The 141,552-nt window shown below is 41.2% G+C and overlaps 1 protein-coding gene and 1 pseudogene across 6 annotated transcripts; both read left to right on the plus strand.

Annotated features, from left to right (window-relative positions):
- Positions 1 to 8,200: 8,200 nt before the first annotated feature.
- LOC117017029 (calcium load-activated calcium channel-like) lies at positions 8,201 to 8,784 on the plus strand (annotated as a pseudogene).
- A 5,339-nt stretch (positions 8,785 to 14,123) lies between these two features.
- Positions 14,124 to 117,874, plus strand: LOC117016852 (butyrophilin-like protein 3). 6 transcript variants are annotated; one of them, XM_033096605.1, is made up of 8 exons: positions 14,124 to 14,336; positions 88,275 to 88,622; positions 105,441 to 105,716; positions 114,772 to 114,885; positions 115,590 to 115,610; positions 116,136 to 116,162; positions 116,453 to 116,479; positions 117,082 to 117,874. In XM_033096605.1, the coding sequence occupies exons 1-8, from the start codon at positions 14,279 to 14,281 to the stop codon at positions 117,735 to 117,737; spliced, it is 1,527 nt and encodes a 508-aa protein (XP_032952496.1). In that variant the 5' UTR covers positions 14,124 to 14,278; the 3' UTR covers positions 117,738 to 117,874. The 6 variants fall into 6 exon arrangements, with proteins under 6 accessions (XP_032952496.1, XP_032952497.1, XP_032952491.1 ...); XM_033096606.1 differs by lacking the exons at positions 88,275 to 88,622; positions 105,441 to 105,716; positions 114,772 to 114,885; ... (2 more) ...; positions 116,453 to 116,479; positions 117,082 to 117,874 and adding exons at positions 17,080 to 17,427; positions 29,824 to 30,099; positions 73,590 to 73,703; ... (2 more) ...; positions 75,211 to 75,237; positions 75,874 to 77,024; XM_033096600.1 differs by lacking the exons at positions 14,124 to 14,336; positions 88,275 to 88,622; positions 105,441 to 105,716; ... (3 more) ...; positions 116,453 to 116,479; positions 117,082 to 117,874 and adding exons at positions 59,878 to 60,116; positions 62,851 to 63,198; positions 67,310 to 67,585; ... (3 more) ...; positions 75,211 to 75,237; positions 75,874 to 77,015.
- The last annotated feature ends 23,678 nt before the right edge of the window (positions 117,875 to 141,552 follow it).

A 141,552-nucleotide genomic window follows, 5' to 3' on the forward strand; every position in this document is an offset into this window, starting at 1 on the left:
GTGCATGTGAATGTGTGTGCCCGTGTGTGTGTGTGTGTGTGTGTGTGTGTGTGTGTGTGTGTGTGTTTTGAAAGGAAAGTTCAACACAGGGCTTCATGATAGATCAGACTGACAGGGGTGTGGGGGGCGGGGACGTGGCAGGAAGAACTGCAGCTGAACCCGTCTTCTGTTAGAAATCCCAACTTCTCCGGTCCTGGGACTTTGTTCTACAGGTGTGGGCACCATCTGCTGGAAGACCTGAATCATGAAAGCAACAACATCTCACCTGCATCCTGGAGGGAAGGTCCCTGGCCCAGCCCAAAAGAGGGCAGGGCGTGGGGCCCTCAGGCAGAAGATGGGGGGAGGGAGCACAGGCAACCCACAGGAGCACATCCTGGACATCTGCCAGAACCAGCAGGGGAGCGGAGGGTGGGAAGCTTCTGTTGGGGCAGGGAGGGGACCTGCTCTGGAAATGAACAATTAATTTTCCCCTGGGATTTGCAGAGTCACAGAGCCACCAAGGCTGATGGTCAGTGCCAGGACCTCCGTCTTTCACTCTGAGAAGTTTCAATTAGGCTATACATGGGGTCCCCGACAGACAAACAGGAAGAAGAAGAAGGCTACCATCTGGGAATTAAAGCATTAAACTTCAGGCATAATAAAGAGAATCAGCTCTGAGAAGATAAGCTATGAAATTGTCTACACAAACGTGATTGAGTTTAGAAGTCCAAACCCCGAAGATGCCAAAAATGCAATCGCAGAGTGATAGGGCTGGAACCGGATTTGTTTGTGAACTGTGCCTGATACCATTGGATCCCCCCAGTAGCCATTCTCATCTCCCTTCTTCCTGGCTAACAGAGCGCCTCAATTATAAGGGGCAGAAACATGCCCAGACACTCAAGATTGCTGTAAGATGGCAAAACAATTATTTTTATGCTTCTTTTTTGGATACTAAATTTCCCAGCCTCCCTTGCAGTGAAAGGAGGCAAGGTGACCAATTTGGGCCATTGAGGTGTGCAAGGAAGTCTGCTGTGAGCTTCAAGGAAAAATTTTTGGTATTCCCAGAACAAAGCCCCATGCCCCTGGGTGCAGGGACCTGGAGTACCAATAGCCTTCTTGACACCAGCATTCCCTAGATCCCTAGTCCGAGGGGAAACGCCTGACCACAGGTGTGTGGCCTTTACACGTTATGTCCCCCTTTTAGGATTCATGATGTCATTAGACTATTCATGGCTCTGAGGAGTTCTGCAGAAATTTCAATTTTATCTAACCTGCTATTTCCCAAAATTTTCCCATGGGACACCCCGCCATTTACATGGGGCACCTATTAATGCCATTTTACCTCTATGGGCATCTTATCTAAAATCCCCACTGCCTTCCTCTGCCCAGCCCAGCTCTGCCACAATCCAGTTTCTGACTGTGCTTTAGTTCCTCTTTAGCGCGTATCACTACTGCCTAACATTATATTAGATACTCATCTATTTTCTTTGCCCCAATCTTTAGTGAACAGCACTACTGTTGAACCAGTTGCTCAGGCCTCAAACCTGGACTCTCTTTCTCTCATACCCTAAGTCCAATCCATCCTGGCAGCAATACCTGCAAAATCCATCTAGTCCTATCACTTGGCACCTTCTGTACTTTTACACATTTTGGAACCACTGTTACCTGCCCTGGACCTCTGTGACAGCCTCCACAGTGACCTCCTGCTTCCCCTCTTGTCCTAGCCACCTATCCTCCATGTCCTGTCACAAAGGACAGATGGGGCCTTTGAAAATACAAATCAGATTATGCTTCTGCCTTGTTCTCTATCCTCCAGTGGCTTCCTGTGACACTTAAAATGAAACAAAAGGTCCTTAGGTTCTGCAAGGCCCAGTCCACCTCTGGTTTTTATTTCCCACCCCCACAAGTCCCCATGGTCCCTGTCCTGCTCCTTGAGCTCCAGCCACTTTCGCCCCAATGCCAATCACACCCCTAGTGTGTCAGGAAGGCTTGGGGGCTTTGCATTCCATGTTCCCTCTTCCTGGAAGCTATGCTCCCAAAATTTTTGCAAGCAAGTCTATTCTCACACTTGTAACAGATCTCTGCTCAAAACCTCCTGCCTCATAAAGGTCCCGAGAACTATCTCATTTAAAAGAGCCCCCATCCGTCCACCTTCCTTTTTCTTCATAGCATGTGTCTATCTCTGACATAGTCTTTGGCACAGTCTCCCTGGTCACCTGAGCTAAGTGCTCCATGCATATCCTTTGTGTGTCCTCTTGTTGTAGTTGAGTGTTGATTGCTGCTGGCATGTCAGTGGGTGGGGTTGACCCTTAGGCTGAATGGCAGTGAATCCTGGCTGTCATTACAGTGGATGAGCAGAAATAAACAATATTACAATAATATGTGAGGACGTTAATACCCCACTCACCTCAATGAATAGATCATCCCGACAGAAAATTAATAAGGAAACAATAACCTTAAGTATCACTTAGACCATATCAAGTTCATAAATATTTACAGAACATTTCGTTCAAAAATTACAGAATACTGTAATTTTTCTGTAATGAAAAGTGTACATGGAAACTTTTCCCAGGATAGACCACCTATTAGGCCACAAAACAATCCTCAATAAATTCATTAAGATTGAAATTATATCAAGCATGTTTTCTGACCACAAAGGCATGAAACTGGAAAACAACTAGAGGAAGAAAACTAAAACATAAATACATGGACATTAAACAACATGCTACTAAATAACCAATGGATCACAAAGGAAATCATAAAACAAAAAGGGAACCTACTGAATGGGAGAAGATATTTGCCAATGATATATAATAAGGGGGTAATATACCAAATTTATAAAAAACTCACTCAACTCCAAAAAAACAAGCAACCCAATTAAAAAATGGGCAGAGGACATGAAGAGACATTTTTCTAAAAAGGACATACAGATGGCAAACAGACATATGAAAAAATGCTCAACCTCACTAACCATGAGAGAAATGCAAATAAAAACCACAATGAGATACCACCTCACCCCAGTCAAAATGGCTATCATCAATAAATCAACAAACAACAAGTGCTGGCGAGGATGTGGAGAAAAGGGAACCCTTATACACTGTTGGTGGGATTGCAGATTGGTGCAGCCACTATGGAAAACAGTATGGAGGTATCTCAAAAATCTGAAAATGGAACTACCTTATGATCCAGCAATTCCACTCCTAGGTATCTATCCGGAGAAATCCAAAACTCTAATTCAAAAAAATGTATGCCCCCCTATGTTTATTGCAGCACTATACACAATAGCTAAGACATGGAAACAACTGACTGAAAAAATGCCCATCAGTAGACGACTGGATTAAGAAACTGTGCTACATTTATACAATGGAATATTACGCAGCATAAAGAAGAAGGAAATCTCACCATTTGCAATAATATGGATGGACCTAGAGAACATTATTAAGTGAAATAAATCAGACAGAGAAAGACAAATACCATATAATCTCACTTATATGTGGAATCTAAAGAAAAGAATAAATGAATGAACTAATCAGAAACAGTCTCAGAGACATAGAGGAAAAACTGAGGGTTGCTAGATGGGGATAAGGGGGAAGGTGAGGGGATTAGAAAGCACAGTCAGTAACCACAAGATTGCCACGGGGATACTAAAGTCAATTTGGGGAATGTAATCAATAATGTTGTTAAGATTTTGTAGGGTATCCAATGGACACTTGTCTCATTAGGGAGAACACCTCAGGGATGATGTAGATGCCTGATCACTGCACTGTACACCTGAAGTTGAAGCTGAACAATAATGAATGTCAACTACAAGTTTATATATATGTATATATATATATTTACAAGAAGTGGAGTACAGCATTAGGAATAGAGTTAGTGGAAATGTAATGGCTGTGTGGGAAGTCAGAGGGGTAGTGGATGGGGGAGGGGGGTTGTCACTGTGTGAGGGATATAAATGATAAATGTCTAACTATTACATTGTTTTGTGCACCTGAAACTCATAAAAAAAGTTAAAAAACAATAACGAAATCAAACAAAAAATCAAAAAATACCTTAACACAAATGAAAATGAAAACATAACTTTCCAAAATTTATGGCATGTAGCAAAAGCAGTTCTAAGAGGCAAGTTCAAAGCTATACAGGCCTACCACAAGAAACGGGGAAAATCCCAAATAAACACTCTTAACTTTATACCTGAAAGAATTAGAAAAAGAAGAACAAACAAAACGCAAAGTAAGTTAAAGGAAGGAAATAAGGAAAATCATACTAGAAATAAACAAAATAGAGACAAAAAAAAAAAAAAAGAAAGAAAAAAAAAAAACACAATAGAAAGATCAATGAAACTAACAGCTGGTTCTTTGGAAAGATAAATAAAATTGACAAAACTCTACCCATACTTATCGAAAGAGAGAGAGAGAGAGAGACACCAAATAAATAAAATCAGAAATAAAAGAGGAGAGATTACAACTGACACAACAGAAATACAAAAGATCATTAAAGAGTACTATGAATAATTATATGCCAACAAAATGGACAATCTAAGAAAGAAAAATGGAAAAATTTCTAGAAACATACAGCCTTTCAAGACTGAAACAGGAAGAAACAGAAAATCTGCACAAATTACTAGCAATGATATGGAAGTAGTGATCAATAAACAAAAGCCCAGGAACAGACACTTCAAAGATTAATTCTACCAAACAGTTAAAGAAGAATTAGTACCTATCTGTCGTGCAGGAGACCCTGCTCGCTGCGCCAAGTGTCGTGCAGGGCATCCGGCAGGGTCTCTGCTCCCGCTTCCCAGATAAAAACGCAGGACATGGTGAGGCCAAAAAGGAACACCCACGGAGCCATAGATGGGTGAGTCATACCACTATACTCTCACTGACAGCTGGGTTGGAGACACAGGAACCAGGAGCCACACAATTCTCAACCCTCACTGTGCCGCTTGCAGGCTCAGCCACCATCTTCTTGCTAGCTCCCCATTTTTTTGCTAGCCTAGCCATGGCAGTTATATTAGTGCCCAATGGCTCACTGGTTACAGCTGACGGTCAACTAGCCACAGCTGATGGCCATTTGATCAGTCGATGACCATTTACTACCTGAGCCAGCAGCTTTCTATGTGAGGCCGAGAGCCTGGAAACTGCTTTTGGGGCTCTGTCCCCACACTATCTTTCTCAAACTATTCCAAAACATGAAGAGGAAGGAATGCTTAAAAATGCATTTTACAAAGCCATTATTACCCTAATACCAAAACCAGACAGACACTGCAAAAAAAGAAAATTACAAACAATGTTCCTGATGATCATGCATGCAAAAATCTCAACAAAATTGTAGCAAACCAAATTCAACAATACGTAAAAAATATTATGCACCACAATCAAGGTTGATTTATACCAAGGATGAAAGGATGATTCAATACCTGTAAAATAATGTGATACATCTCAAAACAAAACCAAGGATAAAAATCATATGATCATCTCAATTGATGCAGAAAAAAATAGTTTCACAAATCTCAACATCTATTTATGATAAAAACTCTCAATTAAGTGGATATAGAAGGAACTTATCTCACCATGATAAAGCTATGTAATATAAGCCCACAGCAAATATCATACTTAATGATGAAAAGCTGAAAGTTTTTCTCTAAAATTAGGAACAAGACAAGAATGCCAACTCTCACAACTATTATTCAATATAGTATTGGAAGTCCTAGCCATAGTAATCAGACAAGAAAAAGACATAAAAGTCATACAAATTGGAAAGAAAGAAATAAAATTGTCACTATTTGCAGATGGCATGTTACTTATTCTATATAGAAAGCCCTGAGATCTCTTAGCTATGGGCATCTATGCCTTTTATAATGTTCTTTTTATCCTTTCTAATGATAGGATATAGGAGTTTTTTTTCTTTCTTAATCTACTCATAGTACTTACCCCTTATGTGGAACAATTGTGGAAATTTAACATTCTAAAAACAAAGAAAGTCTTGAAAGCAACAAGAGAAAAACAAGGATTTGAATGACTGGATTTTTCATTAGAAACCAGAGGTGCCAGAAAGGATTGTAAAATATCTTTAAAATGCTGAAAAAAAAACTTGTAAGCTCTGAAATGTACACTATGAAGTAAAATTATCTTTCAGAAATGAGACAAAATAAAGACATTCTCAAGGAAGGCAAACTAAGAACTTTTGTTGCCAGCACACCTGGTCTAAAAGAAATGCTGAAGGAAGTTCTTTATGCTGAAGGGAGCATCAGGAACTTCAGGAATGAAGAAAGAGCAATAGAAAGAATAAATATATAAGTAAATATAATAGAATATTTATTAAGTTTTAAAAATATGCCTGACTGTTAAGATAAAAAATTATGATTCTGTAAGGTAGGTTTATCAATGTATATAGATATAATAATATGACACCTATAACATAAAGAGAGGAGGTAAAGACATTTATATGTTTGTAAGCCTTCTTTATTTTACTTGACTTTGCAAAATATTACTCTAATATGTGTGAAATTTTAGCTAAGTATATTGTAATCCCTAGAGTAGTCACTAAAAAGTCAATAGATAAAATGCAAAATAAAAGCATTCAATTAATCCAAAAGAGAGACAGACAGGGGGCATAGAGGAAAAAGAACCAAAGTAAATAATGTGAAAATAAATAAATAATAAAGTGGTAGACCTAAATCCAACCATATCAATAATTAATTTAATGTAAATGGTCTAAATACACCAATTAAAAAAGATTATCAAATTGGATAAGAAAACAAGACCTAATTAATTATATGCTGTGAATAGGAAATCCACCTTCAATATAATTAAATATGTGGGTTAAAAGTAAAAGGTAGAAAAACATATGCATGCACCTACTAGTAAAAAGAAACCTGGCATTAACATCAATATTAAAAATTTTAGATAAATCTTTTTTAATATTAACATTAAACTAAGTAGACTCAGAATAAGGAAATTATCAGAGATAAAGAGGGATCTTACATAAAGATAAAAGGATGACTTCACCATGATATAACAATCCAAAATATATATGCACCTAATATCAGAGCTTCAAAATCCATGAAGCAAAACTGATTGAACTGAAAGGATAAATAGGCACATCCACATTCTGCTAAGAGACTTCAACCTTCCTCTCTTAGTTATCTGTAGAACATGAAGACAAACAATCAGCAAAGATGTAGGAATCTGAACAACACTTATCAACCAATGACCAAAATGATGTTTATAGAAAAGTCACACACCAGCAGTGGAATGCATATTCTTCTCAAGTACACATGGAACCAATATCCTGAGACATAAACAAACCTTTATTTATAAGAGTTGCAAAGGTACAAAGTGTATTCTCTTTAAAATATAATTAAAATAGAAATCAATAATAGAATAATATGTGGAAGATCCACAATTTTTGAAAATTAATTAAGATTTTCTGTTTGTTCCTTAGCCTGTTTTATTCCTTAGCCTCTTTTTTTTCCTCTGGGTCATCTGCGTCTTCCTTGTTGTTTGGGAGAGAGCTCTATGTGTTCTTTGTGCGAGTCATTTGTTGATAGCACGATGTGACTAGTGTATCACCTCCCACTCTGGGCTTTGTCATCTCACAATTTTATGTTGTCATTTTTTTTTGAACAGGCATTCTTAACATGGTCAAATATATTTATCTTTTTCTTTATGCTTAGTGCTTTTCATATCTCATTAAAGAAATCACTCCCCATTTAGAACACATCCTCCAATTTATCTTATATAACATTTATAACTTTAACATTTAGATATTAAGTCACCTAGAATTGATTTTTTTTTGTACAGTGTGGTATAGTAAGACAATTTAAAATTTCCTTGTACTAATCCAATTGTTTTGGCAGCATTATTTGAAAAGATGGTCCTTTCCATGCCATTACCAGCACATCTCAATACCAGGAACTGTTTCTAGCCTCTATTGTGCGCTATTGTTATATTTTCTCAATCCTATACCAACGCCATACTGACTTATAAAAGATTTATAGTAAGTCTTGATTTGGTGCATTTTCTCAAATTATTCTTAAGGAAGTCTTGGCTATTCATTATGGTTTACATTTCCATATAATTTTTAGAATCAGCCTTCCAAGTTTCGTTAAAAAATTAGTTGAGGGACTATCAGTCTGTCAGAGTCGCAGTGTTTCTTGGGGGTCCTGAAATCTAGGGAGGTCATTTTGGCTGCATTTTTCCTGCCTCCGAGCGCTTCCCCCATGGAGGGTGGTAATGCACAGTCGCAAGTGCGAGACAGCACCAGGCTCCCACAAGCGCTGCTCATTGTTTTTATCTCAGTGTGCATGGCTCTTCTTGCCGAAGGTATATCCTGGGTCCCAGTTTACAGGACAGACAAGTACAAGAGACTAAAGGTGGAAGTGGAAAAACAGAACAAGAAATTGGAAAAGAAGATGGAGACAGTAACAGAGTCAGCTGGCCAACAACAATAGAAGAAAACCATAGGTAGGAAGAGAAACAGAGACCTGTCAGTGGTTGGAATGAATCCGTGTTTGCAATTGGCTTTTGTTTTACTGACCAAATGGGAATGTTCAATTCCATATTTGATGGTAGAGTGGTGGCAAAGCTCCCTTTCACCCGCCTTTCCTACATCCAAGGACTGTCTCATAAAAATCTGCTGGGCAAAGACACCATATACTGTTCCTTCATCTTCTTATATATTCTCTGCACCGTGTCCATCTGACAGAACATCCAGAAGATTCTTGAGCTTGCCCCTTCACGAGCTGCCACCAAGCAAGCCAGTGGATTTCTTGGCCCTCCACCTCCTTCTGAGAAGTTCTGTTGAAATCAAGAAGAACCCTCTACTTCCTGTCATTTTTTTCTTTTTAGAGATTCAAATCAGATTGGCAACTATGTTGTAGCAAGAGCCAAAGGCAGCCTTAGCATGTGGGCCACTTTCTAGTTTTCAGTTGTTTCTAGACTTTATCGATAGGATTTGAATGAAAATGGCATCCAACAAACAAGCATGACAGGGCTTTCAGTCACAGATGATGTTTTAAATAAGTGTGTTGATTAGGTAAGTTCAGGTGATGTTTATGTAATGAGATACTGTGTCTTTCTTTCTTTCTTTCTTTTCTTTCTCTCTCTCTTCTCTCTTTCTTTCTCTTCTCTCTCTTTCTTTCTTCTTTCTTTTCTTCTTTCGTCTTCTTTCTTTTTTTTTTCTTTTCTTTTTTTTCTTTTCCCCCATTCTTTTTTTTTTTTTTTTTCTTTTTTTTTGTTTCTTTCTTTTTTTTTTTTTTTTTATCTTTTTTCTTTTTTTTTTTTTTTCTTTTTTTTTGTTTTTTTCTTTCTTTTCTGTTCGTTCTTTCTTCTTTCTTTCTTTCTTCTTTCTTTCTTTCTTTCTTCGTTTTTCCTTTCTTCTTTTTTTTTTTTTGTTCTTGCTTCTTTTTTCTTTCTTTCTTTCTAGTTTTTCTTTTTTTCTTTTCTTTTTTCTATTTCTTTCTTTTCTTTTTTTCTTCTTTTTTTCTTTTTTCTTTCTTTCTTTCTTCTCTTCTTCTTTTTCTTTCTCTTTTCTCTTTCTTTCTTTTCTTTCTTCTTTTTTCTTTCTTCCTTTCTTTCCTTTCTTCCTTTCTTTCTTTCTTTCTTTCTTTCAAGTTTATTGGGGTGACAATTGTTAGTAAAGTTACATAGATTTCAAGTGTACAATTCCGTAATACATTAACTGTTTCTTTTCTTGTGTTGCCAACATGAACATTTTCTGTGGGGACCAGCTCTTGAGACTGGCTGTGTGCCGTGGAATTGGCTGTCCATGAGCACTTAGCAGTCCAAAAGAAAATTTTAGTTTTTCTTTAGTTAGTGACTCTTAATTGGAACTATTTGTTTTTTGTGTTTTTAAGCCAAATATATAACCTGCAATCAATAAAGAGGTCAAAATTTTAGCTATTTCGTCTATTAGGAGAGATCTGTTTCATTTTGACAGGTTTCTAGATACATATTTTTAGTGACCTGAGCATAAAGGGAGGGCTGAAATAAAAGTGTTTAATGTGAAAAAATTAGTTGAGATTTTTGACTGAGATTGTAATGAATGTATGATTAATTTGAGGAGAACTGATGTTTATAACCTTGAATTTCTGTTCTACAAACCCGACAAAGCTATGTCTCTGTTTATGTCAGTCTTTAGGAATTTTAATAAAGTATTACAGTTTCTCCTGCAAAGTTCTGTATGGTTTTTATTACATTGTCCCAAGGCATTTGTGGGTTTTTGTTTTCTGTAAATTATACCTTTTTAAAATTTCATTTTTGAATACTGACATGTTTATTTACATATATTATTTTTATATCTTTTGTATCCAGCATTTTTGTTACAAACACATATTACCTCACATAGTTTATCTGTAGATTCTTTTGGATTTTTTACACTAAAAATTATATATCTGAAATGAAGACTGCATGATTTTTCCTTTTTAGTTCTTATTGATTTGTTTCTTTTCATGTATGAATTTTTTAAAATTGTGGTTAAAAACACATAACAGAAAATTTACTATTTAACCATTTTTTAAATTGAAACCAGTTTATTGTTTTTCCTTAGTCTTAACTTTTGTGGCTGCATACCTAAAAAATATCCTTTAAGTTTGCTTGTTTCTTTGTTTAGGTATAGTTGACATACAATAGTCTATTAGTTTCAGGTATACAATATAGTAAATAGATATTTATATACCTTACAATGTCACCACATTACGTCTAGTAAGCATCTATTGCCATGTAAAGTTATCATCACAGTATTATTGACTATATTTCCCCTACCTCTTTCTCCATTTCTTCACTCACCTTCTGGCAACCACCAGTTTGATCACTATTTCTATAAATTTATTTATTTTTTTTAGATTCCACATATAGTTAAATTATATGGTATTTGTTATTCTCTGTCTGACTTATTTTGTTTAGCATGGGTCCATCCATGTTGTTGCAAGTGGCAAGATTTCATTCTCTTTTTTTTTCCAATTTTTTTTACTAGTTTCAGGTGCACAAAACAATGTAATAGTTAGACATTTATCATTTATATCCCTCATACAGTGACAACCCCCTCCCCTATCCACTACCCCTCTGACATCGCACACAGCCATTACATTTCCACTGTATTATTCTTTTTTTATTTAAGTATATAGTTCAGTAGCATTAGGTATTTACACTGTTGTACAAGCAATCTTTTTGCTTTGTTTTATTGTAGCCCTGAATGAGCCTTTTAAAATTTATCTGTACTCTTTTGGATTTTCTAAACTCAAAATGATATCATCTGAAAATATTGACTGTATTAACTCCAAATTTCCAGTACTTATTCATTTATTTTTTTTTTTATCTTAATGTTATAGTTTCAACCTCCAGTGAAAAGTTGAGTATAATGATAACGGACAACCTTTGTCTTCCTCCTGAGCTCAGTGGGAGAGGCTTCAGTGCTACTTTTCCTTGGAGTTTTGTTGTTGGTTCTCTTCTCATCTTTTCTGTGAAACTCGCATTGCTTACATTTTATTGACAAAGTGATGTTTCTAAATGACAATCACATAAGTTCCTCTTCTTAAAATTTGTTAGAGGCCCTTCAATAAGCTTCATGATAAAACTGAATGTGTTAGCTTAACAACCAACACCTTTTATTAGTGACCACCCCCCCATACCTTTCCTGTCTTTTCTCCTGATCTTCCCTTAAATGAAGCTTTTATACACTCCTGGAATTTATTTACTGTTTTCCAAATATATACTACTGCTGCATTCCTTATGATTGTTATCTGCAATGCCCTTCAGCTTGGAAAACCATTTCCTACTTAAACCATTCCCTACTTAAAGCTTCTTAGCCTCAAGGATCAGCGTGGGTGTTTCCTCTGTTGGAATCGTCCCAGATCCTGGTCAGTGTGGGTGCTCCTCTTCCGTGCTTCGAGCAACCAGCACACGCATCTCTCAGGCACTTACAACATTTACTGAACGGAAGTTGTCAGTTTACTGCTCATCTCTACTTCTATCTGTTAAGACTAGAGAGCAGGGACTCTCACTCACAGCTGTAATCTCACTGTGGAGTACCATTTGCTTCTTCTCTGTCTTTTTTTTTAAATTAAAGTTTATTGGGGTGACAATTGTTAGTAAAGTTATACAGATTTCAGGTGTTCAATTCTGTAACACATCATCTATAAATCCCATTGTGTGTTCACCACCCAGAGTCAGTTATGTGGTATATGAACCACAACCAACAAAAGAACAAGAGAAACAAAAACTCATAGACACAGACAATAGTTTAGTGGTTACCAGAGGGTAAGGGGGGAGGGGGTGGTAGATGAGGGTAAAGGGGATCAAATATATGGTAATGGAAGGAGAACCATTTGCTCCTGGCTTCGGAGTTAGAGGCTGTGCTCAGCTAATTTTCAGACTCTCCTTTTCAATATAAGCATGTAAGGATAAAGATTTCTGTCTAAGAACTGCTCCATATGCATCACATAGCTTTTGGAATGTAGTATTTTTTTCACGTTTAAAAATTAATAAACTTTTCAAGAGCAGTTTCAGTTTACAGAAAAATTGGGTAGGAAATACAGAGTTCTCGCGTGCACAATCTCCCCTTTTAACACCTTGCGCTGTGTGGTACATTTGTTATACGATGAGCCAAGTTAATAATTATTATTAAAGCGAATACATAGTTTATATTAGGGTTCACTCTCTCTGTTGTACATTCTATGGTTTTTGATAAATATCTAACATCATGTTTCCACCTTTGTAATGTCATACAAAATAGTTTCATGCCTTAAAATTCCCCTGCGTTCCTCCCATTCATCTCTCCCTTCCAACTAACCCCTGACAACCATTGATCTTTTTATTGTCTCCATAGTTTTGCCTTTTCCAGGATGTCATATCATCAGAACCATATAGTATGTGGCCTTTCATACTGGCTTCACTTAATAATATGCATTTAAAATTCTTCCATGTCTTTTCATGGCTGTATATTTGATTTCTCTTTAATTGCTGAATAATATGCATTGAATGGATGTACCACAGTTTGATTATACATTCACTCTTTGATGGACATTGCTTCCAAGTTGCAGCAATTAGGAATAAAGCTGCTATAAACATCTGTGTACAGGGCTTTTTGTGCAAATAGTTTCTCAACTCATTTGGATAAACACTGAGAAACCCTCTTGCTGGATCATATGGTAAGACTATTTACTTCTGTAAGAAGTTATCGAACTGTCTTCCAAAGTAGATGTACTAGTTTGCATTCCCACCAGCAATTAATGAGAGTTCCTGCTGCTCCATATTCTCATCAACATTTGGAGTTCTCCATGTTTTCGATTTTAGTCGAAGAGTACTACTTTTACTATTGTTTATTCTACTTTCTAGCTTTTATTATTATTTTGTTTTCACCCATGAGTCACTTTAAATTACATTATAAACAATATCTTAGTGTATCAGGTCCCCATGTTTTAAAATCACTTTACACGTTAATTGCATTATGGTTATAGAATATGTTTTTTAGGTGGTATCTGGAGTAACTTGTTTTCTGATCTAGTGAATGATCACTCTGTCAGTTTCCAAGACGGCATCTCTCTCACTGTGGGTGCCCTGGCTGAGTGTGTCTAATGAACGACGAGCAGGCAGGTCTTTGCCTTACCCTATGGGCTGAACCTGCCCTGGCACCTTTCCCAGGGCAGGAAAGGAAAGGACTTCGAAAACAAGGTCCTTTATTATTCTAGCAAGTTCTTCTCCATTTGGCCTCATAATGAGAGTCTTGACCCTGAATTCAAAACAATAGAGGGGACGCAGTGCGTGTATTACCTCAGGAAGTGCCAGGAAATGTTCACCTCACCTGCTCTTGGTCACTCCTTGTGGAATGGCAGCTATTTGTCTGCACAACGTGCAACCACTGCTTGGACAACCTCCTTTTTTGGACTAGATTCCCACCAACCATACAGTTCTACCTGCCAGAATGAACCTTAAGATAACCCTGCATGTGACACTCCCGTGCCACCCATCCAGGGCACAGTATTGACCCAGGACAAACCCCTCCCACTGTACCCCTCCCCCCTTCTCTATAATTGCTTACTTGGTCTGAGATGGATGTTTATGGCTGACCAACAAATGCAGTGATTCAAAGTGCAGAGTCCCATCTTCCCTAACACACAGGGCCATGTCTATATCAGGTGACTATAAGAAGAACAGTGCAGCTTGCCATCAGCTCAAGCTCTGCCTTTTCATAGCTGCGCACCTCAGAAGCTGGGCTGACCCCTCTTCTCTCTAATTAGTCCATCCTGCTGTCCCTGCTGTCATCTGTTTCCATAGCGTGAGATCAGCCTGCAGACACATCCATGGCCTTTGGGGTCCTCGTGCTCACTTTGCTTCTCAGTCTCCTGGGGCTGAGCTCAGGTAAGCCTCCAGGTGGGACTCTCTCTGCCTCTCTTCTTGTTGGTTAACACTTTGAGTTCTTTAGCTACATGATCCCAGAACAATGGGGTGGGACATCTTTCTTGTTTGCATTTCCCGACTTCTGCCCCAGGCTGACATCTAACAATGCCAGGGGCTGTGGGAAGCAGGGGGGCAGTGGGAAGGTCTCAGGCACTGTGCAAACTGTGATAACAGCCCAGAACTCATGGTAAAGAGTGCTGAAGAGGGACCCGGTTGTGGGGAGGGGACACACCAAGGATGTGAAGGAGAATAAAGTAAATGTTTGTTCCAGGTGGGCTGTGGAGGTTAGGCAGGGGTCTCTAGGAGAGCACCAGGTTCTGACATGGGTGCTGGGGTAGAAAGGAGACACTGATTAGGATGTTTGGGGGAAAGATAATGGTCCAGCTGTGGACACGCTGAGTGGGAAACAACTGTGGTGTGTGACCTGAGGGTGGGGAAGGTGTCCTGATCTTCAAGTGAGGACTAAGTTGTAACCTGGCATAGTCCTGAGAAGACGTCACCTTTCTTTCTTCTTCTAGTTATGATCAACACAAAGGCTGGTGTGTAGGATGTTGAGTAATTGAATAAAGTACAGAGAATAAGCTGGAGGCTTGAGTAGACCCCGGTCTCTGGACAGGCTGTGTCCTCCTGTACAAGGTCAGTCTGCATAGGTTCATTCTGCCACTCATCTACCGTGTCTGTTGTGTAATCGTGGAAAAGAAGAGAGAAATAAGGGCAATCAAATCATGCTCCATGTTTCCACAGCAAAACCCACATGTCTTGTCACAGGACAGCCTCTCACTGATGTTCATTCTCATCCATTTTGTGACAAAAATACTCTGACTGCTCTGCTTCCTGGAGAAGCAGAGCCAGGCATTGTCATGGCAATGACCTCAAAGGCAGGAAGACTTTATTTTAAACCCTCGTTTCCTCTGCTTATGAACTTTGCGGCTCATGACTCCGCCAGGTGTCTGTGTGTTCCTTGTGACAGCAGATGGCATCACACCTGATCAGGCTGCTGTGGAGATCACATGAGTTCATGTACATAGAGCAGAGCCCAGCGCTGCATTAGTACAGAGCCTGTGTTCAATGACACAGTTTTTCTTCGCTGGTCTCTGGGGGAAGGAAGAATAAAGGGTGGAAGGAGCTGCTATAGGCAAGGAAAATGACAGCAGCAGTAAGGGCTGGCCAGAGGAACAGAGACACTCCAGAAAAAGGTTCCTCAGCTCGAGAGCCCCCCCACGGCCCTGAAGGCACAACAGCAGCAGCCCAGCTGACCTAGGCTGAGCCCCCAAAGCAGACCAGGGACAAGGGTCTGAGTGCAGGTGTGCTGGTGAGGAGGTGACTCTGGGAACAAAGGTAAGAGAGTGGAGAGAGTGATGCCGGAAGGGAGGAAAACCAAAAGAGGGTGTGCCAAAGAGCAGGTTACCGTCATGGAAACACCTTCTGAGGGGCCACACAGATGGCAATCCAGAATCATCCCAACATCCACTGCCCCCTGACCCCACTGGGGATGTGTACCCCCACCACTGTTCAATTCTCAGCACTTCTGGGCTCCCCTGCACCAGACTGAGCAGGTTCCAAAGGGCAGAGAAAGCCCTCAGCAGGGAACAGAGGCCAGGCTCCTGGGTGGGGCTGTCAGAGGGCAGGGACAGGCCCAGCCCACTGCAGGAGGACTCAAGTTGGGGTCAGGGAGGGCATTCAGTGTCTGCTAGGCCAGGTCAGTGGCTGAATAGAGATCCTGCTGCAAAGCGACATTTTATTTCATAAGACTCTCCTTCAAAATGTTTGACTGAAATACGTTTCAGAGAGATTATAAACCATATTTAAAGTAAGAAATAATGGGTGATAAAATTAAAATATTAATGTATTTGAAAATAAGTGATCACTTTGTGCTTGAATTTCCATGTGCTTGAAAAGGAAATTTGCACTGTGACCCCCTTTTCTCTGATGAGTATACAACCCCCACCACACCCATATATGTACATATCAGAAATGCATACATCTGAATTAATCAAGAGATGTTCCCAATCAAAGAGGTGTGTTCATAAAGCACACTCCATGGATTCACTAGAGAGCAAATCTCCAAAGTGAAAACTGCAAAATCTCCTCATCATATTGTCGTATATGTCTCTCAGAATTTGGCATAATAAGCAAATAAATAAAATAAGGATGCACAAATAAAGGTTTAACCTATGGACAAAGACATTCTTTCCTTTTACCACTGAAATGTTTATGAGACCGAACCATGTGCTTGAAGGAAACAAATTGCACCTAACTGGAGATTTTATTGTTAACATTCCCCTCCTGGAAAATGAGTCATCTTAGTTTTTAGCAAAGAAGATGAAAAGTGGCTGTTGTGAGTGTGCCGTGAAGCACACGGGCAGAGATAAGAGAATGTGGGTGTAGATTTTTCTCCAGTCAGAGGGTCAGCATTTGGAAAGTGCTCTCATGACCCTGATTAACTTAGTCAGTCTCTCTCAGACATTGTGTTCTCATCTTGGAAATGGGAATATCAATAACACACGCCTGTCAGGATGTTTGTGGAGACAGAATGAAGTAAGAAATGTGCACATACTCTGTCAAGTGTAAGGGATGTACAGATGGAGGTCATGGTTTGGAAAGGAGATAACGATGGATGTCACACCCCTGGGCACACGCCGGCCATGAGCAGGACACACTGACAGGGTCTTTGCTCAGTTATCTCTTGTGCTTCCTTCCACAGGCCAGTGGCAGGTGATGGGACCAGACAAGCCTGTCCAGGCTGTGGTCGGGGAGGATGCAGTGTTCTCGTGCTTCCTCTTTCCTAAGACAAGTGCAGAGGCCATGGAAGTGCGGTTCTTCAGAGAGGAGTTCCATGCTGTGGTGCATCTCTACAGAGAAGGGAAAGACCAGCACGATATGCAGATGCCAGCCTATCGAGGGAGAACTGAGCTGCTGAAGGACTCCATAGCGGAGGAGCATGTCTCCCTGAGGCTGAAGAAGGTCACTCTCTCAGACACTGGCCTCTATGGATGTGGGTTCATCTCCCAGAATAATGACCATGGGACCACCTGGGAGCTGCAGGTTTCAGGTCAGTTGCTTATTTCAGAGAACTCACAACTTTGTGTTATGGTAAAAACACTTGGGACTTCATGTCATATACTGAAACAGGAGTCTTTTAAAAAATGTTTTTATGTCGTTCAGTAAGAAGATAGCATCCTAAATTATGAGTTCTTTCTGTTTTGTATATATGGTTGTCTGTCACTTTTTTTGCATGTGTACATTTTTATAACTACCACCACATCAGGACATAGAGCTATCCTCATCACCACCATTTCCTTCTACTATGCCTTTGTAGTCTCAGCCACCCTCCTCACCCACCAACCTCCCCAATTCCTGGCAATCACAAATTGGTTCTCCATCTCCATGATTCTGTAATTTCAGGAATGTTATAGAGGTGACTTAAGCTTCATGGAAGAGTGAGAAGACCCCTTTGTTTCTCTCCTTAAAGTCACAACAAGTCGGACAACTATAATTCAACAAAGGATCCCCCGCTCACTACACAAATTCATCTGAGAGATCCACACATCAAGACCTCTGAAAGTGGGCATATGAAAATAAGTGTGGGGGGGTGTGTGAAAAGGGGAACTCACAAAAATGGGGCACTAGACGCAGTCAGGCACACACTGTGGCCCCAACTGACGAAGTAGTGGTGGAAGTGCTAGGCTGTAGCCCTTGTACAGCAGCCGGTAGGGTAGGAGGGACAAAAGCAACATTCGGGCCTGAGTATGCTGTGCCCTTTGTGGCTAAACCTGACAAGTGCAGAGACAATACAAAGAGTTTTGGCAGCCATGGACTAACTGCGGCCATTACTAGCAAGAAGACAAAACTGCACACTCACAAACCCACCTCTCCTTGCTTAAGCCATGACACCCACCACTCGTGGTGGAACGTGATAGAGGCAGTGGAGATGCCTTGGATAGAACAGAGTAGCTTGTAGCCTCCGTTTACAAGAAGGCAGCATGAGGAACCTACAGGCCTAGAACCCATCATCCAACACATCCCACCAGAGGGGTGGTACTTTGAGACCGAGGCAACTAGAACATAGAGCGGACACCAACCCCCTCAGGGAACATTAGACATTTTGTAAGACCGAAGGGACCGCCCCACTGAGATCCCAGAGGTGCCAGAACTACAGGTAAAAGGAGGGCAGTCGGTGACCACAGGATGGCCATGGGGTTTGAAAATTAATCTGGGGAACGTAATTTGGTGGTTACCAGAGCGTAAGGGGGTTGGGGGTGGGGGATGAGGGTGAGGGGATCAAATGTATGGTGATCACACAGTGTGATTTATGGATGATGTGATACAGAATTGCACAACTGAAATCTATGTAATTCTACTAACAATTGTCACCCCAATAAATTAAAAATAAATTAAAAAAAAAGAAAAGAAAAGAAAACAAATCTTGTGCTATTAAACCACCTGCTGGAAAACAAATGAAACACCTCTACTGATCAGCCTGCTGAATTGTTCAGAACAAAACAGTATTTAGAAGGAATAGAGCTCTCTACCTCAAATGCCCAGGCAGAGACATAATCCATCAATACAACGAATAATCAGGGTAACAAGGTAATCAAGGGTAACAAGCTAATGCATAAAGAAAATGAAAATCTCCAGAAAAAAAGACATGGGAGATTGTGATTTAAATGACAGAGAATTCAAAATTGAAATTATGAAAAATTCAACAAGATACAAGAAAATTCAGGCCCTTCAGTGAACTTAGAAATAAAATCAGTTAGCAAAAGGGGTACATTACCAAAGAGATTGAAATTATAAAAAACAACCAAATACATATTCCAGAGCTGAAGAACTCAATCAATGAGATGAAGAATCCATTAGAAAGTCTTCGAGCAGCCTAAATGGAAGAGTTAATTCGCGAGCTTGAAGAGATAGAAATCTAGAAATGACTCAGGGAAGGAGAGACAGAACAGAGCGTTTTTTAAAAAGGAAAGAACTTTCAGAGAACTATCTGAATCCATCAGAAAGGGCAATATAAGAATAATAGGGGAGATGACGTCATAGGAATGGCGACAGCGGGGCGCACTTTCTGAGTTCTCCTCTGGATCTTATTACAAACGGGACCTATAACCCATCAAAGAACTCTTTGCTCATCACACAAAACAGCTAAGAGACTCGTGGAAGGATTACTTGAAGGTGCGCTAATTGGGCGAGCAAGGGAAGGAAGGAAGGAAGGAAGGGGAGTGAAAACGCACGGGCCCGCGGCGGGGTCCCGGCCAGAGGTGGCAGCGGCGAAAACCGTGGTGGCACCCGCAGTTCCGGCACGCACGGGATCCCAGGGCGGAACGGAGAGCACAGAGACCAGGAGGTGGGCTCTTTCCCTGCGTCCCACGGCTGATCTCTCCCACCGGGAGGGTGGCTAGTGGACCCTAGGGCAGACAAAGAACACAGACTCCATACCTGGGCCCCTCCCCCGGCTCTTCCAATCCTACCCCCGCCCTTCCAGAGACTTAAACTGGCCCCTGAACTGAGGAGTAGTGTCAGATTACAGAGGAGCCATAGTAGTGCTCAGGCTCTGGGAAGACTGACAGGCAGCCCTGACCCAGGGAAGAGGCTGGGAAGAGTGTGATTTTGGCTGGGCTAGGAGAGAAGAGACTCCTCCACCCTCAGCCACCACCTTTTCTGGCCTGCGGGAAGAGGGTGACGCGTGGCTGGGCTGGGAGAGAGAAGACCCCTCCATTCCCAGCCTCCACCCTTTCTGGACTGCCTAGGGCGGGGCAAGTGCTACTGCCGAGACACTCCCAGGGATCAGCAGTAAGCGGCAGACGCAGCTCTGGGCTTTCAGCAGCTCAAAAATCTCCCGCCCGCACCCCCTCCCATACACACACACACTGAAGAAGTACCCTAAGACTCAGGAGTACTGGACATGGGGGTGATGGTGCTACTCTCAGTGTGCATATGTGCAGGCAAGGGCAGAAACTGCACTGACTTTGTAAAAACTGTCATCCAGACCCCTCAGGCCCACGCATTTAAATCTACAGTCCCAAAGTCACTCTGGGCACCAGGTGACCGGCTCTGCCTGCGCAATAAGCAGGGGGCTCTTTGGTACAGCAGAGGACAACCTGGACATTACTTGGTGGGCTTAAGTCAAGACTGGCGCTGCTTTTTCTTTTGCTTTGTTTTGTTTTGTTTTGCTTTGTCTTTATATCTTTGATATCTTTGCCTGTGTCGAGTAGGGGTTAGCGGGTGTTTTTACATGTGAATGTATTTGATTTTTTTCTTTGTTGTTGTTGTGCTTGGTGATTTGCTTTGTTCTGAAACTTCCCTACCAGGACCCAGCTTAAGTGGCACAAGATTCAAAATATCCAGAGGCCAACTCCAGACCAAACCAGAGTACTACTGGTTTGATCTACAAGTCACACACCCAGAGGGAATTCTCTGCAGGCACTAGAGGCCATAGAGGCCAAACCACATTTAAGTGGTCAACCCTCACGCAGCAGAACGCCCTGCGGTGGGCAGAGCCAAGTCTCACAACGAGTCAGCCTAGGAGTTAACCCCACCTACTCACAAGCAAAAAGCAATTAAAGATCTTCTTGAACAGGACAATATACACAACACAAGAGTCACCTTTGGAGCACACGCAGAGCAGAAGAACAAAGTAGTGCAAGTCAAATATAAAGGACACATACTACATAAGATAACCTAGCAAGAACTAAGAACTCTAGGGGATCTACCTAACACGTCAAAGCAAACACAGAGAGTCAGCCAGAATGGGGAAACAAAGATACATGTCCCAAATAAAAGAACAGAAGAAACCTCCACAACTGGAACCAAATGAAGCAGAGGTAACCAAACTTTCAGAGACAGAGTTCAGAACACTGGTGATAAGAATGTTTAAGGACCTTAGAGAAGACATAAAGAAGGATGTAGAAATCATAACGAACAACCAGTTAGAACTACAGAACACAATTACCGAAATTAAGAACTCACTTGAAGGAATTACCAGCAGGTTAGATGAAGCAGAGGATCAAATCAGCGACTTAGAAGACAAGGTAGCAGAGATCACCCAAAAGGAACAACAGAAAGAAAAAAGAATAAAAAACAATGAGGATGGCCTAAGAGACCTCTGGGATAACATCAAGCGCAACAACATGTGCATCATAGGAATACCAGAAGGTGAAGAGAGGAAGCAAGGGATTGAGAACATAGTTGAAGTAATAATGTCTGAAAACTTCCCCAACCTGATGAAGGAAACCAACATACAAGCCCAGGAAGTGCAGAGAGTTCCAACCAGGATAAACCCAAACAGGTCCACACTAAGACACATTATAGTTAAAATGTCAAAGGTTAAAGACAAAGAGAGAATCCTAAAAGCAGCAAGAGAAAGACAGAGGGTTACATACAAGGGAACTCCCATAAGACTATCAAATGACTTTTCTACAGAAATATTGAAGGCCAGAAGGGAGTGGCAGGAGATACTCAAAGTGATAGAAAACAAAGGCCTATAACCTAGATTGCTTTATCCAGCAAGGCTATCATTTAAAGTTGATGGAGAGATAAAGAGCTTTCCAGAAAAAAATAAGCTAAAGGAATTTAATACTACCAAGCCAGCATTGCAAGAAATACTAAAATGACTTCTGCAAATAGAAGAAAGATCAAAACAACCAAACTACAAATTTAAAAATGGCAATAACTATGTACCTATCAATAATCACTTTAAATGAAAACGGATTAAATGCTCCAATCAAGAGACATAGGGTGGTTGACTGGATAAGAAAGCAAGACCCTTGTATATGCTGTATACAAGAGACTCATCTCAGAACAAAAAACACACACAGGCTGAAAGTGAAGGGTTGGAGTAAGATATTTCATGTAAATGGAAATGAGAAAAAAGCTGGAGTTGCAAAAATTATATATGACAAAATAGACTTTAAAATGAAGAACATGTTAAAAGATAAAGATGGGCACTATATAATAATAAAGGGATCGATCCGACAAGAGGACATAACCCTAGTAAACATCTATGCACCCAACATAGGAGCACCTAAATATATAAAACAGGTACTGACTGACATAAAGATAGAGATCAACAGTAACACTATTATAGTAGGGGACTTCAACACACCTCTGACAACAAGGGACAGGTCTTCCAGACAGAAAATCAATATGGAAACAACAGCCTTAAATGATACATTGGACCACTTGGATTTAATCGATATTTTCAGAACATTTCACCCCAATGGTGCAAAATACACGTTTTTCTCAAGCGCACATGGAACATTTTCCAAGATAGACTATATGTTAGACCACAAAACAAGTCTTGATAAATTTAAGAAAATTGAAATCATAACAATTGTCTTCTCTGATCACAATGTTATGAAATTAGAAATGAACTACAGGAAAAAAACTGGAAGACACACCAATTCATGGAGGCTGAATAACTTATTACTAAATAATGAATGGGTCAAGCAGGAGATCAAGGAAGAAATCAAAAGATATTTCGAGACAAACGAAAATGAAAACACGACAACCCAAAACCTATGGGATGCCGCGAAAGCAGTCCTAAGAGGGAAATTCATAGCATTGCAGGCTTACCTAAAGAAACAAGAAACATCACTAATCAACAGTTTATCTTCACACTTAAGGGATCTGGAAAAAGAACAGCAAAATAAGCTCAAAGGGAGCACAAGGAAGGAGATAATAAAGATCAGAGCAGAAATAAATGAAATAGAAACCAGAAAAACAATACAAAAGATCAATGAATCCAAGAGTTGGTGCTTAGAGAAGATAAACAAAATCAACAAACCTTTAGCCAGACTCATTAAAAAAAAGAGAGGACCCAAATTAATAAAATCAGAAATGAAAGAGGAGAAGTGACAACGGACGCCGCAGAAATACAAAAAGTTTTAAGAAGTTACTATGAGCAACTATATGCCAACAAATTTGACAATCTGGAAGAAATGGACAATTTTATAGAGGCGTACAACCTTCCAAGGCTAACTCAAGAAGAAACAGAAAACCTGAATAGACTGATTACCACCACGGAAATTGAATCAGTAATCAACAATCTCCCAACAAACAAAAGCCCTGGACCAGATGCCTTTACAGGTGAATTTTACAAAACGTTCAAAAAAGAATTATCACCTATTCTCCTCAAGCTCTTCCAAAAAATCCAGAAGGAGTGAAGACTCTCAAACACTTTTTATGAAGCCACTATCACCCTGATCCCAAAATCAGACAAAGACACCACAAAAAAAGAAAACTACAGGCCGATATCTCTAATGAACATAGATGCAAAAATCCTCAACAAAATATTAGCAAACAGAATTCAGCAATACATTAAAAAGATCATACACCATGATCAAGTGGGATTCATCCCCGTTATGCAAGGGTGGTTCAACATCCGCAAATCAATTAATGTGATACACCACATTAACAAAATGAAAAATAAAAATCACATGATCATATCAATAGATGCAGAAAAAGCATTTGATAAAATCCAACAACCATTTATGATAAAAACCCTTAAGAAAGTGGGATCATATCTCAACATAATAAAGACCATATATGACAAACCCACAGCTAACATCTTACTCAATGAGGAAAAGCTAAAACCATTCCCCCTAAGATCAGGAACAAGGCAAGGTTGCCCACTATCTCTGCTTCTATTCCACATAGTGCTGGAAGTTCTAGCCACAGCAACCAGACAAGAAAAAGAAATAAAAGGCATCCAAATCGGTAAGGAGGAAGTAAAATTATCATTATATGCAGATGATATGATACTATATATAGAGAACCCTAAAGACTCCACCAAGAAGCTATTAGAGCTGATAGATGAATTTAGTAAAGTAGCAGGATACAAAATTAATATTCAGAAATCAGTTGCATTTGTATATACCAATAATAAAAAATCAAAAGGAGAAATTAAAAAAACAATCCCATTTACAATTGCTCCAAAGACTATAAAATACCTGGGAATAAATTTAACCAAAGAAGTAAAAAATCTGTACTCAGAAAATTATAAGACACTGAAGAAAGGAATGAAAGAAGATATAAATAGATGGAAACACATATCATGTTCATGGATAGGAAGAATTAATATAGTTAAAATGTCCATACTGCCAAAGGCAATATACATATTCAACGCAATTCCTATCAAACTACCAACGACGTTTTTCACAGAAATAGAACATATAATCCTAAAATTTATATGGGACCATAAAAGACCCCGTATAGCCTCAGCAATCTGGAGAAATAAGAGCAAAGTGGGAGGTTCTTATTTCCAAGATTGTTTCCAAGAACAATACCTGACTTCAAATTATACTACAAGGCTATAGTAATCAAAACAGCATGGTACTGGCATAAAAACAGACACATAGATCAATGGAACAGAATAGAGAGTCCAGAAATAAATCCATGCCTATATGGCCATTTAATCTACGACAATGGAAGCAAGAATGTACGATGGGGTAAAGACAGTTTATTCAATAAATGGTGCTGGGAAACCTGGACAGACACATGCAAAAAAATGAAGCTGGACCACCTCCTTACACCACATACAAAAATAAATTCAAAATGGCTTAAAGACTTAAATGTAAGATCTGAAACCATAAAATACCTAGAAGAAAATATAGGAAGAAACTTCATAGACATTACCTGGAGTAAGATTTTTACTGATATATCCCCTCGCACGAGGGAAGTAAGAGAAAAAATAAACATGTGGGATTATATCAAACTAAAAATTGTTTCACAGCAAAGGAAACCATCAATAAAACAAAAAGGGATCCTACTGAATGGGAAAAGATATTTGCCAATGATATATCTGATAAGGGATTAATATCACAAATCTATAAAAAAACTCACTCAACTCCACTCCAAAAAAACAAATGACCCAATTAAAAAATGGGCAGAGGACTTGAAGAGACATTTTTTCTAAAAAGGACATACAGATGGCAAACAGACATATGAAGAAATGCTCAACCTCACTAACCATCAGAGAAATGCAAATAAAAACCACAATGAGATTCCACCTCACCCCAGTCAAAATGGCTATCATCAATAAATCAACAAACAACAAGTGCTGGCGCGGATGTGGAGAAAAGGGAACGCTTGTGCACTGTTGGTGGGATTGCAGATTGGTGCAGCCACTTTGGAAAACAAAATGGAGGTATCTCAAAAATCTGAAAATGGAACTTCCCTATGATCCAGTAATTCCACTCCTAGGTATCTATCCGGAGAAATCCAAAACTCCAATTCAAAAACCTTTATGCACTCCTATGTTTATTGCAGCACTATACACAATAGCCAAGACATGGAAAAAACCGAAATGCTCATCGGTAGATGACTGGATTAAAAAAATGTGGTACATTTATACAATGGAGTATTACGCACCCATAAAGAAGAAAGAAATCTTACCATTGCAACAACATGAATGGACCTAGAGAACATTATGTTAAGTGAAATAAGTCAGACAGAGAAAGATAAGTACCATATGATCTCACTTATATGCGGAATCTAAAGAAAAGAATAAGTGAATGAACTAATCAGAAACAGTTTTGGAGACAAAGAGGAAAAACTGAGGGTTGCTAGATGGGCGGGGTGGGGTGGGGGTAAAGGGGAAGGTGAGGGGATTAGAAAACAATCAGTAACCACAAGATGACCACGGGGTTTTGAAAATTAATCTGGGGAACGTAATTTAGTGGTTACCAGAGGGTAAGGGGGTTGGAGGGTGGGAGATGAGGGTGAGGGGGATCAAGTATATGGTGATGGAAGGAGAACTGACTCTGGGTGGTGAACACACAATGTAATTTATAGATGATGTGATACAGAATTATACACCTGAAATCTTTGTAATTTTACTAACAATTGTCACCCCAATAAATTAAAAAAAAAAAAAAGAATAATAGGTATACTAGAAGGAGAGGGAGGGAGACGGGAACAGAGAGTCTATTCAAACAAATATTCAATGAGAATATCCCAGATCTATGGAAAGAGCTGGATCCTCAAAATCAAGAAACTAACAGAGCATGTAACTGTGTCACTCCAAAAAGGGCTTCTCCAAGGCACGTTATTTTAAAGTCATCAAAAATTAATGACAAAAAAAGAATTCTCAAGGCAGCCACGGAAAAGAAGATGGTAACCTTAAAAGAAATCCTGTGAGTTTATCATTGGGTTGTTCAGCAGAAACCCTAAAAGCTAGGAGACAGTAGAATCAGATATTCAAAATCTTGAAAGAGAGAAATAACCAACCAAGAATAATATATCCAAGAAAGTTATCCTTTAGATATGAAGGAGAAACAGAGGCTTTCCCAGACAAACAAAAGCCGAGGGAATTTACCACCACAAGACCTTCATTAGAAGAAATGCTGACAAGCTCTTTTCTCTGAAACAAAGAGAAAAAAAGTATAGAAAATTTTGAGTAACATGTGTGGGGACAGAGCCCCAAAAAGCAGTTTCCAGGCTCTTGGCCTCACATAGAAAGGTGCTGGCTCAGGTAGTAAATGGCCGTCGACTGTGATCAAATGGCCATCAGCTGTGGCTAGTTGGCCGTCAGCTGTAACCAGTGAGCCATTGGGCACTAATATAACTGCCGTAGCTAGGCTAGCGAAAAAAGGGGGAGCTAGCAAGAAGATGGTGGCTGAGTCTGCAAGCGGCACAGTGAGGGTTGAGAATTGTGTTGCTCCTGGTTCCTGTGTCTCCAACCCAGTCGCCAGTGAGAGTATAGTGGTGTGACTCCCCTACCTATGGCTCCGTGGGTGTTCCTTTTTGGCCTAGCCATATCCTGCGTTCTTGTGTGGGGAGTGGGACCGGAGACCCCGCATGACACCCCGCACGACAACATGATAAACAGACAAACAGAAGCAGGAAATTGCAACTTTATTTCAGAATAGGGTGTTAAACACTTAATTATAACATAAAGGTTAAAGGGGGAAAGGCATTTCAAAAAATGTAACTTTTACAATTTGGAAATAAACACCCAACACAAAAAGGGATAATTTGTGACAAAAGAAACCAAAGGGAAGGAGGAAAAGGACTGAAGTTTTACAGGTGGATGAAGATAATATGCAACCAGAAGAAAAAGGACAATTTATTTATGAAACACTTATTTTTACATAAACTTAACTGTAATCACAAAACAAATCTAGAGTTGAGACGCATAACATAAATAGAGGAAATGGAGAAAAGAATCATAGAAAGCCACCAAACTAAAATAGCGGACAGGAAAAAAAGAAACAATGGAGATACAATGGAGATCCAGAAAACAACAGTTAAAATGGTTGTAGTAAGTCCTCATATATCAATAATCACCCTAAATATAAATGGACTGAACTCACCAATCAAAAGGCACCGAGTAGTGGGATGGATTAAAAAACAAAACCCAATTATATGTTGCATTCAGGAGACCCATCTCAGTTACAAAGAGAAAAAATTGTCTCAAAGTGAAGGGGGCGCGGACCAATAGCAGTTCAGCTGTTCTGTGTTGGTCCTCCAGGCCTGAGACCGTAGTCAGTTCATCTACCTTTTTCCACCTTTCAGAGTTCTCCTATGCTTGCCTCTTGTGTTATTTCCATGGTTTATAATTCTACATAGGGGGAGGAGAAGGGAGAGATTAGTGTATACCATCTTATTGGAACCCCCTTCCTTAGTGCTTACACCATAGTTCCTTCTTTCATTCAGTCAACAAACATTTATTTGGCTCCATTTATTGGGTCTAGGCCCTGGAGAATGGAAGAGAACAGCACATGGGGACTAACTGCTGTTTGGGTGGGGGAGATGGTAATAAGAAATCCTCAAACAGAGGTTACCCCTGTGTGGGGTACTCTCCATAGTCTCTCAAGATACAAGTCTTCAAGTAAGGCAAACCCTCCTTCATCTTCTTGTTAGTCTTGTGAAATCTTTCTCCCTGCACTTGTCTCTCCCCTTCTCACGGTGTTCTCTTCCAGACCTTCTCATCTCTCATCTGAGTTACTTCAGTGACCATCTGTCTGGCTTCTTTCCTTCTGAGTGTTCCCACTGACTCCTCCTCCATAATGCTGCCTGGGGGTTCTCTAAGATGCATGTCTACTCATGACTCTTACCTGCTGGAAGCCAGTCAACAGCTCTCCAGTGCCTACAGGACATTGGTCCACACTCTTTAGGTCAGTGCCCTCATCCATGTCCTGCCACTGTCCCTCCCCCATACCTCACACCTATCCCCTCTTGCACATCACAGTATTGACATGGTAAATGCTCAAAGGTCCTTGAGCATAATATGGCATGTCCACTCCTCATGCCATGGTGTCTGCTGGGCCATCTGCCTGTCATGCTTCTTTTCTTCTCTTTGTTCACTTAAAACTTTTTATCCATCTGACACGGCAGAGTGCAAATATCACCTCCAGGGCACCATGACTTTCGATGACAATCACTGTCTCCTCAGTGCTAACGTGACCATGCTTCCCATCAGCATACTTCACAATGAAATGCATTTGTTTATAGTTGTCCTCGTTTTTAGCCAGCAATCTCTTCATTAGAATGGACTGTCTTGACTGGTGCAGCCGTATGGAAGGCAGTGTGGAAGTTCCTCAAAAAATTACAAATAGTATTACCGTATGATCCAGCAATTCCTCTCCTGGGTATCTACCCAAAAAATTTGAAAACATTTATACATAAAGACACATGTGCTCCAATGTTTATTGCAGCTTTGTTTACGGTGGCCAAGACATGGAAACAACCAAAATGTCCTTCGATAGATGAATGGATAAAGAAGTTGTGGTATATATACACAATGGAATACTATTCGGTGGTAAGAAAAGATGATATAGAAACATTTGTGACAACATGGATGGATCTTGAAAGTATGATGCTAAGCGAAATAAGTCAGACAGAAAAAGCAGAGAACCATATGATTTCACTGATATGTGGTATATAAACCAAAAACAACAAGAGAACAAGACAAACAAATGAGAAAAAAACTCATAGACACAGACAATAGTTTAGTGTTTACCAGAGGGTAAGGGGGGTGGGGGGTGGGAGATGAGGGTAAGGGGGATCAAATATATGGTGAAGGAAGGAGAACTGACTCTGGGTGGTGAACACACAATGGGATTTATAGATGAGGTTATACAGAATTGTACACCTGAAATCTATGTAATTTTACTAATAATTGTCATCCCAATAAATTAAAAAAATAATAATAAAAGAAAGAAAGAAAGAAAGAATTTCCTGCAGGAAAAAAAAAAAGAATGGACTGTCTTATTTCCTTCATTATATTTAGTATTTAGGAATATGCATGTGTCTAGTCCCTGTTAAATGAATGTTGACGTAACATATACCATGGAAAGGCTTATAGCGGTATTCTAAGACTATGTGTATGTAAGAGAGAAATGGCCATGGAGTAGTGTTACTTCTACGACTTGATGCACTTTGTTCAGAACTTCTGTGGCCTTGGAAGATGATCTTTGCTCTCATCCCTTTCCTGTTTTCTCCCCAGTGTTGGGCTCAGCTCCTCTATTTTCTATCATGGGATATGTTGATGGAGGCATCCAGCTACTCTGCAAGTCCTCAGGCTGGTTTCTCCAGCCCACAGTGAAGTGGAAAGGCCCCCAAGGACATGATTTGCCCTCAGACTCAAAGGTGGATGCAGACAGATGTGGCCTGTTTGATGTGGAGACTTCCCTTATAGTCCAAGAAAATGCTGGGAGTATATCATGTTCTATCCAGTACCCTGACCAGAGCCGAGAGGTGGAATCCAGGGTATGGATAAGAGGTGAGTGGGGAGGAGGAAGAACAGGGAGGGGTTCATATTTCTGTAGCCCAGAGGGAGAAAACTAGGCTTTATCTTAGGGTTGTTGTGTAGTATTGTCCAGTTTTAATGTTTAGTTTTGAAAGCCAACATCTGTGAGGTATAAAATAATATTATAAAATTTGATTATGTAGAAACAATTTCTACAATTGCAGTGGAGTAGAGTCAAATATTTCTTTCATTACATGATCATCTTCATGGTGCTACCTTCCGAAATCAACACACAAAAAATTTAAGAAAAGTATCTTGAGGTACAAGGGAAAAATGTTTACTCATGTTTTAGAAAACATTAAATCACTACATTATAAAACCAAATAGAATAAAAATATAAATAATTTTTGGAACGGTTTAAAAATAATACTATAATATATGTAAACTCAAATATTTAAAAGAACTTAATATTGAGGGATTTAATTTACCAGTAAAGACAAAGAATATCAAACTTGATTTTTGAAACTTGACTATTGCTATATCAGAAGAAAAAATATAACACATATTAATTGAAAATAAAAGTCTAACAAAAGCATACCAGACAAATATTACCATAAGGAGAATGATAACAGATATATATTGGTGTCAAGAAAGGAAAGAGTAAAGATTTCAGGGGAAAAAAACCTTATTAGAAATGGTATGAAAGGAAGAAATCTAATGGCAATTGTTCAAAGGGTATGTGTGATATACAATAGAAATTTAAAAGAACATAAAACTAAATTTTTTCAATTCATAAATGAATTCACCATGCTCATATGAAACTAATAGAATTAATTGCATTTTTGTGTAAACCAGCCAAGAGAAAAATAAACATGCCATCTATAAGAACAACCAGGGAGTCATCAAAATCGTGGGGTGAGGTGAGCCTCTGTGAAGCTCCCCTGGAATTTACAACTAATTGAACAACAATAACTCCACAAAGGACTCCCTGCATAGCAGACAGGCAAGACAAAGAGGCCCACTACTGAATTCCCCGAAAGGTGGGCGAATCGCGCCAGCGGGGCAGAGGGAAGGGAGAAGTGCGGAGATGGAGCCACGTGGGAGGGTGCAGGACGCAGACCTAGCTCAGTGCTCCGAGCTCGCTGCATCCCGGAACTACCGCAGCTGCGGGAGAGGGAAGAACTCGGACTGCTAGGGCTCCGCTTGTGGCCCACAGGGCTGAGGGGACAGCATATAACACGGCTGAACCCCACGCTCACGGCAGAGACCTCGGAGCAAAGACTGAGGGAAGAAGGCTGAAAATGGTGGTTTAAGCCCTCACTGCCAAGCAGAGAACAGAAGCCTTAGGCACTGAGACTAGTCGCCCCCTCCCTACCCTCCCAGAGCTCATCCCTCCCCCACCTGGCTGGTGATAGAAGCGGAACAGTAGCAGTGTCAGATCAAAAGAACAGAATATTTGCTGTTCTGAGAACTGTGGACCGCAGACACAGATTCTCAGCCCAACTCGTTCCGGCAAAGGGGAGGGAGTTGTGGAAGCAGGACCAGCTGTGGTGGTGGTTGCCACCATTACTCTGGGCCACCTCTCACAACTCACCCCGCCCTGGCCCCACCTATCTGGGTGGATCCCTGCAGGAATAAAGAGAACTGCTGAAACATACGGGCTCTGAATCTGGTGCAGGAAGAGCTTTGGAACTTCAAAAGCTCTCCGCATACCCACACGGACACTCCGCCCTGTGACCCAAGCGACTATTAACAGAGGAGAAGCCCGTCTCCCACGGAATCCCCCCATTGTGTGAGAAGCTGGAATAGAGCAGAGAAAACATAGCACTACCGTGTGAGAGAAATAAAAGGCTGCAGTCGGAGAGAAAATAAGACATTCTATCAACAAGTACTGGAAAACAAAAGACAGACCTCTTCCTATCAACCTGTTGCAGAGGCCACTCCTGTAGATGTCTAGGAAGAGAAATAATAAATCAGTAATTGCCATGAATAACGAAGGCAACAAGACAGCTCAGAAAGAAAGTGAAAAGTCTCCAGAAAAGGAACTTAAAGATATGGAAATATGTGACTTAAACAACAGAGAATTCAAGATTACAGTTCTGAAAAAACTCAACAAGATGCAAGAAAACACAGAAAGGCAGTTTAATGAACTCAGAAACGCAATCAAAGAACAACATGAGCACTTTACGAAAGAGATTGAAATTTTAAAAAAGAACCAAATAGAATTTCTGAAGATTAAGAACTCAATAGAAGAAATTAAGAATGAAATAACCGCTAAGGTAGTAGAGTTGAGCAGATGGAGGAAAGAATCAGTGAAATCAAGGACAGAAACTTGGAAATTACACGGATGGAAGAAGAAAGAGACTTGAGACTTAAAAGAAATGAAAGAACTCTACAAGAACTTTCTGACTCCATCAGAAAGAGCAACATAAGAATAATGGGCATACCAGAAGGAGAAGAAAGAGACAAGGGAACAGAGAACATATTCGAACAAATTGTTGATGAGAACTTCCCAAACTTGTGGAAAGAACTGGATCCTCGAATCCAAGAAGCAAATAGAACACCTAATTACCTCAATCCCAACAGGCCTTCTCCAAGGCACATTGTATTGAAGCTGTCTAAAATCAACGACAAAGAAAGAATCCTCAAGGCAGCCAGGGAAAAGAAGACGGTAACCTACAAAGGAAAGCCCATTAGATTATCATCAGATTTATCAGCAGAAACTCTACAAGCCAGGAGGGAGTGGAACCAAATATTAAAACTATTAAAAGAGAGAAATTATGAGCCAAGAATAATGTATCCAGCAAAGATATCCTTTAGATATGAAGGAGGAATAAAGACCTTTCCAGACGTCCAGAAGCTGAGGGAATTTTCTAATACACGACCTGCACTACAAGAAATACTAAAGGATGCTATTCAACCACCATCAACAGGGACAATTTGTGGCAACCAAAGCATAAAAAGGCGGAGAGTAAAGGCCTGAACCGGAATATGGGAATGGAGAAACTAAGTGTGCTAAAGAAGACGGAATACTCTAAATATCTAACTTTCTTTTACTTAACTTAAGGGTAACCACTCAAAAAAAATCCAGAACTGAAATACATACTGTAATAAAAGAAGAAATAGAGGGAAACATTATAGAATACCACCATACAGGAATAATAGACAACAACAAAAAGGCAAAGAAACAATGGAGACACAGTCTTACCAGAAAACTAAAGATAGAATGACAGGAAATCCTCACATATCAATAATCACCTTAAATGTAAATGGACTGAACTCACCAATAAAAAGGCACAGAGTAGCAGATTGGATAAAAAAACTAAACCCAACCATATACTGTCTCCAAGAGACACATCTCATCTAGGACAAACATAGACTCAAAGTGAAAGGGTAGAAATTGACCCAGAGAATGGTACCCAGAGAATATCAGGTGTAGCCATAACGATATCAGGTGAAACAGACTTCAGGGTGAAAAAGATAACAAGAGACAAAGATGGACATTTCATAATGGTAAAGGGACTATACAACAAGAAGACGTAACAGTCATCAATATTTATGCCCCCAATCAGGGAGCACCGAAATATACCAAGCAACTACTAACAGAACTAAAGGGAGAAAGTGACCAAAACACAATTATACTAGGGGACCTAAATACATCACTGACAGCTATGGATAGATCATCCAAACAGGAAATAAATAACGAAATAGCAGCCCTAAATGACACATTAGATGAAATGGACATAATTGACATTTGTAGAGCACTTCATCCTAAAACATCCGACTATACATTCTTTTCTAGTGTACATGGAACATTCTCAAGGATAGACCATATATTGGGATATAAAATCAGCCTTAGCAAATTTAAGAAGATTGAAATCATACCAAGCATATTCTCTGATCACAAGGCTTTGAAATTGGATATCAACTGCAAAAAGAAAGCAGGAAAAAACACAAATACATGGAGATTAAACAACATACTTTTAAAGAACGACTGGGTCAAAGAAGAAATTAGAGGAGAGATCAAAAGATACATAGAAACAAATGACAATGAAAATACATCCTACCAAAAATTTGGGAAGCAACGAAAGCAGTTTTAAGAGGGAAATTTATTTCATTAAAGGCCTATCTCAAGAAACAAGAAAAATCCCAAATAAATAACCTCATGTTACACTTTAAAGAACTAGAAAAAGAAGAACAAGTGAAACCCAAGGTCAGCAGAAGAAAGGAAATAACAAAAATCAGAGCAGAACTCAATGAAATAGAGAACAAAAAGACAATAGAAATAATTAGTGTGACAAAGAGCTGCTTCTTTGAAAAGATTAATAAAATTGACAAACCCTTGGCTAGACTCACTAAGATTAAAAAAGAGAAGACACTAATTAACAAAATCAGAAATGAAAAAGGGGAAGTTATCACGGACACCACAGAAATACAAAGGATCATCCAAGAATACTATGAAGGACTATATGTCACCAAATTCAATAACCTAGAAGAAATGGACAAGTTCTTAGAAACATATAGCCTTCCAAGGCTGAACCACGAAGAACTGGAAAATCTAAACAGACAGATCATCAGTAATGAAATTGAATCAGTCATCCAAAACCTTCCCAAAAGCAAAAGCCCAGGACCAGATGGCTTCACTAGTGAATTCTACCAAACCTTCAAAGAGGATCTAATACCAATCCTGCTCAAACTCTTCCAAAAAATTGAAGAAGAGACAGTACTCCCTAACTCATTTTATGAGGCCAACATTACCCTGATACCAAAACCTGGTAAGGACAACACAAAAAAAGAAAAGTACAGACCAATATCTCTGATGAATACAGATGCAAAAATCCTGAACAAAATTCTAGCAAATAGAATACAACAATGCATTAAAAAGATCATTCATCGCGACCAAGTGGGGTTCATCCCCGGGCACAAGGATGGTTCAACATCTGCAAATCCATCAATGTGATACGTCACATAAACAAAATAAAGGACAAAAATCATATGATTATATCAATTGATGCAGAAAAAGCATTTGACAAGATACAACATCCATTTATGATTAAAACACTTAATAAAATAGGTATAGAAGGAAAATACCTTAACATAATAAAGGTCATATATGACAAGCCCTCAGCTAATCTTATAATTAATGGTGAAAAACTGAAGCCCTTTGCTCTACGTTCAGGAACACAACAGAGCTGTCCCCTATCACCTCTGCTTTTCAACATAGTGTTGGAAGTCCTTGCCAGAGCAATCAGGCAAGAGAAAGAAATAAAAGGCATCCACATTGGGAATGAAGAAGTTAAATTATCACTCTTTGCAGATGACATGATGCTATATATAGAACACCCTAAAGACTCCATCAAAAAGCTATTAGAAACAATCAACGAATACAGTAAAGTTGCTGGCTACAAAAGGAACGTACAAAAGTCCATTGCATTCCTATATACTAACAATGAAATCTCAGAAAAAGAAATACAAAAAACAATTCCTTTTGCAATTGCAGCAAAAAGAATAAAATACCTAGGAATAAACTTAACCAAGGATGTGAAGGACCTATATGCTGAAAACTATAAGACATTTTTGAAAGAAATTGAAGAAGACACAAAGAAATGGACAGACATTCCGTGCTCATGGATTGGAAGAATCAACATAATTAAAATGGCCATATTACCCAAAGCAATATACAGATTTAATGCAATCCCCATCAAAATCCCAATGGCATTTTTAAAAGAAATAGAACAAAAAAATCATCAGATTTGTTTGGAACCACAAAAGACCTCAAATAGCCAAAGCAATTTTAAGAAAAAAGAACGATACTGGAGGTATCACACTCCCTGACTTTAGCTTGTACTGCAGCGCAACAATAATCAAAACAGCATGGTATTGGCAGAAAAACAGACACATAGACCAATGGAATAGAATTGAGAACCCAGAAATAAAACCACATAAATATGGACAGATAATTTTTGACAAAGAAAGACAAAACATACAATGGAGAAAAGACAGGCTCTCCAATAAATGGTGCTGGGAGAATTGGAAAGCCACATGGAAAAGAATGAAACTGGACTGCTATCTGTCACCATGTACCAAAATTAATTCAAAGTGGATCAAAGAATTAAGCATAAGACCTGAAACAATAAACTGCATAGAAGAAAACGTAGGTACTAAACTTATGGACCTCGGTTTCAAAGAGCGTTTTATGAATTTGACTCCTAAGACAAGGGAAGTAAAAGCTAAAATAAATGAATGGGACTATATCAAACTTGAAAGCTTCTGTACAGCAAAAGAAACCATCAACAAAATAAAGAGGCAACTAACTGAATGGGAGAAGATTTTTGCAAACAGTGCCTCTGATGAAGGACTCATGCAACTTATAGGGGCTCATTCAAAATATACAAGGAACACATGCAACTAAACAGCAAAAAAACAAACAACCCAATTGAGAAATGAGCAGAGGACCTGAAGAGACATTTCTCCAAAGAGGACATACAAATGGCAAATAGATATATGAAAAAATGCTCAACATCACTAATCATCAGAGAAATGCAAATAAAAACCACAATGAGATATCACCTTACCCCAGTTAGAATGGCTATCACCAACAAGACTAATAGTAACAAGTATGGAGAGGCTGTGGAGAAAAAGGAACCCTCATACACTGTTGGTGGGAATGCAGACTGGTGCAACCGCTACGGAAGGCAGTGTGGAGGTTCCTCAATATTTATGAATAGAATTACCATATGACCCAGCTATCCCTCTCCTGGGTATCTACCCCAAAAATCTGAAATCATTTATACATAAAGACAAGTGTACTCCAGTGTTCACTGCAGCTTTATTTACGGTGGCCAAGACATGGAAACAACCAAAGTGTCCTTCGATAGATGAATGGATAAATAAGTTGTAGTATACACAATATGAACAATGGAATACTATTCAGCAGTAAGAAAAAATGATATAGGAGCATTTGTGACAACATGGATGGATCTTGAGAGTATAATGCTAAGCGAAATAAGTCAGACAGAAAAAGTAGAGAACCATATGATTTCACTGATATGTGGTATATAAACCAAAAATAACAAACAAACAATACAAACAAATGAGAAACAAAAACTCATAGACGCAGACAATATTTTAGTGGTTACCAGAGCGTAAGAGGGGTGGGGGGTGGTATATGAGGGTAAAAGGGATCAAATATATGGTGAAGGAAGGAGAACTGATTCTGGGTGGTGAACACACAATGAGATTTATAGATAATGTAATACAGAATTGTACTCCTGAAATCTATGTAACTTTACTAACAATTGACACCCCAACGAACTTTAATTTAAAAAATAATTAGAATATGTGAAGGCCTGAAATAAACCATTCTCAACATTAAAAATAAAGGCACTTTAGACCAATTGGATTTAACTGATATTTTTAGAGCATTAAACCCCAAAGCAGCAGAATATACGTTTTTCTCAAGTGCACATGAAACATTTTCCAAGATCGACCACATGCTAGGCCACAAACAAGTTTCAATAAATTTAAGAAAATTGAAATCATATCAAGCGTCTTCTCTGACCACAATGCTATGAAACTAGAAATCAATTAGAAGAAGAAATCCGTAAAACACACAAATACATGGAGGCTGAATAACATGTTACTAATAGCAATTGAGTCAATAATGATATCAAGGGAGAAATCAAAAGATACTTTGAGACAAATGAAAATGAAAACACACCTACCCAAAATCTACAGAATGCAGTGAAAACAGTACTATGAGGGAAATTCATAGCAATGCAGATCTATCAAAAGAAAGAAGAAAAATCTCAAATCATCAGGCTATCTTTAGACCTTAGGGAACTGGAAAAATAACAGAAAAATTAGTCCAAAGGGAGTACAAGGGAGGAAATAATAAGGATTAGAGCAGAAATAAATGAAATAGAGATAAAAAATATAAAAAAGATCAATGAAACCAAGAGCTGGTTTTTTTAAAAGGTAAGTAAAATTGGCCCACTCTGAGCCAGACTTACCAAGAAAAAGAGAGAGAGGACCCAAATTAAGAAAATCAGAAATGAAAGAGGAGAAGTGACAGCAGATACCACAAAAATACAGAAAATTTTAAGAAAATACTATGATGAACGATATGCCAACACATTAGAAAATCTGGAAGAAATGGATAAATTTCTAGGAGCATACAATATTCTAAGACTGAATCAAGAAGAAACAGAAACTCTGAACAAACCGATTACTACCAAAGAAATTGAATCAGTAATTAACAAGCTCCCAAAAAGCAAAAGTCCTGGACCAGATGGCTTCACAGGTGGATTTTATAAAACATTCAAAAAAGAATTAGCACCTATTCTCCTCAAACTATTCCAAAAATTCCAAAAAGAGGGAAGGCTCCCAAGCACATTTTATGAGGCCACTATTACTCTGATCCCAAAACCAGACAAAGACATTAGAAAAAAATAAAAGTACAGCCCAATATCTCTAATGAACATAGATGAAAAAATCCTCAACAAAATACTAGTAAACCAGATTCGACAACACATGATTATACACCATGATCAAGTGGGATATATTCCTAGTACGCAAGTTTGGCTCAATATCCGCAAATCAATTAATGCGATACACCACATTAATAAAATGAAAAATAAAAATCATATGGTCATATCAATAGATGCAGAAAAAGCATTTGACAAAATCCAGCAGCCATTTATGGTAAAAATTCTTAGCAAAGTGGGAATAGAAGGATCATATCTCAACATAATAAAGGCCATACACGATAAATCCACAGCTAACATCATACTCAATGGGGAAAGGCTAAAACCTTTCCCCTTAAGATAAGGAAAAAGGCAAGGCTGCCCACTTTCACACTTTTATTCAACATAGTTCTGGAACTGCTGGCCACAGCAATCAGAAAAGAAAAAGAAATAAACGACATCCAAATTGGAAATGAAGAAGTAAAATTGTCATTATATGCAGATTACATGATACTATATATAGAAAACCCCAAAGTCTCCAGCAAAAAAAACTGTTAGAACTGATAAAGGAATTTAGTAAAGTAGCAGGATACAAAATTAATATTCAGAAATCAGTTGCATTTGTATACACTAATAATAAACTATCAGAAGGAGAAATCAAGAAATCAATCCCATTTACAATTGCTTCAAAAACAATAAAATACCTAGGAATAAATTTAACCAAAGAAGTAAAAGACGTGTACTCAAAAAATTATGACACTGAAGACAGAAATCAAAGAAGGTACAAATAAATGGAAACACATACCATGTTCATGGATAGGAAGAATTAAAATAGTTAAAATGTCAATACCACCTAAGGCAATATATAGATTCAATGTAATTCCTATCAAACTACTAATGATATTTTTCTCAGAAATTGAACACATATTATCCTAAAATATTATGGAACCATAAAAGATCCCGAATAGCCACAGCAATCTTGAGAAATAAGAACAAAGTGGGAGGCATCGTGCTACCCGACATCAAATCATTCTACAACACTATAGTAATCAAAACAGTATGGTACTGGAATAAAAACAAACACATAGATCAATGGAACAGAATAGAGAGCCCCAAAATAAATCCATTCATATATGGTCATTTAATCTATGACAATGGAAGCAAGAATTTACATTGGGGTAAAGACAGTCTATTTAACAAATGGTGCTGGGAAAACTGGATTGACACATGCAAAAAAATGAAATTGTACCACCTCCTTACACCATATATGAGAACAAATTCAAAATGGATTAAAGACTTAAATGTAAGATCTGAAACCATAAAATACCTAGAAGAAAATATAGGAAGAAACTTCATAGACATTACCTGGAGTAAGATTTTTACTGATATATCCCCTCGCACGAGGGAAGTAAGAGAAAAAATAAACATGTGGGATTATATCAAACTAAAAATTGTTTCACAGCAAAGGAAACCATCAATAAAACAAAAAGGCAACCTGCTGAATGGGAGAAGATATTTGTCAATGATACATCTGATAAGGGGTTAATATCCAAAATTTATAAAACTCATTCAGCTCAACACCAAAAAAACAAGACACCCAATTAAAAATGGGCAGAGAACATGAAGAGACATTTCTCTAAAGAAGACATACAGATGGCCAACAGACATATGAAAAAATGCTCAACCTCACTAATCATTTGAGAAATGCAAATAAAAACCACAATTAGGTACCATCTCACTCCAATCAGAGTGGCTATCATCAATAAAACAACAAACAGCAAGTCCTGGCAAGGTTGTGGAGAAAAGGGAACACTGGTGCACTGTTGGTGGGATTGCAGATTGGTGCAGCCACTATGGAAATAAGCATGGAGGTATCTCAAAAAACTGGAAATGGAACTACCTTATGACCCAGCAAGTCCAGTCTTAGGTATCTATCCAGAAAAATCCAAGATGCTAATTCAAAAAAATATGTGCATCCCTATGTTATTGCAGCTCCATTTACAATAGCCAAAACTTGGAAACAATCAAAACGACTGGATTAAGAAACTGTGTTACATTTATACAATGGAGTATTACTCAACTATAAAGAAGAATGAAATCTTACCATATGCAACGATATGAATGGACCTAGAGAACATTACGCTAAGTGAAATAAATCAGTCAGAGAAAGACAAATACCATATGATCTCACTTATATGTGGAATCTAAAGAACTGAATAAATGAGCAAAGTAAACAGAGATAGTGTCAGAGATATAAAGGAAAAACTGATGGTTGCTAGAAAGGAAGGGGGTGGGGATGAGGGAGAAGGGGAAGGGATTAGACAACATAAATTGGTAACTACAATATTGCCATGGGGATATGAAAGACAGTTTAGGGAATAAAATCAGCAATGTAAAGATTTTGTATGGTGTCAGATAGGTACATGTCTTATTAGGGAGATCACTTCATGGATGGTGTACATACTTGACCACTGCACTGTATACCCGAAGCTGAAGCTGAATAATATTGTATGTCAACTATAATTTAATACATATATATATATATATATATATATATATATATATATATATATATTCACGGGATATTGAGTATAGCATAGGGAATAGAGCCAATGGAATTGTCATAGATATATATGATGTCAGAGGGGCAACAGATTGGGGGAGAGGGGTTATCACTTTATGAGGGGTGAAATGTCTAACTATTGCATTGTTTGTATACCTGAAATTAAAAAAAAACACACAAAAAAAACAAACCACATACTGTGTGACATCACTTATACAAAAGTCTAGAAATGCAAATGGAACACCCTGATAGAAAGCACACCAGTGGTTGCTAGGAGGGGACATAGGATAGAAGGGATTACAAACGGGAACAAAGATGCTCTTAGGGTGCAGAAATGCTCACTACTTATTTGTGGTGATGATTTCATGGGTAACACACAAATCAAACCATCAATTAGAAATGGACTGGAGGGACTTTCAGGATGGCCAATTAGCTAAATGCTATGCCTACTGCATCCCAGGATCACACCAAAATTGCAAACAAATTATAGAAAAATTAACCTCAAGAATCATCTGAACACTGGCTTAACAGAACCACTATAACTATGGATATAAAGAAGAGGCCACATCGAGACTGGTAGGAGGAGCAGAGATGCCATACGGGCTGATCCCCAAATCATGGAGAGAAATGCCAAGAGGGTACTTTGGTGGCAGAGGTCTCCCCTGAAGAGGAAGCACCCTCCCCCACCCCAGGGCTCCCCAGCCCAGGGATACTGTGCCAGGAATAGGAGTTAACACAGCATCTGATAGTAAAAATCAGTGAGGACTCTGTCTGCCCTTCCCAGTGGGGTGGAAAGTGGCTGGAAACCCAGACACCCTCTTGTAGAGCTGGCACATGGACTCACTTGTGGGCACTCACCTGGTCTCTGGTGGGGGTGTGGCAGCTCATGGGTCCCAGGGACATGCAGGGAAGGACTGAACCGAGTGACTTTGGTGCTGGAGCTGGAGGGACAGGAGCCGTTGTTGTCCCTGTGTGGAGCCTGACACACCTATGGCTTACAGGAGGGTGCCATTTTTTTCAGGGTTAAGCTCTCCCCCAAAGGGCCAAGCCTGGGACCTCATTGATCTGGTGGAATTCGCACATGCACCACTGACTTGTTGACACCCTGGGTCCCCACCCTCCACATGGCTGGTGCTACATTGTCCAGGAAACTCCCTACTACTGGACTGCTGCACACACACACACACACACACACACACACACACACACACAGGCTGTGGATTAAAGCAGGTGGAGGGCCTATGGTGGGCCGGGGAAATGGGAAATGTTTTGGTGGGTTACAACCCAAGACCTGCTCCGCAGCACAGATGGGCATTGGATGGCCATATTGTTCTTGGGGCATTTTTGCTGGGTGGTCTCAGGCTGCCTGGTGTGGGAGCTGAAACTGCATTGACTTTGTAGAAACCATTGACTATACTCCTTGGCTCCCTGGAGCCCCACCCAGCCCACCTAGAGCTTCATTGCCAAGGGCATTCTGGGCCCCTGGTTGGCAGGAGGTGTTTGTTTGTTTGTTTGTTTGTTTGTTTGTTTGTTTTTAGCAGTGGACAATCCACAACAGCCTGGGGAGATTTTGGTGGTGGACAGTGACCCAAAAACTGCACCACAGCCACTCGGGGGCAGCTCTCAGGAATTTGTGAGCCTGAGGAGGTGGCTGGCTGCGGTGTTCTTGGGATGCTGTGCAAAGTGATTACAGGCTAGATACTGGTATGAGAACTGAATCTGCATTAGTATTGTAAAAACCACCAGTCATATCTCATTAATCCCTTGAGCTCCACTCCACCCAGCTAGTGAGTTCCACTATATGCAATTAGTGCTGCATCACCAAGGGTATCCTCAACACTAGGTCAACAAGCCCAGCATGTGCACCTAAGGAGCCTCTTTCAATAACTAGACCTTCCTTATGGGCAGCTGGCGGGTGGCAATAAGCCTAAGGGGCCCTGGGCCTTTTGCTAACCTGCCCCAGGCCCACTATTGATGGCAGCAGGCCTCAGTTCACAGTGAGGCCAAACTCACATGCCTCCAGGTCCAGTACAGGCAGTAACCAACCACATATAGTTTTGAGGCTCCTACCGGATAGCTGTGGGCCTGTAACAGGCAAGGCTGAAATTGCCCTGCGTATGAACCCACCCAAGAGACACCAGAAACAACACACCCAGAGACCAGCTTCAGAGCACTACCTGTTTAGCCCCACAAGTGGCACACTCAAAGAGGGGTCTCAACAGGCACAAGAGCCAGCAGGGGCAAAGCCTCCTCTGAAGAGTCAGCTACCACACAGCAGGTCATACACTGTGGGAACAGCCAGTCCTCACAGTTAGTCAGTCTTGGGGTCAATCCCAACCACTGATGCACCAAAAGCAATCAAGGCTCAACTACAACAGGAGAACACACACAACACAAGGGTCACCTTTGGAACACATGCACAGGAGATTAGGGAGACTGTGCAATTTGTCTACAAAGAACACATACTACATAAGTTCACCCAGCAAAGATTGAGAGATATAGGTGATCCACTCAATACAGAGAAGCAAGCACAGAGAGGCAGCCAGATTAAGGAAACAAACAAAAATGTCCCAAGTAAAAGAACAGGAGAAACCTCCAGAAACGGAACTACATGAAATGGAAGCAACCAACCTACCAGAGACAGAGTTTAAAACACTGATTATAAGAATATTTAAAGAACATAGTGAGAATTTTAATAAAGAGATAGCAAGCATAAAGAAGGTCATGGAAACCATAAAAAAGAAACAGTCAGAAATAAAGAATACAATAACTGAAATGAAGAATACACTAGAAAGAATCAACAACAGATTAGATGAAGCAGAGGATCAAATCAGCAATTTAGAAGACAAAGTACCCAATCAAAATACTGAAAAGAAAAAAGAATTTTAAAAAATGAAGATAGCTTAAGGGACCTGTGAGACAACAAGAGCAACAATATTCACATCATAGAAGTACTAGAAGGAGAAAAGAGGGAGCAAGGGATCGAGAAACTATTTGAAGAAAAAATGACTGAAAATGTCCCCAACCTGGTGAAGAAAATAGACATACAAGACCAGGAAGCACAGAAAGTCCCAAAAAAGATGAATCCAAATAGGCCCACATCAAGACACCTCATAGTTAAAATGGCAAAGATTAAAGAGAAAGAGAGAATCCTAAAAGTAGCAAGAGAAAGACAACTAGTTACTCACAAGGAAGTTTCCATAAGCCTATCAGCTGATTTCTCAACAGATACTTTGCAAGCCAGCAGGGAGTGGCAGGATATATCAAAGCGATGAAAAGCAAAGACCTACAACCAAGACTACTCTACCCAGCAAAGCTATCACTTAAAATTGAAGGAGCGATAAAGAGCTTCCCAGATAAGAAAAAATTAAAGGAACTCATTACCACCCAGCCAGTAGTACAGGGAATGTTAAAAAGACTTCTGTAAACAAAAGAAAGGAGAAAACAAACTAAATAATGAAGATCAAAAATATGAAAAATAAAATGACAATAACTATATACCTATTAATAATAACTTCAAATGCTCCAAACAAATGCTCAAAACAAAAGACATATGGTAGGGCCGGCCCAGTGGCTCAGGCGGTTAGAGCTCCATGCTCCTAACTCCGAAGGCTGCCGGTTCAATTCCCACATGGGCGAGTGGGCTCTCAACCACAAGGTTGCCAGTTCAACTCCTCGAGTCCCACAAGGAATGGTGGGCAGCGCCCCCTGCAACTAAGATTGAACACGGCACCTTCAGCTGAGCAGCTGCTGAGCTCCCGGATGGCTCAGTTGATTGGAATGTGTCCTCTCAACCACAAGGTTGCCAGTTCAACTCCTGCAAGGGATGGTGGGCTGTGCCCCCTGCAACTAGAAATGGCAACTGGAGAGCTGTGCCCTCCACAACTAGACTGAAAGGACAATAACTTGAAGCTGAACAGCACCCTCCACAATTAAGATTGAAAGGACAACAACTTGACTTGGAAAAAAAAGGCCTGGAAGTACACACTGTTCCCCAATAAAAAGTCCTGTTCCCCTTCCCCAATAAAAAAAAACAAAAGACATATGATAGCTGAGTGGATAAAAAAACAAATCACATGAATTTGCTGTATATAAGAGACCCACCTCAGATGGAAAGATACATATGGACTGGAAGTAAAGGGATGGAAAAAGATGTTTCACGTAAATGGAAATGAGAAAAAAGCTAGGGTAGCAATACTTATATTAGATAAAATAGACTTTAAAACAAAGACTATAATAAAAGATAAAGAAGGACATTGCATAATAACAAAGGGATCAATCCAACAAGAAGACATAATCCTAGTAAACATTTATGCATTCAACATAGTAGCAACTAAATATATAAAACAAATATTGAGAAACATAAAGGCAAACAGCAACAGCAACACAATCGTAGTGGGGGAATTTAACACCCCACTGACACAAATGGACAGACCCTCCAGACAAAATCAATAAGGAAACAGCGGTTTTAAATGGCACACTAGACCAGATGGATTTAATTAATATTTTTAGAACAATTCGCCCCAAAGCTGCAGAATATACATTCTTTTCAAGTGCACATGGAACATTTTCCAAGATAGACCACATGGTAGGACACAAAACAAGTCTCAATAAATTTAAGAAGATTGAAATCTTCTTAAATTGAAAGATTGAAATCAAGTGTCTTTTCTGCCCACAGAGCTATGAAACTAGAAATCACTTACAAGGAAAAATCTGAAAAACACACAAACACATGGAGACTAAACAATGAATGGGTCAACAATGAGATCAAGGAAGAAATCAAAAGATACTTAGAGACAAATGAAAACGAAAACACAACAACCCAAAATCTGTGGGACACAGTGAAAGCTGTTTTAAGAGGAAAATTCATAACAATGCAGGGTGCCTAAAGAAACAAGAAACATCTCAAATCAACAGTCTATTTTTATACCTAAGGGAATTGGAAAAAGAAGAGCAAAATAAGCCCAAAGTGAATACAAGGAAGGAAATGATAAAGATCAGAGCAGAAATAAATGAAATAGAGACAAAAAGCATACAAAAGATTAATGAACCAAGAGCTGGTTTTTTGAAAAGATAAACAAAATTGACAAACCTTTAACCAGACTCATCAAGAAAAAAATAAAGAGGACCCAAATAAATAAAATCACAAATGAAAGAGAAGTGACAACAGACACCATAGAAATACAAAAAAAAATTTCAGAAAATACTACGAGCAACTATATGCCAACAAATTAGACAATCTGGAAGAAATGAATAAATTCCTACAAGCATACAATCTTCCAAGGCTGAATCAAGAAGATACAGAAAATCTGAACAGACCAATTACTATCAACTAAATTGAATCAGTAATCAACAAGCTCCCAACAAACAAAAGTCCAGGACCAGATGGTTTCACAGGTGAATTTTACTAAACATTCAAGAGAGAATTCACATCTATTCTTCACAAACTATTTCCAAAAATCCAGGAGGAGGGAAGGCTCCCAAATCATTTTACAAGATCACCATTACCCTGATCCAAAAACCAGACAAAAACATTACAAAAAAAGAAAATTATAGACTGATATCCCTAATGAACATAGATGCAAAAATCCTCAACAAAATACTAGCAAATAGAATACAGCAATGCATTAAGAAGATCATACACTATGATCAAGTGGAATTCATTTCTGTTATGCAAGGTTTGTTCAACATCCACAAATCAATTAATATGATACACCACATAAACAAAATGAAAAATAAAAATCATATGGTCATATCAATAGATGCAGGAAAAGCATTTGACAAAATCCAGCATCCATTTATGATAAAGCTTTCAGAAAAGTGGGAATAGAGGGAACATATTTCAGCACAATAAAAGCCATATATTGGACGTCATAGGAATGGCGGCAGCAGGGCGCACTTTCTGAGTTCTCCTCCGGATCTTGTTGCAAACGAGACCTATAACCCATCAAAGAACTTTTCGCTCATCACACAGAATAGCGGAGAGATTCGTGGATTACTTGAAGCTAAGGAGTACTTGAAGGTGCGCTAATTGGGCGAGCAGGGGAAGGAAAAAGAGGAGCGGAGTGAAAACGCCCGGCCGGCAGCGGCGGGAGATCCCAGCCCCCAACGGAGCCTCAGCTGGCGGGGGCGAAAACCGAAAATCGCGGTGGAACCCGCTGTGCAGGGCACGCACGGGATCCCAGGGAGGAACGGAGAGCACAGAGACCAGGAGGTGGGCTCTTTCCCTGCGTCCCACGGCTGATTTCTCCCGCCGGGAGGGCAGCCAGAGGGCCCTAGGGCAAATAAGAACAGTCTCCATACCTGGGCCCCTCCCCCGCCCCGCTCTTCCAATCCTACCCTGCCCTTCCAGAGACTTAAACCGGCCCCTGAACTGAGGAGTGGTGTCAGATTACAGAGGAGCCGTAGTGCTCAGGCTCTGGGAAGCCTGACGGGCAGCCCTGACCCAGGGAGACTGGGAAGTGTGTGTGATTTTGGCTGCGCTAGGAGAGAAGAGACTCCTCCACCCCCAGCCACCACCTTTTCTGGCCTACGGGAAGAGGGTGACGAGGCTGGGCTGGGAGAGAGAAGACCCCTCCATCCCCAGCCCCCACCCTTCCTGGCTTGCCTAGGGCGGGGTGGGTGCAGCTGCAGAGACACACCCGGAGATCAGCAGTGAGGCAGGCGCAGCTCTGGGCTTTCAGCAGATCAGAAATCTCCCGCCCGCACTCATACACACACACTGAAGAAGTGCCTTAAGACTCAAGAGTACTGGACACGGAACTGGTGGTGCCACTCTCAGTGTGCATACGTGCAGGCAAGGGCAGAAACTGCACTGACATTGTAAAAACTATCATCCAGACCCCTCAGGCCCACGCATTTAAGTCTGCAGTCCCAAAGTCTCTCTGGGCACCAGGTGACCGGCTCTGCCTGCGCAATAAGCAGGGCGCTCTTTGGTACAGCAGAGGACAACCTGGACATTGCTTGGTGGGCTCAGGCCGAGACTGTCGCTGCTTTTTGTTTTGCTTTGTTTTGTTTTGTTTTGCTTTGTTTTATATCTTTGATATCTTTGCCTGTGTCGAGTGGGGGTTATCAGGTGGTTTTGCATGTGAATGTATTTGATTTTTTTCTTTGTTGTTGTTGTTGCTGTTGTGCTTGATGATTTGCTTTGTTCTGAAACTGCCCTGCCGGGGCCCAGCTTGTGAGGCACGGTCAGCAGATCAGAAATCTCCCGCCCGCACCCATACACACACACACTGAAGAAGTGCCCTAGGACTCAGGAGTTCTGGACAAGGGGCTGGTGGTGCTACTCTCAGTGTGCATACGTGCAGACAAGGGCAGAAACTGCACTGACTTTGTAAAAACTATCATCCAGACCCCTCAGGCCCATGCATTTAAGTCTGCAGTCCCAAAGTCTCTCTGGGCACCAGGTGACCGGCTCTGCCTGCGCAATAAGCAGGGGGCTCTTTGGTACAGCAGAGGACAACCTGGACATTGCTTGGTGGGCTCAGGCCGAGACGGTCGCTGCTTTTTGTTTTGTTTTGCTTTGTTTTGTTTTGCTTTGTCTTTATATCTTTGATATCTTTGCCTGTGTAGAGCGGGGGTTATCGGCTGTTTTTTTGCATGTGAATGTACTTGATTTTTTTCTTTGCTGTTCTCGTTGCTGTTGTGCTTGGTGATTTGCTTTGTTCTGAAACTGCCCTGCCGGGGCCCAGCTTGAGAGGCACGGGACTCAGCATATCCAGGGGCCAACTCCAGACCAAACCGGAGTGCAGCCGGGTTTGACCTGCAGGTCACACACCCAGAGGGGGTTCTCTGCAGGCACTGGAGCCCATAGAGGCCAAACCACATTAGGGTGGTCAACCCTCACGCAGCAGAGCGCCCTGCGTGGGGCATAGCCAAGTCTCACAACGGGTCAGCCCAGGAGTTAACCCCACCTACTCACAAGCAAAAAGCAATTAAAGATCTTCTTGAACGGGACAGTGTACACAACACAAAAGTCACCTTTGGAGCACACGCAGAGGAGGACGACGTGGTGCGAGTCAAATATAAAGGACACATACTACATAAGATAACCTAGCAAGAACTAAGAACTCTAGGGGATCTACCTAATATATCAAAATAAACACAGTCAGCCAGAATGGGGAAACAAAGATACACGTCCCAAATAAAAGAACAGAAAAAGCCTCCACAACTGGAACCAAATGAAGCAGAGGTAACCAACCTCTCAGAGACAGAGTTCAGAACACTGGTGATAAGAATGTTTCAGGAGCTTAGAGAAGACATAAAGAAGGATGTAGAAATCATAACGAACAGCCAGTTAGAACTAAAGAACACAATTACCGAAATTAAGAACTCACTTGAAGGAATTACCAGCAGGCTAGATGAAGCAGAGGATCGAATCAGCGACTTAGAAGACAAGGTAGCAGAGATCACCCAAACGGAACAACAGAAAGACAAAAGAATAAAAAACAATGAGGATGGCCTAAGAGACCTCTGGGATAACATCAAGCGCAACAACATGTGCATCATAGGAATACCAGAAGGTGAAGAGAGGAAGCAAGGGATTGAGAACATAGTTGAAGTAATAATGTCTGAAAACTTCCCCAACCTGATGAAGGAAACCAACATACAAGTCCAGGAAGTGCAGAGAGTTCCAACCAGGATTAACCCAAACAGGTCCACACCAAGACACATTATAGTTAAAATGGCAAAGCTTAAAGACAAAGAGAGAATCCTAAAAGCAGCAACAGAAAGACGGAGGGTTACATACAAGGGAACTCCCATAAGGCTATCAAATGATTTTTCTACAGAAACATTGAAGGCCAGGAGGGAGTGGCAGGAGATACTCAAAGTGATGGAAAACAAAGGCCTACAACCTAGATTGCTTTATCCAGCAAGGCTATCATTTAAAGTTGATGGAGAGATAAAGAGCTTTCCAGAAAAAAATAAGCTAAAGGAATTTATTACCACCAAGCCAGCATTGCAAGAAATACTAAAAGGACTTCTGCAAATAGAAGAAAGATCAAAACAACCTAACTACAAATTTAAAAATGGCAATAACTATGTACCTATCAATAATCACTTTAAATGTAAATGGATTAAATGCTCCAATCAAGAGACATAGGGTGGCTGAGTGGATCACAAAGCAAGACCCTTGTATATGCTGTATACAAGAGACTCACCTCAGATCAAAAGACACACACAGGCTGAAAGTGAAGGGTTGGAGTAAGATATTTCATGCAAATGGAAATGAGAAAAAAGCTGGAGTTGCAATACTTATATCTGACAAAATAGACTTTAAAATGAAGAACATACTAAAAGATAAAGATGGGCACTATATAATAATAAAGGGATCGATCCGACAAGAGGACATAACCCTAGTAAATATCTATGCACCCAACATAGGAGCACCTAAATATATAAAACAAGTACTGACTGACATAAAGACAGAGATCAACAGTAACACTATTATAGTAGGGGACTTCAACACATTCTGACAACAAGGGACAGGTCTTCCAGACAGAAAATCAATATGGAAACAACAGCCTTAAATGATACATTAGACCACTTGAATCTAACCGATATTTTCAGAACATTTCACCCCAATGCTGCAAAATACACGTTTTTCTCAAGCGCACATGGAACATTTTCCAAGATAGACCATATGTTAGGCCACAAAACAAGTCTTGATAAATTTAAGAAAATTGAAATCATACCAATTGTCTTCTCTGATCACAATGCTATGAAATTAGAAATGAACTACAGGAAAAAAACTGGAAGACACACCAATTCATGGAGGCTGAATAACTTATTACTAAATAATGAATGGGTCAAGCAGGAGATCAAGGAAGAAATCAAAAGATATCTCGAGACAAACGAAAATGAAAACACGACACCCCAAAATCTATGGGATGCCGCGAAAGCAGTCCTAAGAAGGAAATTCATAGCTTTGCAGGCCTACCTAAAGAAACAAGAAACATCACTAATCAACAGTTTATCTTCACATTTTGGGGATTTGGAAAAAGAACAGCAAAATAAGCCCAAAGGGAACACAAGGAAGGAGATAATAAAGATCAGAGCAGAAATAAATGAAATAGAAACCAGAAAAACAATACAAAAGATCAATGAATCCAAGAGTTGGTTCTTAGAGAAGATAAACAAAATCGACAAACCTTTAGCCAGACTCATTAAAAAAAAGAGAGAGAGGACCCAAATTAATAAAATCAGAAATGAAAGAGGAGAAGTGACAACAGACAGTGCAGAAATACAAAAAGTTTTAAGAAGTTACTATGAGCAACTATATGCCAACAAATTTGACAATCTGGAAGAAATGGACAATTTTATAGAGGCGTACAACCTTCCAAGGCTAACTCAAGAAGAAACAGAAAACCTGAATAGACTGATTACCACCACAGAAATTGAATCAGTAATCAACAGTCTCCCAACAAACAAAAACCCTGGACCAGATGGCTTTACAGGTGAATTTTACAAAACATTCAAAAAAGAATTATCACCTATTCTCAAGCTCTTCCAAAAAATGCAGAAGGAAGGAAGACTCCCAAACACCTTTTACGAAGCCACTATCACCCTGATCCCAAAATCAGACAAAGACACCACAAAAAAAGAAAACTACAGGCCGATATCTCTAATGAACATAGATGCAAAAATCCTTAACAAAATATTAGCGAACAGAATTCAGCAATACATTAAAAAGATCATTCACCATGATCAAGTGGGATTCATCCCTGGTATGCAAGGGTGGTTCAACATCCGCAAATCAATTAATGTGATACACCACATTAACAAAATGAAAAATAAAAATCACATGATCATTTCAATAGATGCAGAAAAAGCATTTGATAAAATCCAACAGCCATTTATGATAAAAACCCTTAAGAAAGTGGGAATAGAGGGATCATATCTCAACATAATAAAGGCCATATATGACAAACCCACAGCTAACATCATACTCAATGGGGAAAAGCTAAAACCATTCCCCCTAAGATCAGGAACAAGGCAAGGTCGCCCAGTATCTCCGCTTCTATTCAACATAGTGCTGGAAGTTCTTGCCACAGCAATCAGACAAGAAAAAGAAATAAAAAGCATCCAAATTGGTAAGGAGGAAGTAAAGTTATCATTGTATGCAGATGATATGATACTATATATAGAGAACACTAAAGACTCCACCAAGAAGCTATTAGAGCTGATAAGATAAATTTAGTAAAGTAGCAGGATACAAAATTAATATTCAGAAATCAATTGCATTTGTATATACCAATAATAAAACATCAGAAGGAGAAATTAAAAAAACAATCCCATTTACAATCGCTCCAAAGACTATAAAATACCTGGGAATAAATTTAACCAAAGAAGTAAAAGATCTGTACTAAGAAAATTATATGACACTGAAGAAAGGAATGAAGGAAGATATAAATAAATGGAAACACATATCATGTTCATGGATAGGAAGAATTAATATAGTTAAAATGTCCATACTGCCTAAGGCAATATACATATTCAATGCAATTCCTATCAAACTGCCAACGTCGTTTTTCACAGAAATAGAACATATAATCCTAAAATTTATATGGGACCATAAAAGACCCCGAATAGCAAAGGCAATCTTGAGAAATAAGAACAAAGTGGGAGGTATAACAATACCTGACTTCAAATTATACTACAAGGCTACAGTAATCAAAACAGCATGGTACTGGCATAAAAACAGACACATAGATCAATGGAACAGAATAGAGAGTCCAGAAATAAATCCACGCCTATATGGCCATTTAATCTACGACAATGGAAGCAAGAATGTACGATGGAGTAATGACAGTCTATTCAATAAATGGTGCTGGGAAACCTGGACAGACACATGCAAAAAAATGAAGCTGGACCACCTCCTTACACCATATACAAAAATAAATTCAAAATGGCTTAAAGACTTAAATGTAAGATCTGAAACCATAAAATACCTAGAAGAAAATATAGGAAGAAACTTCTCAGACATTACCCGGAGTAAGATTTTTACTGATATATACCCTCGCTAAGAACTAAGAGGAAAAATAAACATGTGGGATTATATCAAACTAAAAATTGTTTCACAGCAAAGGAAACCATCAATAAAACAAAAAGGGATCCTACTGAATGGGAAAAGATATTTGCCAATGATATATCTGATAAGGGATTAATATCACAAATCTATGAAAAACTCACTCAACTCAACTCCAAAAAAACAAATGACCCAATTAAAAAATGGGCAGAGGACTTGAAGAGACATTTTTCTGAAAAGGACATACAGATGGCAAACAGACATATGAAGAAATGCTCAACCTCACTAACCATCAGAGAAATGCAAATAAAAACCACAATGAGATACCACCTCACCCCAGTCAAAATGGCTATCATCAATAAATCAACAAACAACAAGTGCTGACGCGGATGTGGAGAAAAGGGAACTCTTGTGCACTGTTGGTGGGATTGCAGATTGGTGCAGCCACTATGGAAAACAGAATGGAGGTATCTCAAAAATCTGAAAATGGAACTTCCCTATGATCCAGTAATTCCACTCCTAGGTATCTATCCGGAGAAATCCAAAACTCCAATTCAAAAATCTTGATGCACTCCTATGTTTATTGCAGCACTATACACAATAGCTAAGACATGGAAACAACCAAAATGCCCATCGGTAGATGACTGGATTAAGAAACTGTGGTACATTTTTACAATGGAGTATTATGCAGCCATAAAGAAGAAAGAAATCTTACCATTTGCAACAACATGGATGGACCTAGAGAACATTATGTTAAGTGAAATAAGTCAGACAGAGAAAGATAAGTACCATATGATCTCACTTATTTGCGGATTCTAAAGAAAAGAATAAGTGAATGAACTAATCAGAAACAGTTTTGGAGACAAAGAGGAAAAACTGAGGGCTGCTAGATGGGCGGGAGGGGTGGGGGGTGGGGGGGAGGGTGAGGGGATTGGAGGGCAGTTGGTGACCTCAGGATGGCCACGGGTTTGAAAATTAATCTGGGGAACGTAATTTAGTGGTTACCAGAGGGTAAGGGGGTTGGGGGGTGGGGAATGAGGATGAGGGGGATCAAATGTATGGTGATGGAAGGGGAGCTGACTCTGGGTGGTGAACACACAGTGTGACTTATGGATGATGTGATACAGAATTGCACACCTGAAATCTATGTAATTTTACTAACAATTGTCACCCCAATAAATTAAAAAATAAAATTTAAAAAAAAAAGAAAAGCCATATATTGATAAACCCACAACTATCCTACTTAATGCGGAAAGCTAAAGCAATCTCCTTAAGATCAGGAACAAAGCAAGAATGCCGAATTTCACCACTTTTTTTCAACATAGTAGAGGAAGTTCTAGCCACAGTAATCACACAAGATGCATCCAAATTTTTCCAATGCTGAAAGTAAAATTGTCATTATTTGCAGATGATATATTACTATATATAGAGAACCCAAAAGATTCCACAAAAAAACCCTATTAGAACTGATAAAAGAATTTAGTAAAGTAGCAGGATACACAATTAATATTCAGAAATCAGTTTCATTTTTATACACCAATAATGAACCATCAGAAAGAGAAATTAAGGAAAGAATCCCATTTACAACTGCATCAAAAAAATAAAATAAAATACTTAGGAATAAATTTAACCAAGGAAGTAAAAGACCTGTACTCAGGAAATTATAAACACTGAGGAAAGAAATTAAAGAAGATACAAATAAATGGAAACATATACGATGCTCATGAATAGAAAGAACTAATATAGTCAAAATGTGCGTACTACCCAAAGCAATATGCAGGTTAAATGTAATCCCTATCAAAATACCAATGACATTTTTCACAGAACTAGAACAAATAATCCTAATATTTATATGGACCCAGAATAGCCACGGCAATACTAAGAAATAAAAACAAAGCAGGAGGTATCACGTTACCTGACATCAAATCATACTACAAGGCTATAGTAATCAAAAAACCCCACAATATTGGCATAAAAACAGACACACAGATCAATGGAACAGAATAGAGAGCCCAGAAATAAATCCATGCCAATATGGTCATTTAATCTATGACAAAAGAAGCAAGACAGTCTATTCAATAAATGGTACTAGGAAAACTGGACATATACATGCAAAAAATGAACTGGAACACCTTCTTATACCATATACAAGTGTAAACTCAAAATAGATTAAAGACTTAGATGTAAGACCTGAAACATAAAACTCCTAGAAGAAAATATAGGAAGTAAACTCTCAGACATTACCCTTAGTAATATTATATTTTTACTGACATATCCTCTCAGGCAAGGGAAGCAAAAGAAAAATAAACAAGTAGGATTACATCAAACTACAGTTTTTTCACAACAAAGGAAACCATCAACAAAACAAAAAGACATCCTACTGAATGGGAGAAGATATTTCCCAATGATACATCCGATAAGGGGTTAAAAAAAAAAACCTCATAGAACTCAACACCAAAAAAGGTAACAACCTAATTTAAAAAATGGGCACAGGACATAAGAGACATTTCTCCAAAGAGAACATACAGATGGCCAATAGACAAAAGAAAATATGTTCAATGTCACTAATCAGAGAAATGCAAATAAAAACCACAATGAGATACGCCTCACTCCTGTCAGAATGGCCATTATCAATAAATCAACAAACAACAAATGTTGGTGAGGATGTGGAGAAAAGGGATCCCTCATGCACTGTTTGTGGGATTGCAAATTGGTGCAGCCAGTATGGAAAACAGTATGGAGGTTTCTGAAAAATTAAAAATAGAACTACTTTATGACCCAGCAATTCCACTCCTGGGTATTGATCCAAAGAAATCCAAAACACTAATTCAAAAATATATTGTTAAGATCCGGAATTGTCCCCCTCAGACAGACAGAGAACCCGCACAATAATGCAAGTCACACAGCGAGGTTTATTACCAGCCGGCTGGGGTCCCCGTCTCTGCCCGACGCAGCGGGTTTTTAACAAGGACCCCAAACACTTAAAGCCAAGGGGTTATATAGCATTTTCAAGGCCTTCCATAGCTTCTGAGAGTACAAGATAAACTTACAGGACTTACATAGTTTCAAAGAGTATAAGATTTACTACAGGACAAGGAGACCAGGAGTATAAGATAAGCTACAGGACTTGCATAGCTTCAAAGAGTATAAGATTTACTGCAGGACAAGGAGACCAGGAGTATAAGATAAGCTACAGGACTTCTAGTCGCCATGCTGCAACTGCCCACATCCTGGAATTTTATAATTATGTTGTTTCAGGCTAGGGGCTGTCAACCCTGACCTGAAGATAGCAGTTCTCATGCTAACAGTCTCTTACATGCTAACAGTCTCTTACAATATGTGCACCCCTGTTTACTGCAGCGCTATTCACAATAGCCAACATATGGAACCAACAGAAATGCCCATCAACACACAATTGGATAAAGCTGTGGAACATTTATATAATAGAGTATTAATTACTCTGCCATAAAATAGAATGAAATCTTACCATTTGTAACAACATGGATGGACCTAGAGGATATTACGCTAAATGAAAAAAGTCAGGCTGAGAAAGAAAAATACCCTATGGTCTCACTTATATGTGGAATCTAAAGAACAGAATAAATAAGCAACAAAACAAAACAAAACAAAACAAAAAAAACAGAAATAGACTCAGTAATACAGAAGAAAAACTGATGGTTGCTAGATGGGAGGGAGGCATATATGTGATTTTTGGGGTAGGGGTTGGCTGAGTGAGGTGGCAGATGAGCAGGCCCCCCTAGCGCAGATCTGGCTCCAGCGGCTGTGTCCGGAGTTGCTTATCGCACCAGCGGTCTGCTGCCTTTTCTGGGAAAACGCCAGGGGCCTCAGTCTCTGTCATGTGGGGAGGGGTCTGACTTGGCAGAGGGGCATGACTTGGCTCCTGGGGACGGGTGTGACTTGACAGAGGGGTATTTTTGGCTCCTGGCCACTTTGACCATGTCCATAGCTGACCTAACAAGGGGATTACAAAGTACAAATTGGTACTCACCAAAAAGGGAATGTGAAATACAGTATGGGGAATATGATCAATATTGTTATATGAGTTATGTAGGGAGCCAGATGGGTACTAGACTAATGGGGGGATCACTTCATAGATTGTGTAGATGCCAGACCACTGTGCTGTACACCAGAAGCTGATGTAGAATAATTCTGAACGTCACCTATAATTAAATTATATCAGAGGGATTATTTCTTATGACTTGTACCAACTGGACAAATAGCTAACCAAGTTTACTATTTGGAAGTGCTGAAAGGTCATATGTAAAAGTTAGATGAAACCGACCCGAACTTTTTGCCAATTCATGGCTCTTGCATCACGACAATGCACCAGCTTAGATTGCACGGTCTGTGCGGGAGTTTTTAGCCAGTAAACAAATAACTGTATTGGAACATCCTCCCTACTCACCTGATCTGGCCCCCATGACTTCTTTCTTTACCTGAAGATAAAGGAAATATTGAAAGGAAGACATTTGTATGACATTCAGGACATCAAGGGTAATATGACAACAGCTCTGATGGCCATTCCAGAAAAAGAGTTCCAAAATTGCTTTGAAGCGTGGACTAGGTGATGGCGTTAGTGCATAGCTTCCCAAGGGGAGGACTTCGAAGGTGGCCACAGTGATATTCAGCAATGCGGTATGTAGCACTTTTTCTAGGATGAGTTCGTGAACTTAATTATCCAACACCATATATATAAATGAATATATATATGTATATATATTCACAGGATGTAAAGTGCAGCATAGGGAATATACTCAATGGTGTTGTAATAGCTGTGTACGGTGTCAGAGGGGTAGTAGACTTGGGGGGATTATCAGTTTATCAGGGGTATAAATTTCTAATCATTATGTTGTTTTGCACACCTGAAATTAATAAAATTAATTAATTAATATATAACAATAGAAAATTAATTAAACACTTTACACCTGCAGTTTATTTTATGTCAATTATGCCTCAATAAAACTATTTTAAAAAATAAATACGTCAGCAACACCAACAAAAGAGAAATATGGTTGATCTTAGGGATAGTATATCCTGAACCATATCCTTTAGGTACAATCTTTACTCTTTAAAAAACAGCTTTGTTTTTAAAGCAGTTTTAGATTTACAACAAAATTGAGTGTAGAGTACAGTTTCAATACATCCCTTTCAATCCACATCACATATAAACATGCGAGTACGCAGCCTCCTCCAGCATCAATACCCCCACCAGACAGGTACATTTATTACAACTGATGAACCTGCGTGGACACGTCATTATCAACTCAAGGCCATAATTTACATTACAGTTCACTCTTGGTGTTGTACATGCTATGGGTTTGGACAAATGAATAATGACATGTATCCCTCATTTTAGTCATAGAGAATACACACTTTCATTGCCCTAAAAATATCTTGTGCTTTGTTAATTCATCGCTCTCGCATTTCCTCTCCCTCCCAAATCCTAACAATCACAAAACTTTTCACTGTCTCTATGGTTTTGCCTTTTCCATAAATTCATATAATTGGAACCATACAGTACATAGCCTTCGCAAATTGGCTTCACTCACTTACTAAATTCAGTTAAAGTTCCTTTATATCTTTTTGTGACTTGATAGCTCATTTCCTTTAGTACTGAATAATATTCCTTTCCATGAATGTACTTTAGTTTGTTTATCCATTCATCTCTTCAAGGACATCTTGACTGCTTCCAAGTTTTGGCAGTCATGAATAAAGATGCTATAAACATCAATGTACAGGTTTTCGTGTAGAATGCAATGCTTATGGTATAGAAAGAGTACGATTAGTTTTGTAAGGAACTGCTAAACTGTCTTCCAAAATGGCTGGACCAGGAAAGTTTCTGCTACTCCACAGATTTGCCATCATTTGTTGCTTTACAGGCTTTGAATTTTAGCCTAAATGTTGTATTTTCACTCACATTTTATTCTAAATATTTCCTAACTTTTATTGTGATTTCTTTTTGGATCTATGAGTTATTTAACATTGTGTTAGTAACAATTTCTAAACATATAGGGTTTCCTAAGATTTAAAATTGCTTCTTTATATTAACTTTATTATGCTTAAAAAATTGCTTGTTTGTTTTTTATTCCATGGCATCTGTGGAAACTTATATTCTGGTCAGTAAGTGATCACTTTGTGAATTACCACGTGCTTGAAAAGGTTGCATAATCTGTAACTGTGGGTACCCAGGCTTAGTGTACAAATGAATGACTGAGTGAGTGGTTCTTCACCTTTTCTCCCGGCCTGACATATTCTGGTCGTTTCCCAATACCTTGCATCATTGGAGGTTAAGGTTCTGCCTTGTTCCAGCAAGCTCTGCCAATCTTGCTTCATGATCTGAGTCCTAGTATTGGACTCAAGAAAGGGGATGACAGGCAGGATTACCTCAGGCTGTGCCAGGAAATGTTTATCTTACCTGCTCTTGGTTACCCCGGTGGAATGGAACCAATTTGCCTGAACAACCTCTTACCATTTGCTGGGACAACCTCTTTTTTAGGACTGGATTCCCAACGCCCATACAGTTCTACCTGCCAGATTGGACCTTAAGATATCCCGGATCTGTCAGTCCCATGCCACCCATGCAGGGCACAGTCTTGACCCAGGACAAACCTCTCCCAGTGTGCCCCACCCCCTTCTCTATCATTGCTTCCTTGGTCTAAGATGGATGTTTATGGCAGGCCAATAAATGGAGTGATTCAAAGTGCAGAGTGCCCTCTCCCTTAACACACAGGGCCATGTCTATATCAGGTCACTCTAAGAAGAATGGTGCAGCTTGCCATCAGCTCAAGCTCTGCCTCTTCATGGCTCCTCACCTCAGAAGCTGGGCTGACCCCTCTTCTCTCTAATTAGTCCAGCCACCTGTCCCTGCTGTCGTCTGTTTCGATAGTGTGAGATCGGCCTGCAGACACATTCATGGCCTTTGGGGCCCTCGTGCTCACTTTGCTTCTCAGTCTCCTCAGGCTGGGCTCAGGTAAGCCTCCAGTCGGGACTCTGTCTGCCTCTCTTCTTGTTGGTTAACGCTTTGAGTTCTTTAGCTACATGATCGAAGCACAACTGGGTGGGGCATCTTTCTTGTTTGCATTTCCCGGAATTCTGCCCCAGGCTGACATCTATCAATGCCTGGAGCTGTGGGAAGTATGGGGCAGAAGGAAGGTTTCGGGCACTGTGCAAACTGTGACAACAGCCCAGAACTCATGGCAAAGAGTGCTGAAGAAGGGCCTGTTAGTGGGGAGGGGACACACCAAGGATGTGAAGGAGAATAAATTAAATGTTTGCTCCAGGTGGGCTGTGGAGGTTAGGCAGGGGTCTCTAGGAGAGCACCAGGTTCTGACATGGGTGCTGGGGTAGAAAGGAGACACTGATTAAGATGTTTGGGGGAAAGATAATGGTCCAGCTGTGGACACGCTGAGTGGGAAATACCTGTGGTGTGTGACCTGAGGGTGGGGGAAGGTGTCCTGATCTTTAAGTGAGGACTGAGTTGTAACCTGGCATAGTCTGAGAAGAAGTCCACTTTTGTTTTTCTTCTAGCTATGATCAACACAAAGGCTGATGTGTAGGATTTTGAATAACTGAATAAAGTAGGGAGGAAGCTGGAGGCTTCCCATCTCTGGACAGCCAGTGTCCTTCCGTACAAGGTCCAGTCAGCACAGGTTCATTCTGCCACTCATCTGCTCTGTCTGCTGTGTAGATCATGGAAAAGAAGAGAGAAATAAGGACGATTAAGTCACGCTCCATGTTTTCACAGCAAAACCCATATGTCTTGTTCACAGGACAGTCTCTCACTGAAGTTCATTCTCATCCATTTTCTGAGGAGTTTCTCTGACTGCTCTGCTTCCTGGAGAGGCAGCAGGTGTCATGGGAATGACCTTAGAGGCAGAAAGACTTTATTTTAAACCCACAGTTCTACTGCTTATGAACTTTGCAGCTCACAACTCTACCAGATGTCCGTGTGCTCCTTGTGACAAGAGATGGCATCACACCCTGATCAGCCTGGTGTGGGGATCACATGAGTTCATGTACATAGAGCAGAGCCCAGGTTTCCATTAGCTCAGAGCCTGTGTTCAACTACAGACAGTTTTTCTTCGCTGGTCCCTGGGGGAAGGAAGACTAAAGGGTGGAAGGAGCTGCTGTAGGCAAGGAAAATGACAGAAGCAGTAAGTGCTGGCCAGAGGAACAGAGACTCTCCAGGAAAAGGTTCCCTCAGCTCGAGAGCCCCCCACAGCCCTGAAGGCACAACAGCAGCAGCCAACTGACCTAGGCTGAGCCCCCAAAGCAGACCAGGATCAAGGGTCTGTGTGCAGGTGTGTTGGTGAGGAGGTGATTCTGGGAACAATGGTAAGAGAATGGAGAGAGTGAAGGTGGAAGGGAGGAAAACCAGAAGAGGGTGTGCCAATGAGCAAGTTATTAACATGGAAAGACCTTCTGAGGGGCCACAAGATGGCAGCCCAGAAACATCCCAACATCCCCTGCATCCTGCCCCCAACTGGGGATGTGTATCCCTACTACTGTTCAATTCTCAGCACTCTGACTGCCCTGCAACAGACTGAGCAGGTTCCAAAGGGCAGAGAAAGCCCTCAGCTGGGAGCAGAGGCCAGGCTTCTGGGTGGGGCTGTCAGAGGGCAGGGACATGCCCAGCCCACTGCAGGAGGACTCAGGGTGGGGTGGGGGGGGGGCACTCAGTGTCTGCTAGGCCAGGTCGGTGGCTGAACAGAGATCCTGTTGCAAAGTCACATTTTGTATCATAAGACTCTCCTTCAAAACGGATGGATAAAATACATTTCAGAAAGATGTATAAGACATACTTAAAGTAAGAAATAATGGGTGCTAAAATAAAAATATTCACTATTTGAAAATAAGTGATCACTTTGGGAATTTCCTTGTAAAGGAAATTACACTGTGACCTCTCCCCTTTTCTCTGATGAGTATATAGACTCCCGCACATATCTATACACATATCAGAAGTGCATACATGTGAATTAATCAAGAGACATTCAGAATCAGAGAGGTGTGCTAATAAAGCACATGCCATGGAAGGATAGCCACTATGAATTCACTAGAGAGCAAATCTCTAAAGTGAAAACTGCAAAATCTCCTTGTCACAGTGTAGTATATGTCTCTCAGAATTTGACAGAACAACCCGATAAATAAAACAAGGAAGCACAAATAAAGACTTAACCTATGGACAAAGACATTCCTTTCTTATACCCATGAAATGTTTACAAGGCATAACCATGTGCTTGAAGGAAACAAATTGACCCAAACTAGAGATTTTATTGTTAATACTCCCTCCTGGAAAATGAATCATCTTTAATATTCAGCAAAGAGGATGAAAAGGGGCTGTTATGAGTGTGTGGTGAAGCAGACGGGCAGAGACAAGAGAATGTGGGCATAGATTCCCCTCCAGTCAGAGGGTCAGCATTTGGAAAGTGCTCTCATGCCCCTCATTAACTTAGTCTCTCTGAGACATGGTGTTCTCATCTTGGAGATGGGAATATCAATAACACACACCTGTCGGGATGTTTGTGGAGACAGAATGAAGTAAGGGATGTGGAAGTGCTCTGTCAAGTGTAAGGGATGTACAGATGCTGGTCACTGGTTTGGAAAGGAGGTGATGATGGATGTCGCACCCCTGGGCACACGCCGGCCATGAGCAGGACACACTGACAGGGTCTTTGCTCAGTTATCTCTCGTGCTTCCTTCCATAGGCCATTGGCAGGTGATGGGACCAGACAAGACCGTCCAGCTTGTGGTCGGGGAGGATGCAGTGTTCTCGTGCTTCCTCTCTCCTAAGATAAGTGCAGAGGCCATGGAAGTGCGGTTCTTCAGAGAGGAGTTCCATGCTGTGGTGCATCTCTACAGAGAAGGGAAAGACCAGCACGATATGCAGATGCCAGCCTATCGAGGGAGAACTGAGCTGCTGAAGGACTCCATAGCGGAGGGGCATGTCTCCCTGAGGCTGAAGAAGGTCACTCTCTCAGACAATGGTTTCTATGGATGCAGGTTCAGATCCCAGAATAATGACCAGGAGGCCATCTGGGAAATGCAGGTGTCAGGTGAGTTGTTTTTTTCTCAGAATTCATAACTGTGTTTTATGCTAGTACCATCTGGGAGTTCATGAACATATTGCTGAATGAGGAGTCTTAAAAAATGTTTTCATGTCTTTCAGTTAGAAGATAGGATCCTAAACTATCAGTTCTTTCTGTTTGTACATATAGTTCTCTGTCGTTTTTTCCTGCATATGGAGATTTATGTAACCACCACCACATGAGGATATAGAGCTATCCCCATCACCACTAAGACTTCCTTCTGCTACCCCTTTGTATTCTCAGCCACTGTACTCATCCACCAACTTCCCATCCCCTGGTAATCACAAATTGGTTCTCCATCTCTATAATTCTGTATTTTCAAGAATGTTATAGGGGTGACTTAAGCCTCATGGCACAGTGAGAATACCCTTTTTTTCCTCCCCTTAAAGTCAAAACAAGTCAGATAGCTATAATTCAACAAAAGATCCCCTGCTCAACACACAAACACATCTGAGAGATCCACACATCAAAACCTGTGAAGGTGGGCATATGAAAATAAGCAGGAGAGGTGGGAAGGAGGAAAGACAAAGATGGGGGTGCCAGATGCAGTCCGGTGCTCACTGTGGTGTGAACTGACGAAGTAGTGTTGGAAAAGCCAGGCTGTAGCCCTCATACAGCAGCCCAGAGGGTAGGAGGGGCAGAAAAAAACATTTTGGCCTGAATAGGCTGTGCCCATTGTGGCGAAACCTGGCAACAAGGGCAAAAACATGGCAAAGAGGTGTGGCAGCCATGGACTATCTGTGGTCATTACTATCAAGAAGACAAAGCTGCACACTCAAAAACCCAGCTCCCCATGCTTACTCCATGAACCCACCACTTGTGGTAGAACCTGATAGTCGGTGGAGATGCCATGGATAGCACAGAATGCCTGGCTGCCTCTGTTACAAGGAGGCAGCACCAGGAACTCACAGGCCTGGAATCCATCAGCTAACACATCCCACCACGGGGTTGGTACCCTAAGACTGAGGCAACCAGAGTACAGAGGGAATCCCCTCAGGGAATATGGGCATTTTCCAAAACGTAGGGGACTGCCGCACTGAGATCCCAGAGAAGCCAGAAGTACAGGTAGGAGAAAACAAAAACTTGTGCTATACCAGCATCTGCTGGAAAACAAATGAAACACCTCTACTGCTCAGCCTGCTGAATTGTTAAGAACAAAACATTATTTAGAAAGAATAGTGCTCACTACCTCAAATGCCCAGGCAGAGACACAATCCATCAAGTACAATGAATAATTAAGGTAACAAGGTAATCAAGATAACTCAGAAAGCAAATGAAAAGTCTCCAGAAAACAAAACATGGAACACTGTGATTTAAATGATAGAGAATTCTAGATTGAAATTATGAAAAAACTCAACAAGATACAAGAAAATTCAGAAACTTCTATGAACTCAGAAATAAAATCAATAAGCAAAAGGAGTACTTTACCAAAGAGATTGAAACTATAAAAAAGAACCAAATAGAAATTCTGGAGCTGAAGAACTTAATCAATGAGATGAAGAATGCATTAGAGCAGAATAGATGGAAGAGTGAACTAGTGAGCTGGAAGATAGAAATCTAGAAATGACTAGGGGAAGAAGAGAGACAGAACTGAGCATTTTTAAAAAATGAAAGAAGTCTAAGAGAACTATCTGACTCCACTGAAAAGGGCAACATAAGAATTACAGGTACAGTAGAAGGAGAAGACAGGGAGACGGGAACAGAGAGCCCATTCAAACAAATAATCAGTGAGAATGTCCCAGACATATGGAAAGAGCTGGATCCTCAAAATCAAGAAACTAATATAATATGTAATTATCTAACTCCAAAAAGGCCTTCTCCAAGGCACATTACATTAAAATTGTCAAAAATTAACGACAAAGAAAGAATCCTCAAGGTAGCCATGGAAAAGAAGATGGTAACTTATGAAAGACATCCAAGAGATTATCATTGGATTGTTCAGCAGAAACCTTACAAGCTAGGAGAGAGTAGCATCAAATATTCAAAATCTTGGAAGAGAGATCTCACCAGCCAAAAATGATATATCCAGAAAAGTTATGCTTTAGTTATGAAGGAAAAATAAAGGCTTTCCTAGACAAATAAAAGATGAGGGAATTTACCACCACAAGACCTTCATTATAAGAAATGTTGAAAGGAGCTCTTTTCTATGAATCAAGAGACAAAGGAATAGAAAACTTTGAGTAACATGACAAACAGATGAACAAAAGAAATAAATTGGAACTGTATTTCAGAATAGGGTGTTAAACAATTATAACATAAAGGTTAAAGGGGAAAGGGTATTTTAAAAAGACTGCAACCTCTGTAATAAACACCCAACATAAAAAGGGATAATTTGTGACAACAAAAAGATAAAGGGAAGGAGGAAAAGGACGGACCTTGCACAAGTGAATGAAGATAAGATGCAACCAGAAGAAAAAGGACTATTGTATGTATGAAACACTTATTTTTATATAAACCAAATTGTAATCACAAAACAAAAATCTAGAGCTGAGAAACGTAACATAAATAGAGAGAAAATGGATAAAAGAATCATAGAAAACCCCCACACTAAAATAGCAAACAGGAAAAAAGAAATAATGGAGATACAGAGCAACCAGAAAACAACAGTTAAAATGGTTGTAGTAAGTCCTCATATATCAATAACCACTCTAAATGTAAATAGACTGAACTCACCAATCAAACGGCACAGAGTAGTGGGATGGATTAAAAAAACAAGACCCAACTATATGTTGCCTTCAGGAGATCCATCTCAGTTACAAAGAGAAAAATAGTCTCAAAGTGAAGGGGGCGAGACCATAAGATGTCTGGCTGTTCTGTCCTAGGACCCTAGTCAGTTCATCTACCTTTTCCCACCTTTCTGAGTTCTCCTATGCTTCCCTCTTTTGATATTTCCAGGGTTTGTAATTCTACATAGAGGGAGAAGCAGGGAGAGATTAGTCTATACTATCTTACTGATACCCCCTTCCTAGTGCTTACACCAAAGGTCCTTCTTTTATTCACTCAGCAAACATTTATTTGGCTCCATTTGTTGGGTGCAGACCCTGGAGAATGGAAGAAAATAGCACATGGAGGATAAGTTCTGTTTGGGTGGGGGAGATGGCAATAAGAAATCCGCAAACAGAGGTTACCCTTATATGGGGTACTCTCCATAGTCTCTCAAGTTTCAAGTCTGGAGGTCAGACAAAACCCCCCTCATCCTCTTGTTAGTCCTGTGAAATCTATCTCCCTGCACCTGTCTCTCCCATTCTCATGGTATTCTTTTCCTGACCTTCTCATCTCTTACCTGAGTGACCTCAGTGATCATCTCTCTGGCTGTTTTCCTTCTGAGTGTTTCCACTGACCCTCTTCCTAAGGATTAGGGGTTCTCTAAAATGCATGTCTGCTCATGACTCTTACCTGCTGGAAGCCAGTCAATAGCTCTTCAGTGACAATGCACTTTAGGTCAGTACACTCATCCATGTCCTGCCACTGCCCACCCCCACACCGTGCCCATACCTCACACCTATCCCCTCTTGCACATCACAGTACTGACATGGCAAATGCTCAGAGGTTCTTGAGCATAATATGGCCTGTCCACTCCTCATGCCATGGTATGTACAGGACCTCTGCCTATCATGCTTCTCTCTTTTCCTCTTTGTTCACATTAAAACCTTCTATTCATCTGACACAACCGAGTGCAAATGTCACCTCCAGGAAACCATGACGTCTGATGACAAACACTCTCTCCTCAGTGCTAACTTGACCATGTTTCCTCTCTGCACATTTCACAATGAAGTGCATTTGTTTATAGTTGTCTCCTGTTTCAGTCAGCAAGCTCTTCATTAGAATGGGCTCTGTCTTATTTCCTTCATCATATTTAGTGTTTAGGAATATCCATGTACATAGTAGGTGTTAAATGAATGTTGACCGAACAAAGACCATGGAAGGTCTTACAGTGGTATTATAAGTCTATGTGCATGTAAGAGAGAAATGGCCATGGGGGTAGTGTTACGTATATGGACTTGATGAACCTGGCTCAGAATAGCTGTGGCCTTGGCACATGATATTTGTTTTCATCCCTTTCCTGTTTTCTCCCCAGCGTTGGGCTCAGCTCCTCTGGTTTCTATCATGGGATTTGCTGAAGGAGGCATCCAGTTACTCTGCAAGTCCTCAGGCTGGTTTCCCCAGCCCACAGTGAAGTGGAAAGGCCCACAAGGGCATGATTTTCCCTCATACTCAAAGGTGAATACAGACAGACGTGGCCTGTTTGATGTGGAGACTTCCCTTATAGTCCAAGGAAATGCTGGGAGCATATCATGTTCTATCCAGTACCCTGACCAGAGCCGAGAGGTGGAATCCAGTGTATTGATAAGAGGTGAGTGAGGAGGAGGAGGAACAGGGGAGGGTTCATATTTGTGTAGATCAGCGGGAGAAAACTGGGCTCTATCATAGGGTTGTTGTGTAGTATTGTCCAGTTTTATTGATTAGTTTTGAAAGCCAAAGATCTGTGGGTATAAAGATAATATCATAAAATTTTATTATGTGGAAACAATCGCTTACAATTGCAGTGGAATAGAATCAAATATTTCCTTCATTACATGATCATCTTCATGATGCAACCCTCTCAAATCTACCCACACAAAATTTAAGAAAGCTAACTTGAAGTTCAATACGTCATCCAAATGGCTGCATGAGGTGAGCCTCTGGAAATCTCTCCTGGAATTTACAACAAATTGGAAAACTATAACTCCACAAGACACTCCCTGCACAGCAGACAGGCAAGATGAAGAGTCCCCTACTGAATTCACCTAAAGGTGGGCAAATTGCACAAGCAGGGGAGGAGGGAAGGGAGAAGTGCAGAGACGGAGCCGGTGGGAACAGGACGCAGACCTAGCTCAGTGTTCCAAGCTCGCTGCATTCTGGAACTACTGCAGCTGCGGGAGAGGGAAGAACTCGGACTGCTAGGGCTCTGTTTATGGTCCACAGAGCTGAGGGAACAGCATACAACACGGCTGAACCCAACACTCATGGCAGAGATCTCAGAGCAAAGACTGAGGGAAGAAGGCTAAAAACAGTGATTTAGCCCTCACTGCTGCAGAGAACTAAAGCCTTAGGCACAGAGACTAACCTCCCTCTCCCTACCCTCCCAGAGCTCACCCTGCCCCCACCTGCCCAGTGCTAGAAGCAGAACAGTAGCAGTGTCAGATCAAAAGAGCAGAATATTTGGAGTTCTGAGAACTGTGGTCCACAGACACAGATTCACAACCCAACTAGTTCTGGAAAAGGTGAAGAAAGTTTGGAAGCAGTACCTGCTGTGGTGATGGTCGCGCCATTGCTATGGGCCACCAATCACAACTCACCCTGCCCCTGTCCCCACCTATCTGGGCGGATCCCTGCAGGAGTAAACAGAACTGCTGAAACACACAGGCTCTGAATCTGGTGCAGAGAGCTTTGGAACTTCAAAAGCTCTCCGCATCCCCACAGGGACACAGTGTCCTATAACCCAGGCGAACTGTTAACAGAGGAGAAGCCCGCCTACCAGGGAATACACCCATTGTGTGAGAAGCTGGAATAGTGCAGAGAAAACATAACACTACAGTGTGAGAGAGAGAAAAAAAGGCTGTAGTCAGAGAAAAAAATAAAACATTCTACCAACACATACTGGAAAACAAAAGAAAGACCTCTTCTTATCAACCTGTTGCAGAACCCACTCCTGTAGATGTCTAGGAAGAGAAATAATAAATCAGTAATTGCCATGAATAACCAAGGCAACAAGACAGCTCAGAAAGAAAGTGAAAAGTCTCCAGAAAAGGAATTTAAAGATATGGAAATATGTGACTTAAATGACAGAGAATTCAAGATTACAGTTTTGAAAAAAACTCAACAAGATGCAAGAAAACACAGAAAGGCAGTTTATTGAACTCAGAAACACAATCAAACATCAACATGAACATTTTGCCAAAGAGATGGAAATTTTAAAAAAGAACCTAATAGTATTTCTGGAGATTAAGAGCTCAATAGAAGAAATGAAGAATGAAATAGCCAGCTTAGGAGGTAGAGTTGACTAGATGGAGGAAAGAATCAGTGACATCGAAGATGGAAACCTGGAAATGACACAGATGGAAGAAGAAAGAGACTTGAGACTTAAAAGAAATGAAAGAACTCTACAAAAACTTTCTGACTCCATCAGAAAGAAGAATATAAAAAAATGGGCAAAACAGGAGGAGAAGAAAGAGAGAAGGGAAAAGAGAACACATTCAAACAAATAGTCGATGAGAATTTCCCAAACTTGTGGAAAGAACTGGATCCTTGAATCCAAGAAGCAAATAGAATACTTAATTACCTCAACTCCAACAGGCCTTCTCCAAGACACATTGTATTGAAGCTGTCAAAAATCAACGACAAAGAAAGAATCCTCAAGGCAGCCAGGGAAAGAAGACAGTAACCTACAAAGGAAAGCCCGTTAGATTATCATCAGATTTCTCAGCAGAAACTCTACAAGCCAGGAGGGAATGGAACCAAATATTCAAACTATTGAAAGAGAGAAAGTATGAGCCAAGAATAATATACCCAGCAAAGATATCCTTTAGATATGAAGGAAGAATAAAGACCTTTCCAGACATATAGAAGCTGAGGGAATTTTCTAATACACGATCTGCACTACAAGAAATACTAAAGGAGGCTATTTAAACACCATCAACAGGGACAACTTGTGGTAACAAAAACATAAAAAGGGGGAGAGTAAAGGCCTGAACCGGAATATGGGAATGGAGAAAGTAGGCATGCTGAAGAAAATGGAATACTCTAAATATCAAACTTTCTTTTACATAAACTTAAGGGTAACCACTCAAAAAAAAAAAATCCAGAACTGAAATATATACTGTAAGAAAAGAAGAAACAAAGGGAAACATCATAGAATACCACCACAGAGAAATAACAGACAACAAGAAAAAGGCAAAGAAACAATGGAGACACAGTCTTACCAGAAAACTAAAGATAGAATGACAGGAAATCCTCACATATCAATAATCACCCGAAATGTAAATGGACTGAACTCACCAATAAAAAGGCACAGAGTAGGAGATTGGATCAAAAAACTAAACTCAACCATATGCTGTCTCCAAGAGACACATCTCAGCTACAAGGACAAGCATAGACTCAAAGTGAAAGGGTGGAAATTGACACCCCAAGTAAATAGTATCCAGAAAAAATCAGGTGTAGTTATACTGACATCAGGTGAAACAGACTGAAGGGTGAAAAAGGTAACAAGAGACAAAGATGGACATTTCATAATGGTGAAGGGGACTATACAACAAGAAGATGTAATAGTCATCAATATTTATTTCCCCAATCAGGGAGCACCGAAATATACCAAGCAACTACTAACAGAACTAAAGGGAGAAATTGACCAAAACACAATTATACTAGGGGACCTCAATACATCATTGACATCTATGGATAGATCATCCAAACAGAAAATAAATATTGAAATAGAAAACCTAAATGACACATTAGATGAAATGGACATAATTGACATTTATAGAGCACCTCATCCTAAAACTTCAGACTATAAATTTTTTCTAGTATACATGGAACATTCTCAAGGATAGACCATATATTGGGACATAAAACTAACCTCAGAAAATTTAAGAAGATTCAAATTATACCAAGCATATTCTCTGATCACAAGGCTTTGAAATTGGATATCAACTGCAAAAAGAAAGCAGGAAAAAACACAAATACATGGAGATTAAACAACATACTTTTAAAGAACGACTGGGTCAAAGAAGAAATTAGAGGAGAGTTCAAAAGATACATAGAAACAAATGAGAATGAAAATACATCCTACCAAAATTTTTGGGATGCAGTGAAAGCAGTTTTAAGAGGGAAATTTATTTCATTAAAGGCCTATCTCAAGAAACAAGAAAAATCCCAAATAAATAACCTCATGTTACACTTTAAAGAACTAGAAAAAGAAGAACAAATGAAACCCAAGGTCAGCAGAAGAAAGGAAATAACAAAAATCAGAGCAGAACTAAATAAAATAGAGAACAAAAAGACGATAGAAAAAATTAATGTGACAAAGAGCTCGTTCTTTGAAAAGATTAATAAAATTGACAAGCCCTTGGCTAGACTCACTAAGATTAAAAGAGAGAAGACACTAATAAACACAATCAGAAATGAAAAAGGGGAAATTTTTACGGATGCCACAGAAATAAAAGGATCATCCAAGAATACTATGAAGGACTATATGCCACCAAATTCAATAACCTAGAAGAAAAGGACAAGTTCTTAGAAACATGTAGCCTTCCTAGGCTGAACCATGAAGAACTGGAAAATCTAAACAGACCCATCACCAGTAATGAAATTGAATCAGTCATCCAAAACCTTCCCAAAAGCCAAAGATGGCTTCACTAGTGAATTCTACCAAATCTTCAAAGAGGATCTAATACCAATCCTGCTCAAACTCTTCCAAAAAATTGAAGAAGAGACAGTACTCCCTAACTCATTTTATGAGGCCAACATTACCCTGATACCAAAACCTGGCAAGGACAACACAAAAAACGAGAACCAAAATGTCGCTCGATAGATGAATGGATAAAGAAGTTGTGGTATAAAGACACAATGGAATACTATTTGGCGGTTAGAAAAGATGAAATAGGACCATTTGTGACAACATGGATGGATCTTGAGATTATAATACTAAGTGAAATAAGTCAGACAGTAAAAGCAGAGAACCATATGATTTCACTGATATGTGGTATATAACCAAAAACAACAAAAGAACAAGACAAACAAATGAGAAACAAAAACTCATAGACACAGACAATAGTTTAGTGGTTACCAGAGTGTAAGGGGGATGGGGGGTGGGAGATGAGGGTAAGGGGGATCAAATATATGGTGATGGAAGGAGAACTGACTCTGGGTTGTAAACACAATATGGGAATTATAGATGATGTAATACAGAATTGTACACCTGAAATCTACATAACTTTACTAACAATGGTCACCCCAATAAACTTTAAGTAAAAAAAAAGAAAGAAAGGTAACTTGAGGAAAAAGAAAAACGTTTACTCATATTTTAGAAAACATTAAATCATTATACTATGAAACCAATTACAATAAAATATAAATATTTGTGAAAAGTTTAAAAATAATAGTATAATTTATGTAAACTCAAATATGTAAAATAACTTCATATCAAAGGATTTAATTTACCAGTAAAAAGACAAAGAATATCAAACTGGATTTTTGAAACTTGACTGTTGCTACATTAGAAGAAAAAATATAACATATTCATTGAAAATAAAAGTCTAACAAAGCATATCAGACAATATTACCATAAGGAGAATCACAACAAATATATTAGGTTCAAGGAAGGAAAGAATAAAGGTTTTAAGGGGAAAAAAAACTTATTAGAAATGGTATAAAAGGAAGAACACAAATGGCTATTGTTCACAGGGTATGTGTGATATATAAAAGAAATTTAAAAGAATATCAAGCTAAATTTTTTCAACTAATAAAGGAATTCATCATGTTCATATGAGACTAATAAACTTAATTACATTTTTGTGTAAACCAGCCAAGAGAAAAATAAACATGCCATCTATAAGAACAACCAAAAACTATGTTAACCAGGAGTGGGTCCAATAATTGCAAAATCTTATTGAAGGTCATATAAAATTTTATTTAAAAATACTGAAGAAAACTAGAATAAGAAGATGTAACATTTCTCAGATAAAATGATGCAGTATTTTAAAGAACAGTTCTCCCAAAATTAATCTATAGAATCAATATAATTTTATTGAAAATCACAGAGTTTTGTAGATTTCATAGTTCTTATAGAAATAGATGAGTTGGTTCCAAATTAGATAGTTCAGTCATTGGCTAAGAATTGCCAAAACACAGCAAAGTAAGACAAAACTGAAAACCTTAGTCTAATATATGCCAAGACATATCTCAGAGTTGTGATAATGAAGCCAGTTTAAATTATGGGCACAGAGATGGACAAGTGGACAATGGCGCAGGGCAGAGAGCCAGGAAACAACCGAAGCTTGAATAGAAACTTGATGTAGACTGAGCTGACATTACGTGCAACAGTGTGTGAAGGAAAGTCCATTCAACAAACGATGCTGGCACAGTTGTTATCCATTTAGAAGGAAATGAAACGAAATCTCTACCTCATTTTATACTTAAAAAATAAAATCCATACAGATTTTATATGGGAGACTTATCCAGAATGGCAAAGTTTGAAACCTCTAGGAGAAATTAAAGAACCATATCTATTTTATCTTGGGATATAAGAAGATTCCTTAAGTGAGAATCAAACTGCATTCAACTTTCAGCAATAATTAAGGAATCTGTGAATTGCTTTTCAGAGACCTTTTTCCATTTCTCACCCTATCGCTTGGCTTCCATTTCACTGGGAGTACTCTGCTGTGTCCTGAGTGTTGCAGTCGTAGGACTGATGATTTCTTATTCAATATCCAAAGGTAAGTGAGAAAATGAAGGGTGGGCTTGTGGCGTATTCAGTTTCTAATGAGGCCAGGATTAGGGATGCTCCCATATGCTTCCTGGGTCTGTCCTTAGAGCTCCGGGCTCCAGGATCCCATCACATGGCCCACAGGGACCCCAGCCCTCACCCTCTCCATGCTGCACTAAAATGGATCCCTTGGGCAACGCCAGCCTCCACCAAGCTTTTCCACTTCGATGACTGCCAAGAATTAGGAGAAGCATGATTTTCAGTACCTGTACATTAAATAAATTTCTAAGAATAGCACCAGAACTCCAGTAAAAATTTTTCAATTTTCTTTTTTTGGGCTGTGACACAATCCCTTTGACATCCCAGGTGATAATCTCCCCTCCCCTCCCAGCCTCCTTCTCCCTGATAACCTCCATCTCCACCTCCACAGGATCCCAGATGTCAGTTGCTCCCTTCCGCATGAATGTTCCTGATCTCTTCTTTCACCCCAGACAGAGACACTTACTACAGGGGTATGGGGATAGGGGCACAAAATGAGAGTTCTAGAAGAGCCTCCGTCACTCACCAGCAGCTCAACTCCCTGAGCAATGAGCCAGGGCTGTGTTTGTACCATACACACTGCTGTGTCCACCACTGGATATTCTGTTTCTGTTTCAGGGAAAATCTGGGCAGAATTGGGTAAGTGTCTGGTGATATTCTGAGCCTTTCCCACAGTTCTCCTGGGTCCTTTCTGTTCCCCAGTTTGAGCCACCTGGCATCTGTCTTGGCTCCAGACTGGATGGAAAGCATGGGCATGCCAATGATGGAAATTGGTTCAACGCCCTCCCCCATCCACTGATTAATGAATTAATCCTCAGATATCTGAGTATTTTAAAGAGCATCAGGTGTTGGAAATGCCTATAAATTATCTGCACATTTTGCCTGTTGGTACATTCTGTGGGGAGAGGAATTATAGATTTCAAGAGCTCTCTGAGGGTTTGGACCCACAATGGAGAAGAGCACATGGGGCATCTCCCTCAACCTCCTGCCTGGCTTGGTACTTTGAGACAAGCCTTACAGGCTTATATCAGCCCAGAATATTCTGCATTTTGTGTCATGGAAACACAAGGAAACTGGGTAAGAGTGTTGTAGAGCTTTCCTCTCAAACTCTCCCCGGACCCCTGTTCTGTGATTTCAGCTTCTTATGTGTTTTTGGTTTTCAGACTGGAGAAGGAAGCATGGAGTGGCAGGTGAGAGAAGCTAGTCCCTCTATCCCCATTTTCTCTCTTTACAAGTCCCTAGTTTATGAATCTTGAGACTCTGAGGCCATGGTCTCTGCAGAGACAAGCTTTTGATGGGGATCCTGAAACTGTCTGCAGATGCTGGGGGAGGTGCATTTGTAGAGAACCCCATGGCCTTCAGCAGATCTCTGGTGGACCCGTGACATCCACAAAGGTTAACCACCCTGGTCTCCTGTCTCCCTGCCCCCTGCTCTCCATGTGAGCACTGACCCTCCTTCTCTGTCTGCTTGTTTTCAGCACTGAGAGAGGCCCGCAAACACGCAGGTACCAATGCCTGAAGCTGTGACAATGGGACAGAGACTTGGGTGGGCATGGGAGAGGGAACCAACCAGAGACCGATAAGGGGGAACAGGAACAATGAGACACAATGGACTGCAGATTATAAATCTGTGAGGCCCTGTCCACCCCAGAGGGCAGGTGCCCCAGACTCATTTCTTGGCCCAGGACTAGGAGGGGAGAGGACAGGGGGCAGGGTCAGCCAGGTTAGGGGTCAGAGGCTAAGCTCCAGAGAAATGAGGGCACTGGTGATTGGCCAAGGGGATGGACTGAAGGGAAAGGAGGTGAAGTTGGGCAGGACTCAGAATGGAAGGGAGTGGTTAGAGGGGATGATCGAGGTCTCACAAAGTCAGACAGTGGACTTACATGGAGGCACAGAGATATACAGCTGGGATGATATACAGGAGCTAGGACCTCACAGTTGAGCATCTGCAGGCATTGGTGTGGTCCCAGGGCTCCACTGGAAATGAGGGAGGGGAAGGGGGCTCTGTCTGATTGAGTCTCTGGCCCTGGGATCTCACCTGATCCCACCCTGAGCCAGTCTGCAGTGCAAGGGGGTGACCTCTGCATCCAGCCCATGTCCCTCCTCAATGACTCATGCTCTCTCTCCCTGTGACACCCCAGTGGAGGTGACTCTGGACCCAGACACGGCTCACCCCCAGCTCTACATTTCTGATCTGAAAACTGTGTGCTATAGGAACAATTGCCAGGAGGTGACCTACTCGGACAAGAGATTTACAAGGAAGTGTGTGGTGGCTTCTCAGGAATTCCAGACAGGAAAACATTATTGGGAGGTGGACGTGGGACACAATATAATGTGGTGTGTGGGAGTGTGCCGGGATGACGTGGACAGGAAGGTGGAATATGAGACTTTGTCTTCCAACAATGGATTTTGGGTGCTCAGATTGAAAAGACAATATCAGTATTTCATACTTAACCCCCATAGAATTAACCTCTCTCCAAGAACACCACCTACACGAATAGGGGTCTTCCTAGACTACGAGGGTGGGACCATCTCCTTCCTCAATATAAATGACCAGTCCTTCATTTACACCCTGACACATCAGTTTGAAGGGTTATTGAGGCCCTACATCCAGCATTATGTGAATGATGAGAAAAATGTGACTCCCATAAAGATCTGCCCAGTGTCCCAGGGATCAGAGAAAGAAGCACCTTCTGACACAGACAACCTGGAGCCCATCCCACAGGTGACCACACCCTTCCTGCCCAGAGGGAATCACACCTCACACCTCAGGACACTGAGCTTCCTCTCAGGCTCCAGAACCCTGCAGCAGACAGCAGCATATCTTCCAGATGAGGAGGGCTGGCCCATCCATGTGGGGTCAGGGGTCAGCTGCCTGGAGGCAGGAGGGAAGACGGCTGACAGCACATTTTGTTTGCACCAATTCTGCAGCCAAAGGACCTTTGACAAGTAACAAGCTCTCGGACTCCTCACCTGTAAAACAGGGACAAGAATTCCCACCTCAGGGTCAAGTGAAGACCAGAGACAGTGAATGTGAATCATGCTGCCTCTTGTCGGTGGGCTGGCATCAGCAGATGATGTTTTCTTATATTAAACTTTTCAAACACGATCTCTGCTTATTTATTCCATGTTAATTCATTTTTCTATTCCATATCAGCCTTGGAATAGTTATTTACTTTTCTGTACCAATCCAAAGAATTGATGAGGAGGGAGGATTTCCCAATTCATTTTATAAAGCCAACCTGATACCAAAACCAGACAAACATATCAGAATAATATAAAAGAAAACCACCAATTCTTATCCTTCAAGAACATAGTTGCGAAATTTTAAATAAATGTTTAGCAAATTGAATTCAAAGACATACTGTGAGTATAATATATTACTGCCAAATGTGTCTATTCCAGTAACGAAGGAATGTTTTAATATTCAAACATCAAACACTTACACATTAACAAACTAAAAAAGAAAACAATATGATCATTTCAATAGATGCAGCAAAAGAACGTTTGACATATTCGACATCCATTACTAATAAATCTTTCAGCAAAAGAAGATATAGAGATGGCTAGTAAGCCCATGAAAAGATTCTCTACATCCTTATACAGTAATAAAATGCAAATTAAAACCACAATGAGACACTATTACCACCTATTAAAGTAAAATTAAAAAGACTGATCATACCAAGTATTGACAAGGCTTTTAAGGGACTGAAAGTCTCATACACAGCTGGTGTGGAGATGAAATAGTGCAATCACTTAGTAAAACAATTTGGCAGTTTCTTTAAAATGTAAATAGTCCCTTACCATGTGATTCTACCAGTTCATGCTAAGTATTTTGTTTAAGAGAAACGGAAATACATTCCTCTACAAATTTGCACATGAATGTTCACAGCAGCTTTATCTGTAGTAAGTGATCCAGGTGCTATCAACAGATAAATGGATGAACAGATTGTGGTGTATCCATGCAATGAAGTACTACTCAGCGATAAATAGAATGAAATATTGACACACATACACACAAGGATGAATCCAAAATAATTATTCCAAGTGAATGGAGTCAGACCAAAAAACAAAACAAAACAAAAAAACCTTTAAAAAGAACGCATACTTTGTGACATCACTTATATAAAAGCCTAGAAAATGCAAACGGATCCCCAGTGACAGAAAGCACGCCAGTGGTTGCTAGGAGGGGATATTAGGACACAAGGGATTACAAACGGGAACAAGGATGCTCCTCGGGTGCAGAAATGCTCACTGTCTTCTTCGTGGTGATGGTTTCATGGGAAACACATGAGTCAAAACATATCAATTAAGCACTTTATATGTATGCAGTTTATTTTATGTCAATTATGCCTCAATAAAGCTGTTTATAAAAATAAACATGTCAACAACACCAGCAAAAGAGAAACATGATTCGTCTTAGGGACAGTATGTCCTGAACCACATCCTTTAGGTACCATCTTTACTCTTTCAAAAAAAAATAGGCTTTATTTTTAAAGCAGTTTTAGGTTTACAACAAAATTGAGTGTAGAATACAGTTTCCGCATATCCCTCTCAAGTCACATCACGCGCAAACATACGCAGCCTCCTCCAGCATCAACACCCCCACCAGACAGGTAGGTTTGTTACAACTGATGAACTTGCATTGACACGTCATTATCACCCCAAGGCCATAGTTTACATTACAGTTCACTCTTGTTGTTGTATGCGCTGTGGGTTTGGACAAATGAATAGTGACATGTATCCATCATTTTAGTGCCATAGAGAATACATACTTTCATTGCCCTAAAAATATCTTGAGCTCTGTTAATTCATCCTCCTCCCTTCCAAACCCTGACAACCTCAACCCTGGCATTACCTCTCCCTTCCAAACCCTGACAACCACAACACTATTTACTGTCTCCATAGTTTTATCTTTCCCATAAATTCACATAAATGGAATTATACAGTATGTAGTCTTCTCAAACTAGCTTCACTTAATACCGTGCTAAGATCTGGCTGCTTGCTCCTTGCAAAAGTTAAAAATCGAGAGACATAGTTGGTGGAAAGAAGAGCAGGTTTATTCAGAATGCCTGCATTCTGGGAGGATGGCGGACTCCTGTCCATAGTCCACATCTCCATTCCTAGAACAGGCAGATGGTTTTATAGGTACACAAGAAGAACAAAGGAAAGGGGGAGTTGGTCAGGCAGGTCTGAGGGCTGACATCGCTTCCTGGGGTCTGGGCTGTTTGAAGACTGATGTTATGTCTGGACTCTGGACTCGGCTTTGGCCACCACAGCATGAAACTATGCGGCACCAGTAAATACTGCAAGTAGTTGTAAACTGGATTTCGGTGTCTGGGCACCTGAGGATTAAGAAATTGCTCTTTTCAGGTTAAAATTCTGTTGATTAAATGATCTAACAAGGTATAATGTAGCCTTTAATATAGTATAAGATTGGGTATAATATAATATAACATAATATAATATAACATAATTAATATGCTGTAGTGTAATAATACCGGGTCTTGCGTTGTTTTTTGCTCCATGAGACGCATTGGAGCTGATTCTCTGGCTACGTCTTGTTTTCGGAGAAACAGGGTAGTCACAATAAAGGTAGAATTACAGATCAGTGGGAGAAAGATGATAAATAGTTGGATAACTATTTGTAATGAAAAAAATTAAAGATTGTTCCTAACTTTATACTTTATCAAAATCAATTCTAGGTGGATTAAAGAATTAGGTGTGAAAAGTAAAATTACTTAAAGAAATATAAATAAACACAGGTAAATATTAATTTGGGGATGTGGAAGGGTTTTCTAGGCTTTTCTTTTCTAAACAAGCTTTTCAAGGAAATTTACTGAAGATGTTAGCAGGTGAACTGTGGGGGTGAGGGAAGTGGTGTATTTTCAAATAAGATTTGTGAAATCCTAAATTACAAAATTTAAGAGGTTTCTTTAGGATTTTTAAAAGGCTTTTGTATGCAAATATATATTGGGAATTTTTCAAGAGAGAATAAATAGAATCTTAAAATTTTTCTGAACGCATACTCAGAGCTCAGTTTGGAGGGAAAACAGTCACAAAGGAAATGATTAAATTTGAACACATAAAAATTATATAATTTCTGTATATCAATAAAGACAAAAGGCAAACTAATGTAAAAATATGACATAATATTAATATTTCTTTATATGGAACTTTTAGTCAATAAGAAAATAACGTTTTAGTAGAAAAATTGGAAAAGGATATGAATGGACAAATCACAGAAGAAATAAAAAAAGCAAATATATAAAATATCTGCTTATCTGTAATGAGCCAGTGGCATTTTTGTTTAAAAAATGGTCAAAAGTAAGGTGGGATTGGATACATATTAACAATTGGTGGAAATGAAGATTAATAAAAACCAGAAACTATTTTAAAATATCAGCTAGAAGCATTAAAGGCATTCTTATATTTCAACCCAGTAAACCTACCTGTAGCCATTTTTAAGATCTAATCAGAAATTTTTATCTTATGCACATTCATATAAACAAGGCTGTTCATCACAATGTTATTTATAATAGTGGAAGTGGGGAAAGAGAACTGTAGTTACCAATGAGGAGGGAATGTGTATATTCCCACACATGTGAAAATTTAGACTGGAAGGAAATATACCAACGTGCTAATGAACAGTGGTTGTCGTTAGATTATAAGGTTACAAGTGAATTGAATGTGTAAATTTATGCTTTTTTGATTTTACATATTTATCATTTATGCTATGCTTCTCTTAATCCTCAATTGATTTATTCAACAGTGTCTTTTTTTGGTTTTTATTTTTTAACTTTAATTGTTTATTTTTTATTTTCCAATTACAGTTACTTACAGTATTATATTAGTTTCAGGTGTACAACATACTGATTAGACATTTATATACCTGACGAAGTCAACAGTTTCCTTTTTCACTTCATTTTTTTCCATCCGAAGCATTTAGTTTATATGTACTGCTGCAGGATATATGCTTTATGAAGCAAATTAAATAGGCTCACATTATATAATTAAGAAGTAGGAGACTATAACCCTGCAGTGTCATACAGACTCTATTCAGAGCTGTAATAATGATGTAAGAAGTTTAAAATAGTTAACATTTTTATGTGATGCTTTTGATTGCAGTGAACAAAAAAACCATTTCAAATTGAAGTAAACAATTAGGGAAATGCACGCATTTACAGGAGCAGAAGTAGATTTGGCTTCAAGCAGGATTTGATGTCGGGGTTCATGATGTGTCATTGGATTTGTAGCTCCATTTCCGTATAATTTTGTTCCTGCCTTTTCTGTTTTTATTGTCCTAATCTTTAGACTGAATAACCATATAGGAGCATTAAAGCTATAGAAGTTCCAGGTCCTGACAGAGCGAATGCCTCTGTCCCAAGATTTACTCTGAAAATACTTAGGTCATAAGATCTCCTATAACCCCTACCCACCACAGGAGCTAGTCCAATGGCATGTGCTGATTGGCTTAGCCTAAATTATATGCTCCACCCCTAAAGCTGAGGGTGCGGTCAGCTACCCTCTCACAAACCATGCATTCCTGGAGTTTCAGGAAGAAGGAATGGATACTGGAAAGGCAGCCACAAAGGCCCGTAAGTGTAAAGGACCTCTACATTGTAACAGTAAGAATTAATAGAGTGATGCATTATAACCTTGACTCTGCTCAGATCTCTAGGAAATATTCCCTAGGTAGAAAGACTGCAGATCATTTTCTTTGGATTCAAGCAATCATCCTTCCACTCTTTGATTCATTCAGCATTTACTTAGAGTCCTTTGTAAGTCTGTCACTATACTAGGTCCTGAGGTTATGACTACAAAAAAAAAAAAAATGGTTCTGCCCTCACTGTCTATAGTAATAATTGGCAGTCATAAGACAACTAAATACTCTGGTAAGGGAACTACAGACTGCATAAATGATTGTTATTATTATTACTCTATTTGGTCTTGAATTTTGATCCTTCTTTGTAGATTATTGGTTGTATGATGGAACCATGTATTTTCTGTCACACTCAAATAAAACGTTATTTGAAATTTAGTTTATTCTGAAGTAAAGCACATTACTTCTTTTGTTAGCTTGAATACAGTATTAATCCTCTTTTGTTTTTTTATTAAATTTATTGGAGTGGCATTGGTTGGTGGAATTATATGGGTTTCAGGTGTGAAATTCTGTAGTATATCATCTGTATATTGCATTGCGTTTTCGCCGCCCGGGGTCGGTTCTCCTTCCGTCACCATATATTTGCCCCCCTTACGCTCTCCTACCTCCCCCTTTCTCCCTTGCCCTCTGGTAACCACTAAACTTCTTTAAGAAATTTTTGTGATAAACTTCAGGGCCATAGAATTAGCTTCAGTGTGGCTTGCTGAAGAGAGCACAAAATAGAATAGAATTAAGGTATATTTTTAAAACATGAAACAACGTAATATGTCAGGGTTTAGTTTTCTGAAAGAGATTAATCAGGAGAACACATTACTATGTCTTTTTATTCTTTTGAAGGTAATTTTTGTTCAGATAATTAAAAATACTCTGAAATCATTCTTCAGGGAATATCAGTGGAAACTCTCTCAGAAAACCTTTGGTATTTCTAGCCACCCAGAGCAGAATTAATGTAATTAGTATATGTTTTTTTGGCCTAGAAATTGCAGAACAGGGGATATTACATTACTTTAGGAGAACCCAAAAGTAGGTGTAATGTGCAGCTCTGAAACTGATTTCCATTTGTGACTTTATATACTCTTTATCAAATTACTTTTTATCCACACCTGTAGCTGTCTTCTGATCATGTAATGATTATATGTCTTCGTTGGCATAAAAGCTTGTCTAAACTTGGGAAAAGTGTCTTCCCAGAGAAGACGTTTTTCAATTAATGACATGAAAAGTAAGTTATAGCTCTTAGAAACTAGAGCGTTCCCTAACTCTTCCCAGGCCCTTATCATTCCTTCGATTCGTGCTGCAGATGTGATAGAAGGTTCTCAAGGGGTTCTTTTAGGCTTTTCTTAACCTCATGAACTGTGGGCTCTGAGGTAGAGTCAGACTTCTGCTACGATTAGAGCGCCTCCGACACTGGATGTGAAACTCGGATTGGTTTGAATTTTTGGTGGTGATTTTTTTTTAATAATTCTCTGACATCGCAGGATTTTTAATCTCTTTGGTTATGCTTTGCTGTAGAAAAATTTTAGAGCAACATAAGTCAAATAACTACCATCTTTATGATACAAATTTTAGTATCACTCCTACTTTGTCTTCTACCCTCAGACCTATTTAGAATTTTTTACTGTTAGTTTCTGGGTGAAATTTAAATGATTTCTCTTCCCTGCCCTTTCATTAGTCTCCTGGATAGCAAAATACATGGTGGCAGCATTGAAACAATGCTCATTGTAATCATATTTTCCCTAATCCAAATCAGGACTTACGATTCGATGTCCACAAGTATCTTTTGTTATGGGGACAGAATATTTTATATCAGGGCTTGGTAATAAAATACAGGAACAATGATTGCCATTCGTTTCCACCTTGCTCACATTAAGGAGTTTCAACTTTAGTGAAGCAGAGAATCATTTCTGGGGTTAAAGATACACACGGCACTATAAACTAAACATTTGTGTCTACCCGTGGTAATGCATGTGTGCAGGCCTTACTGGGCTGCTGAGTTTAGTCTCGCATAAACAGATATTTGACTAACACATCTGATTATACTGTTCAATTAAGTTTTGTTATAGAATCAGTATTTCTTTCTCAAATAATTTCATTTGTTCTTTTTAAAATGAAATCCTGCTCTTTAAAAAGATACATTTCAGGGGTCTTCTTAGAGATCAGTACACCAACTTGTTTATAAAACACCTTGGCAGAGAAGAGTTTTAAAATATCATCGAATTTAAGAACACCACAGGATTTACCACTAATTTACATTTAATGTTTATAGTTCTCAAATTGCGGTTGTTGTAATAACCAAATATTTTTGCCCTGAATGTTATGTGGATTATATTTCCCTATTCTTTTTTCTTCACCCACATTCCCCACAGTAGGTGGGCAGATTGTTGTTACATAGTCTGGCTTTTATTTATCTTTATTGGTTTAATCTCAACAAGTTTGTACTTCTAAATATGAAAATAAATGTATTCTGTGGCAAGAAAAAAAAATTGCTCTTTTCAGGTTAAAATTCTGTTGATTAAATGATCTAACAAGGTATAATGTAGCCTTGAGAAGAGAAACAAACAGAGTTCTTTAGTTAATCAGTGAGGGGAGGAACAAAGAGAAATAGCTGAATATCAGGGAAGATCTAACTGCAAACTAGCTAGGTTTAATTACAGGTGGGTAGCTAGTGAGCTATACAGTGACTCAAACTGCAAATTAGCTAAGTCTAATTATGTTATTGATTTACCAAATTTTACCCTTATACATTCACTTACCAATATTCACTTAAGGTTCCTCTATATCTTTTTGTGACATGATAGCTCATTTCTTTTAGTACCGAATAATATTCTTTTGTATGGATTTGCATTAGTTTGTTTATTCATTCATCTCTTCAAGGGCATCTTGGCTGCTTCCAAGTTTTGGCAATCATGAATAAAGGTGCTATAAGAATTAATGTGCAGGCTTTCGTGTGAACATATGATTTCAACTCATTTGGGCAAATACTGTAGAGCACAATGCTGGATTGTATAGAAAGAGTATGATGATTAGTTTTGTAAGGAACTGCTAAACTGTCTTCCAAAATGGCTGTACCAGGAACGTTTCTGTTACTCCACAGCTTTGCCACCATTTGTTATTGTACATGTTTTAAATTTTAGCCTAAATGTGGTATTTTCACTCACATTTTATTATAAATATTTCCTAACTTCTATTGTGATTTCTTTTTGGACCCATGAGTTATTTAATACTGTGTTATTAACAATTTCTAAATATATAGGGATTCCTTAGATTTAAAATTGCTTTTTATATTAGCTTTATTATGGTTAGAAATTTTGTGGTTTTTCCTCATGACGTCGGTGGAAACTTACATTCTCGTCAGTAAGTGATCACATTGTGAATTTCCATGTGCTTAAAAAGGTTGCATAATCTCTAATCGTGGGTGACCAGGCTTAGTGTGTAAATGAAAGACTGAGTGAGAGGTTCTTCATCTTTTTGTCCTTGGAGATCAAGGTTCTGTCTTGTTCTAGCAAGTTCTTCCAATCTTGTTTCATGATCTGAGTCCTAGTCGTGGACTCAAAAAAGGGGGTGACAGGCAGGATTACCTCAGGCTGTGCCAGGAAATGTTCATCTAACTTGCTCTTGGTTACCCCCGTGAAATGGCACCTATTTATCTGCACAATCTGTTACCCTCTGCTGGGACAATCTCTTTTATAGGAATGGATCCCACCGCCAATACAGTTCTACCTGCCAGATTGGACCTTAATATCCCCACATCTGTCATTCCTGTGCCACCCACACAGGGCCCAGTATTGACCCAGGACAAACTCCTCCCACTGGTCCCCACCCCCTTCTCTATCATTGCTTCCTTGGTCTGAGATGAAAGTTTATGGCCGGCCAATAAATGGAGTGATTCAAAGTGCAGAGTGCTCTCTCCCTTAACACACAGGGCCATGTCTATATCAGGTCACTCTAAGAAGAATGGTGCAGCTTGCCATCAGCTCAAGCTCTGCCTCTTCATGGCTCCTCACCTCAGAAGCTGGAATGACCCCTCTTCTCTCTAATTATTCCATCCTCCTGTCCCTGCTATTGTCTGTTTCTATAGCGTGAGATCGGCCTGCAGACACGTCCATGGCCCTTGGGACCCTCGTGCTCACTTTGCTTCTCAGTCTCCTCAGGATGGGCTCAGGTAAGTCTCCAGGCGGGACTCTCTCTGCCTCTCTTTTTGTTGGTTAACATTCTTAGATCTTTAGCTGCATGATCTCAGCACAGTGGGTTAGTGTATCTTTCTTGTTTGCATTTCCCCGACTTCTGCCCCAGGCTGACATCTATCAATACCTGGGGCTGTGGGGATCAGGGGGCAGTGGGAAGGTCTCGGGCACTGTGCAAACTGTGACAACATCCCAGAATTCAAAGAGAAACCCGGGAGTGGGGAGGGGATACACCAAGGATGTGAAGGTGAATAAATTAAATGTTTGTTCCAGGTGGGCTGTGGAGGTTAGGCAGGGGTCTCTAGGAGAGCACCAGGTTCTAACATGGGTGCCGGGGTAGAAGGAGACACTGATTAGAACATTTGGGGAAGAGATAATGGTCCAGCTGTGGATATGCTGAGTGGGAAACACCTGAGGTATGTGATCTGAGGGAGGGGGAAGGTGTCCAGATCTTCAAGTGAGGACTAAGTTGTAACCTGGCATAGTCTGAGAAGAAGTTCACTTTTCCTTCTTCTTCTGGTTATGATCAACACAAAGGCTGGTGTGTAGGATGTTGAGTAACTGAATAAGGTACAGAGAGGAAGCTGAGGGCTGGTGTAGACCCTTCTCTCTGTACAGGTGGTGTCCAGATGTACAAGGTCCAGTCTGTACAGGTTCATTCTGCCACTCATCTGTTCTGTCTGTTGTGTAGATCATGGCAAATAAGACAAAAATAAGGACAATCAAGTCACGCTCCATGTTTCCACAGCAAAACCCATATGTCTTGTTCAAAGGAGAGCCTCTCACTGACGTTCATTCTCATCCATTTTCTGAAGAGTTTCTTTGACTTCTCTGCATCCTGGAGAGGCAGCAGGTGTCATGGACCTTAGAGGCAGAAAGACTATTATAAACCCACATTTCCTCTGCTTATTATCTTGGCAGCTCATGATTCCACCAGGTGTCCGTGTGCTCATTTGACAGGAGATGGCATCACACCCTGATCAGCCTGGTGTGGAGATCACATGAGCTCATGTACATAGAGCAGAGTTCAGCGTTCCATTAGCTCAGAGTCAGTGTCAACGACAGACAGTTTTTCCTCGCTGGTCCCTGGGGGAAGGAGGAGTAAAGCGTGGAAGGAGCTGCTGTAGGCAAGGAAAATGACAGCAGCAGTAAGTGCTGGCCAGAGGAACAGAGACTCTCCAGGAAATGGTTCCCTCAGCTCGAGAGCCCCCCACAGCCCTGAAGGCACAACAGCAGCAGCACAGCCCACCTAAGCTGAATCCCAAAAGCAGTCAGGGATAAGGGTCTGAGTGCAGGTGGGCTGGTGCAAAAGTGATTCTGGGAACAAAAGTAAGACAGTGGAAAGAATAAAGCCAGAAAGGAGGAAAACCGAAAGAGGGTGTGCCAATGGGCTGGTTACCTGTGTGGAAATACATTCTTAGGGGCCACAGAGATGGCAACCCAGAATCATCCCAACATCCACTGCCTCCTGCCCCCAACTGGGGATGTGTACCCCCACTACTGTTCAATTCTCAGCACTCTGGGCTGCCCTGCATCATACTGAGCAGGTTCCAAAGTGCAGAGAAAGCCCTCAGCAGGGAGCAGAGGCCAGGTTTCTGGGTGGGGCTGTCAGAGGGCAGGGACAGGCCCAGCCCACTGCAGGAGGACTCAGGGTGGGGTGAGGGGGGGCACTCAGTGTCTGCTAGACCAGGTCGGTGTCTGAACAGAGATTCTGCTGCAAAGTCACATTTTATATCATCTGACTCTCCTTCAAAATGCATGAGCAAAATACATTTCAAAAAGATGTATAAAACATATTTAAAGTAAGAAATAATGAGTGGTAAAATAAAAATATTCACTTATTTAAAAATAAGTGATCACTTTGGGAATTTCCACATGCTTGAAAAGGAAATTTACACTGTGACCCCCTTTTCTCTGATGAGTATACACACCCCACCACACCCATCTATGCACATATCAGAAATGCATACATGTGAATTAATTAAGAGACATTCCCAAAGAGGTTGTTCATAAAGCACACTCCATGGAAGGAGAATCACCATGAATTCACTAGAGAGCAAATCTCTAACATGAAAACTGCAAAATCTCCTTGTCGCAATGTCATATATGCCTCTCAGAATTTGGCAGAACAAGCAGATAAATAAAATAAAGAAGCACAAGTAAAGGTTTAACCTATGGACAAAGATCTTTCTTTCTTATACCATTGAAACATTTACAAGACATAACCATGAGCTTGAAGGAAACGAATTACCCCAAACTAGAGACTATTGTTAATATTCCCTCCTGGAAAATGAGTCATCTTTAGTTTTTGGCAAAGAAATGAAAAGGGGCTGTTATGAGTGTGTGGTGAAGCAGACGGGCAGAGACAAGAGAATGTGGGCATAGATTCCCCTCCAGTCAGAGGGTCAGCATTTGGAAAGTGCTCTCATGCCCCTAATTAACTTAGTCTCTCTGAGACATTGTGTTCTCATCTTGGAGATGGGAATATCAATAACGCACACCTGTTGGGATGTTTGTGGAGACAGAATGAAGTAAGGGATGTGGAAGTACTCTGTCAAGTGTAAGGGATGTACAGATGCTGGTCACTGGTTTGGAAAGGAGGTGACGACGGATGTCGCACCCCTGGGCACACGCCGGCCATGAGCAGGACACACTGACAGGGTCTTTGCTCAGTTACCTCTTGTGCTTCCTTCCACAGGCCAGTGGCAGGTGATGGGACCAGAGAAGCCCGTCCAGGTCGTGGTCGGGGAGGATGCAGTGTTCTCGTGCTTCCTCTCTCCTAAGACAAGTGCAGAGGCCATGGAAGTGCGGTTCTTCAAAGATCACTTCCGTGCTGTGGTGCACCTCTACAGAGAAGGGAAAGACCAGCACGATATGCAGATGCCAGCCTATCGAGGGAGAACTGAGCTGCTGAAGGACTCCATAGCGGAGGGGCATGTCTCCCTGAGGCTGAAGAAGGTCACTCTCTCAGACACTGGTTTCTATGGGTGCTGGTTCAGATCCCAGAATAATGACCAGGAGGCCATCTGGGAGCTGCAGGTGTCAGGTCAGTTGCTTATTTCAGGGAACTCATAACTTAGTTTTCTGGTAGAACCATCCAGGACTTTTTGAACTATTTGTTGAAGGAGGAGTTTCAAGAAAATCTTAGGTTGTTTAGTTAGGAGTTTAGATCATACACTGTTCATTTATTCTGCCTCAGGTGTATAGTTCTATGTCATTTTATGTGTAGACTTATGTAACCACATGGCATCAACATCAGGGTGTAGACCTAGTCGATGACCATTGAGATCTTCATCTGCTACCTCCTTATAGTCACAGTGATCCCCCCCCCCTTACCCACCAACTCCCCTGACTCCCCTCCTTACTCCCTTACTTCCAACCCTCCTTACTCACCAAGCCCTGGCAACCATTTATCTCTTCTCCATTTCCATAATTTTGTCATTTCTAGAATGTACATAAATACAATTATACAATATATGATCTTTGAGATTTGCTTTCCCACTGAACACCATTCCCTTGAGTTGCCTGTATCAATAGTTTGTTCCCTTTTATTGCTGAGCAGTATTCCATGGTATGGATGTACCAAGATTGTTTAACCATTCACCCATTGAACATTAGGGTTGTTTCCAGTTTTTGCTTTTACAGATAAGACTTTAATGAACATTTGTGTACGGGTCTTTGTATAGGCATAAGTTTTTATTTCTGTAGGGTAAATGCTCAGGAGTGGAACTGCTGGGTTGTATGGTAAGAGTATGCTGATGGTATCCTTTTTAGCCTTTATTTTTTTCAACAGTTTTCAGTTTGCAGAAAAATTAAACTATTCCTCCCTGCTAAACCTCTGGCAACCTGTGATCTTTTTACTGTCTCCATAGTTTTGCCTTTTCCACAATTGTCATATATTTGTAATCATACAGTGTATAATCCTTTCAGATTGGCTTCTTTTACTTACTAATGCACACTTTTAAAAATTAATTTTATTAAATTTATTGGGGTAACATTGGTTAATGAGATGATATGTTTCAAGTGTACACTTCTAAAATACATCATTTGTGCGTTGCATTGTGTGTTCAACACCCAAAGTTAAGTCTTCTTTTGTCATCATACGTTTGATCCCCTTTACCCTCTTCTACCTCTCCCCACCCCCTTTCATTTCTGGTAACCACCATACTGTTATCTGTATCTATGAGACTTTTTCTTGCGGCGGGGGGGAGGGGTTGTTTGTTTATTTTGTTTGTCCATATGTTGCTTTCTGTTTTATATTCCACATAAGAGTGAACTCATATGGTCCTTGTCCATTTCCATCTGACTTGACTTACTTCACTTAGCAGGATGTTCTCAAGATACATCCATGTTGTTGCACATGGCAGTGTTTAATTTTTTTAAACTATATATCAGGTAAGGGAGTAATATCTAGATATATAAAGAACTCATATGACTCAACATCAAAAGCAAACAATTCAATTTAAAAAATGGGCAGAAAACCTGAGTAGACACTTCTCTCAAGAAAACATACAAACGGCCAAGTAGTATTCTATTATATCCTTATCTAGTTATTCATCAAAGGACACTCAGGTTGTTTCCTTGTCTTGGCCACCATGAACAATGCTGCAATGAACATTGGGATACATATTTCTTTACAAACAAATGTTTTGAATTTTTTTTTTTTTTTTGTAGATACCCAGAAGTGGGATTCCTGGGTCATATTGTAGCTCTGTTCTTAATTTTTTGAGGAACCTCCATACTGTTGTCCATAGTGGCTATACCAATTTACATTCCCACCATCAGTGTAGGAGGGTTCCTTTTTCTCCACATCCTCTCCAAATTGTATTACTTGCCTTGTTGATAATAGCCATTTGAAAGAGGTTTGAGGTGATATCTCATTGTGGTTTTGATTTGCATTTCCCTCATAGCTGGTGAAGTTGAGCATATTTTCATACATTTGTTGGCCATTTGTGTGCCTTCTTGAGAGAAGTGTCTGTTTTGGGTTCTGTCTGTTTAAATTGGATTGTTTGTTTTTTGGTGTTGAGTTGTATGAGTTTTTTATATATTCTGAATATGATTCCTTTACCTGAGATATACTTTGAAAATATTTTCTCGCATTCTATAAGTTGCCTTTTCATTTTGTTGGTGGTTTACTTTGCTGTGCAGAAGTTTCTAGTTTGATGTAGTCCCACTTGTCGATTTTTGCTTTGGTTGCTTGAACTTTTGGTGTTGATCCAAGAATAATTGTCAAGGAGCTTCTTCTATATGCTTTCTTCTAGGAGTTTTATTCTATCACATGTTACATCTAAGTCTTTAATCCATTTTGAGTTAATTTTTGTGAGTAATAAGATAGGGTCCAATTTCATTTTGTGTGTGTGGTTATACAGTTTTCCCAACATCATTTGTTGAAAAGATTATCCTTTCCCCATTGAGTATTCTTAGCTCCCTTGTCAAATATTAGTTGACTATATATGTGGGGGGTTACTTTTGGGCTCTTGATTCTGTTCCATTGGTCTATGTGTCTATTTTTATGTTAGTACCATACTATTTCAATTACTAGAGCTTTGTAGTATAGTTTGAAATCAGGAAGTATGGTTCCTCTGGCTTTGTTCTTACTCAAGATAGCTTTGGCTATTCAGGGTCTTTTTGGTTCCACACAAATTTTAGGATTTTTTTTCTATTTCTGTAAAAAAAATGTCGTTAGAATTTTGAATGGGGTTGCATCGTATCTATAGAGGGCTTTGGGTAGTAGGGGCATTTTAACAATATTAATTCTTCTATTTATAAATTATAATATCTTTCCATTTGTTGGTGTCTTCAATTTCTGTCATCAAAATCTTGTAGTTTTCATTGTACAGATCTTTCACATCCTTGTTTAAATGTATTCCTAAGTATTTTATTGTTTTTGATGCTATTATTAATGGAATAGTTTTTTATTTCTTTTTCTGATATTTAGTTGTTAATGTATATAAACTCAACTGATTTCTCTATGTTGTATTCATGTCATGAAACTTTACTGCATTTCTTGTGTAGAAATTAATAAAGAGAAATCTCATTTAAAATGGAGTCAGAAGGCTAGAAGAGAGAACTTTCAGGTATGTGTCACTCCATGCACATGTCAGGTGTGTGTCACTTGACTCCAATAGGAAGAAATGTACCTTGTACCTCTGACAGGAAGTGTTACTACTTTACTACCTCAGTAAGAGGAAGAAAAGTTTCCTTCTTGCCCTGTAACAGCTGGGCCAATTGTAGACTACCATAACTCAGCCAATGAAAAGTACTGTACTTCAAACTTTCAGTTTCCTCCGGTGGACTCTTCTTTTACAATTGCTCTTCCCAAGTCCATAAATGAGCATTCCTCCCCTTTGCTTCTCTGGACTTGTGTTTGGTTTGCCATTAGACCTCATGTCCCGAACAAACCCATTTTGCTGGAGAAACATCTGGCTGTTTTTTGAAGGTCAATAGTTGATTAATTCCAACAGGTTTTTTTTGGGGTGGGGTGGGGGCGGGGTTCGGTCTAGTCTTTAGGATTTTCTATATATAAGATCATATCATCTGCACATAGCAATTTTACCTCTTCAGTTTCAATTTGGATGTGTTTTACTTCTTTGTCAGTACAGTAAGTCCTCACTTAATGTTATTGATAGGTCCTTGGAACCTGTGACTTTAAATGAAATAACATATACCAAAAACAATTTTACCATAGGCTAATTGATATAAACAAGATTTAAGTTCCTATGGCGTATTTCTAGTCACAAAAACATCACTGAACTTCTAAATAAAGACCCAAAACACCTCTAATATTAAACTCTGAAATAAATGTAAACTATACATACATTTAAGAAATATTAACATAAACAAATAAGATAATTATTTACAAACCTGCCTAATCCAGTTCAGGGTCACAGGTGGCTGAATCCTCTTCCAGAATCTCAGGATGTAAGGTGGGAGCCAACCCTGGACAGGACACCATTCCATCACAGGGTGCACTCACACACACACACCCATATTCACTTATACTGGGACAATTGAGACATGCCAATTAACCTAATGTGCACATCTTTGGGATGTGGGAGGAAACTGGAATACCCAGAGAAAACCCATGCAGACCTGGGGAGAATGTGCAAACTGCACAGACAATGGCTCCAGGCAAGAATTTTTTTTCCTCATCAACATAACAAAATTGATGTTGCATGAAATGACATAATTTTTCTTGTCCTTAATAACCATTTATATAATTTATTTTGTGAAGAGTCTGTTCAGAAAACAGGCTTTATTTAAGGACCTGCTCTACTATATTGAATAAGATGGTGACAGTGGGTGCCCTTGTCTTATTCCTAATCTTAGAGAAAAACTTTTGGTTTTTCACTGTTGACTATAATGTTAGCTCTGTGTTTGTCCTATATGGCTTTTATTATGTTGAGGTATTTTCCTTCTATACCCAATTTGTTAAGTGTTTTTATCATAAAATATTGTTGTATTTTGTTAAATGCTTTTTTGCATTTATTGAGATGGTAATATGATTTTTATCTTCCATTCTATTAATAAGTGTATAACATTTATTATTTCGTGATAAACCACTCTTACATCCCAGGGATAAATCTCACTTAGACATGATGAATGATCCTTTTGATGTGCCGTTGAATTCATTTTTATTTTTTTATGGCCTCTATTTCATTTATTTCCACTCAGATCTTTGTTATTTTCTTCCTTCTGCTAACTTCAGGCCTAGTTTGCTCTCCTTTTTCTAGATCCTTGAGGTGTGAAGTTAGGTTGTTTACTCTAGATCGTTCTATTTTATTAATATATGTATTTGTCACTATAAACGTCTCTTGAGAACCTCTTTTGCAGCATTTCACATGTTTTGATATGTAGTGTTTCCATTTTTATTTGTTTTTAATTCTTTTTCTTATTTCCCTTTTTGGCTTCTTTGATCCAGGGGTTGTTCAAAGTGTGTTAATTTCCACATATTTGTAAACTTTCTAGATTTCTTCAAGTTGTTGACTTTTAGTTTAATACCATTGTAGTTGAAATAAATACTTGGTATGATTTTAGTCTTCTTAAATTTGCTAAGACTCATTTTACTGCCTATTATATGATGTATCCTGCAGAATGATCCACGTGCACTTGAGAATAATGTATATGTGTATTCTGCTGATGTTGGACAGAATGTTCTCTAAATGTCTGTTAGGTTCATTTGATCTAATGTATGGTTCAAATTTAATATTTCCTTGTTGATTTTCTGTCTGAATGATCTATCCATTGCTGAAAGGGGAGTATTGGAGTCCCCCACTATTATTGTATTTCTATTTCTCCCTTCAGATCTGATAGTATTTACTTAATATGTTTAATGTTGGGTGTGCATATTTATGATAGTTATATCTTCTTAACGATGTGACCCCTTTATCATCATATAGTGATCTTCTTCGTCTCTTATTAATGTTTTTGGTTTAAAGTCTATTTTTTTCTGATATAAATATAACTATCCTTGCTTTCTTTTGGTCTACACTTGCATGGAATATCTTTTTCTATTCCTTCAATTTTCATCTATGTGTGTTCTTAAAGCAGAAGTGAGTCAGCATGTAGCAGCATGTAAGCAGCATGTAGTTGGGTCTTGTTTTTCTTATCCACCCAGCTACTTTGTGCCTTTTGATTGATGAATTCAGTCCATTTACAGATAGAGTAATTATTGATATATAGAGACTTACTAGTGCCATCTTATTTCTTTTCAACTGTTTTATAGTTTCATTGTTCTTTTTTTTCCTCTCTTGCTGCTTATCTTTGTGAATTGGAGATATTCCATGGTAGTATGCTATGAGTCCCTTCTTTTTATCTTTTGAGAACCTTCTAGGTGTTTGTTTTATAGTTACCATGAGATTTACATAAAACATCGTATAGTTAAAACAGTCCATTTTAAGCTGATAGCAACTTAGCTTCAATTGCCTCCAAAAGCTCCACTATTTTACACCTCTTTTTGTATTTTCCCCCTTCGTTTCCCCCTTTTTAATATTTGAATTATAGTTGACATTAAATATCATTTTATATTAATGTCATGTGTACAGCATAGTGGTTAGACATTTATATAATTTAAGAAGTCATCCCCCTGGCAAGTACCCACCTGATGTTGTATGTAGTTATTATTGTATTATTGACTATATTCCCTATGCTTTACTTTATATCTCCATGACTATTTTGTAACTACCAATTTATACTTCTTAATTTCTCTACCTTTTTCACCCTATCTTCCAACCCCACTCCCACCTATCACCCTCGATAAATCTAGTACCCATCTGACACCATACATAGTTATTCTATATTCCTTCTGCTATACCTTACATCCCCATGACTACTTTGTAACAACCAATTTGTACCTCTTAATCCCTTCCCATTTTTCAACTACCCCCTGAAAACCCATCTAGCAATCATCAGCTTGTTCTCTGAATCTATGAGTTTGCTTCTGTTTTTTTTTTTTAATTTATTTTGGTTTTTAGATTCCACATATAAGTGAAATCATATGGTATTTGTCTTTCTCTGTATAAGTTACTTCACTTAGGTCCCTCTAGGTCCATCCATGTTGTTGCAGATGGCAAGATTTCATACATTTTTATGGTTGAGTTATATTCCTTTGTATATATGTACAACCTCTTCTTTATCCATTCATCCATTGATGGACTCTTAGTTGCCTCCATGTTTTGGCTATTGTAAATAATGCTGCAATGAACATAGGAATGCATAAATCTTTCCAAATTAGTGTTTTCGGGTTTTTTTCGATTAATTTCCACAAGTGGAATTACTGGGTCCTTCTTTGTCTCTTGTCATAGCCTTTGTTTAAAAGTCTGTTTTGTCTGGTATAAATATTGCTATCCCAGTTTTGTTTATTTGTTTCCATTTTCCTGGAATACCTTTTTCCATCCCTTTACTTTCAGAGACTGTGTGTTTTTCAATCTGAAATGATTCTCTTGTAGGCAGCATACGCAAAGGTCTTCTTTTCTTATCCATTCAGCCACGCTATTGTGTTTTTTGTTGTTGTTGTTGTTGTTTTTACAGTTAAAAAATTCATATTTGGAATTAGCCAGCTGAACTGAGTTTAGATGATCCCAATTTGTTTGGCAACATCCAAAGCATCATAGTTAGGAGCCAATCAAACATGCCTTCATCAGGCCTGATCAGGTGTTGACCTTGGCCACATCAATGTCATGGAGATTCTTCACAGCCTGTTTGATCTGGTGCTTGTTGGCCATAATGAACATAAGTGTATTATTGTCTTCTATCTTCTTCATGGCGGACTCAGCAGTTAGGAGGAATTTAATGATGGTATAGTGGTCAAGGTTGTTTCTCCTGGGGCCACTCTTCCAAGGATATTTAGGCTGCCTTTAGAGCTGCTGTGTCTTGGGCCTTTGGAAAGTGGGTGACGTGGGGATCTTTTTTTTGTGTGGCTGTGGATGCCTTTCAGCACTGCTTCTTTGCTTTGTCTCTGCTTTGTCTAGCCTTTGCTTTGTCTTTGTCTTTAGGAGGGCAGGGGCTTCCTTCTTCACTTTTGGCTCCAACTTCATGAAAAGGCCACCCTATTGTCTCTTAATTGGAACATTTAATCCATTTACATTTAAAGTAATTGTTGATAGATATGTAGTTATTGTCATTTTATTATTCATATTTTTTAAATCCTCCTCCTCCTTCTTCTTCCTCTTCTTCTTCCCCATCTTCTTCTCATTCTCCTCCTCCTCCTCCTCCTCCTCCTCCTTCTCCTTCTCCTTCTCTTTCTTCTTCTTCTTGTCCCTTTAACATATCTTGTAATACTGGTCTCATGGTGATGAACTCCTTTAACTTTTTCTTGCCTAGAAAGCTCTTTATCTGTCCTTTGATTCTAAATGATAGCTTTGCTGGGTAATCTTGGTCAGAGGTCCTTGCTTTGCACCATTTTCAATATTTCCTGCCACTCCCTACTGGCCTGCAAAGTTTTTGTTGAGAAATCAGCTGACAGTCTTATGGGAGATTCCTTGCATGTAACTAACTACTTTTCTTTTGCTGCTTTTAAGATTATCTCTTTGTCTTTAACTTTAGGCATTAATTATGATGTGTCTTGGTTTGGACTCTTTAGGTTTATATTTTTTGGGATTCTCTGTGCTTCCTCACCTTGTATATCTATTTCCTTCACCAGGTGAGGGAAGTTTCCTGTCATTGTTTCAAATAGGTTTTCTATTCCTTGCTCTCTCTCTTCTGCTGGTACCTCTGATGCAAATGTTGATACACTTGATGTTGTCCCAGAAGCCCCTTGAACTGTCCTCATTTTTTTGGATTCTTCTTTCTCTTTGCTGTTCTGATGGGGTGTTTTCTGCTACCTTATCTTCTGAATTGCTGGTTCAATCCTCTGTTTCATCTCATCTGTTGATTCCCTCTAACGTATTCTTCATTTCAGTTATTGTATTCCTTATTTCTGAATGGTTCTTTTTGTGTTTCCTATCTCCATGTTTATGTTTCCTGTCTCCTTGTTGAAGTTCTCACTGAGATTACTGAGTATCCTTATAACCAGTGTTTTGAACTCTGTGTCTAGTAGATTGCTTTTCTTCATTTTGTTTAGTTCTTTTTCTGGAGTTTTGTTCTGTTCTTTTATTCAGGACATGTTTTTTTGTCTCCCCATTTTGGCTGTCTCCCTCTGTTTGTTTCTATGTATTAGGTAGTGTTGCTATGCCTCTTGGTCTTAGTAGAGTGGCCTTATGTAGTAGGTGTGGTGTGGGGCTCAATGGCAAAGTCTCTATGGTCACCTGATCCAGGTGCTTCAGGTGTGTCTTTTGTGGTGGTTGTGTGTGCCCTTCTGTTGTAGTTGAGCCTCAGTTGCTGTTTACAAGTCAGTGGGAGGGATTCACCCTCGGGCTGATTGATTGTGAGGACTGGTCACAGCTACAGTGGAGGAGCTGCTGTGCAGGGGCTGATCCTACAGAGCGAGAATTCACTTTAGCAGAGCTCTGGTGCCTGCCCATTCTGCCTTTTGGGTGTGTCATCCTAGGATGTTGACAAGTGATGCTCTGACTTGGTCTGAAACTGGCTACTGGTCATACCATTCCTGGGGCCTCCTGAGAGGGGCCCACCACAGGCAAGGTTCGACAGCAGGCCAAGTTCTTCTGCATCCTGTGCCCTGCCCAAGGCTACCTGGCATGAGCCACAAAGCAATCCACAAATGGCTGCCACGTGTGCTGTGCTTGGAGGTGTCTCTAGAGGCCAAGCCACAAACTGAAGCTGGCTGCCACTAGGTCTCGACTTGCAGCTGCTCAGCAAGATGTATGGGATATGCTGAAGGCAGATGCTATTTATTTGGGTTTTGTGAAACTTTGTGAAATTTTAGGAAAGTTCACAGCTAAGAGCTAAGACAAGCCATTTGTATGGACAAGCCACTGGAAGTAGCTTGAGTAGGCCTGCAAGTTGGGTGGGGGTGTGGTCTCAGGGAATCACCAGGGCCAGGTGGAGGAACAGTGTTAGTCAGGTTGATGGAGACCCAGATATGGTGCCTGCCAGCATCTGCATGCAAGGAGGGGTGAAGTGTCAGCATAGAAACAATGGATTTTGCCAGCACTTCTGTCTGGGAGAAAGCTGCCCCTCCAGCCTTTGCCCTGAAGCCTGAGAACTCAGTTCCTCCCAGTATGTCCCTGGCGTCTTCCACGCTGCTACCCCATGCTGAGTGAGTCCATCCTCGAGTAAGTCTGGGCTCAGGCCCTTTAAGAGGATCACCTGGGACTCTAGCCACCTTCCATCTCACCTAGCCACAATCTCTGCTGGTTTTCACAGCCAGGAGTTATGAGGACTTCTCTTCCCAGCACTGGGTCTGTAGGCTGAGGAAAGTGATATGGGACTAAGACCCTCACTCCTCTGAGGGAGAGCTCCACAGCTGAGATATCCCTTCCAATTTTTAGTGGTCACACGTGGGTGTGGGACCAGCCTATTTTGTGTCTGCTTTTCCTACGATGCTCGAGGTTTCTTCTTTAATATATGTCCTTACTTATAGGACTTCTGCTCAGCTAGACTTCAGGCAATTCTCAATGATGGTTGTTCTGTAGTTTAGTTGAAATTTTGATATCTGAGAAGAGGAAAGCACAGCATTTACCTACTCTACCATCTTGACTGGAAATCCCTTTCTTTGTATTATTGATGTCACAATTTACCTCTTTTATATTGTTTGTTCATTAGCAAATTATAGTAGCTGTAGTTATTTTTAATACCTCCTTCCTTTACCCTTTATATTATAGTTAAGTAGTTAACATACCATCTTGTTGAAGAATTAAAATTTTGTAAATCTGAGTATATATTTACCTGTAGCAGTGTGCTTCATACTTTTCTATTTTTTTCCTGTAGCTGATTAGCATCTTTCTATTTCAGCTTGAACTCTTTTCAGCATTTCTTGTACGGCAGGTCTAATGGTGATGAACTCCCTCAGATTTGTTTGTCTGGGAAAATCTTCCATTGTGTGTGATTTCATTTATTTCAATTTTGTTCATGTTTGTTCATAGGCCAAGATACGGCTTATCTTGGTGATGTTTCATTGGCACTTGACTATGTCTTCTGTTGTTGTTAAGAAGAGTATTCCATAAATGTCATTTAGGTCCAGTTTTTGATTGTGTTGAGATATTCTTTATCCTTACTGTGGGGACAGAGCCAGGAGTGCAGTTTCCAGGCTCTCGGCCTCACATGGAAAGGTACTGGCTCAGGTAGTAAATGACCATCAACTGTGATTGGATGGTCATCAGCTGTGGTTAGTTGGCCGTCAGCTGTAACCAGTGAGCCATTGGCCACTAATATAACTGCTGCGGCTATGGAGGAGAGTCGAGGGAAGTGAAGGAGAGTGGAGGAGAGTGAAGGAAAGTGGAGGAGAGTCGAGGAGAGTCGGTCAGTTGGCAGCAAAGTGGACAGCAGGTCGCACGTCATGTGAACCTAGCCTCTAGTGAGACCATAGTGGTATGACTTCCCTACCTATGGCTCCGTGGGTGTTCCTTTTTGGCCTCACCATGTCCTGCGTTCTTATGTGGGGACCGGGAGCAGAGACCCCACAGGCTGCCCCACATGACAAATGGCATAGTCGGCAGGATATGGTGCCGGCCAAGGCTCTCCGAAGAGTGGTGGAGCAGTTTGTGTATATGAATATTCAGTCTCTAGAAGACCTGGAGGAGCAGCTGCCTGAGAGCTGGACCCTCGTGGAGTGGTAGGAGCACATGGACGGTTCTCCCACCAGCACAGGAAAAGCCGTGCAGCTGCTGGAGAGCTGGATCTCCGTGGAAGGTTGGGAAGACGTGGATGGTTCCGCAACCAGCATAGGCCAAAGAAAGCGAAGGTTGTTGTGGCCCTGTGGGCTGGGAAGTGCTTGCTGACCCAGCCCGGATGCGGGATTTGTCCCAGGAGGAAACGCTTGCTGAGTACTCCATGGGAGCTGAGGGTGATGTTAAGGACGTCCCTCAACCCCAGGACAGCCCTGGAGAATGACTATAGACTATGGGGAATGGGTTCCATCCCTAATTTAATGGGCCGCTTGATTGTTTGCTTGGGAACATATAACCATGTAATGGAACTGGCGGATGTTTGCTTTTGTGTCTTGACGGGCCGCCATCGAGAATATGTAAGCACCTTGACTGTGAGTCGCTGTTGTTCCAGCATGGTACCCTGAGAGTCCTGGTTGATGCCAGGAAGTCTGGCTGAGCCCAGAAAGTGTGGCAGTGCCCTGAGAGACCCTGGCTGTGTCCAGGAATTCTGGCTGTGCCCAGAGAGTGTGGCGGTGCCCTGCGAGGCCCTGGCTGTGCCCAGGGAGACAAGTCGTACCCTAAGAAGCCCAGGAAGTCTTGCTGTGCCCAGAAGCACTGGTGCTGCCCTGAGAAATCCTGGCTGTGCCCAGAGAGCCTGGCTGTGTCCAGGATATTGCATTCACCTCCAGGCTCCTCACACAGGGCCCATCACAGAAGACGCTTGTTGCATAGATTGTAAGGCGAGACCTTGTAGGGGTGGAGTGTGGGGACAGAGCCAGGAGTGCAGTTTCCAGGCTCTTGGCCTCACGTAGAAAGGTGCTGGCTCAGGTAGTAAATGACCATCAACTGTGATTTGATGGCCATCAGCTGTGGTTAGCTGGCCGTCAGCTGTAACCAGTGAGCCATTGGCCACTAATATAACTGCTGTGGCTATGCTAGCAGAAAAATGGGGGCTAGCAAGAAGATGGTGGCTGAGCTAGCAAGCGTGGATTGTGAGAGGCGGATGCCGCCAGCGAGAATATAGTGGTATTATTCCCCTATCCATGGCTCCGTGGGTGTTCCTTTTTGGCCTCACCATATCCTGCGTTCTTATGTGGGGAGCTGGACTAGAGACTCCACAGGCTGCCCCGCATGACACTTATTTATTTTTCCATCAGTAATTATATCAATTGCTGAGAACAGGGTGTTGAAATTTTCAACAATTAAAAATTTGTCTCCATTGTTAAAAAAAAAAAGTTCTGTTGTTAGATGCACAAATATTTAGGATTGCAATGTTGTTATAGTGCATTCATCATTTTTTCATTATGTAAGGTCTGTCTTTCTCTCTTGTAATTTCATTTATTCTGAAATATATTTTATTTGATATTAATATAGCTACTCCTGCTTTTTAAAAATTAATGTTTGCATGCATATGTCATAAAGGTCTTACTCTATTTTTTTCGTGTGTTAATGCTGACAAGCTCTTTTTCATACTACCCCTTCTTGTTTTGCTGCACATCTGGGAAAGCTGATAAGAAAGTCCTGACCCTCCCTCATTTGGTTCCAGTGAGGAGTTCAAATCATGGAATCCTTGCCCAACATGTGAAGGAAATTTTACTTCAGCCTGTCCCTCTAACCACAGTGAAAACCAAGTCAGTCTCCTATCTTGGCTCTCTTATGCCATTTTAGAATATTCTTGGGAGTCTGCTCTATATTCCCTAAAAGCCTCATTATGTGAGTAACAAACATTATCATACCTTCTCAGTACATGTATAATGGCATCATTCTTGACATCTGCACAAATTTTGAGTGAGGCGGGAGTAAGGGGATCGTACCATCCTGTTCTTGGAGGGTGACCACCAGCAGTCTATGTCATTTTAGCTTACCTATGTCATTATATTTGACATGAGTTTCTTATAGGCAGCATATACTATTCTGCCAATTTCAACTTCTAATTGGTTAATTAATTAATTAATTTAGACAACATTTAAGTAGTTATTGATATTTAGGGCTTACGTATGCCATTTGTTTCTGCTTGCTTTCTTTGTTTCTCCTTCATTTGTTTGTCTCTCTCTCTCTCTCTTAGACTCTCTATGAGTTATTAAAACATTTTTTTAGGATTCCATCTTGACTAATTGTAGTGCTTTGAACATATCACTTTGTATAGTTTTCTTAGCACTTGCTCAGGATGTTATAATATACATACATATTTTATCTACTGGCATTGACATTGTGTCACTTTAAGAAAAATGTGCAAACCTCACTTAGGTCCCTTTTCTTCCCCAACTTTGAAATAACTGCATTGTGTACCACATCAGATAGTTTATAACTTTTATTTCAACCATCAAATGAATTTTCAAAACTCATGAGGAAGTCTATTTTATTTTTTCTCTCTTCATTGTTTCTTTTTTCTGTCCTAATGTTCTAAAATTCCATTTTTCATCTATTTTTTTGTTTGAAGAATTTTCTTTAACATTTTTTTCTAGTTTATTTTTATTTAGTTTTTAAATACTTATACAATATTATATTAGTTTAAGTGTACGACATAGCGGTTAGACATTTATATAACTTATGAAGTGATCACCCCGATAAATCTAGCACCCACATGATAGCACACATACTTATTACAATATTATTGACTATTATTGACTATATTCCTTATACTATACACTTTAACCATTCTTTAAAGCTAGGTTGGCTAGCAAGAGATTCGCTCATTTCCCTCCATCTGAGAATGTCTTGAGTTTTCCTTCTGAAGGACACTTTTCCCAGATATAGGATTTTCTGTTGACTTTGTTTTGTTTTTTAAACCATGGCATTGTACACTGTATTGTTATTATTATTATTATTAGGGAATATTGGGGAACAGTGTTTTTTCAGGATGTCAAGTTGTTGTTTTTCAATCTAGTTGTGGGGGGCACAGCTCAGCTCCAAGTCAAGTCATTGTTTTCAATCTAGTTATGGAGAGCATGGCTCACTGGCCCATGTGGGACTTGAACCGGCAGCCTTGGTGTTATGAGCACCAAGCTCTAACCACTGAGCAAACCCGTCGCTCACCAGCAGCTCAGCTCCAAGCTCAAGCTCAAGCCGTTGTTTTCTATCTACTTGTGGAGGGCGCAGTTCACTGGCCCATGTGGGAATTGAACTGGCAACCTTGTTAAGAGCTTATGCTCTAAGCAACTAAGGCATCCGGCTGCCCCGACGGTTCTTTTATCACTGAAAAGATGTGAAATTTTCTGGCATTCAATGTTTCTGATGAGAAATCTGCTATCATTCAAATTGATGTTTCTATACATGTAGTACATCCTTTCTCGCTGGTTGTTTTCATGATGTGGGGACAGAGTCCCAGAGAGCAGTTTCTAGCCTCTCTGCCTCTCGCAGGGTGATGCTGGCTCAGGTAGTGAATGACCATCAACTGTGATTGGTTGGCCATCAGCTGTAACCAGTTAGCCAATTGGCTACTGATGTAACTGTGGGGTGCGTTGATTGGTTGGTTGGTTGGCAGGCAGAGAAGTGAATGGCGGACTGCAGATCGTGTGGCTACTACTGCACGTGCCTCCCCCGGCCACCAGAGAGAATATAGTGGTATGACTCCCCTATCTATGGCTCTGTGGGTGTTCCTTTTTGGCCTCACCATGTCCTGCGTTCTTATGTGGGAAGTGGGAGCTGAGACCCTGCATGGCACCATACATGACACATGATTTTTTTCTTCACCTTTAGTTTTCAGAAATTTAATTTTTAGCTATGTAAGTGTGAATTTCTTTGGGTTTCACCTATTTGGTATTTTCTCAGTTTCTTAAAACTGTTGTTTCATGTTTTTCATGAAATTTGGGAGTTGATCAGCCATGATTTTTTCAAATACTTTTCCAGTCCTTCTATCACTCTCCCCTCTTTCTGGGACTCTGATGATACAAATGTTCGCTATTTTGTTAAGTTCTCAAATGTCCCTGGGGGCAGGGGGCATAGTCTTTTTTTAAAAAACAGACTGTTTTCTTTATATTGTTTGAATTTGGTAAATTATATTGATCTATCCCCATGTTCACTGATTCTATTTTCTGTCACTTCCATTCCAGTATTAGGCCCATTAGGTAAGTTTTTTATTTGTTATTGTATTTTTTCAGTTATATAATTTCCATTTGGTTCTTTCTAAAAGTAAATTCTGTGTTTTGGTGAGATATTCTATTTTTTATTTTTTCAAGAGAAACTGTATTCATTTGTTGAATCATTTTTATGATCGCTATTGAAAAGCCTTTGCTAGATATTTCCAATCTAATTTATCTCAGTGTTGGCATAAGTCAATTGTCTATTATCATTTAAGATAACAGTCTTCTGTTCTTCGTGTGATGGGTAACTTTTAATTGAAAACTGGGCATTTTGGTTATTATGTTTTGAGATCCTGAATCCTATTAGAAGATTCAATTTCAGTAGACAATCAACTTGTTTAACTTTATCACTCAGGTCCCTGGTCTTCTGTTGTCAGTTGAGTTTCCATGTCTGCTTTCTGCACCATGGTATCTACCTGACCTTCTGTCTGGCATTCTTCTCCCTCTTCCTGACTTGTCCACCTATACATTTCTCTTTCATCTGACACAGGAGGGTACAAATGTTACCTCCAGGGAGGTGTGACTTCCTCTAACAGTTAATCACTATCTCCTTGACCTCTGTCCTTAACCATATTTTCATATATGCACTTTTCACAATGAAATGTATTTGTTTAGTTTTCTCCCTGTTTAGTCAGTGAGTTCTGAGAGTCTGGTTCCTGGTGAAAATCCTACTGATTTTTAAGACCTGATCCTATATAGGCAATTACAAAGTCTTTACTTGACGTACTTCAAAAGAAAAAGCTGCCCACCCCACACTAGACTTGGTGCACAGCCAATGCCTTCAGTATCTTGAGGAGTGTAGTCAACGATTCCCATGCGCCTGCCTGGTCATGCTCTTACACATTTTTGCATTCCTAGCCCAGGTGACTTCATTCCTATGTCTCTCTGTCTGAGGCCTGGGACAGAGTCTTTTTCAAGTGCTACTGTCAAGGCCTCCTTATCAGGAAGAGGAGGGGGAAAACTTGAAGACATTTTCCCCCACTCTGACTCAATACCCGGTAACTTTCCACAACTAGCCCTTTCCTTCACTTTTCTCCCAACCTCACAGTCCATGAAACTGTTGAAGTCTTTTGTTCAACACACTCTCAATAGTGACACAACACTCTCCTCTGCACAGATACACTTGACCTTAGACTAGCATGCCAATTCATGGGGGAAATGGAGGAGGGAGGAGTCATCATGTGACTACACTAGAACAGTACATGATGAAAGGCTTCACTGCTATTTGATTTGGGCTCATTGTTGCTTTAATTAGCCGATCTAACAACTGGCAGTTCAGGTCTCTCTTCCCCAGCTGAGCTCCGGAAAAGTGACTTATAAGAAGGAGCTCTATCTTATTCACATCATATCTAGTGATTAGCAATATGCAGGTATATAGCAGTTGTTAAATGCATATTAATGAACAAAGACCATTGGAAGAGCTTACAGTGCTATAAGTGTGTATGTGTCTGTGAGAGAAAATGAGGGAAAGAAGGAGTGTGGGAGTATTATTTCTATGAGCTTTATGAATCTGACTCAGAACTTCTGTGGCCTTGGAACATGATCTTTGCTTTCATCCCTTTCCTGTTTTCTCCCCAGCGTTGGGCTCAGCTCCTCTGGTTTCTATCATGGGATATGTTGATGGAGGCATCCAGCTACTCTGCAAGTCCTCAGGCTGGTTTCACCAGCCCACAGTGAAGTGGAAAGACCCACAAGGACATGATTTGCCATCAGACTCAAAGGTGAATGCAGACAGACGTGGCCTATTTGATGTGGAGACTTCCCTTATAGTCCAACAAAATGCTGGTAGCATATCATGTTCTGTCCAGTACTCTGACCAGAGACGAGAGGTGGAATCCAGAGTATGGATAAGAGGTGAGTAGGGAGGTGGAGTGGGGGGAGGGGTGCATGTTTGTGTAGCCCAGAGCGAGAACAGGAGCCTTTATCTCAGGATTGTTTTATAGTACTTTCCAGTTTTAATGATTAGTTTTGAAAGTCAAAGGTCTATGAGATATAAAGATAATAGCATAAAATTTGATTAGGTGGAAACAATTGTTTGCAATTGCAGAGGAGTAGAATCAAATATTTCCTTCATCATATGATCATCTTTGTCGTGTAATCCTCCAAAATCAACACACACAAAATTTAAGAGAGCTAACTTAAAGTACAAGAAAAAAAAATGTGTGCTCATTTAAAAAACAAAACATACTTCTAAATAAATGCGAAAACATTACATTACTCTATGAAACAGAATAGAATAAAGAGTGGATAATTTCAGGAAGGATTTAAAAATAATCAGGTAATTAATGTAAACCAAATATGTCAGTAATCACAATCAATGTAAATGGAGTTAATTTGCCTGTTAAAAGACAAAGATTGTCAGACTGGATTTAAAAAAATTTCAACAGTTGCAATTCTTAGAGAAAATTATAATACATATGAACTAATCACTGACACATTTTAAAAGTAGAAAAGCATAACAGACAAATGTTAATGAAAGGAGTTAACATATATATATATCTATAACAGTTATATGTATATTAGAGTCAAGAAAAAAGTCAAGGAAAAAAGGCATTATTAGGATAGTTATTTCAGAATCTAAAAAAGTTTATTCATTAGAAATCTGTAAAAAATTATAAATCTATATGCTCCTTGTAGTATATCTCAATATATATAAAGCAAATATCAATAGACATATAAGTATAAATTGAAATACTGTGAGTTCTAAAAATAATTAAATAAGTAAACAAAATTAGTAAGATTATAGAATATTTGATATACAAATTAACAATCCTGATCTGATAGACATTCTTAGAAGACTACACCCACAAAAATCATTATTTTGAAGCACACATGGAATGTTTACAAACTTTCACCTGGTACATTTCCATAAATTTGGATCAACTTGTCTAGTTCTAAGGAAACTCTATTGAGATTCTCAGTAGAGTTATACTGAATATATAGATCAATTCTGGAATAAATGATATCTTATAAACTTTGCCTCTTGTTACTTGAAACAGGTTGCATTGCTCTACTTATTTTAGTTGTTCTCAGTGTCTTTTTTTAAAATTAAATTTATTGGGATAACAATGATTAGTAAAATTACATAGGTTTCAGGTGTACAATTCTGTAATACATCATCTATATCTCACATTGTGTGCTCATCTCCCAGAGTCAGTTCTCCTTCCATCACCATATATTTGATCCTCTTTACCCTCGTCTACCACCTCCTTTCCCCTTTACCCTCTGGTACCTACTAAACTGTTGTATGCGTCTATGAGTTTTTGTTTCTTTGTTTGTTTGTCTTGTTCCTTTGTTGCTTTCAGTTTTATATCCCACATATGAGTAAAGTCATATGGTTCTCAACTTTTTCTGTTTGACTTATTTCACTTAGCATAATAATCTCAAGATCCATCCACATTGTCGCAAATGGCAGTATTTCATCTTTTCTATGGCAGAGTAGTATTCCATTGTGTATATATACCACATCTTCTTTATCCAATCATCTATCGAAGGACACTCGGGTTGTTTCCATGTCTTGGCCACCATAAATAATGCCACAATGAACATCGGAGTACATACGAGAAGGTATATCTTTATGGGTAAATGTTTTCAGATTTTTGGGTATGTACCCAGTAGAGGGATTGCTGGGTCCTATGTAATTCTATTCTTAATTTTTTGAGGAACCTCCATTCTGTTTTTCATAGTGGCTGTACCAGTTTACATTCCCACCAACAGTGTATGAGGGTTCTTTTTTCTCCACAGCCTCTCCAACACTTGTTATTATTTGTCTTGTTGATGATAGCCATTCTAACAGGTTTGAGGTGATATCTCATTGTGGTTTTGATTTACATTTCCCTAATAGCTAGTGAAGTTGAGCATTTTTTCATACATCTGTTGCCATTTTTATGTCTTCTTGGAAGAAGTGTCTGTTAATGTCCGCTGCCCTTTTTTTAAAGTTTATTGGGATGAAAATTATTAGTAAAGTTACATAGGTCTCAAGTGTACAATTCTGTAATATATTATCTATACATCACGTTGTGTGTTCATGACCCAGAGTCAGTTCTCCTTCCATCACCATATATTTGATCCCTTTTACCCTCATCTACCACCTCCCTCCCCACTTACCCTCTGGTAACCACTAAACTATTATCAGTGACTATGAGTTTTTATTTCTTCATTTGTTTGTCTTGTTAATTTGTTCTTCTCAGTTTTATATACCACATATCAGTGAAATCATACCGTTCTTGACTTTTGCTGTCTGACTTATTTCACTTAGCATAATAATGTCAAGATCCATCCATTTTTTAATTGGATTGTTTGTTTTTTTGTTGTTGAGTTGTGCAAGTTTTTTAATATATTTTGGATATCACCCCCTTATCAGAGGTGTTGTTTGTAAATATCTTATCCCATACAGTTGGTTGCCTCTGTTTTGTTGATGGTTTCTTTTGCTGTGCAGAAGCTTTTTAGTTTGATATAGTCCCATTCATTTATGTTAACTTTTACTTGCTTTGCTTTTGAGGACAAATTCATAAAATCCTGTTTGAACCCAAGGTCCATAAGTTTAGTACCTATGTTTTCTTCTATGCAGTTTATTGTTTCAGGTCTAATGTTTAGGTCTTTGACCCATTTTGAGTTAATTTTGGTTTATGGTGACAGATAGCAGTCTAGTGTCATTCTTTTGTGTGTGGATTTCCAGTTTACCCAGCACCAATTATTGAAGAGGATTTCTTTTCTCCATTGTATGTTTTTGGCTCCTTTGTCAAAAATTATCTGCCCAAATTTATGTGGGTTTATTTCTGAGTTTTCAATTCTGTTTTATTGGTCTGCGTGTCTGTTTTTCTGCCAATGCCATGCTGTTTTGATTATTGTCACTTTGTAGTACAAGGGGAAGTCAGGGAGTGTGATACGTCCAGCATTGTTCTTTTTTCTTAGGATTGCTTTGGTTATTTGGGGTCATTTGTGATTCCATACAAATTTGATGCTTTTTGGTTCCATTTCTTTAAAAAACGTCATTGGGATTTTAATGGGGATTGCATTAAATCTGTATATTGCTTTGGGTAATATGGCCATTTTAACTATGTTGATTCTTCCGATCCATGAACATGGAATGTCTTTCCATTTGTTTGTGTCTTCTTCAATTTCTTTTAAAAATGTCTTATAGTTTTCAGTGTATATGTCCTCAAATCTTTTAAGTTTATTTCTAGGTAATTTATTCTTTTTGTTGCAATTGCAAAAGGAATTAATTTTTTTTATTTCTTTTTCTGAAATTTCATTTGTAAGTATATAGGAAAGCTATGGATTTTTGTACCTTGATTTTGTAGCCAGCAACTTTACCATATTTGTTTATTGTTTCTAATAGCTTTTTCCTGGACTCTAGGTTTTTCTATATAAAGAATCATGTCATCTACAAAGAGTGACAGTTTCATTCACAATTTGAATGCTTTTTATTTCTTTTTCTTGCCTTATTGCTCTGGTTAGGACTTCAAATAATATATTTAATAACAGTGGTGATAAGGGGCAAACTTGTCTTGTTCCATGTGGTTCTTGAACATACGGCAAAAGGCTTCAGTTTTCACTGTTAATAATGATATTAGCTGAGAATTTGTCATACAAGTTCAGACAATTAAGTTCGCGAACTCATCCTAGAAAAAGTGCCACATACCTCATTGCTGAATATCACTACGGTCACCTTAGAAGTACTCCCCTTGGGAAGCTGTGCACCGACGCCAGCATCTAGTCCACCCTTCAAAGCAATTTTGGAACTCTTTTTCTGTAATGGCCATCAGAGCTGTCATCGTATTACCCTTGATGTCCTGAATATCATCAAAATATCTTCCTGTCAATATTTCCTTTATCTTCGGTTAAAGAAAGAAGACATTAGGGGTCAGATCAGGTGAGTAGGGAGGGTGTTCCAATACAGTTGTTTACTGGCTAAAAACTCCCTCACAGACAGTGCCATGTGAGCTGCTGCATTGTCGTGATGCAAGAGCCATGAATTGTTGGCGAAAAGTTCAGGTTGTCTAACTTTTTCACACAGCCTTTTCAGCACTTCCAAATAGTAAAGTTAGTTAACTGTTTGTCTAGTTGTTAAAAATTCATAATGGATAATCCCTCTGATATAAAAACAAAGTTAGCAACATCGTTGCAAAAAGTTCACGAACTTAATTGTCAGGCCTCATATATGGCCTTTATTATGTTAAGGTATTTTTTTCTATACCTATTTTATGAAGTGTTTTAATCATAAATGAATGTTGTATCTTGTCAAATGCTTTTTCTGCATCCATTGATATAATCATATGATTTTAAACTTTTATTTTGTTTATGTAGTGTATCACATTGATCAATATGCATATGTTGAACCATCCTTGTGACCCTGGGATGAACCCCAATTTATTGTGATGTATAATCTTTTTAATGTATTGTTGTATTTGATTTGCTAGATTTTGTTTACAATTTTGGCATCTATATTCATCTAAGATATTGGTCTGCAATTTTCTTTTTTTGTGTTATCCTTGCCAGGTTTTGGAATCAGGGTAATGTTGGCCTCATAAAATGAGTTAAGAAGTATTGCCTCTTCTTCAATTTTTTGGATGATTTTAAGGAGGACAGGTGTTAGATCTTTGAAAGTTTGGTAGAATTTATTTGTGAAGCCACTGGTCCTGGACTTTTACTCTTGAGAAAGTTTTGGATGACTGATTCAATTTTGTAACTCTTGATCTGTCTATTTAGATTTTCCAGCTCATGATTCAATCTAAGAAGGCTATATGTTTCTAAGAATTTGTCCATTTCTTCTAGGTGACTGAATTTTGTGATGTATAGTCCTTCATAGTATTCAGTATGATTCTTTGTATTTTTGTGATATCTGTAGTAACTTCTCCTCTTTCATTTCTGAATTATTTTATGCATATTTGTGTCTTTTCTCTTTTTAACTTGGTAAGTCTAGCCAAGAGTTTGTCAGTTTATTAACCTTTTCAAAGAACCAGGTCTTTCTTGCATTAATTTTTTTCTGTTGTCTTTTTGTTCTCTATTTCATTTAGTTCTGCTCTAATTTTTGTTATTTCCTTTTTTCTGCTGACTTTGAGTTTCATTTGTTCTTCTTTTTCTAGTTCTTTAAGGTGTAATGTTATGTTGTTTATTTGGGGTTTTTCTTGTTTCTTGAGATAGGCCTGTAATGATATAAATTTCCTTCTTATTACTGCTTTTGCTGCATTCCAAAAATTTTGGTAGAATGTATTTTCATTGTGATTTGTTTCTATGTATCTTTTGATCTCTCCTTTTATTTCTTCTTTGTCCCAGTTGTTCTTTAATAGCATATTGTTTAATCTCTACATATTTGTGGTTTTTCCTGCTTTCTTTTCACAGTTGATATCCAATTTCAAAGCCTTGCAATCAGAGAATATGCTTGTATGATTTCAATCTTCTTAAATTTGCTGAGGCTAGATTTATGTCTCAATGAATGGTCTATTCTTGAGAATTTTCCATGTACATTAAAAAAAATAGTCTGGTGTTCTAAGATGAAGTGCTCTATAAATTTCAATTATGTCTATTTGGTCTAATGTGTCTCTTAAGGCTGATATTTCCTTCTTGATTTTATGTTTGGATAATCTATACATAGCTGTCAATGATGTATTTAGGTCCCCTACTATAATTGTGTTTTGTTCAATTTCTCCCTTTAGTTTTGTTAGTAGTTGCTTTGTATATTTTGGTGCTCACTGATTGGGGGCATATATATTGAAAAGTGTTATGTCTTCTTGTTGTATTGTTCCCTTTATCATTATGAAGTGTCCATCTTTGTCTCGTTACCCTTTTTATCCTGAAGTCTGTTTCATCTGATATAACTATGCATACACGCACTTTTGTCTAGATACCATTTGCTTGGAATATCTATTTCCACCCTTGCACTTTGAGTCTATATTTCTCCTTGTAGCTAAGATGTGTCGCTTGGAGGCAGCATATTGTTCGGTTTTGTTTTTTGATACAATCTGCTACTCTGCCTTTTTATTGGTGAGTTCAGTCCATTTACATTTAGGGTGATTATTGATGAGGATTTCCTATAGCTATTCTATCTTTTTTTCTGGTATCTCGGTGTCTCCTTTGCTTCTTTGCCTTTTTGCTACTATCTGTTATTTTAGTGTGGTGGTATTCTATAATTTTTCTCTCTGTTTTTTCTTTTTTTTATGTGATATGTCTCAGTTCTAGATTTTTTTTTTGAGTGGTTATCATTAAGTTTATGTAAAAGAAAGTTTCATATATACAGTAGACCTTTTTCTTCAGCATGTTTCTTACCTCTATTCCCCTTTGCAGATTCAGACCTTTACTCTCTCCCCTTTTATGTTGTTGTTGTCAGAGTTATCCCTACTGATGCTGTGAGTTGATTTCTGAGTTGCGGTAGGAAGTTGTCTTTTTTTCTCCTTTTCCTTTTTAAAAATGCTTTTATCTTCTTTACCCTTTATGTTATGTTTAAGTGTATAGTGCCCTATTTTGTGTAGGGGTTGCCATTTCCTGTTTCTGTCTGTCTGTTAGTAATCATGCTCATGGTTTTGTATTCTGGTTTTTCTGTTTGACGTCGGATAGCCTCCTTCAGTATTTCCTGTAATGCAGGCTATACATTAGAAAATTCCCTCAGCTTCTGTATGTTTGGAAAGGGCTTTATTCTTCCTTCATATCTAAAGACTATCTTTATGGACATATTATTCTTGTCTCATAATTTCTCTCTTTCAATGCTTTGAATATTTGCGTCCACTCCCTCCTGGCTTGTAGAGATTTTGCTTAAAAATCATGATAATCTAATAGGCTTTACCTTATAAGTTATTGCTTTATTTCCCACCTACCTTGAAAATTCTTTCTTTGTCATTAATTTTTGACAGCTTCAACATAATATGCCTTGGAGAAGGCCTGTTCACATTGAGGTAATTAGGTGTTCTGTTTGCTTCTTAGATTTGAGGATCCAGTTCTTTCCACAGGTTTGGGAAGTTCTCGTTGACTATTTGTTTGAATATACTCTCTGTTCCCTTCTCCCTCTCTTCTTCTTCTGATATATCCATTATTCTTATGTTGCTCTTCCTGATGGAATAAGAAGGTTCTTATACAGTTCTTTTATTTCTTTTAACTCTCAAGTCTCTGTCTTCTTCCACCTGTGTCACTTCCAGATTTCTATATTCAATATCACTGATTCTTTCCTCCATCTGGTCAGCTCTCTTACAGAAGCTGGCTATTTCAATCTTCATTTTTTTTTTTTATTGCATTCTTCATCTCCTGAATTTCAATTTGGTTCTTTTTTAAAATGTCAATTTCTTTGGTAAAATATTCATTTTGTTCATTTATTGTGTTTCTGAGTTCGTTAAACTGCATTTCTGTATTTTCTTGCATCTGGTTGATTTTTTTCAGAACTGCAATCTTGAATTCTCTGTCATTTAAGTCACATATTTCCATGTCTTTAAGTTCACTTTCTGGAGATTTTTCATTTTCCTTCTGAGCTGTCTTGTTACCTTGGTTATTCATGGCAGTTAATGAATTATTATTCCTCTTCCTGCGCAGGAGTGGGTTCTGTAGCAGGTTGATATGAAGAGGTCTTTCTTTTGCTTTCCAGTAGGTATTGCTGGAATGTTTTGTTTTCTCTCCCACTGCAGCCTTTTATTTTATCTCATGCTGTATCATTTTATTTTCTCTTGCGCTGCTCTGGCTTCTCACGTGATGAAGAGTTTCCTGAAAGGTGGGCTTCTCCTCTGTGAGCAGGTTGCCTGGTTCTCAGGGCACAACACCCATGGTAGGATGTGGTGGGTGATAGAGTTCTAAGCTTCTGAATCCCCAATGCTGCCCTTGCAGCCTGATGCAGAGCCTGTGTGTCCCAGCAGTTCTGGTTGCCCCTACGGGATCTGCCCAGAAAGGTGGGAGTAGGGTGGGCTGCTAGAAGCATCTGGTTTGTTTGTGGCTCTGAGCAATGGCGACTTCCAGCCCACAGCTGTCTCGCCACTATGGTTCCTCCCCTATCACTGGAGTTAGTCGCTCTGTATGTCTGTGACTGTGGGACTGTCTCTCCAGTTCTTAGGGCTATAGATATTCTGTTCTTTAATCTGACACTGCTACCATTTCTTCTGGAGCCCACTTCTAACAAGGGAGTGGGGGGTGGGAGGGAGTCAGCCAGGCTTCATGTCTTTGTTTTCTGTTTTATGCATGGTAGTGAGGGCTTAAACCACAGTTCTCACCCTTCTGTATTTGGTCTTTGCTCTGAGGTCACTGCCCCAAATGCTGGGTTCAGCCATGTTATATGCTCATTCCTCAGACAGGACTGTGGGCCAAGGGAATGTGCATGCAGCCTGAAGTTTTCCCTCTCCTGAGACTGCAGTGAGCTCCATGACCCAAGGCTCACATCTCTGCACTTCCCCCTTCTCTCCTCCCCTGCTCCCCTGATTTGCCTACCTTTAGGTGATTAGATGTTTGGATCTCTCAGATGTGCTTGTGTGTTGCTTAGGTTATCCTTTGTTGAATTATAGCTGTTCAATTTGTTGTAACTTCCAGGATAGATTTCAAGATGCACTCCCCTTGTCACCATTTTTGTGCTGTCTCTCTTAGTGTCTTTTAATAAAGTTTTATATGTCTAATAAAATGTATACAAACTCTTTTAAAGACATATAAAATAGAAGTGACATTGCATGCAATAGTGTGTGAAGGAAAGTCCATTCAAATAAATGATGCCAGCACGGTTGTTATCTGTTTAGAAGAAAATATAATTGATCTTCTACCTCACTTTATATACAAAGATCTGGATGGAGCAAGAATTATGAAGAAGTACAACACTTTAAACATGTAGAAGAAATGATAGAAAAATACCTTTTCAATCTTGCGGTATGAGATAATCCCTTAAATGAGAATCAAACTGTTTTGACTGTTCAATGGTCACTGAGGGGTCTGTGGAACTGTTTTGCAGAGGCATTTTTCCAGCCTGTACCCTGGCGCCTGCTATCTATTTTACTGGGAGCATTCCTCTCTGTCATGTGTGTTGGTGTCATTTGTCTGACAATTTCCTTCTACAAATTAAAGGGTAAGTGAGAGAGAAGCAAGGGCCTGTGGCTTATTCATGCATCCAACAAGGCTGAAATTGGTGATGCTCCCACACACCTCCCAGGTCTATTATTCCAGCTCCAGGCTCCAGGGCCCCATCACCTGGGCTAAAGGTGCCCCCACTCCAGGCTGGGGCTCCCTTAAAGAATGCCAGCCCCACCAGACCCTCTTCCTCACAAAGAGCCCAGAATTAGGGGAAGAATGATTTCTCACTATCTGCAGGGCTGATATCAATTTCTAACATCACCAAGTCTCCAGTGTATTTGAAAAGACTTTATAACAAAAGAAATACAAGTGAAGACAACAAGATAAAATAATATTCAGTTTCAAGAAGATTTTTTACCCCAAGAACTAGTTTTTTCCTCCTTGGAGATGATACTGCCCCTTGAGAATGTGTGCTGTGATCCCACCTTCACTCCAGGTTCTCTTCTATCTCACCATCCTTTCTCCCTGATAACCTCCATCTCCACCGCCATAGGACCCCATTGTCAGCCCCTCCCTTCAGCATGAATGATCCTGATCTCTTCTTTTACCCCAGATAAAGACACTCACTACAGGGGTGTGGGAGTAGGGGCACAAAAAGAGTTCTAGGAGAGCTCTCATTATTCTCAGCAATGAGTCAGGGCTGTGTTTGTACCTTACACACTGCTGTGTCCACCACTGGATATTCTGTTTCTGTTTCAGGGAAAATCTGGGCAGAATTAGGTAAGTGTCTTGTCATGTTCTGAGCCTTCCCCACAGTTCTCCTGGGTCCCTCCTATTCCACAGTTTGAGCCATCTGGGGGTTGTCTTGGCTCCAGACTGGACAGGAAGAATGGGCAGGCCAATGAAGGCAGCTGGTTCAAAAACCCCAATCCATTGATGAATGAACTCACCCTCAGACAGTTAGGGGGATTAGGATGGGCACTGGGATCCTGAAAGGCCCTATAAATTGTCTGCACATTTTGCCTATTGATAAATTCTGTGGGGAGAGGAACCAAAGATTTCATCAGCTCTCTGAGGGTGTGGACCCAGAATGCAGAAGAGCCTGTGAGGAGTCTCCTTCAACCTCCTGCCTGGCTTCTTAGTTTGAGATAAGAATTCCAGACTTATATCAGCACAAAATATTCTGCTTTTAGTATCATGGAAAGACCAGGAAACTGGGTAAGAGTGTTGTAGAGCTTTCCTCTCAAATCTCCCCTTGGGCTGCTGTTCTGTGATTTCAGCCTCTTCTGTGTTTTTGGTTTTCAGACTGGAGAAGGAAGCATGGAGTGGCAGGTGAGAGAAGCTATTCCCTCCACACCCATTATCTCTCCTGATTAGTCCCTAGTTTATGAATCTTGAGACACTGAGGCCATGGGTCTCGGCAGAGACCAAGCTTGTAGTGGGGACCCTGAAACTGTCTGCAGATGCTGGGGGAGGTGCATTTGTAGAGAACCCCATGGCCTTCAGCAGATCTCTGGTGGACCCGTGACACCCACAAAGGTTACCCGCCCTGGTCTCCTGTCTACCTGCCTCCTGCTCTCCATGTGAGCACTGACCCTCCTTCTCTGTCTGCTTGTTTTCAGAACTGAGAGAGGCCCGGAAACATGCAGGTACCAATGCCTGAGGGGGTGACAGTGGGACAGAGCCACGGGTGGGCATGGGAGAGGGAGCTGACCAGAGACAGACAAGGGGAAACAGGAACAATGAGACACACTGGACCATAGATTATAAATCTGTGAGGCCTGGATCCTCCCTGGGGGGCAGCTGCCCCAGACTCATTTCTTGACCCAGGACTAGGAGGGGAGAGGACAGGCGGCAGGGCAGCCAGGTTAGGGGTCAGAGGCTAAGGTCCAGGGAATTGAGGACACTAGTGACTGGCCAAGGGGATGGACTGAGAGGAAGGATGTGAAGTTGGGCAGGACTCAGAATGGAAGGGAGCAGGTTAGAGGGGATAATCGAGGTCTCACAAAGTCGAACAGTGGAGGTACTATGGTAGGGCTGGGGTGATATACAGGACCTAGGACCTCATAGTTGGACATCTCCAAGCATGGAGATGAGGGAGGGGCAGGGAGCTGTGTCTGATGGAGCCTCTGGCCCTGGGACCTCACCTGATCCCACCCTGAGCCAGTCTGCAGTGAGAGGGGGTGACCTCTGCATCCAGCTCAGGTCCCTCCTCAGTAACTCATGCTCTCTCTCCCTCACCACACCCCAGTGGAGGTGACTCTGGACCCAGAGACGTCTCACCCCCAGCTCCACATTTCTCATCTGAAAACTGTGTGCTACAGGAATATTCGCCAGGAGGTGACCTACTCGAATAAGAGATTTGTAAGGAAGTGTGTGGTGGCTTCTCAGGGATTCCAGGCAGGAAAACATTACTGGGAGGTGGATGTGGGACGCAATGAAATGTGGTGTTTGGGAGTGTGCCGGGATGATGTGAAGAGGAAGGAGGCATATGTGACTTTGTCTCCTAACAATGGGTACTGGGTGTTTGGACTGAACAGAGAACATCAGTATCTCACATTCAAAACCCATAGAATCATCCTTTCTCCAAGAATACCGCCTACACGAGTTGGGGTCTTTCTAGACTATGAGGGCGGGACCATTTCCTTCTTCAATGTAAATGAGCAGTCCCTCATTTACACCCTGACACATCAGTTTGAAGGGTTATTGAGGCCCTACATCCAGCATTATGTGAACGATGAGAAAAATGTGACTCCCATAGCGATCTGCCCAGTGTCCCAGGGATCAGAGAAAGAAGCACCTTCTGACACAGACAACCTGGAGCCCACCCCACAGATGACCACCTCCTTTCTGTCCAGGGTGGTGCCCAGAGGGAATCGCACCTCACACTCTCCCCCAGGACACTGAGCTTCCTCTCAGGCTCCAGAACCCTGCAGCAGACAGCAGCATGGCTTCCAGATAACGCGGGCTCCCATCCGTGTGAGGTCAGGGGTCATGGCTGCCCTGAGGCATGGATGAAGAAAGCTGAAGTGGCATTTGGTTTGGACAACTTGTAGCCAAAGGACCTTTGACAAGTAACAAGGTCTCAGGCTCCTCATCTGTAAAACAGCAACAGGAATTCCCACTCCAGGGTCAAATGAAGACCAGAGACAGTGAATGTGAATCATGCTGCCTTTTGTCGGTGGGCTGGCGTCAGCGGACGATGTGTTCTTCCTTCCCCACCTTTCATTTGCCCCCCACCCCAGTTCAAGCCATTGTTTCTCAGTCCAGTTGTGTAGGACACAGCTCCTTGCCCCATGCTGATATTAGGAGTCTTGCGCTTCCAAACCCCCCAGGCAGTTGGTCGCCAGTCATCAGTTGGCCACTCACAGCAGCACATAGTAGCCCATGGCAGCGCACAGCAGCCCACGGCAGCAAACTGCAGCTCACGCCAACCTCCGGCTGCTCACCGCAGCCCAGCTCCAGGGAGACCTGTTGTTCACAATCTTAGCGGTAGAGGGCGCAGCTCACTGTCCCATGTGGGAATCGAACTAGTGGCCTAAGTCATTAGGAGCACGGCGCTCCAACCACCTGAGCCACTGCGCCAGCCCCTGACATGTTCTTTATAGCATGCTTTTTTCCCAGTCAAACTCTTTATATATCCCATGTTAATTCATTTCTCCACCCCCAAATTACCCATGGAGTATTCATTGAGCTCCTGCTGTGTCTGGCCCAAAGAATTAAGGAAGAGGAAATTAAGGAAGAGTACTATTTAATCTATAAGTCCTTAATCACCCTGATACCAAAACCTGAGAAGAACATTACAAGTTAGGAAAACAACAGAAAATCTACAGACCCATATCCATCGTAAATAAAGATGCAAATTTTCTAAATAAAGTTTTAGCACATTGAATCTAACAATATATTCAAGGACAATTCATCATTACCATGTGCAGTTTATCCCTGGATTGCAGGGTTGGCTTAATAACCAAACAACCAGAGTAATTCACCACATTAGCAAACCAGATGATGTACACAACACTGTGGGTGGATTTTCAGGGATTCTAGTAAGTGAAAAAAAGTCAATCCCAAAAGGTTTCATACTGTATGATTCCATTTTATGTAGTATTCTCAAAATGACAAAATTATAGAGATGGAGAACAGAATAGCCAAAATGTAGTCACCAGGGGTTTGGCAAGGAGAGGGAGAGATGACTTTACAGAGGCAGCATGAGGGAATTCTTTTATGATGATGGAACAGTATTGTGATTATGGTGATGGTGTGTGATATAAAATCACAGTGTAAAAATGGCTTAATATGAATTAGGCGTATAGTGAATAGTATTATACCAATGTCAGTTTCCCAGTCTTGATATTGTACCGTAGTTATGTAAGATGTCACCATTGGACAAGGTAGGTGAGGGGTACACAACACCGTGTACTATTTTTGCAACTCCTTATGATTCTACAGTTATTTCAAAGAAAACAATCAGTACCCACAAGATGGCCACGGGGTTTGAAAATTAATCTGGGGAACGTAATTTAGTGGTTACCAGAGGGTAAGGTGGGTGGGGGTGGGAGATGAGGGTAAGGGGGATCAAATACATGGTGATGGAAGGAGAACTGACTCTGGGTGGTGAACACACAATGTAATTTATAGATGATGTGATACAGAATTGCACACCTGAAATCTATGTAATTTTACTAACAATTATCACCCCAATAAATTAAAAAAAAAAAGTAAAAAGTTTAATGAGAAGTGATTGAGTTGGGCTACAGTGAATTATGTATGGCAATTGAAATAAGGAGATGTTAAACAGAATTTCAAAGATAATTCATTGTTAGGCCACATCAGAAAATGAACCAGAAGACTGAAAATTGCCTGTAGTTCTGAATATCAGAACGATTATCTTCAGCTCCTCTAAACTGCAGGATGCCATCCACTGTATCATCTAAAGTAAATGAGGATTAAAATTATAAACAAGGAACTTTGTATGAATAAGTAAAAATGTTCATTTTAATGTAATGTGGAATAGTTGAATTAGAAGCAATGAGTGCAAATATAATGAACATCACCCCCCCAAAAAAATTCCAACTACATGTATTCATAATAAAGATGATCAAAACAAACCGAAGTTGCCATAGACAACAATGGAGGCCCCAGTGGCTGGTACCTGTGCCCAGGATGGCGTCAGGGTCCAACTACTGCAGACCTAGGCTACTGGAGGCTCTGGGGACCCTGTGTCCTGGGGGAGCTTCTGAGCTTCCCCACCTTTGGACAGCGATGGGGAGCAGTGCTGAAGGTCCTGAGTCAGGAGTTAGACCCACCCAGTGTCCCTGGGAGAGAGGCATATCTCCTGAGGAGCCTCAAGTAGAAGAAGCAGAGTGGGTTGGGGAAGATGGACTGAGTCTGGGGGCCAGGGGGAGAATGGGTCTCGGAACACTTGGTGAGTGGCCTAGGTGATGTTTTGTTCCCTTTCTGTCCCTAAGGGAGTAAGAAATACAAGTCCAAGAAGTAGCAGAAATCAGTCTTGAGAAATGGGGGTGGGTGGGCTGGGTGGAGGGGTTGTTATCTAGAAACAAAATGGTCAGCACAGAGGTCAATGAGGAAGGAGATGGCAGAAACTTAGCTCCTGGAAGGAGCACCTTGGGCAACCAGGGAGGGGCCTGACTATACATCTGTACACATGCACACATCCCCACATAGAGGTGTGTGTGTGTGTGTGTCTGTGTGTGTGTCTGTGTGTGTGTGTGTGTGTCTCAGACAGAGAAAGAGAATGAGTGATTCTGTGAGCTCCTGTATGGCTTAATCTCTCTTTCTATGGAAAAAAATAAAAAACAGCTGAGTTACTCACATAAAACCTGACTTCACATCTCAGATCTAAGATGTGAACTAAGGTCAGAACTAAGAAGCCCCTTTGCATTTAAAAAAAAAAACCAACACATATTCTTGGGGCAGCCGGTTAGCTCAGTTGGTTAGAGCTCGGTGCTCTTAGCAACAAGGTTGCCTGTTCCATTCCCACATGGGATGGTGGGCTGTGCCCCCTGCAACTAGATTGAAATCGGTGACTGAGCTGAATTGCGACCTCCACAACTAGACCTAGAAAACAACGACTTGACTTGGAGCTGATGGGTCCTATAAAAACACACTGTTCCCCAATATTCCCCAATAAAAATTTAAAAAAATAAATAAAAATATAAAATGTATTCTTATCAAAGTAATGCAGGCTCATATTTAAAGAATGAAATTGGACAAAAAACATTATAGTAAAAAGCAACAGTCCTCTAATCTCCCACCCTTCTTTATTTCTTCCCTGTGTAACGTGAACCAAGTGAGAGATCGGGCCCACTGGTGTGCCCTGAGTCAATGAAAATTGACATCAGGCTTGCAGTGAACAAAGACAGCTGGCGCCACCCAGAACTGCAAGCTGGTGCTCAAAACCGAACTTCCCCATGGCTTACACGCCAGAGTTTTTATAGAGCGAAAATCATGTATAAGGGTTTAGGGTGGTGGGCCTTTGTTGATTGCTCAGTGATTTGGTAAGCAGTTAATTTTCATCTTCTGCTCAGTTATTTCAATCCTGCAGTTCTGGCTTCAGCGAGATCGCGGTGGGGCGGTCCTACCACGTTACAACTCGGGAGCTGCAAACATCATAACAATATGTCAGTATCATCACCTTGGTGTGTGAAAGCAGAAGCTACTTACCTTGTGACCATTACTCCTTCAACACTTACTGTTTTGTGCTTCACTAGTCACATTTTTCTATTATCCCAAGCAGAGTGTACTTTTAAACATTTTTCCTGGAACTTGCTTTACTCGTACAGGCAAACCTCTAGGACATTACTAACATTATTTCCTCATCTTTGATTTTAAGCTCTGTGATAACCAAAGCAATTGAAACATTTAATTAAAGCCTATACACATGTCTCTAGCCTCTGTGATCTAAGCATGTTTACTGTTGACTGTCTGTTCACCTACCCATCCCAGTGTTGTGCCAGAGTTGAGAACTTTGTGGCTTTAGGTTTTGGTTTTTCCGTAGTTACTTCCTTAGTTATGTGTTTATATCACCACTTCTTGTCTATTGACCCTCTGTTCTGAGGCATGAGGATTAACTCATCTAGACGACCCGCCACCTCCTACCGCTCTTCCCATGTGACTTGATTACCATCTCATTTCCTGCCTGGTCACATCCACATTTTTTGATAATCATCTTTCAACTAAGAAAGTAAAAGAAAATCTCCAGAAATGAAGAGAATCAGAGAAACTATACTTCCAAAGGATATTTATGGAAATTAAAGGCCAGAGGATGTATCAAGCAAAACGAACCCAAGAAAAGATAAAGTGGAGACATGTGACACAAGAAACAGTGGTGAGCAACAAAGCTGCCAAAAGTGTCATTGGTGTTGTAACTGCTGTGAATGTACCCATGATTTTTTATGCAATTTCTAGAAAATAGTTCCTAAAATAGAAGAACAAGTTCATGTTAAAGCATCTGAAATAAAACTTCTTGATGATTTCAAAACCTGAGAGTTTGGTGGAGAGAGTCTAAAGGAAGAGAAGTAAAATCATGCTCAATATTTTGTCTCATTCAGAAGTGATCAGCACTTTCAGACACTGAGGGAAAAAAAACCACGCAGGTTTATAAATTTTTAATTACACATAGAAACAGGTTATAGAATTTTCAAACCACTAGAGGGGCACAAAGATAAAAAAAAATCTAATGATGTACCTGGTCAGGAAGAAAACAGGTTTGATAGGAACAAAAGAGGACAAAATAAGTCATAGTAAATCAGTAGTCACAAAAATGTGACAAATTAAATTATCCTATGAAAAGACAGAGATTTTATCTTATGGCAGAAAAAAATCTTATGCTCATAATAGATCATAAGAAAGATAAAACTGAAATCTATGTAATTTTACTAACAATTGTCACCCCAATAAATTAACAAAAAAAAGATAAAAGTAGGAAACACTTATTAACTATATGCCAGATACTGTTATAAATGCTTTTTTTTTAAATTGGGATACAGTGCGTTTTTGCAGGACCCATCAGCTCCACGTCAAGTCTTTGTTTTTAATATGGTTGTGGAGGGCGCAGCTCACTGGTCCATGTGGGAATCGAACGGTGACCCCAGCACCATGAGCGCTGTGCTCCAACCACTGAGGCAACCTGCCGCCCACTGACGGCTCAGCTCCAAGCTCAAGTCGTTCTTTCTCCTGGTCCATGTGGGAATCAAATCCGGGACCCTGGTGTTATGAGCACTGCCTTCTAACCACTGAGCCAACCAGCTGCCCTCTAAATGCTTTATATATAGTGACTTATTTAGAGTAATTTCTTTTAAGGCTGAGGGGTGGGAACTCCTATAATCAGAGATGCTCTCAACAGGGCCTCCTCCCCAGGCACAACAGAGTAATTTATTTAGAACTACATCTAAAACAAGATCATAGAGAAAGTTTGCAAACAAAGGACAAACAAACAGAAAAGTATTCTTCTAAATAATTCTTTTACTAAAGAGAAAAATGATACTATAATTACAGACTACTTAGAAATTTTATACATACACATATGTATATATGTGTGTGTATGTATAAAATGTGGCCTAGGGATTAGCCTATATATGTACTAATTAGAAAGCAAGAGAGATACAAAATAAATGAGGTCACAGGCATATAAATCAAAATGTCAAAACAAGGGAAATGAAATGACCCCCAAAAAAGATAGAAGTAAAAGATAGATATCAAAGAAATGGGAAACTAGGTAGACACATTATTAAAAACAATAGCTTTTTCTTTTAGAAGGTCAATAAAATAATCTAGTTTTTTTAAAAAAACTTCAAAATAAAAAAGGAAGAAAAGGAAGAAGAAAAGGAGAAACACATAAATAATATCAGAAACAATGAAAGGAATATAAAAACAGATATGAGGTTTAAAAATTTTGAGATTATCACATGTAGTTTAAACTAATAAATATGAAAATATAGATGAATAATTTTCTAGGAAACTATAAATGACCAAACTTGACTTGTCTGTCTACTTAGGTAGAGAACCTGAATAGACACCATCGGAATACAGTTTTACAGGCCTTACTGATACAGGAGAGTTAGCATGTCCTTAGGTAGACAGGAAGGTCCCTGGAGGAATAAACAAAGACAGTCATATCCTAAAACTTCAGGTTTTGAAGTCACTCCTTTGCTCCAGGACATAATGTAACAAGGCCTTGAGGTTAATCATAAAATTCATTTTGGCCTGACAAACGGAGCAGATCTGATAGATAAAGAGTGGGTTACTTTGCTAATTCCTTTAGGATGGGCAAGCAGAACAAGCCTGGTAGACGAATTTCATTAGAAGGTGCGCCAGTTCCCTTCTTCAAACAAGTTCCCTTCTTCAAACAATTCTCCTTCCCCAAGCAGGCAAGGGAAGGTATAAAACTAAGAGCTTTTGCCTCAGTCAGAGGACACCCCCACTCGGGACTCCCTCCCACTCGGGAGCTGCAACCTCTTCTCCTGCCTCTAATAAACTATCCTCTTTTTAAAACTTTTTGCCTCTCCTGGCCCGTGTTTCCATTCTTTGGCTTCACGAGTCACGATCCCGGCCCACACTCACAAACTACCGGCAGATCCAACATCACCTACATCATTACCTCTGCTTTTAGTCTCTTCCTCCTGCCTCCATTTTCCCTCCTGGGGTCTATGCAGGAGTTGGTGTGTTGTCCCAGCTGTGGCTGTTGAGGACCACGGCCCACCTGCAGAGGAAGGGGCCCTGGCAGGCCACCCACATCCACTGCAGGCTTCCCCACCAGCTGGCAGCCCCACCACCAACCCAATAATGGACAAATATTTTAGTCATCACCAGAGGCCAACTGTGAAGGATGTTCCCTTTTTGTTTTTATCTCAGGCAGTTACTCAAAATAGCTTGATCCTGTTAAGGTCCGGAATTGTCCCCCTCAGACAGACAGAAAACCCGCACAATAATGCAAGTCACACAGCGAGGTTTATTTCCAGCCAGCTGGGGTCCGAGTCTCTGCCCGACGCAGCGGGTTTTAACAAGGACCCCAAACACTTAAAGCCAAGGGGTTATATAGCATTTTCAAGGCTTTCCATAGCTTCTGAGAGTACAAGATAAACTTACAGGACTTACATAGCTTCAAGGAGTATAAGATTTACTACAGGACAAGGAGACCAGGAGTATAAGATAAGCTACAGGACTTGCATAGCTTCAAAGAGTATAAGATTTACTACAGGACAAGGAGACCAGGAGTATAAGATAAGCTACAGAACTTCTAGTCTCCATGCTGCAACTGCCCACATCCTGGAATTTTATAATTATGTTGTTTCAGGCTAGGGGCTGTTAACCCTGACCTAAAGATAGCAGTTCACATGCTAACAGTCTCTTACATTTCCCCCCTGTGTGTTGTTCATAATGAGGAATCTTGCTCATGTACGGGCCAGCCGTAGAGGTCCTCACGGGTGGGCACTGTCTCATACTGTTGTCTTAGGACCATGAGCTGGATGGTATTAACACGATCTTTTACAAAATTAATAAGCTTGTTTAATATGCAAGGGCCCAAGGTTAGAATAAGCACTAGCAAGATAATTGGGCCCACTAAGGTAGATACTAAGGTGGTGAGCCAGGGAGATCTGTTAAACCAAGCCTCAAACCAGTTCTCCTGAGCTTCCCTTTCCCGTTTTCTCTTAGCTAACCCTTCTCTCACCTTTGCCATGGATTCTTTTACCACACCAGTATGGTCAGCATAAAAACAACATTCCTCCCCCAGCGCGGCACACAGTCCCCCTTGTTGGAGGAACAACAAATCAAGTCCTCTTCTATTCTGGAGTACTACCTCGGATAGAGAGGTGAGCGACTTCTCTAAATGACTAATCGAGGTTTCCAACCTTTCTATGTCCTCATCTATGGCCGCCCTTAGGGAGGTCATTCCTGATTGTTGAGTAGCCAGGGAAGCTATGCCGGTCCCGGCTCCGGCTATTCCCAAACTGAACAGGGTGGCAATGGTTAGTGCAGTGATGGGCTCTCTTTTACTTCTCGTACTTGTGTCACTATCCCAATGCGAATACATACTCTCCTCAGGGTGATAGAGGATGCGGGGCAGCACTGTTACTAGGACACAGAATTCATTGGCGGCATTAAAGACCGAGGTAGATAGGCACGGGGTGAGGCCAGTCTTTGAACATATCCACCATCCATCAGTTCTGGGGATTAACCACTTAGTGTCACTTTTCCAACTAGGGGAGCTGTCTATGGAGGCACATAAACTTTGTTTAGCCTGGGGCACCTTCCCTAGACAGGTCCCATTGCCGCTCACTAGTTGCATGGTTAAGCCAATTTTACGATTCCCCCATGAACACTGAGAAGGGTTCTTACCGTTAGAGGTGTTGTAAGTGGCATTACGTCCTATTGCCTCATAGAACGGGGGCTTTACATCATAGCACAGCCAACAGGAGGTTGTGAGGTTAGGACTGGTGGCATTAAGGGTCTCGTATACAGTGCGCACCAGTTTCCGCAATGAGTCTTCGGTTGGCTGCGTAGCAGGTGTCAAAGGAATTACAGAGGTCTTTGGCTGGGTTCCCGCAGTCCCTCCTGCGGTGTTTTTATCCCTTGATATACCTGGGTTCTTGGTAGGGACGAGAGGGGCCAGCACCTTATTTGGACCCACGTGAGTGCTGATCGTTTCGACCGATAGTCGAATAGTTAGGAGACCGCCGGGGTGGGGGCCTATCCATGCCCAACGGCCTATATCTAATTGGAACCCCCAAGTTAATCCTGATAACCAACCACGCTCTCTTCGTGCCACGTCTTGGTTAAACTGGACACGTACCTGGGGCACCCGGTTGTGGGGGTCCCTAAAGGAGAATTTAACTAGATCCCTGTTCCCAACGTCCCACTGTCGGGGCCCGTCATAGGAGGTGACACAACTCCAACTACCACAATAGTAGCGGTCTGGGCCGCCACAGGTTTTCCAATTGTTTCTTAGGTTCCCTGGGCAGGCCCAAAACCCTTGTGCACTATGTCCTTGAGAGGTGTCAATTACAGCCCGCTTGGACCTGACTGAGTAGTCATACTGCCGTCCACGTTTAGTGCCGAAAATGTCACGCAGGTCGAAAAACAAGTCTGGCCACCACGTATTGACGGGAGCAGTATGTGTGGTGCTATTAAGGGTTGTTTGGGTCTGTCCATCTGTTAGGGTCCATGTTAGCTTATGGGGTTGGTGTGGGTTGATCCCCGCGTGGCTCTTCTCCCAGATGTTGAGCAGAGTTAGGGCTAGCAGCCATTCCATCGTTAGCTGAGGCAGGGGGCTTGACGCTTCCCTGAGGTCGGGAGAGCTGCAGCTTCAGAGGGTTATCAGGGTGTCGCCGTATGATCCACTCCTCAGCTTGCGTCTTTTCCAGCTGGCTGGCTCGGCGCACGTGAGAGTGATGGACCCAAGGCCCAATGCCGTCAACCTTTAAGGCAGTGGGGGTAACGAGAATAACCACATAAGGACCTTTCCATCTTTCCTCCAGTGTCCGGGACCTGTGTCTCCTTACCCATACCCAATCCCCTGGAACGATGCCATGTTCCAGGTTCGGGGCGTCCTTAATTTCATACAGGGAACTCACTAGGGGCCATATCTCATGTTGGACCCCTTGCAGGGCCTTTAAACTGGCCAGATAACTTGGGGCCACATTGGGGTCATGATCTGGTAGAGTACGAACAATAATGGGGGGTGGTGCCCCATACAGAATTTCGAAAGGTGTCAAACCATGTACATACGGTGAGTTCCGGACCCGGAAGATGGCATAGGGTAAGAGGGTCACCCAGTCCCCGCCAGTCTCGATGGCTAGTTTGGACAAGGTCTCCTTTAGAGTCCGATTCATTCTCTCTACCTGCCCTGAGCTCTGGGGATTATATTCACAATGTAACTTCCAATTGATCCCTATCGCTTGGGCTAGTCCCTGTAGGACGTTACTGATGAAAGCTGGGCCGTTATCGGAGCCTAAAACCTCAGGAACCCCATATCTGGGAATAATTTCTTCTAGTAATGCCTTAGCAACCACTTGGGCAGTCTCCCATTTCGTGGGGAAGGCTTCCACCCAGCCCGAAAATGTGTCAACCATTACTAGCAAGTACTTATACCCACACCTCCCAGGCTTTACCTCAGTAAAATCCACTTCCCAACTCCGTCCCGGCGCTCTTCCCCGTACCCTCGTACCTGTATGTTGGGGTCCTTTCCTACTGGGTCTCATAGCCTGACACCCAATGTACTGATCTACAATCTCTTGAATCTGAGCCACTTGTCGGGGAAACCGGAGGCGGGCAGACTCGAGAATTGTCAGCAACTTCTTTTTTCCTAAGTGGGTGGCTTGATGCAGGTTGGAGAGAAGAAACAGTCCTAGCTGTGCCGGCAGTATCAATCTTCCTTCTGTATCCCGATGCCACCCCTGCTGATCAGATTCCGGGCAGTGGTGGTTCTGGATCCATCGCAGGTCTTCCGGAGTGTAGTCAGGTCGCGGGGGCAGGCGCGGGAGCTCGGGTGTGGGCAGGGTGAGTGCTAAAGCTGATGAAGCTACTGCCACTGCCTTGGCGGCTTCATCCGCTCGCCGGTTTCCTTCAGCTTCCGGGGTCTGGGCAGACTGGTGCCCAGGGATGTGGACAACTGCGACTGCCCGGGGCATTTGCACAGCCATCAGCAGTCTTCGTACCTCAGGAAGATTGCGCAGAGTCTTTCCTTCCGCTGTAACAAAGCCTCTTTCCCGGTAGATAGCGCCATGCACATGGACAGTGCCAAAGGCGTAGCGGCTATCGGTGTAGACAGTCACTCGTCTCCCTTTGGCCCGTTCCAGCGCCTCCGCCAGCGCGATCAGTTCGGCCTTCTGTGCTGATGTCCCCGAGGAAAGCGAGGCACTCCAAATGATGTTTCCCCCTTGGTCTACCACCGCTGCGCCTGCCCTCCGCACACCATCTATAACGAAGCTGCTTCCATCAGTGTACCATACCAACTCACTGTTGGGTAGTGCGGTGTCCTGGAGGTCGGGGCGCACCTGGGTGACTTCTGCCATGATCTCTTGGCAATCATGCAGGGGAGCTCTCAGATCCGGGGTCGGCAGCAGGGTGGCTGGATTCAGAGCGGTGGGTTCAGCGAAGATGATCCGGGGTGCATCTAGCAAGAGTCCTTGGTAATGGGTTAGTTGGGCATTAGTCATCCACCTACCAGGGGGATATTTCAGGACCCCCTCGATCGCATGGGGGGTCACTACCTTTAGATGTTGCCCAAAAGTGAGTTTATCAGCATCCTTCACCATTAGGGCTACTGCCGCAATGATCCTTAAGCACGGGGGCCATCCTGCTGCAACTGGATCTAGCTTCTTGGATAAATAGGCAACCGGGCGTTTCCAGGGCCCCAGACACTGCATTAGCACCCCTTTCGCTATTCCCCTCCTCTCATCAACAAAGAGAGTGAAGGGCTTCAGGGGGCCTGGCAATGCCAGAGCCGGGGCTCTTAGGAGAGCGCCCTTGAGTTCATCGTAGGCCTTCTGTTGGTCTGACCCCCAGGCCCAAGGGACCTTATCCTTGGTTGCCTCATACAGAGGTTTTGCTATTTCAGCATACCCCAAAATCCACAGCCGGCAGTAGCCTGTCGTCCCTAAAAACTCACGGACCTCTCGTGCTGAGGTCGGGACTGGAAGTCTAAGAATAGTCTCTTTCATGGCCTCTGTCAGCCATCTGGTTCCTTCTTTCAGCTTATACCCCAGGTAGGTGACTGTTTGCCTGCATATTTGAGCCTTCTTTGCACTGGCCCGATAGCCCAACTGCCCCAGCTCCTGGAGGAGGTCTCCAGTGGCCTGTCGGCATTCGGCTTCGGAGGGGGCCGCCAGAAACAAGTCATCTACGTACTGCAGGAGCATAACTGAATTATGGCTCTGGTGAAACGAGTCCAAATCCTGATTTAGGGCTTCATTAAACAGAGTTGGAGAGTTTTTGAAGCCTTGCGGTAGTCTAGTCCAGGTCAGCTGCCCGGGGGTTCCCGTATTGCCATCATTCCATTCGAAGGCAAAAATGTGTTGGCTGCTGGGTGCCAGGGCTATGCTAAAAAACGCATCCTTTAGGTCTAAGGTAGTATACCAGACATGTGAAGGGGGCAAGTGACTTAGTAAGGTATAAGGGTTGGGGACCGTGGGGTGGATGTCTTCAACCCTCTTATTCACTTCCCTCAAGTCCTGGACTGGCCTATAATCTTTTCCCCCCGGTTTCTTAACGGGGAGAAGTGGGGTGTTTCAGGCAGAATGGCAAGGTTTCAGTATTCCAGCTTTCAGTAAATGGTTAATGTGCGGGGCAATCCCTTTCCGCGCCTCTGCAGACATGGGGTACTGGCGGATCCGGATAGGCTGGGCCGAGGCTTTAAGTTCCACCACTACTGGTGCTCGGCGGGCCGCCCGGCCCACACCCGCTACTTCCGCCCACGCCTGAGGGTACGTTTTAAGCCAATAATCCATATCACGGGGCCATTCTGTAGAGGGAGGGTTGTAGGGGTTGTCCTGCAGGGCGAACAGGCGATGTTCATCCACAAGAGACAGGGTCAAAATGTGGAGGGGCTGTCCTTGGCCATCCAATAGCTTAATGCCATCTGGCTCAAAATGGATCTGAGCCCTGATCTTAGTCAGGAGATCGCGCCCCAATAAGGGGGCAGGGCATTCAGGGATAACTAGGAAGGAGTGGGTCACTTGGTGGCGGCCTAAGTCCACTTGGCGCCTAGTAGTCCACCGATAAGCCTTGGACCCAGTTGCCCCTTGCACCAAACTGGTTTTCTGAGATAAGGGCTCTGTGGGCTTATTCAAAACTGAGTACTGGGCTCCTGTGTCTACCATGAATCCTACTGGCTTCCCCTCCACATACGTAGTTACCCAAGACTTGGGGAGGGGATCCGAGTCCTGTCTCCCCTAGTCACTCTCCATCCCCACCAGCAGGACCCGTGCGTCTTGCCCTGTTTGGCCCTGGCGCTTGGGGCACTCCCTCTTCCAATGTCCATACTCTTTGCAGTTTGCACACTGTCCCCTATCCAGTCGGGGCCGCGGTCTCCACGGTCGGGCTGGTCCGGCCGGACTCGGTCCCACCCTGACTGTGCTTTGCACGCCTGCCAACAAGATCTTAGCCATCTCCCTCTGCTGCCTCCTGTTCTCCCTACTCTGATGCTCTCTGTCTTCCTTCCTGATTCGTTCCTGTAATTCCTGATTTTCTTTTCTAATTCTATCCTCCCTTTCTTCGGGAGTCTCTCGAGTGTTGAAGACTCTCTCCGCTACTTTCATTAAATCCCGAATAGACATTTCTCCCAGTCCCTCCTGTTTGTACAATTTCTTCCTAATATCTGGGGCAGCCTGGTTTATAAAGGACATAATTACAGCCGACTGGTTTTTCTCTGCCAGGGGGTCCAACGGGGTGTACTGTCTGTAAGCATCATAGAGGCGTTCTAAAAACACGGCCGGGCTTTCATTTTCCCCTTGCATTGGTGGGGCGGCGTGCCGCCGCTCGGAGACCTGCCATAAGAGTCTGGCGGTAGACTCGGAGATGCTCCCTACCTTCTGCGTTCCCAAAGTCCCAATCCGGTCTATTCAGGGGAAAGCGCTCGTCGATCAGGTTCGGCAAGGTTGTCGGCTGCCCGTTGTCGCCGGGGACATTCTTTCTGGCCTCGGTGAGGATTCGCTCGCGCTCCTCGGTGGTGAATAAGGTCTTAAGAAGCTGCTGGCAATCATCCCAAGTGGGACTGTGTGTGTGCATGACAGACTTGAACAGGTCAGTTAGGCCTTTCGGGTCCTCAGAAAAAGGAGGGTTTTGAGCCTTCCAGTTGTACAGATCACTGCTAGAAAAGGGCCAATACTGGTATGCTCGCTCCCCATCTGGACCAGTTCCTCCTAGTGCTCGCACGGGGAGAATCGGCGCCCCAGCGGAGGTGGAGGAGGACGGTTCCTCCTCTGGGGTCTCTTCCCGGCCTCTACGAGACCTCAATCCCCTCGCTGGCCCTTGAGCTGGGGCAGGGGAACCCGGGGGAGGGGGAGCCATTGGGGAGGCGGTAGAGTGAGGCAGCTCAGGAGGAGCGGCAGCCTCAGGCGGGAGCGGCGCCACCGGGCTGGGCGCGCGCTGCGGCTGGAGCGGCGCCACCGGCGCGTAAGGACGGGGGTCTCTTCCAGATCTAGGTCTATCAGGGAGGGTATATGTCTGACCCCTCCTGAAGGATGGGTCCCTGTGTCGGCTTCTCCGGGGGTTTCAGGCCGGCCGTGGGCACCGCCGGCTGGCGGGAGGGTCCCGAAACGGTCAGGACTTTAAGGGGGAGGGGGGGATCTTCTGGCTTGTCGGGGATAAAAGGCTTAAGCCAGGAGGGAGGACTCTCTATTAAGGCTTGCCACATCAAAATATAGGGATATTGGTCCGGATGGCGCCGATTAATAATATCTCGGACCTTCTTAATAATGTCTAGGGAAAAAGTTCCCTGGGGGGGCCAGCCCACATTAAAAGTAGGCCATTCTGCAGAGCAGAATGTATCAAACTTACCTTTCTTCACTTTCACACCATGATTACGAGCCTTGGCGCGGATTTCAGGAAAGTGGTTCAGGAGCAGGGTCTTAGGTGTTACCTGAACCTGTCCCATAATTGTCACAAAGAGAAACCAAGAAAAGGCAAAAGAAAGGACAAAAGACACAGTGCCAGCAAATACACAACTTCGCACGGGACTCTTTAACACCCACCGGCCGGTCAACCACACCACATCCACAGGCGCCGTTTCAATCACACCAGTCTCACCACGCTCAAGATCCTTACTGCGGACATCGTTGGGCCACCTTCTCGTCGGGGACGTCTCCCACGACTTCAAGTAACGAAGCCTCCAGGGTCGTAACCCGCACTTTCCTTCCCGTGAGAATTCTCAACTGGGACCGGGCAGAGACCTGTTTCAGTCCCTCCGGTCGAGGACCTGTTTCAGTCCTCCCCTGTTTGGGACCGGGCAGAGACCTGTTTCAGTCTCTCCGGTTGAGGACCTGTTTCAGTCCTCCCCTATTGGAGGTGGCCAAACCTCCTTCCGCGGTTCCCTATGTAAACCTCGGTATCGGGGGTTGTCTGTTCCCCTGAGGGGGGGGCATCCCGGGCGAGCCCCCAAATGTTAAGGTCCGGAATTGTCCCCCTCAGACAGACAGAGAACCCGCACAATAATGCAAGTCACACAGCGAGGTTTATTTCCAGCCAGCTGGGGTCCGAGTCTCTGCCCGACGCAGTGGGTTTTAACAAGGACCCCAAACACTTAAAGCCAAGGGGTTATATAGCATTTTCAAGGCTTTCCATAGCTTCTGAGAGTACTAGATAAACTTACAGGACTTACATAGCTTCAAAGAGTATAAGATTTACTGCAGGACAAGGAGACCAGGAGTATAAGATAAGCTATAGGACTTCTAGTCTCCATGCTGCAAATGCCCACATCCTGGAATTTTATAATTATGTTGTTTCAGGCTAGGGGCTGTTAACCCTGACCTAAAGATAGCAGTTCTCATGCTAACAGTCTCTTACAATCCTTAGTCTCAGACTTGGGAAGGGGCTACCATTTCCCTCTTGGGCTTTGTGACAGGAACATACCTGCTCAGTTTTTCCTGGGGACTTACATCCTAACCAGATCCTAGGCCCAGTGATGCTGTCAATCTTCCTTAGACATGCAGATACCTAATCCTGAAGGAACAAAGAGGAAGACACAGGGTCTCCTACAAAGGCCCTCTAGAGAAAGAAGAAGGTCCTTTGGGGTAAGGAAGAAGCCCAGTTTTTTTTAATTTCTCTGTTCAAAGCTCGATTTTTCTGGGAACATTTTCCCCATGGTCCCATTTTATTCTGGCTCCAGCAGGGATGGACTGGGCTCGTCAAGTCAGTGACGAGCACACAGTGCTGATGGGGCCAGCCTGATGGGTCCTGTTAGGTACCGCTCATTTAGGGCCAAGATCAGGGCCCTTTCGAGCAAAGCTGTTTCTAGGCTAATGATTTATCAAAGTATAATTTTTTTTAAATTACAACATCATTCAAATGTAAAATGAACAAATGACAAAGATTTCATTCAACTCATTAATTTATGACCCAGTAATATGATATTAATTTATGAGGGACCCAGTTATGGTAAAGACTGGCTCAGGGATCATTGGAGGAGTTGGGTATTTAGAGGCAGCTTACTATAGGAGTGTTGGGATAAGATTTCTGGTGTAAATACAAAAGTGGTTAGTGTCCCACAGGGCAACAAAACATGCCCTTGGGACTATTTTTTTTATTAGAAAGAAATTATTTGCAACTCTATTGGACAAAAATCTACAAGTTAGATACGCAAGTACACTAAGCCTGGGACCTTCAAGTAACAGTCAACAGTGCTCAAAAAAGTCCACTCCAGAAATAATCCTTGTTTGTGCCAGGGCTCCCACATGGCATTGAAAATATGAATGAAAAACATCCAACCTAAGAGGAAACTAATAAGAGTTTATCTGAGCAAAACTGACAGCAATTGCCAGGAAGCAAAATCTCAACGGATTGAGAAAATGCTCCATAAAATGAAAGTTTGCAGCTTATTTTATACATAAAATCAAAGGAAGAAGGTTACATGAAAACCATTGGTGATAGATTAAAGGAGTGGGAGAAAGCAAAGTGGGGAAATCTCTGGAATTGGATAAAAGTAAGTTGGAGAGACAGGTACTTCTTTTATATAGGTGGGTGCAGGCTAGTTAACTGTTCACTTTTTATAGCACGTAGAGATGGTAATCAGGAAACAAGCATAATAATGAGGAATTTTGCAGTGTCCAGCTCTGGTCCTGATAAAGGATTACTGACATTCCAAAGATGTTACCTTAGGTGCAAAAAGACAAAAGACAGGCCCACTTAAAAGCATAGATTAACTTTTTGAAGGAAGCTAAACATGTGACTTCCCTCCATGTCCCATTTAGTCAGGAAATTTTTTTATGCTCATGCCATCTTATGTGGTTATTTTCAGTCTCCTGAGCTTGTCAGGTTTAATATGTGGCCCCATTTCCATCCACAAAAGCACATGTTGCCCACCTTTTTGTCTTATTTAGAAAGTTTAAATATTTTTTCTTAAAATGGTGCCCCCTTAACAGAATAAACAGATGCTATTTCTTTGCCTAAGGAGCCAGAAGACGGTGTGGCTGACACAGGGCAGCACCCCTCCACCCCATGCTGGGGAAGGAAATATGGGTCTGGCACCTTTGGATGTGGTATACCATCTTTAAGAAACGGCCTAATCTTTTTTTCCCATTACAACCACTTATGTAACTCGATCTCTGATAAACTCTGAGTTTGGGCTGGCTCTCTGAAAAAGCATCATGAAGATACACCGCCAAAGCCCTCCACTGGGCCCCCAAAAGGACAGGACTCTTGTGAGCACTCTTGTCACAGGGCCTGCATTCAGCTGGTGGCGCCATTGCAGCCAATTCTTATTCTACATGGCATAAGACTGGAGCCTGAGTCCCCTGTCCCAGCCACTTGTGCATGCTAAGAGAGGATGCTGGGTAAGTCCTTAATGTAGAGGAATTCCTCTGAGGTAGGAGAGGCCTGCTGACCTTGGAGACAGGTTGGGCAGTGGAAGGGTGTGGCAGCGTTTACAGCTCCTAACCTCCCCCAGGACCCATCTAAAGATGAGTACCTACAGCTCAGAGAGCAGTCAGTGGGCTTCTCTCTCCTTCTCTCTCTCTTTCTCTCTCTCTCTCTCTCTCTGCACTTCACTACTTGTGTGACAGAAGCACAATGCAGGGCGCCAAGCCATCTGACAGGCACAGGCCTTTCAATCTGATTTCCTTGGAGAACAGCATAGAAGGTAGGTAATGAGGAAGGCTCAGGGGGCCATGCTTTGGGCTGGGGTGGGGACTGGAGGTTGATGAGAAATTAGCAAATCCATTCTTTCTGCCCCTGAACAGTGCATAACAAAAACCATCTCCCTTAATGAAGGTCTCCTTTTTTGTGTGTCATCCCAGCCAATTGGCTATAGTCCTTTGTTAGGACAATCTCTGCTGGTGCCTGTGAGAATAGCCAAGGGCCAAGGACTTGGTCCCCAAACTCCAGGAGCCAAATTGTAATTTAAAAATAATAATAATATAGCCACATAAAGACATTTGCAAGGGTGCTCCATAAGACATTTATACAAGTTCAAACTATATGAGGCAACTTGAAAAGTGAGAAAAAAGGAGTTTCTGCACAGAGAGGTAGAAGACATTGGAAGAAGGAATTTTGAGCGAGATCTTGGGGAAAGAGAACATGGATTCGTTACCAAACTCAGGTTCATCCGCTTGTTGCATGAAACTCCAAAATTTGAGAGACAAGAGTTGGTAAGGAGAAAAGGCATTTTCTTTAGTCCAGATGCCAGCAGCCAAGGAAGATGGCAGACTACTGTCCTGGAAAACCACTTTCCCCGAGTCAAGGATAATCGAGAGGTTTTACAGGCAGGTAGGTTGGGGAAAGAACAAAGAGAAGTGGGGGTCAGTCAGGCAGGTTTGAGGGCTGACAGTTGAGAAATGACTTCCCAGGGCCTGCTCTGCCTCAAGATAATATTATCTCAGACTCAGCAGCCATGGCCAGAGTGCTTTATGCCTCATCAGCAAAAACTGCCCGGGAGTTGCAACATGGATCCCGGCATCCAGGCACCTGAGATTTGAGAAATTGCTCTTTTCAGTTAAGTGCACTGCTGATTAACAGATTATCAAGATATGTCTAGCCTTGAGAAAGGGAACAAAGCAGAGTCATTAAATCAAGCAGTGAGGGGGAGAAAACAGCTGAGTAGGGAATCATGAGATGAATCAAGCTGTAAACTAAGTCTGATGAACTGATTTCTTGAGTTGCACCCTTATGGATTGACAGAGAGAAGAGGTGGGTACAACACCACACACACAAAACCAGGGGAGTGGACGTGAGGGCTGCATGTGCTTGGCTGGTGACAATTAGGGACCAAGAATAAAAAGAGAGAAGACTGGGAAAGCTAGAATGAGCGCTAGAGGTGGAGATAGAAGTGACACAAATTCCTGATGGACTTTGAAGATGAGGTGAAACATTTTATTTTCAAACTCAGGAGGGGAGATGACACCCCCACTCTCCCAAGCCCACTGCCCTGCTCACCAGTTTTTCTTAAGCTGCTCTAATTGCCCACTGTTGGCCCCAGTTCCTCCCATGGCCCCCCACTGACATCAGGCTTTCTGCTGTTGGGGTGGGGCTGGGGCACTGGAGAAAGTAAAGGTACCAACTACTGAGGGAAAAGCCCCACTCACCACCCATTACTCCTAGTAAGAGCTAAGGAAGGTACAAAACCAAATTCTTCTGTCCTCCAACCTTTCCCAGTCCACTCAAACAGCTTCATGTCCATGGCCTCTAGTCTCTCCCATCTCCTTCTCCAGTCCTGTACTCAGTGTGAACTGAAAAATACTAAAACTAGGTGTTTTGTCATCAAACAGGATTTATTTGGGGAAAAGAAAAGTATTGCAACCCAGCGCATGCAGACATGGCAAGCCATGTGCATACTCTGGCCTGCGTGCCAAGATGGAGCGGTATTTATAAAAGGAAAAGAAGAAAAGGGAAAGGGGAGTTAGAGCCACAGAACATTATTGTAAACATAGACTTCTTCCTGTAGGGCTCTCTCATGTAGGCTTCTCGTGACTATGTAGAGTGCGAGAACTCCCACAAGCCCTAGCTCCTCCCATAGACCCTCCCAGCTGATTACGTTTGCTTCAAGTTCCGGTTAGTCTTTGTCACCAGTGACCGCCATCCGTCCCTCTTCCCCAGGCCCATGTAACTGGCTGAACTTTCTCTCCAGCAGCAGAGGCCTCGTCCTGCACTCCCAGGTCACACTGTCCTGTAGGTGACCTCAGGTTGGCCGCCTTTATCTCACCTTTCACCCACTGAGAAACCCAGCAGAAGCAGTAGGCAAACAATCATCAACAGAAGGGGAGTCAGTCTGTTTGTGGAGTTTTACAGTGGCAAGTTTCTGACCTCATCTGGCATGGGGGTGTTAGGCATGGCCAGAGGAATGAGTCGCAGGAGACCAAGATCGGTCTATTAGGATTTATTTGGCATGTTTGAGCTGCGGGAGGTCAGGCTAGAGCGGAGGGAAAAGATCATAACCTCTCCAAGCAAAGAGGGGTATGGAGTTTTATAGGAGGGGGTTATGCTTCAGTGGGTTTTCATTGACAAAGGTTTTCAGGACATGATCAAGCCCTCCAGCTTCACACCCTGGCCCCCAGGTCGCTGACCTGACCATCCAGGCCCACCAGGCCCTCCGATCACAGGTCCTTAGGAGATAAAGCAAGACAGGATCAAGCTTTTAAGATAAGCTTTCTGCTCCTGGCTTAACAGGGGGCTCCTCTGAGATTTTTCTGCTCCTTGTTCTGAAACTCCATGCAGATTGGAAAACAATTTTTAAGCCCTTAGCTGTAATCCCCAAGGCTGTCTTCTGGGTCCTTCTTGTAGCTCAAAGAGTGGAAGATGGCGGGGTTCTCAAGGTGAGGAAGGACTGAATTGGGAAGTTGGCGAGCCTGGTGTTTTTGTTGCAGCCGGGAGGCTGGTGCAAATGAAGGCTGACAAGAACTGGGCCCCCAGAGTTTAGGTCCCAAGCAGGGAGGTGTGGAGGAAGAATTTATCTGCTCTAGAGAAGTGATCAGGGGATCAGGTGTCACTCACTGAGTCCCTCTGGAAGGTGTACAGGGCCCTTCCCCCTGAACAACATCCAGGACAGCGTCCTCCTTTTACACTCATCTCAGGACCTCCGTCACACGTGGCTGCCATCAGCCTTGCTTGTTTGTCCCCATCCACACTCCTTGCACACCCCATCTCTAGCCCTCCCCCGACTCCCCCAGAGCTGCTAGTAAGTGTGCTGGGGCTCTGAACCTTCCCAGGTAGCAGTGATGATATACCACTCCCCTCCCCCACAGCAGTCTGATTTTCCAGGCTTCCACTTGAATCAATCATCCAGATCCTGTTAAAACTGCAGGTTCCAGGGCTCCACTTCAGACCACCTGAATCAGAGCGTCCGGGGTGGGGCTCGTGGATCTGCATCTCTGACAAGCCTTTGGGTGGTTCTGAAGTGCCCTAAAGGGTGGGCACCAGGCGCCAGTGCTGCTTGCTGGGGGCACTTCCCAAGTTCCTCCCACCTGCCCAGTTCCCTCACTTCACCTGTCCTGGGACTCACCTGCTGAGCTTCGATCCTTTTCAGCTGTCTCTCTGTGGCTTAGCCCTTGAGAACAGCATTTATCTTTGGTCCCCAGTGCCTGGCACTTAGTGCTTTCTGATCAGTGCTCCCCTTTCTGCGCACACCAACAGCAAATGCCTAATAAAGTCTCTCGTGGAGGCTTGTGGAGGAGGTGGGGAGAGTGGGCTGCAGGAAAAGCACAGGCAGCTGTGATTGTTACTGGTTGATTCACACAGCAGACATCTCTGCTGTGAGGTCTCCAGCGGCCCTGTCCACTTCCATCGTATGGAGGAGATGCTAAGCCCACAAATAGAGCATGTGAGTGACCACAGCTGGAATGGGGCGGGGCCCCTCTCAAGAGCAGAAATAGAATTCCTAGTGAAAGTGGTTCAAATTGGAGATGAAAGCAATAGGACTCAGGCTGAGTGTCCATATGGCCATAGAAACATGAACTCTCCAGGAAAGTGCGAAAGTAACAAAACAGTAGCCAGGGTAAGACCCGATCCAAGCTCTACTTGAGCTGAGTGACATGCTTCGCTGTTCCCCACACCAAACAGCCAAGCTCCGCAGTGTAAATCTGGCTGCACTGACCAGATCACATCTCAGTGGTTTCAGAACGAAGTGATGGTGAGCCTACATTATTCCAGAGGCTGCAGGGGAGGGGTGGGCAGCAGGCTGAGCACTGCATCCGAGAGCCCAGAGGGCTAGCTCCTCAAAGTGGATTTAGCCTAAGGCAGGTGGGGAGCCCTGGGGGAGCAGCTGCTGCCATCCAGGTGCAAATGATGGTGTCTCAGACCAGGTGATAAGTGGTCCAATTCTGGGTTTATCTAGAAGGTAAAACTGACAGAATTTGCTGACAGTCTACATTGGGATGTGACAAGGAGGAGTTAAGGATGACACAAATGCTGAGTGTCATGAGGGGTGTCATGCGGGGTCTCTGGTCCCGCTCCCCACATAAGACCGCAGAATATGGTGAGGCCAAAAAGGAACACCCACGGAGCCATAGATAGGGGAGTCATACCACTATATTCTCGCTGGTGGCCAGGCAAGACACACAAAGTAGGATTCACACGATCCCCAATCCACCGTCCACTTTTCTGCCCACCAATCAACCATCCAAAGTAGCCAGGGCAGTTATATCAGTAGCTAACTGGCTAACTGGTTACAACTGATGGCCAACCAGTCACAGCTGATGGCCGTCTACTACCCAAACCAGCACCTTTCCACGTGAGGCCTAGAGCCTTGAAACTGCTCTCTGGGACTCTGTCCCCAAACTCCACCCCTCCAGGGTCTCACATCACAATCTACGTGACAAGCATCTTCTCGAGGGGCCCTGTGCTGTATTAGCCTATAGGCACCTACGGGCAGAAAGAAATAGCAGCCTTAGGAACCAACAATTGCAAATCCATTCCATCTGGGAGGGAACATGACAGCTTTTTGTCCTGGGAAAGGAGGGTCACTGCCACTGGCACCTTTCCCGGTTTGTGGTACCAGACTTTTATGGTAGTGCTTGGGGTCCCTTGCATAGTTTCAACATGTAACCGAACAGGGGACCCCAGAGTAGGCCATAGCAAGAGCACATAGGTTCCCCGCAAAATCGTCCCTGCATTGGGACTTCCATATACCACTGTCCCTTGCGGTGGCCACTTGGCCACCACCCCTAGTGTCACTTGCAAATCATGGATCAAACCAGCCTCCCATGGGGCTATCAGGCCCAACCACTGACAGTGGGGGCTTTTGACCCACCAGGGACAAGTCCATTGCTGCCGTTCCCCTGCTTTCAAGCATGTGGGTGCTGGCAACAAAATGTTTCCATTTCTGCCATAGCCTGGCTTTAACAGGTCCCACTTGTGGTAACCTGTAACTGAATGGGAGCAGCCGTCTGATGTAGCAAGGCTTTTAGTGATGCGGGACCTCCCTTCCATGATCTCTCATTCAGGATTCTCAAGACGTCCCATAGACGCGAGGCCCAGTCGCACATCATGGGAGAGTGTTTTGACACCCGGAGGCCTTGCTTCAAAAGGCCGTTGTAGCGTTCAATCATGCCAGCTGCTTGTGGGTTATATGGGGTATGAAACAACCATTGTACATCCATCCTGGCAGCCCAGCACTGCACTTCTTTCCCCATAAAATGTCACTTTCAATGACTTGGGGGCGCCCATAGAGGGAGCACAGCCGAGTAAGAGTGACTACTGTATGCCACTGATCCATAGCCTCACATGGAAAGGTGCTGGCTCGGGTAGTAGGTGGCCATCAGCTGTAACCAGTGAGCAACTGGCCACTAATGTAACTGCTGTGACTGCGTTGGTTGGTTGGTTGGTTGGTTGGTTGGTTGGTTGGTTGGCAGGCAGAGAAGTAGACGGCCGATTGCGGATCGTATGGATACTACTTCCTGTGTGTCCAACCCAGCTGCCAGTGAGAATATAGTGGTATGACTCCCCTATCTATGGCTCCGTGGGTCTTCCTTTTTGTCCTCACCGTATACTGCATTCTTATGTGGGGAGTGGGACCAGAGATCGCACGTGACACCCCGCATAACACAGTGTCTGAGCCTTG

This window comes from Rhinolophus ferrumequinum, chromosome 24 (assembly GCF_004115265.2).
Source record: "Rhinolophus ferrumequinum isolate MPI-CBG mRhiFer1 chromosome 24, mRhiFer1_v1.p, whole genome shotgun sequence".
NCBI lineage: Eukaryota > Metazoa > Chordata > Mammalia > Chiroptera > Rhinolophidae > Rhinolophus > Rhinolophus ferrumequinum.

Excerpts from the sequence above, each read along its gene's own strand:
- LOC117016852 (XM_033096606.1), top strand. The coding sequence starts at position 14,279 with ATGGCCTTTGGGGTCCTCGTGCTCACTTTGCTTCTCAGTCTCCTGGGG. Across the intron at positions 30,100-73,589 it reads ATCCAGGGTATGGATAAGAG|AGACCTTTTTCCATTTCTCA; the intron begins GTGAGTGGGGAG and ends ATTGCTTTTCAG. Across the intron at positions 74,923-75,210 it reads AAGGAAGCATGGAGTGGCAG|CACTGAGAGAGGCCCGCAAA; the intron begins GTGAGAGAAGCT and ends GCTTGTTTTCAG.